Source organism: Colias philodice, chromosome 27 (genome assembly GCF_061535455.1).
Source record: "Colias philodice isolate Cphi_HAF_F1 chromosome 27, ilColPhil1 Martin Lab GWU primary, whole genome shotgun sequence".
NCBI classification, from domain to species: domain Eukaryota; kingdom Metazoa; phylum Arthropoda; class Insecta; order Lepidoptera; family Pieridae; genus Colias; species Colias philodice.
This window is the reverse complement of record NC_143112.1, coordinates 1,983,871-2,105,109: the sequence shown is the minus strand read 5'-3', so window position 1 is coordinate 2,105,109 and position 121,239 is coordinate 1,983,871. Positions and strand designations below refer to the sequence as shown.

Genomic DNA, 121,239 nt, shown 5'->3' with positions numbered 1-121,239 from the left:
GTTATAATATATAAACGAAGCCCTTAAAATATAGGCTCTTCTAAGGGCTTCCACTGTTTGGCTAATTGTAATGCTGGAACATAAGTTTAATAGTATTTTTATAGCCATCTTTAATCTTCACTACATAGTATAAAACAAAGTCGCTTTCTCTGTCCCTATGTCCCTTTGTATGCTTAAATCTTTAAAACTACGCAACGGATTTTGATGCTGTTTTTTTTAATAAATAGAGTGATTCAAGAGGAAGGTTTTAGTATATAATTTATTAGGTTTTAGACAAAGCGGGCGAAGCCGCGGGCGGTAAGCTAGTCTTCTTATATATAAAAATGAATCACAAAATGTGTTGGTAAGCGCATAACTCGAGAACGGCTGAACCGATTTCGATAATTCTTTTTTTATTATATTCCTTGAAGTACGAGGATGGTTTTTATGTAGAGAAAACGTAAATAATAAATATGTACCACGGGCGAAGCCGGGGCGGACCGCTAGTATATATGTATATAAATATATATTACTTCTGGTTGCTAACATTTAAAATACATCTATCATCTACGTAAAAATATTCAGCTTGTTATTCTAAACTTAGGCTATGCATACCTAATGATTTTATTCATTTAGATTTTAGGGTTATTTTCAAATTCTTATAAGTCATCAGAAAGTTAATTTAAAATTACAATATTATATAATAATAGACTACAAGAATACGTACAAAATAATGGTACTGAACCGATTTGAAAAACTCTTTCACCAGAAGAAAGCTTGAGCTACTTTTTACAGTTCAACCAGAAGCAATCCACTAGTGTAAAGCACAAAGTCGTTTTCAAACATAAATTCCAACCACATAAAGCATTCAAAAATATGAAAATTGGCATACTTTAACTAGACTTCAAGTCTACGAGTCAAATATTCAATGAGGGGTGAACCCCAATTCTGAGCGTGTTTTCAATAGAACGATTTGCAAACTTCAACCATAGTATAAAGTATAAAGAGAACAAGTAGGCCGTCTACCAGCGTTTAGGAGCGCACGGTACCTAAACTCGCGAGGCGCAGGGTTATCACTTGTCACGTTGATTTCAATAATTATTGTTTATACAAGCATCATCCGCTTACAGCAATGGCGCGCCCCTAAGAGAACGGTCCATGAGAAGGAACCGAGCGGCGTTGTGTGCGTGCGTCAAGCTTGCGTACGTACATGAACGTAGGGCATGGCCAAGCGCTTCGCGCGATCTACCTTTGTTCGAAGATAACTTACTTCTTCTCCTTATACTATGGTATTTTCAATAGAACGATTTCCAAACTTCAACTATATTTGAACAGTTGATTGTGAATAAAACCTCTCTTCTTACATTGAACTATTGATTACTTTGTGTTGGAATTTGTTAGGAAAACTACTTTTACACTACTGAAAAAGGCAATTGAAACACGTTGATGTTTATTTGAAAGTATACGTGAATGCTTTTTATTGTAGGTTTACTGCTTAGTTACTTACTTACAAAATAAAAGGCTTACTTACATGAATATTTTTATAAAATTTTCGTCAACAATGTGCGTAAACAAACTTTTTACGGCTTGAACGATTTTTGTGACTATTTCAGGCATATTCTGAAGGTAGATATATCGTTCCATCTAACTATTATTTAACAGGATATTTTTTATCCTTTTTTGGTTAAAAGAACCCATGCTAGATTAGTCAGTGTTTTTATAGATTTCGCAACATTTAGTTATTTTAACTAAGGGAGAACCTTCCTCTTCTAAGATTCAAAACTGTCCCTGATTCTTTAAGGAAATCTACAATCCATACTAATATTATAAATGCGAAAGTAACTCTGTCTGTCTGTCTGTTACTCAATCACGCCTTAACTACTGAACCAATTTGCATGAAATTTGGTATAGAGATATTTTGATACCCGAGAAAGGACGTAGGATAGGTTTTATCCCGGAAATCCTACGGGAACGGATTTTTCTTTGAAAACGCGGGCGAAGCCGCGGGCGGAAAGCTAGTTACGATTACGAATAAATCTTAATGCTTAAAAACATTTATTGTGTTGTACAGACTATCAAATAAGTTCTTCTCTAACCAGCATCTCTTCAAAAACTACCCATTCAAGCACTAAACTATATCTGTCAAGTAAATGGGATAATAACTTATTTTTCTTCCCCATTAGTCGCCGTAACCACAATAGTTTATAAGTGATTTAAGGGAAAACTTTGTGACTCGCACTTACTTGCAAGTTAAACATAAGTTTTGCGCAAACAACTTGAAATGTTTTTAAAACTCTATCGTATTCCCGACGAGGAAGAAATCCGATTTCGCAAAGCATTTAACAAAATGTTTATCTTTCTGTGCTTTTAATGCGTTTGTGAAGTATTAAAGAATATATTTTTTCATACTTTTAACTTTTTTCTTTATTCATGGTAGTGAATAAATTTCAAACATTCATCAACAGAAAGCTATATACTTATTATAGGTTGGAGCTTGAACGAGTACCTAGTTGACTTGATTCCTTATTTAATATCTGAGGGATAATACTAAACACCTTACCTATATTCATAGGATACAGACAGACCATTAATAAAAGGTAGAATTTTTGTTTGTATCATATGTGATTCGTGAAGTACATTCTATACTTTCATGACCATTTAATGTAATTTAGAATAAACAGATAAGTACGAAGCCCACATTCTATAAACAAAACATTTATCTCAATATAACCAAATCCATACTAAAGCTCGTTCACAAACATATCCAACATCGCCAAGCCGCTCACAAAATATGTCTTCTTTCATAGAATATCGTAATAGGCTTTCCTTTTCAGGCGACTAACTCGGAACAACGGAATTCCGTGACGAGTGTTAGAGAAAGAGCGTATTATCTTTACTCAAGTCTTTACTGCCTACTGCCTGAATATTCTTACGACGTCATTTGATGACGTCACGATCTTATCGTGTGACGTACGTGCGAATAACTTCACGCTGTACATGAATATTGCGTGCCTTTTTTAATATGAGCGTTTAGTTGGTGAAATGGAATATAGAATAAAGAAACGAAATATGTATCGTGAGATGACTTTTTCGTAGCATGTTACATGAAGATACATATAAACTAAAAGACTAAAACAAATAAATAATATTATGCTTATAAAGCTTATGCGGGCCAGCTACTCTGTGTAAATTCACTTATTTTCTCAAGATTTCTGTGTACATGTCTTTTGACTGTGGATTATTAAATTTGTGGCGTCTCTAGCTACTTATACAAAGATAGGTACTTTTAAGTAGGTAGGTATAAAATGTCTATTTCTAGTTTCTACATTCATTTTAGGTGCCGCTAAATATATATTATAAGAAAAAAAAAAGCGAGGCAAGGTTAAATATTAGTTTGAATGTAATAAAAATGTACTGCAATTCTACACAGCTACCTAATTGATGTAGGTAGTTGATAACAAAACGCAGCTAGTCAACGACTATTAGTAAAGTGAGGGTAGTTGGGTCGAACGTCGTATAAACAGCGTCCGAACCCCTAGGCACGATTCGTACGAATGCGCCACGAGTCAAAGGAAAGCGGCAATTTTTAGTATTCGACAGCTAAGCATGTTCGGACAGGAAACAGTGACAACTATATTGACAACTATTTATCCACAAAAATATTAAATCAAATGTTACGTCTAACACGGCCATACTGACAATCGTACGTCCTCGTACGCCTTTTCTCGTATTAAAACACTATACGGTAGTTCATCTCGGGATTACACAACCATCCTGCCTCGGCCCCACTGACCTGACAGAACAATATCCACATCCACATGACATAGGCACTCCGTTCGCGTATCTTGGTATATCTACGCTCGTACGACTAGTGAAATACATCACTACGATACGTCAGCGACTAGACAATACCTCAACGCCAGAGTTCAACTAGCGATTTGGATCACTACACACAATTCCTTCGATGAACTACATTCCCGTTACAATAATCCACGTAACAAACTTTTACTTCACACAACGAACGAAAAAACACAAACGCCAGTATGCCGTTACAAAACTACGTAAACTTTAAACACATTTAAAAAGTATGGGCTTGAATTCTATCCCGCTTCTGATATAAGAAAAAAAAAAGCGAGGCAAGGTTAAATATTAGTTTGAATGTAATAAAAATGTACTGCAATTCTACACAGCTACCTAATTGATGTAGGTAGTTGATAACAAAACGCAGCTAGTCAACGACTATTAGTAAAGTGAGGGTAGTTGGGTCGAACGTCGTATAAACAGCGTCCGAGCCCCTAGGCACGATTCGTACGAATGCGCCACGAGTCAAAGGAAAGCGGCAATTTATAGTATTCGACAGCTAAGCATGTTCGGACAGGAAACAGTGACAACTATATTGACAACTATTTATCCACAAAAATATTAAATCAAAAGTTACGTCTAACAATATCATATATGTAATATGTAGATATCTATATTGTGCAGTGGTAGGTTTCACTATAATTAATTATCCGCCGCTTCCTGCTTTTTTGGTAATGACATAATTTTCCGCTTCATAAAATACTTAGGGCGCTTGTGCACTACAAGGAATTTTACTGTCCGGCATTCCGATTTTTTACGGTCCGGTGTGGCATGAAAAAACCGATGAATTGCTTGTGCACCTGTCCGTCTTTACTCGGATCAGTGCGGTACACTGTACACAGTTCAAGGAAGTATGGCGGTATAATGCTATCATAAATGATTGTTTTCGCATTTTACAAGAAACGAGTAAAACTATAGAAGGTGAAATATTATATTACTTCGTTATACTTAATAAAAAGTAAAGTTCCGTAAGAGATTTAAAATGCGTGTTTCACTTATTTATTTTAATCGGTGACGAGGAGCTAAATCTATTCCCACTTGAACTTTAACTTACCAACACTTACTTAGATAATAATTATAGGTCAATGCTTGGTCAATGTATATAAAATAACAATACCGACTTCTCAAATCTCATTGCCAGCTAAAAGAAAGTAAAACAAGAGCTTGCTTTCAATTGGCATATGCAATAAAAAGAGTAAAATCCAAGCAAGTGGGCACTCGAAAACAATTATACCTACAGCGACTCGTAAACTCAAAAAACCATCCGGAATAGGGAAAAGTAAAATGTCGGACAGTAAAATTACGTATAGTGCACAAGCTAGTATTTAGATTAATTGCCGATTAATTGATTAATAGTCCGGTTTGGCATGAAAAAACCGATGAATTGGCTTGTGCACCTGTCCGTCTTTACTCGGATCAGTGCGGTACAGTTCAAGGAAGTTTGGCGGTATAATGCTATCATAAATGATTGTTTTTGCATTTTACAAGAAAAGAGTAAAAAATATAGAAGATGAAATATTATATTACTTCGTTATAATAAAAAGTAACGTTCCGTAAGAGATTTGAAATGCGTGTTTCACTTATTTATTTTAATCGGTGACGAGGAGCTAAATCTATTCCCACTTGAACTTTAACTTACCAACACTTACTTAGATAATAATTATAGGTCAATGTATATAAAAATAACAGTACCGACTTTTCAAATCAAATTGCTAAAAGGAAGTAAAACAAGAGCTTGCTTTCAATTGGCATATGCTGTAAAAAGAGTAAAATCCAAGCAAGTGGGTATTCGAAAACAATTATATCTACAGCGACTCGTAGACACAAAAAACCATCCGGAATAAGGAAAAGTGAAATGTCGGACAGTAAAATTACGTATAGTGCACAAGCTAGCATTTAGATTAATGGCGTGCCATACCGGACCGTAAAAAATCGGAATGCCGGACAGTAAAATTCCTTGTAGTGCACAAGCGCCCGGAGGTACACCAATGTGTAATGTCCTTCTCTAGCTCGACGAGTAGGTATATCCACACGTATTGTAAAATAAAAAGCATTGTCTGATGATTTCAAGATTTTAACAGCATCCGCTGAGACGCAGTATTATGTCACTTACCTACTAATATGTTAGCTTTTCACAACCTTTCATTTTGCAACTAGTTACATGCCTCGACTTTGCCTGGAACTTAAATGAAAAAGGAAAGCTATTTCCTTCTCAAAAAAGCATTATTGTACAAATAAGTAGGTAACTATCTAATTGATAAAAACAAAACAAATATTTCCGCTTTATAATATAATCAACAGTTTTAATAATTATGCATACAAAGGTCAAAGTCAGTGCTAAAAAATAATTAAGAATTATAAACCAATTAGAAATCGACTTTACAGGATCTTAATCACCATTTAGTCCCTTACCAAGCTCTAGTTTTTGATACATCACGACTATTATATCCAGAAAATCACGCTTGAAACTCGCAATTTCCACACGTATTTAATTCTCGTAAAACCAAAAACAAGAAAACATCAAAGTACACACTGCATCTGCTCCAGTTACTGTTTAAGTTATTAAGTAATATCTTAGCCCTTGAGTTATTTTTCAAGTCAGTAATTCATCTCCTTAATATAATGTAAGCTTGTGAAAAATCTCCCTCCATTTTTAACACGACGAGATCTACGCTCAGTTGCTTGTGATAAAAAACGTCAAGGCAGAAATTTAATATTAAAACCTAGATAATATAATAACTGGATGGTGTATTAACATAATTAGAAAGAAAACAACAATTGTTTACAACACAGACATGTATCTGTGGTTTACAATAAAATATAAGCACTCTGTATTGAAGAGACGAGAACAATAAGATGAAATAAAAATAATAATTAAACAATTTATTATCTACTCGTATTAGTTTGGGAGGTAAGTTGAATATTTTTCTGAATGTTGGCATTTTAACTGATAGCATCTGATAGTGATAAGAACAAATAATTAATAGGGCGAGGTAGATCACACAAATACAATTGCTGTCAACATCAAGACATATTACAGCTTACTTGCTCGTGACAATGCTCACTAAACTGTACCTGTAAAGTGTTCAAAACATCGGAACAAATTACATAATGAACAAACGTTTAAGATCTCTAACAAGTAAGTTACATATTTTATTTCTGAACGTAATTTTCATTTAAAACTCTATTTAGCTTCGAATAGTTGCAGAAGTAATCTATACTAATATTATAAAGCTGAAGAGTTTGTTTGTTTGTTTGAACGCGCTAATCTCGGGAACTACTGGTCCGATTTGAAAAATTATTTCGGTGTTAGATAGCTCATTTATCGAGGAAGGCTATTGGAGTGGACCAACAGGAGTGGAGCCACGGGGTTGAAACCGCGCGGAGCAGCTAGTAATCTAATAAAAAAGACATACCTACAACGAAGATATACCTAACTGTATATTATACTAGCGGTCCGCCCCGGCTTCGCCCGTGGTACATATTAAAAATAGATGTTGGCCGATTCTCAGACTTACCCGATATGCACAGAAAATTTCATGAGAATCGGTCCACCCGTTTCGGAGGAGTATGCAGACTAACACTGTGACACGAGAATTTTATATATAAGATATACCTAATATGTGTAGGTATATGCACAATGTCTTACTTCTTAAACTATCCTTTAATCAGCCTTATCTAGATAAAAGTATCTACGCATTGTTACGCTTGCCAAAACCCAAATCAAGAGCTTGGATATCGACCAAACATATCCATCGAGTGACCACGAGTTTAATAAGAATAATGGATATCTTGTCTTTGGATAAATGAAGTGATGTGGTAATTTATTAGTTAGCTTCACCTAATATAGGTACTTAAGGCTTTTACATGCGCTAATAACCTTTAGGATACTTGACGGATCTCAAACCTCTCCCCATGCACCTTCTTTTTTCCTCGCATTTTGTATTTAGAAAGATAGGTACTAATCAGTGAAACAAAAAATCCTCGTCAGGACTGTTGTGTAACTGATAATTTATTAAACATAAAATTTTCAGAGCTCTTTTATTTTTTTCTAGAAATCTATTAACTTTGGAAAAAGTCCTCGCGAGCAATTAAAGATCAAAGACCATCCTATTTTATATATTTTTTTCGGTATTGTGCTATATGTTGTACCCACAGGTTGTACCAGACTTTAATCTTTATAGAGGTTGAACATAGTCGAAATTGCCGGGTAACGTCTTAAGTACTTATTTATATTTATTTTCTTTTTGGTGTAGGAATATTTTCAACCGACTTCAAGAAAGAGGAGGTAACTTGACTGTATTTTTTTGTGTTTGTTACTTCACAACATTCGATAGAATGAACAAATTTTGACGAATTATTTTATTTAAAATCTTGTGCCCACCGTGTCCCACGTGCCACATACCTACGGTATTTAACTATTTAATATACAGGTATATTCAAAATCACAATTCATAAAATTTACTATCTTCATTGATTATTTACGCACTTAAGTAATCCAATGCAAAGTATAGAAATGTGCTAATGTTGCGTCAAAATAAATTTATACTTTCAATACTTAGTTACATATTAAACATTTTCAAAGTCGGTTAAATTGACCCCAAGCTATGACATCACGCCGACTTTCCGAGGTCAGCGCACGCGATTATAATTCCTATCTCGTCTAGGTCAAAACCAAAATGTATTGCATCCATCATGAGATATATGACCAATGTAAATTGAGAAAATGTATTTTGAATATGTTTTGTATTTGTGTAAAATATTTTTGAAATTATTTTTGGAACTTGAATTTATGATTATGTATTTATAATTAATTATGGTTTATTAATATATCCTAGGATTTATAAATAAAATAATAAACATGTCCAATATTGTAAACTTTATTTTCTTAAATTTTTAATTAGATTTTGAACAAGCAGACAGCGATGTAGCATATTATGTAGGTATCAGAATAACACATAAACTATAGAAACACTTGCTTTTGCGTCCGCGGTCGAAACCGCACTACACGGCTAGTTTAAAATAAATATTATTGTTTACAATGTTATTGTTAATTCAAGGAAATAACACAATATCATAATAACGTTTTAGAAGTCTGGAAAATGACAATTTCATATAATTGTTTATTTATGTCGATAAAAACATGGTCAATAGAGGTCGAGAGATAATCACATCTTAAAAACATTTTGTATATAAACTTAGTTGAATCCTATACCTCTTAATAAAACGTGTATTAAAATAAATTGTAATATAAAAAGTGTATGAAGTTAAATACCTATTCATTTAGGTAAATAAATGAATTACCTACTTATTAAAGGATTGGATAACTATATTAATAACCGGTATGTTTTACTAATGACTAATGAGATTATCTAATGAAAATATGATTTGCTTACAAATGTGGACTATCTTCTTTCATCATTAAGCCTTGTGTGAAGGTGTCGGTTGCAAAACTTCATTATTATACTTAGCATTATAATTAAAGATTGAGTTAATATAACTATCTACTAGTAAAGTACCTATGTATATTATCTATGACTTATGGTTAAAACTAGATTTAAGATTTAATTTTGAAGTAATTGATAATCTCTTTTTTTATCATATTTGAATAGAAAATATAAAATATAAACACAGCAGCGAACATATTAATAGAAAACTGTCAATATTCAATGCCCAGTGGAAGTATAAAAGCCGTAAGAAAATACAATTAAGTATCTCCTCAATTTTTCTGGGAACAATATTCCCAACGGCTGAATCGTTAAATTTAGACTTTTCATCAGCACTTCTTTATTAATTACATGACAAAGTTTGAGTCGCCGCTTAGCACAGCCGCTTAGCGTGAATATATTTCAACGCCATCTTTTGAATGAACTCGGAACTAAAACAAACCATAGAGAAAGAAGCGATTTATTCTGTAACAGTTATTGGAACTGCAGCGATCAAGTCCTTAGTTCCACATTTTAAAACTACTCTAAAATCTCAAACATGTTATCTATTCAAATAACCGTCAAGCGCTTTTCAATCGTCAAAATACAGATAATAGGGATATACTTAATAATTTACAACTGGTCTATAACAAGCAATAGAGATTCCAGGTTTTCATATATCAACACTTTACATCTTTATCGTGCTTATAACGTTCAATTCTTTTTTCAGACATAATATGAAAATCTTATACTTATTCTTCACGCTGCTTGGATATACAACAGCCAGACGCGCCTTCTGCCAAGCCTGTCTTCACTCCGTGTGCTACAGACGAGAAAGAATCGTAGAAGGAATCAAATTCTCCGGCCAATTAGCCATAGACAGATCATCGAACATTCTATACTTTCATTATCAGAACCGATCTCAAGACTTTACCGGTGCTTTTGATTTAGATAATGTTCGGCTCGAAAATGTTAATCACAGTGGTTTTAGCTTCGGTCTTGCTGTCGACCAATCCACAAAGGATTTATACATGACAGGAGTCCTTGGTCTCTACAGGCATAATCCAGTAAAAAACTTCACTGAACTCTATGGTCTAAAAGACAAAACAATATGGCATCTTCACTACGAAGACAAGTTGTACTATTCAGAATTTCGTAAGAAAGGAATTTACACGTTTGAAGATAAGAAATCTAAATTGATACCAGGCACCGAATATCAGGTCGATGACTTTATTGTTGACAAGCGCGGTGACATTTACTTTATGCACAATTTTTCTATTTATCTGTTGCCAAAAGGCGGGAAAACTGCCGAGTTGTTTGAAGACGAAATATACTATTTGACCACAGATAAAAATAGTGATGCGTATTTTGTACAGCCATTTACTAGAGCTGTTTATAAAATGCATTATATACATAATAGAAGAATATTGAAAGAAATAGGTGCTTTCAGCAGAGGTTCTGCTTTTATTGTAGTTTTTGATGGTGATAATGATATTATTTATTATGATGGCACAGATAAGAAATTATATTATTTATCACCAACTGCCAATAAATGTGTTGTAACTACAAAAGGTTATGGAAGAAATCTTAAAAAGTATATTACTATGAATATGGAAAAGTAAGTCAGTAAAAATATACAAGCCCTTATAAGTTATTGAATTAATGTAAAGAATAATTATATGAAATCCTTAATCCACAGTATATTGAAGCAAAAACAATGTATTTTTTTTGTGATATTTTGTGGCTTTAATAACATTTTGTTAACATTATTCAAAAAAATAAAACAAGTATTAAAATAAATATATTTATTTAAATATTAATACAATGTCCGTGATTATACTTTTACAATTTTTATAAATTTTTACATTTTCCTTTTTTTGCACAACAATATACAACATTTGAGCATATTATTGATTAACATACTTTTAATAAGCAATAGTTTATACTTTGAAGGAACCAACAGTAAGAATAAATTTTATTATAAATATAAACCATGTTGGAATTTAACTTTTAACTAAACGAACAACCTTTATCACTTTATAAATCAGTCTCATCAAAATTCCATACAAAATATTATTCATTTAAAACTTTCAATGGCCAGTTTCACAACTTCTGTATATAGTATCAAGGTATATATGTTCTGGTTAGCATATCTATCAGTTAACATGTCAAATGACAAATAATGGACGAATTACACTCAAGATGGTTTGTACGTAAAATAATAAGATCCAGCACCTTTAAAACCTAAACAATAATTTAGAATTTAGTATAAAAATCGCAGTGATATTTTATTTATACACCCAATTTTTCAATAAAATTTTGAAATTTAATAGTTCACAAACGACTTTATTTATGCAGCAGTTTATCATATACCTATTCGTAGAAATAGTATTTAACAACATTGCAAACAAAATAGAAATTCAGTATTTTCTGCTAATTTTGAGTACAAATTAAATCTTAATATATATAAATCTCGTGTCACAATGTTTGTCCTCAATGGACTCCTGAACCACTTAACCGATTATAATAAAATTCGCACACCATGTGCAGTTCGATCCAACTTGAGAGATAGTTTTAACATGTAGGTACCACGGGCGAAGCCGGGGCGGACCACTAGTAAATTATAACAATTTACATAAATATAATGAAAACACAAAATAAGACAATTATTATTACGCTGACGTAACTACGAAAAAAGTCAACTTTTACAAACAAAAAATTCACACAAACGCGCCAAAACTAGGCAAACTTTTTAACACAGTCCACAGATTAAAAATCGTATAGGCCGCGCATTCATTTAGCATATTTTATTACACTCTAGTGTTTTTGCACCTTCGTTCTGTCCATATAGTGTGAATTGGCGCCAAAGGACATTCCGTCAAGGCTTGTATCCAGGGTTTAGGATTTCGCTTCTGTTTAAGGAATAAATGGTTTACAATTTTCTTTAGTTTTTAAATTAAAATTACCTTACGTCATATTGTTTTATGTAAACTAGTTGATTTTTTTTTATTAAGAAAATATTATATCATTGATCATACATTAGTTTTCATATGAATTCGTTGCTATTACCTTACCGATTCTGAAGCTTTTACCTTTATGCATTGAGATATACATATGGAGACGACACCGCCTACATCACTTATGTTCCGCTCAACATAAGCCATATGGCTTAACTGCACGCTCATTTTTTATTTGTTTTAAAGTGAAACGCATCAAAAATGCCTTCGTGTGTGTTACGATATTGCACAAATAATACGGAAAAGTGACTAACATAACATTTTCATCGGTAAGTACCTAACTAGATAATATTTTTTAAAACTTAGAGCAAAAAAATGGCGCACAGATTTTGTTCGTGGTGTCTCCTCCATACGTAGAAATATTATCTCAATGCCTTTATGTTACCTTTCTTAAAAATTAAAGAAATGAAACTTAACAAAAGTACAATATATACACCTACACCAATTGGACTGTTCATAAATTACTGGAATATTTTTTTTCGCAGTCTTATAAATAAAAATGAATATTAAATATGCCATAAATTTTAAAACGGGCAAGTTTATTGTAATCCTATTGTTGTTTTCTATACAACGTTATTACATTCCATTACTTAATTCAGTTTTTAATTTTACCAGGACAAAAATATTCATTTATACATATTTTACAAGCGTACTGTATAATTTATAATGTGTTTATAGATTTTATTAAATATTGTTTCTACAATCAAAATAATTCTACACAAAAAGTGGTCCCGTATGCTTTTCTACAAAATTAATGGAATGCAAATTAACTGATATTTCTTTATATTACTTTGTGCAAAATTACAAAGGCTACAAATATGTACCAGAGATTAAAATAACTTACAAATTAAATATACATATTATATAATATTATACATGTTAGTTGTTACATTTAATAAGATATTGAAATATAGGTTTTTTGTGATTTCTAATGATTAAATTTTTTAGACATTAAGGCTGTATAAAGATTTAACGGATTTTATTAATTTTATTATTTTCCCGACGCTTCGCACACTGCAGCGAGAAAGTATAGGTGATGAATAAATCGCGTTTAAAATCCGTTAAAATCGTAATTTCCAAATAGATAACACACGCGAAAGATTAAATTTTTATTTAAATAAACTCTTGAGTAATTTCTTATAAACTTTTTAAACGTAACAGATATAATAAATGAAAAATCTTATAAGTGTGATAAAACTACGACTAAATCTAAATAGTTGATGCTGGACACTACTGTTTAGGGTTTCGCCTCATCCTGAGAAAAAAAATTAATGTTTATTCTTAAATATACCAATAAATATATAAATAAATGTGTAATATAAGTGTTATGAAATAACTTTCATAAAAATCAAAGTAATGGTTGTCTGGTGGAGATCGCGACCTAGCGATAAGGCCCGTTTTGCTCTTTTTAAATGCATTGTTTGCTTTCATGTGTTTTTTATGCAATTTAGGATTATCATTTCATTCATTTCAATGACTACTCTACGTTACTTACATAGAGGGATCTGAATATTATACATTTTACTTACGATAATTATATAAAAATATGGTTTATCGATAGATTAATATCTAAATTATATGAACAAATAATTAGTTCTATTTAATATTATTACGTACGGAACATTCGACGTCGTCACGTTTCTTGTTCGCCATTGTTTCCGCGTTGTACTCGTGCTCCAGGCCGAAACTCTGGAATTATATAATAATTCATTGATTTATTATATTTATTTTTGCATGCAAGTTGTATTTGGAAGGAAAAAGACTGGGTTAAAACACTTTTACTCTATCAAAAATTGAGGGTAGAAGAAAAAAAATTTCCTACTATACATATAGAAATATTCTAATTATTTCCATAAATCATTAAATATCTTATTGGCTTTCACATAAACAAGCTTACAGTTTTAGGAGCAATGCTATGAAATCCATGATTAAATAATTATTATCATAAAAACCTTATAAACTTGATATTTTTGATTTACATTGAATAATCAAAAACAACAAAAATCAAGAATCACTTGTCTGCATACTTATTCCTTAAGTATATATATACTCTTAATTATTAAGACTAAAAAATATTAAATGTATACAAAAAGTGTATCTACACCTACCTTCAAAATCTCTTCATTCGAGAGATGATCGCCCGGGCCCGTTTGTTTAAAATGGCTGACGATATTCCCGCCCTTTTTCACCAATAGAGCGCCGCCAGTTTGCACCCAATCACCTTTTAAATCCCCACCTAGACCTAATTACGAACCATTGGTTTACTACTACAGTAAAAATACCAAAAAAACTTAAAAACTGCTCAAACGCATCATGAGATTATCATTTTTCCTCTCTATGGTCTTATTGCACAATTTTTGTAAACTACGAAGAACTACTGAAACGCGTCGTGAGATATTTATTTTTTATCTTCATGGTCTCATTATACATTTTTTTAGCAATGCGTAGTTATACATTTTTAAAATGTGTTCAAATTGTTCGTTTTTTTCCTCAGTGTGCGATAAGGTGTGGAAACGTATATCCCTAATGCCTTGTAATAAGGTTGAATTTCGTGCACAATTAAAGTTATATCATTTTGATTCTGCCATGAATATTAATCGTAAACAAAAACATGTTGTTTGCCTATAGTTTTGAACGCGTTGTATATAGTTAATCTACTGTAGTAATAAACCAATGTAAACAACATACACATAATATACATACAAAAAAACACAATAGACCTTGCATATATCCAAATTATTCAAACGGTCGCTTGGCGCGTATTGCGCGTAATAAAGGACGATTTTCCCGCCCTTTTTCAATAATAGAACGCCGCCATTTTGTAAACCGTCACCGATTAAATCGTTTTCCAGACCTGTTTTTATTATTGATATTAAATTTTTAATTCATTGATATTTAATTAAGTATGTGTATGATAACAATAATTTTTTTGTTAATGGATTACGAATATTCGGATACTCCGGTAAGCGACAAATTTAAATACTAGTTTTTTTCTTATCGTATACATATAATTATTACTATCGTATTTTAGTTGAAGGTTGAAAAAAATGTTATTTTTTATTTATTTATTTATTTGCATACAATTCGGATACCGCAGATCCATATTTTGTTAGTAAAATAAAAACCTAAGTATTAGTGTTAGTAAGTATGTTGTATATAACTTATAAGTAAGTAATAAAATTTTAACACTAGAAAGATACACTACACTAAAATATCTACTTCATAAATACATTTTCTAAGGTTCAGAGTTTTCGTGAGGCCGTTGAGAGGTGGGAGGTTAGTGAACAAAAAAGAAATATTGTTAATATTGTTAAAAGTATGTAATTACATCCCATAGCTGAAAGTGTTAACTACCTATATTATACTTTAATAAACATTTTGGCTTTCCTTCAATCCCTAAAAGTAATTGAAAAAAAAATGGATAAATTTACAGTAAAACTGACAAATTTAGGGCTGATTTTTCAATCCTTGGTTAAAACTTATTCGTCGAATAACGTATTAAACTACCATTCAAAAATGTATTCTAATTGTCCGTTTTTGACAGTTTACAGGTGACATTTTAATATGTTCGTGTAATACGGTTGGACGGATAAATTTTAACCAAGGATTGAAAAATCGGCTATTAGACGAATACATTTTAACCAAGGATTGAAAAATCGGCCCTTACTCTAATAGAAAATTCAATAAATTACCCTTATATTGACCAACCATTTAAGTCAACATCAAAGTCGATAATAAAGGTCGTTGAATTATAAAAAAGCGAAAGGTTATCATGTTATTGACAGCCATTATTATAATGGGCCGTTATTTTTTCTTTCTACATAATGATTGCTATTCTTATGAAAGTCATAGATAATGAATGGAAAAAGCAATTTCTCTTGTGAGGAACGTGCAGGAATATTTAATTTGTGTAGTGTTATTGTTTCAAGTACCTAGCTATCTTTATGAAATAAAATAAATCTGTGCGTGTACTAGTAGTACACACGTAAGAAGTGAAACTTCTTTGGCAAGATTCAAAGATATCATGTTTGCCTTACTCCATGACGTGACGCTGTGGCCATGACGCAACTTTGAAATTTTACTCTCAAAGCGTCTAAAGAAGTTTCACTTCAATAAATAAGTAATTTCAACGCACCCATACGATTCCCTTTAGCTATCGCCTCTCGCGACTGCTTCCACAATAGTGACGTCATTATAGTGACCAAGTTGAACCGCTTGAAACCGAGCTTTTGATATGTCGAACGGTCCTCGACGTAGTATAGTTCTGAAAATAACAAAAAATGTAAAAAAAAAATACAAAAAATGGCAGAAAAAAAGTGAAACGGACTGGTCATACAAGTGAAAGAACGGATACATATTATATAGAAACGGGTAACCGACATACAATACGAACAATAGTACTTATCTATACTAATATTATAAAGCTGAAGAGTTTGTTTGTTTGTTTGAACGCGGTAATCTCGGGAACTACTGGTCGGATTTGAAAAAGTCTTTCCTTAGCCCATTTATCGAGGAAGGGCTATAGGCTATATATTATCATCACGCTAAGACAAACAGGAGCGGAGCCACGCGGGCTATTAAATAGCTATTTATGTCTCTTGGATTTAGTTATCTATACAAATATATCAATGGAATAATTTCAGTGGTATGTTAAAATAACAGGATACTTTTTAAAGCATGTTTTTTTTATTCAAAATTCAAAATAAATGATTCATTCTTACTAATAAGTACTTACCACCATCAAAATATTTTCCATCTATGAATTCCTTAGAACCGGTTTCTTCGACACCCACGCCGACCAAACGAATGTTGTTTTTCTTTAGGACCGGTGCGATGTCGCCGAGCTAAGAAAAACATATACAAATTATTACGCTACTCACACATCTTTATAAAAATAACTCTGTAAGAATTATATGTCGATTATTCTTGATATTTCTACCCTCAATCTTTGTGTATAAAAAAGTAAGCATGAAAAAAAATCACGTCGGATGCTAATGTGCAAGTTAAAAGTGCAATAAAATTATATAAAAAAGCTTTTCATGATTAACTTTCACAAAATAATTTTTAAAAAAATCTATCACGTCAATTTTTTTTTTTTAGCCCGGTTGATGCCATAACTGAAACATAACCAAATTGACTGCAATTTTAACTATAATAAGAAAACACATTATAAACAACTTACTTCTTTAGCCCATAACCTGCAGAACATGCATCCCCATCGTCGAAAGAATACAATCACCACATTTTGATCCTCCCAAAACTTCTGTAACTCGACCGTCTATAAACAAAAAAGTACGAAAGATTATTTTTAACTAGCTTCCCGCCCACAGTTTCGCCCGCTTTATCTAAATCCTAATAACTTAATAAGTTATATACTAAAAGCTTCGTCGAAATTCACTCTATTAAAAATTGTGCCGAGCACACGTGTCAGAAGTGAAACTTCTTTGGCAAAATTCAAAGATACCAAAATCGTCACCTTACTCCATGACGTGACGATACATAATGCTTTAACGTTTCACTTCAAAAAACCCATCAAAATTTGTTTTTAAAGATCTTATCATACAGACACACAGACGAAAGCGACTTTATTTTATACTATGCAGTGATAAAACACTACTAGCTTCACATGTATGTTTGTATATATAACCAATACCTTTAGACTCGATTTAGACCCACTTTAAATGGACCGATTTAATTCAAACTTTACACTTATTAAGGATCAGTGACACTGGAATAAATTTATAACTTTAAGTATCTTTTTAAAACATGTTTTTTAGTCTGTATACTGTATTTATTATTATAGATTATCTTTTGTAAAATAATTTTAAACGATCACTAAAAGTCGTAAGTAAAATAAGTCCGGTCGCGGAGCAGGAAGAATTTCGTACATTAACCTGTTATTACCTGTCACTGTCACTCCCGCGTAAAAATAATGTGTCTTGCTCGCTCAGGTGCAATGACCGCCGTCCTTAGGGAATGTAAACCTTTAACCTGAGAGCGTAAGGTTTGTGTTTGCTTGATTGGTGTAAGGTGTTCAATTATGATTTTGTGAATTCAAAATTTATAAGAATAAACCTAAAACTCTTTATGTCCAATCAAAATCCGCCTAAGTCGAAATCGCGTGTTAGACTAACGTATTTCTGTAATATTGTATACCTATAGTAAATTATTTTTTGAAAAATAAGGTCATAAAGAAGTTTCACTTCTTATGTGTGTACACGCACACTTTTTTTATATAATATATCGTGGTTATTGAAAAAGTTAAAATGTAACTAACTGTCTAACTAATGTCCTTTATTCATTTACAATACTTATTGTATTGTAAATGAATAAAGGACATTTATTTATTAAGTTAGTAAAAAACATTTTCTCCTCCAAATATTTCATGTAAACTGCACTCCATTCAAAAATGTTTGTGACCACTGTCAGTAGGTAAAGAGGTCATTGTACGAAATTCTTTCTGCTCCGCGACCGGACTTAACTATCTTATCTGGTGTTCAATTTATTTCCTAGCCTCTTTATTTAACAGCGTCTTTCAAATTCAAACAACAACTTCAATTAGGTTAATAACTATTACAAATTGTACAAATTAAAAATAAATTAAGTCTTAAATCTGAATACTATTTTAAATAAATAGTTGCTACATGAAACATTTATAACAATGCTTTATGCTACTCTTCAAAATATTGATTAGGCTGATAAGATAAAAAAGATATGTATAATCTATAAGGCAATAATCGTTTTTTTTATATAATCATTGTATTATTACAAGTGAAATGCAACAAATAGGTAGTTAAATAAATATTATTATAAAGTAAACTTAATTATCACTACATAGTATTAAACAAAGTCGCTTTCTCTGTCCCTATGTCCCTATGTATGCTTAAATCTTTCAAACTACACAACATATTTTGTTGCTGTTTTTTATTGTAGACTAGCAAACCGGGCGAACTGCGTTTCGCCACCAGAGACACCTTTTCTTTGCTATAAACCTCACGGAGCCCGAGACCTTTCCAACGAATGCAAAACCGTGGAAATCGGTTCTTGCGTTCTGGAGTTATAGCGTCAGTCAGGAAAACCCGACTTATTTTATATAGTAGATAATGTGATTTTGCACGACTCATGATGCGAAGCATCAGAGAGTGCTTTACGATCGAAAAATTTTTTTCGCCTCATTTTTGCAGCTATTCTTATTATTATAGCCTTGTTAGTTCACGGAATCAAGATATTTTGCATACTATTGTCGAGATAATTTAATGGAGATTAATCCCATACTTTTTAAAAATTGATTTACTTCAATAGAATTGGAAAAAAACACCGAAATAGGTCAAAAAATTTTCCTGTCCGTCATGTGTGAAACCTGAAAACACTATAACTTGTGAAAAAATCCATCATTTGAGTTAAATTTTTTTTTAAATATTCTAATCGACGATTGTAGGTCACTGAATGCGAATGATTAATTAATTCAGTGTCGTTTAATTGCAATTAATAAAAAACGAAAACTACAATAAGTTTTTTTTTTTTATATTTCATAATTAAATGAGCATTATGAGTCGTGCACTTTTGGATTTTCCAAACTTTATTTTATTATATATATAAGTTATTAGGTTTTAGAAAAAGCAGGCGGAAACCTAGTAAAAAATAAAGTTTATTCTACTGTCAGTCCCTATCTATATTCAGATCATGCTTAGATCTATAAAACAAAGCAAAGTATTTTGATACATTTTTACACAGATATGAGTAGTTGTCAAGGATGGTTTTACTATGTTTATTTATTTATTTATTTATTATTTATTTCTGATTCCTTACAGCTATTCTTACAATAATTACATAATAATTGAACAATACGCCAATAAAAAGGAATTCCATTAATAGAATTATTATAATAAACATGTGACAAAGAAAATTGAGTAAGAAAGTAGGAGGAAAAGATATACGTTAAAATAATAACAAAATACTATTGTGATGAGTGTAGGTGTAGGTATGGTGTGTAGTCTGTTGTGAGTGAGTGTGTAAATAGCCCGGTTTACACGCACGCTCTTTCGCGCGCGATTCGGCTTTCACGCGGGAAAGAGCGAGCATTTAAACGATGACAGAGAGAACTAGATTGCGCGTCCACTCCGCACACACTCCAACGCGCCATGCTTTCCTTCGTTCAATCGCGCGCGATTATCGTTTACACGCACAATCTTTCCTCTTTCCTCAGCGCGCGTGCTTTCCCGCGTTCAATCCCGCGCACTCAATCACGCGGTAAAGAGTGTGCGTGTAAACCGGGCTAATGAGAGTATGTAAGTACATATATACTTTAAGTAACTAAAAATTAAGTACTGAAACCTATATTATATATAATAGTTATTATGAATTATTGGAAAAAGTGATTTCTTTTTTAAAATTTGAGCGAGATGTCTTAAATATGTCCACATTAGAAAATTTTTTATTATATATATCTGGCAAACGAAAAAGAGCTGAGTGTTGCAGATGCTTGGTTGATGCAAGCGGTACTCTGAATAAGTGTGTGTGTCTAGTGCGGAGCGATGGCGCCTGAATAGATATATTGCTGAGAATATTCGGGCAGTCCAACTTATTGTTTACAATGTCATAAAAGAGCATCATATCAATAATATCCCTTCGCTGTTCCAAGGTATTTAATTTGTGGAGTGCACAAGATTCGAGATAGTCGGCTGGATTAGCATGACATAAAAAATTTAGCTTTTTTACAAAGATTTTTTGAATTTTTTCTAACCGTTCAATATGACAACGATAGATTGGACGCCAAATAGAACTCGCAAATTCGAGCACACTACGTACATACGCGAAATACAGTACCTTTAAACATAGAATGTCATTAAATGCATCACTAGTGCGAAGTATGAATCCTAGATTTTTATAAGCTTTTTGCATGACATACTCGACATGATCATTATGAGACAGTTTTGTGTCGTGGATAACACCCAAGTCCCTAATTTGATTTGTTCTTTGAAGCATTTCATCATTTAATCTATAATCAAATTTAATAACATTGTTCTTCTTACGTGTAAAAGTGATTATTTGACATTTGTTTATATTAACCGATATTTTATTATTTTTGTAATAAAGGGAAAGGCGATTGAGATCATTTTGCAGTTTGAGACAGTCTTCTATGGAGCAGATTTTTTTATAAAGCTTCTTGTCATCGGCAAATACGAGGAAATTAGAATTAAAAAAGCATTCATATAGATCATAGATAAATACGTTGTAAAATAACGGTCCGAGATGTGAACCTTGAGGAACACCGGATGTCACTGTAATAAAATCTGATCTGTAACCCCCTAATACTGTTGCTTGACTTCGATTCTTTATATAGGACTCCGTCCATCTTAGGAGGTTGCCTCTAATACCAATGGCAAAAAGTTTCATTAATAGAATATTGTGTTTAAGTTTTAAACAAGTCAGGTGAAGCCGTGGGCAAAAAGTTAGTTTAGGAAAATCTGTTTTGATACTCTTCTTACATTACAATCTTACATAACAATAAATTATATGTATAGATGTTCTTAATGACATGAAAAAAAATAATGAACTAAGATACCTACTATAAGAACTAAGATAAAATTTAAATCCACTTTTAGCAGTTAATGTCCGGTAAAACAAATAAATATTCTAATTGGTAAAAGCTATTAATTCTAATAAGAATAATAAAATCCTTCAACACTAAACATCTTATTCTAAATAAGCAGGATAATATATTTAAAATTAAAATTACAGAGGTATAAAAAGTGTTCAAAATTGTTTAAACTATTTTCTATCCTAACCCTATATTATAATGTTGATGGAAATAAAAAGCGCAGTTACCTCATAAATCATATTTTAATTTTTATTATAACACTATTCTTCTTATAAAAATTGGATAATACCTATCTATATAAAACTACATAATTACTATGAAAAACCGGAAAGGAAATAACGCAATAAATATATTGCGTTATTTCCTTGTACATTTTTTTCTAGAGTTATCGGTTACACTTAGATTCAAGCTCCAGTAGTTTTAGGTCAGCTAATAATGTTTTTCGCAACATATATCTCTTCATTTAATTCAGACTCATTAACTCCGAGGTATTCAGTTGTTTTTAATTATTTTTTTTTTTATTTATTTATAACTGATATTTAAACTTTAAAAATTACCTACTGTTTTCCTTACCTCCTCGCCGGGAATACTTTTAACTTTTATATTAGCAATTGTAGATAAATCCAAAGACATCGTGAATAATAATGAAAAAACACTTTTTTAATTAAATGTGATACCGATTGCTATTACTCCACCACACAACTTTATTTATTATAGAAAAAACAACGCAGTGGACTTCGCTCGCCGGTTGTTTATGAAAAACTTGTGGAAAAAACCAAGAAAAACAGAAAAACTGTTTCAACTTTCAAACAGAATTAATTTGACTTTGAAATTTACGGTGTAATGCTGATTGCTGAGGTGTAATGACAATTGACATTTTTTTATTACCAGTAGAAAAAAATAGATTTATATTAATTAAACTATTTTAATTTATGCAGTGTTAAATCTCTACCTGAGAAAGATTTAATAGAGAAAAAAATACTCCATAATAAATAATAATATAAGATAAGAATATTTCAATGATTTAAAATATTTGGACTTATTATACCTAGAATTAACCATGCGGCAGCTTTGAATCCGGGAAAAGATGTAGCCAGTAATTAATGTACTTAATATATTAATATTGAGATATACTTTTAGTTCAGTTAATTTACTATAGACATATTAAATTTTGTCAAGCACAGATTACATAATGTCATCTGCCATAACGTAAGTGACGTCCAACTTCTCAAGTTTTTCTTTTGACATTTTCTGTCTTGCGTTTGGTTTTGTCGCCGCGTGTTGAACCGGTTTTCACGAATTTCTGCATAAAATTCTTCTTTTGGTGAGTAATTTTGAGTTATATGTTTATTTTTAGCATATTTAAACTTTTTCAAACACTAAGCAACTCAAAAAAGTGTGAAATATTCTGTAAGTTATTCTCATAATCTTGATAAAAAATGACCTTGTTTCTGCGTCTAACAATTTATTGGAAGACGTCGTTTATCATAATATGAATTTGATAAAAACGATGTGAAAGATTAAATTAGTTTAGATATATATTTAAAACATACCTGTCATTGAATACTATAGATTTAGTAGGAAAACAACTACACTTGGATTCCTAATAAGTATCTATAAGTAGGTAGTTGGTCTATGAGATAATGAGTCACGAATACACTACGATACCTATAGCTTGTTATAATTATTGTTCTCTTCCATTGTTATCCTTAACTTGATACGAAATTAATGCGAACTTTAAAAATCTAGCTAAAACCCATAATTTTTGTGGATATACTTATATAAAACGACAATTCATTTTACTGGGAAAAGGTTTCGTTCATCTTTAATTCTATTCTTCTGAGCAATAAGTAAATCAACTACTACTATGTATGTTTTATCCTAAAATTCATAATTCCTCTTAATGAATCTGGATAATTAGGTATTTTATGAATTATGATTCTACTTCTATTCATCGTTGATGAGTCTCTAATCTATTTGAGTTACTGCAGGGCTTATTCTAGATCGACTTAGGCCAGATTTTTCAATGCTTGGATAACACTTATCCGTCCAATAAAGTATTACACGATAGTATTAAAATGTCACGTAAACTGTCAAATACGGGCAATTAGAATACATTTTTAAAATGGTAGTTTTATACATTATTTAACCAAGGATTGAAAAATCAGCCCTTATTCAAACCTTAGCTATCTATAGGTATAACTACCCAGACATTATATAATAGGAAAATAAACTGTTAAATACAATATAAAAATGTATATGACTAGTTGTCGCCCACGGTTTCACCCTCTTTGTCCAAAACCTAATTGACCCTCTTGTGATGGATATTTCATACCAATAACTGATTAAGGTGTCCTGAGTCCTGACAGAATAACATTTGCCAGGCAAGCTAGTAATAAATATATTTGAAATATTCAAAAGTTACCAAAGCAAAAACAATGTATGAATACGACATTGATATGAATGCCTAAAACTAAATACAATTGAAATCTTTTAAAAACTGAAAAAATCGATCATGAGGCGGGATTCGAACCCGCGTCTTTCGTCAAGTTTCATCTTCGTTTGACGAAGGATGCGTGCTTGCATCTAGCTTGGTGATGGTATTTTTTCTATTCTTTAAAAATTTATATTCATAAAGCATTTGAATGCTATAAAAACTAAATTAGCTACTATTAAATACACTTGTGCCAAACCGATTGCCAAATAGTTAAAAATAACATATTTTTTATCAATGTAAAAATGATTCATTATGAGTACTAATCTCTTTTTCCAGATGTGAGGAAAATTATGCAATAGTTTAGAATAAAACAAGTATTTATGCAGTGTCATGTTTATATTGTTTATTATTAGTTGAACGAGTTATAAATATAGAGATAATATATTATGTATTTAGCTTATCCTTACTAATATTATAAATGCGAAAGTAACTATGTCTGTCTGTTACTCAATCACGCCTAAACTACTGAACCAATTTGCATGAAATTTGGTATGGAGATATTTTGATACCCGAGAAAGGACATAGGCTACCTTTTATTGCGAAATATGTACCACGGGCGAAGCCGGGGCGGACCACTAGTAATATATTTAAGCTTTATGCTCTGTTTGAGATTTCTAGTTCTGTTATAACTAGGAGTTATTGTGCCTGGAAAACACCTAAATTATTTATTTATTGTTCTGACAAATTAAAACAAATGACGGTCTTATCGCAAAGTAGCTATTTCTTCCAGACAACCAGACATACGGAAGGATATTAGTTAGGGGAAATATATTATGTATTATGTATTTAAAATTGGTGGCTTTAGTCCATATTATATCATAACTAATTTATATTCATAGGAAATATCAAACTGAAAATAACTATCCTTTAAACTAATATATCTTAATTTTATTTTCTTCAGCTAAATATTTCTAGTATTAACTTATTCTAAGGGTGATATTAATTTTCAAACCATAACTACATGTCTTAAATCAATTGATTTTAAAAATTTTAAAGCGAGAAAGCAGTTCAAATGCAACAACAAAAGAACAGCATAAGTTACAAAAAATTGTCTTCACATTAGTATGTACCAGCTGCAGCGGACACTTAAACCCAATCAATATAATTGTTGTGAAGATACCTGCATACATAGCATTATGTATATTTAAAAACAGATAACTTAACAGTAGAATAACCTTTATTTATTTATTTATTGGTTTACCAACGTTTGTTTACATTTTTACAAAAGTTTAGATACACAAAATAAACAAACATGGTTAAAGTAACAAACACTTACTGGCAAACACAGCATGCAAAAACGTTAAACCAGTTTAATTTTTAAGTACATAAAAAAAAGAAAATTAATAAAAACAGAAAAAAAAATATGCATATACAGTTAAACATCATCCATTAAAAGAAAAATCTTGAAAAATTTTACGGAGTTTGCTGGGGGAGTCCGAAAAAATGTCGAAAAGCTCACAGTGTTTATTAATAGTATTACAAAATCTTGGAACTGGAGAATTACGGCCCGAGACGGTTCTGCGAAGAGGAGGACAGAGTGGTAGCAAAACCTTACGTGGGTACCTAGAAGGCACTCTTATGTTGAGTCTTTGCAGTATTTGAGGACAATCGATTTTGTTATTAAACAATTTTGATACAAAAAGGACGTCTAGCATAACTCTACGATTATCCAAAGAAGTCATTTTAAAAAAAGAAAGTTGTTTTTTATAAGACGGTAGCTGTTTCTTTGATTTACCACTTGTAAAGACTAGGTGCAATAAAAATCTTCTTTGGATCCTTTCCACACGTAAGGAATGACACGCATAGTGTGGTCTCCAGACCACGGAGCCATATTCCAAAATGCTACGGACTAGGCTGTTAAATAAAGATATCTTTGATGTAGCGTTTTGTAGACCTTTCATGTTGCGAATCAAAAAGCCCAAAATTTTGGCCGCACGTGTAACAATATGGTGTATATGTGGGACGAAAGTTAATTTATTATCGAAAATGATGCCTAAGTCTCTTATTTGCTCTTGCTCTTGGACAATCTCAGATTTTATAAGATAATTGTGGCGTATCAGATTTATCTTGCGTGAAAATCTTACTAAGAAGCATTTTTTAGGATTAAGGTCCATTTTATTACAGTTGCACCAATCAACAAGCTTGTCTATGTCACTTTGTAGTTTGTAACAATCATCGATTGAGTTGATTGTTCTGCAAAACTTAAGATCGTCAGCGTACATAAAACTTACTGAGAAAGATAACAGGTCAGGTATATCGTTAACGAAGGTGTTAAATAATATTGGGCCTAAATGCGATCCTTGAGGAACCCCAGAATTAATATTGTGTATTGTAGAGCGAAAGCCATTGACAACTACATAAAAACTCCGCTGACCTGAGATTCCATATATGTGTAACTTTTTCAATAATAGTATGTGTGAAACCTTGTCAAAAGCTTTACTGAAATCGGTATAAATAACATCGACTTGCCCATTGTGATCTAGGGAACTAGACAGACTTTCACAAAAATCCACTAAGTTAGTCGTAGTGGACCGAGATGGCAAGAATCCGTGTTGACTAAAACTAAAGAATTGCTTGAGATGGTTCTGCAATAATGGGCAAATTAAGCATTCCAATATTTTACCGAAGGATGACAATATGGATATGGGTCTGTAGTTCTTGATTAATTCGGAAGAACCAGTTTTATGTATTGGAACGACTTTAGCAAACTTCTATTTAGTTGGAAATACACCTGAAGACAGTGATTTGTTGTATATTTTTAAGACGGGCCATGCCAACTGCTCCGCACACTCCACAATGAACACCTTCAATATATTATCTTTAAATTTAAAGATATGGCATAAAAACCAATTAATTAACACTTGTTACTCTGGAATAGAAATGAATTTTCAAAAAGTTTTCAAGATATTTTATCCCGGCTTCATCTGGAAATCGAAATTTGAAATCTATGAATGCCATGTAATGCCCTTATTTGGGACAAAGTTTGTTGAAAGTATGCCATAATCGTTTGTAAGCTTTTTATCTTTCTAGATACCTATTAACTGATAGGCTTTAAATTCCAATATACAGGGTGTCCCACTATTGGTATACTAAGCGCGAAGGGACTTGTAGTTTTGCATACATTGATCACGTAAAAAAATGTGTATGGAATTTTATAAGTATTTTTTACAAACTCAGCGTATGCAAAACTATAACCTCCTTTGAGCTTAGTATACAGTCAGTGGGACACCCTGTATAATGCTTCGTCACCTAAACATTCTTATGTATGTTTATCTTGAAGAATTCTAGGACAAAATTATTCATGTACCTTTAATTTAACAGCAAACAAACTTATATCAATATTTAATACAGTGAAACCTGGTTAAGTGAGACATCAAGGGACCTGCAATGTCGTTTCACTTATAGAGGTATTCCACTTACCCAGTGTCTCAGATATACGGGTATAAATAAATATCTGTCTCATTTACCATTAATAGAGGACATTTTTCAAATAAACATCTGTATGATAGTTAAGCGAAACTAAAACTGAAGGTAATTGAAGCTCAAAATTTGTACTTACGTACTTTGAATTACGTGTGGAATTTGTGGGTAGAATAAAAATCAGTAAACAAACAATGTTATCTCAGTTACAGAGGTTTATGCATATAAAATTTACTCGCTGTCTCAGTTATAGAGGTAACTATGATGATAAATCGAAAGAACAAATCCCAGATATAGAGGTTTACCTCGTCCCATTAATAGAGGCAATTCAGTGCCAAAGTGTTGGGACCTCAGCATGAGTTCCAGTTATGGAGGTTTCTCACTTATCCAGGTCCCACTTAACCAAGTTTCACTGTACTGGGTTTTCGTTTCCTGTCTATCAGTAAACGCATTTAAAATAATCTTTTGGGACAATCAAAATTCCATTTGACTAACCCATTTAAGTTAGGCCTATTAAAATTATCAAATTTATCAACCTCATATAAAATATAAGATTTAACCAACACGGAAAATGTTGATATCAATAATTGATAAAAAATGTTAACAAATTAATTGTGCGACTTTTTTTTGTATGGGAAATAATTTATCATATTGTAAATAGGTATGTGATATTGGTGATAATAAATTGACACCAATCATTATCATTTAAAATTACTTGCGCGTTTCAATATTTTAGACCGTAAGTCACACCGGAAAAGTATGGCATGACACTACCACCTACTTCTTTTTTATGGGCTATCGGTAAATTCTAAAATTTTTGTGTTACAAATCGTTTGACTTTCGCTATATTTCGACGAGTTCGACTAACGCCCACGCGACTAAGCCGCCGGTACCAGCGTTCACACCATCATTTTTCTTTTTGTCATTGCGTACTAAGAACCCTGTAGAACCGCCATCCTGTTTGTGCATGTCGCTACCAGGGTGAACCTTCAGTTCTCCCCCGCGTCCGCGTTAAAATGTAGAAGCCCTTCTGGCTAACATTGAGAGACACCACACAAAAAAAAAAAAAAAGCCATCCTGTTACAAATGACTCAAAATTTTGTGTCAATATCTCCCGGTCTATTTTAACTTTTATGAAATTGTAATGGTGATATTTTAAATATCAAATACATAGTAACTTTCTTAGTCAACATACATTTTTTCTACTTTGTATTTATGAAGACCCTAATGAATATAATGTGTATAATGTATACACCCAAATTAATACCAATATGAATATACCCTATAAATGACCTAAAATCTTATCTATCTTTTACACGAATTATTATAATATAATAATAAGTGTAAGATAAAGAAGATATTATCTTTTCGTCATCGTTTAAAGCAAGAGTTAGTGTACAGTACTACAGTGTCACAATGTAATTTTGTAAACATGAAACATGGAAAAGTTGAAAAGCTTTTGACATTTTCAAATAATTTTTATTTATAAAATAACTAGCGGTCCGCCCCGGCTTCGCCCGTGGTAGGTACATATCTCGCTATAAAAAGTAGCCTATGTCCTTTCTCGGGTATCAAAATATCTCCATACCAAATTTCATGCAAATTGGTTCAGTAGTTTTGGCGTGGAGTAACAGACAGACAGAGTTACTTTCGCATTTATAATATTAGTATGGATTAATTTAACCTACATAATTTTTCACGAATTCAATTTATTTCGACCTAGCAGGATTGCTACGGATAAAAATTTACTCAATATTTCAATTTTCCACGAACTTCAAAATTACTGACTGCCCTAGAAAAAAAATTGATCGTGTGTTTCCAATAAGAAATATTTACCATACAAATATTGCATCATAAAAATAAAAAAATTGTGTATCATACAAAATGACGCACTACATAATATATCTAATTAAGTGTTATATAGTCTGTGATTCAGTCATTTAATGCCCTTCCATCTCCTTATCCTGTTTCTTCACACATTCCTTCATGGGTTTTCAGCTGAGTCACGTCGATTCTACGATACAAATCACTCTAATCATTACATATACATTCATCATTATTTCAATGTTCATGTTTATTTAAAAAAGATGACGTCACATGAACATTTATCCTCCCGTACTATAAGCCGGTTTTCGAAGCGTTGTGCAGTCGCGCTCCTGCCGCTGTAGGGATCGGACGTGTCTGTGTTGTGTGGAGTTTAATTGTGAAAGACTGATTATTTATTTTTAGAGATTATCCTATTGTTATCTAGGTGAGTACTTACATATATAACTAAGGGATTTTTTTGAATCCGAAAAATTATATTACGAACTATGTATTTAGATAAAATAATGTGTAAATTCTAAGAACGTGTTCAATGAATGACAATGACGCGATAAGATAATGGAGTTTGGCGGTTAATTGCTAACAGTGTAAATTAAAGGTGAGAAATAGTTTTGCTCTAAGGTTTAAACTTCAATTTAACTTATCGGTAATATTTCATACAAAATTTGTAAGGTGCTGGAAGGAAAATACATACAGTTTCAGTCAATTAGAGGGAAATCCCCAATGGACAGAATTGCACTTTGACACCAATTATAAAAAAGTATATTACTTATTTTAATATCCTTCCAGTGACAAATTGGTGTTGTTTTGGAAAATTTCATAAATTTTGTGAAATATAAAACATCTTTTTTTTCTCATAATTAGGTATTTGTAGTTGAATGAGTCGTCATATCAATAACTATGAATTGCAACATCATTTTAATACGGAACTGTATGCGTAATTATACCAAAGCGAAGATTGTTTAAAATAACGCTATTCGTAAAAATATAATTTTAATTTACCTAAGTAACTATGTTTTCCTGAACATTTTGAAATTATTATTCCATAGATAAAAAATAGCTTGGTTACCAATTATTAAGGTAACTGTTAAACTTCACACTTCAAGTTGAAAAATTACTTCCTGTATGGCAAAATTTATTTGCAATCAGTAAATAGTAATGGTGATAATTATTAGGCGTCGTAACCGTAAAAATAACCTATGTAATATCAGGCTACTATCTATTTGCATAATAAATTTGCATCAAATGCGGTTAGGAATTTTGCGACCTAGGTAGTTATTTTGTTTTAAAAAATATAAGTAGGAAAAGTACCTACCTTGATACATAATTTTTGGACAGAATACCTATAACACCTTTATTACGACATATAGAAATGTCGCATACAACTTGAGACATTTTCGTTATTTTATAGGTAACACGGCGTTAAATACATTCTCCTTCAAAGCCTACTTATATAACTTCAGACACTCAATGTCATGGTTCCCCCAGTACATTCAAGTCATGGACACCGAACAGTGTGATTTTTACGGTCAATTTAATTCATGAATTTGTACCCAAAATTCCGGTTTTGCAAGGTCACTCAAAGGTCTATCGTAATAATATAATTCGTAACTAGATACTTACAAGTGATAGAATAATACTGCATGCTTGTTCTGACCATGAGTCTAAGGCCTTTATGGTCTACTTGTTAGAGCATTGGTGCTATAGTGTGTCCAAGGTTCTGTTCTAAATGAAGGTTAGTTTGGGATCTAAGATAAAGGTACTTGATGGTACCTGCGTAGCGCATGTTCTTGAAGTAGTATAAAGTAGTCTTCTTTAAGGTTTTAACATATTTGTATCGTATAGATTAAACAAGTAAATAAGCATGTAGATCTAGACACGCGGCAGAGTGTCAAGCCAAGTTCAATCGAAGAGAACTGACGAGCAGCAGCCGTGTGTAATTTTACACGAACCACTTGGAGCCACTTTTCACCCCCTTATAACTTGAATAACTTCTTTCATGACATATGAATGGTATTGGAAGGTACCAAGCTCATTTAGAAACTAAGAAGTTATTTTGTCAGAGTATAAAAAATCGTTTTCCAGTTTGAAAACTTAGACAAGTTTATGATAAAACATAATATAAAATATGAATACATCATGCACACCCGAAATACCACAATTCATATCAAGAGATGATTTTTATTTTTTAACAATTGTTTATTCTGGTGCGTCATTTATCTTATTAGGGCCGATTTTTCAATGCTTGGATAAAACTTATCCGTCCAATGAAGCACTATAATATTAAAACAATATTATAACACTATAATATTAAAATGTCACGTAAACTGTCAAATACGGGCAATTAGAATACGTTTTTAAAATGGCAGTTTTATACATTATTCGACGAATAAGTTTTATCCAAGCATTGAAAAATCGGCCCTAAATTGTATTTTTATATTTAACAAACAAATACAAGGCAATTTGTTTTGTATGTCACTTAATATCTGAAGGTTGTTGCATTGTTATTGCATATTAAAAAAACAGGTGAATGTAGTAAATAGACGTGACAATACTAACAGAGAAGAATCAAAATGTATGCAAAAACAAGGTCATTTCAAGTAATTTGCTATCAAAAAACTAGTTATTTATTTAGGTAATTCGATTATTCTGCGAATTACCTACCTATTTCTATTTCAGTCAATATTTAAGCATCTCTCACTTATCGTATGGATGGGTGAAATGTTTTGAAGTGAAAACTTCTTTAGCGGCGTTGAGCACTTTTTCTGTAATGGGTATGAAATCTTAAACTCGCGTCAGGCTCAGGACACGTGACCTGATCGAAAAAGTGTAAGACGGACATCATTCCAAAATATCAAACATGCTCAACGTTAATAATCAAGTTTTCACTTCTGCCGGCACTCCCGGAGTGCAACCCGTCTTTTTTATTCCTGTTCACGTAAGCATTCTTTCACTACAGCATGGCATACATGCTTTAGTGAAAAAATGCTTACGTGAATTTAAGAACAAGAAACAATGTTAAATACCCATAGGCCATAACCCAACACTTTCCTATCTTCAACCACATATTAAAAGACCATTCAGACCATTCTGCTCTTCTACAGTCGAAATGTCGATCCACATCAAAGACTCCGACGACCTGAAGACCAGGCTGGGTGAGGCCGGTGACAAGCTAGTCGTGATCGACTTCATGGCCACGTGGTGCGGGCCCTGCAAGGTCATCGGGCCCAAACTAGACGAGCTGGCCAATGAGATGGCTGATTCCATCGTCGTGTTGAAGGTTCGTATTTTATTCACCAATGATAATATTATATTATGTAACAAGATTTTTTATGTGGAAACGAAAAACCCAACTGATAAATTGTAGCTTATGTCACCACAATTCTAATGGTTGCAACAATATCTCATACATCAAAATCCTATCACCACGGCTTGTGAATTTTTGCAGGTTTGTTGTGTACAATACAAATATCATCCGTTTACGCGTGATAGAGTAACAGACATTCATCTATTCTCACAAACTGAAGGTATAGCATGAATAGATAACCACCTTATTAGATGTAGACCTTATTTAAAATCCGCCTCTTATCTAAGATCATTATGTACGATTATAATCGATTCAGACAGATAGAGGAAAATCTAAGATAGTCTGTCTTGGTATGTAGATAACAGATTACAACAGTAACTTGAAAATATAGTCTTTTTACGTTCATGAATTAAAATGGACATTTTGCTACATTATAAAGCTTGTACGATTGTATGATTTAATAAAATAATCCATTTCAATAACTCAAGCCCCGGAACCACAGACACAATAGAAAATCTATTGTGTCTATCTATTTGTCGACCGATCGGGCCGCTTGGGGCTCAATGGGTTAAAAAAGATACCGCTTTCATATTGTCAGAACTAACAAATTTGAATTGGGGCGACAAGCACCAGCTTCCAAATAAAGAATTATCAAAATCACTTCACCCAATCAAAGTTCCGAGATCTAACACAAAAAATACAGTCAAAATTGAGATATTTGAAGTCGGTTGAAAGAAAGTACAAAAAATAACTCCTAAATAGAGCGTTCGCGTGCAAATTAACATTTTTTAACCTTTTCGACAATTATCATAAATTATTCCTTTGATTTGATCGCTGCAGCGATTAATAGGAACGCTTTATACTGTGGGTGAAATAATTACACTAATAGCTGTGTGACCCCATTTCATTTATTGATCCAAAGTAAATAATAGTGGAATTTGCACCTTATTGCATAAGAATAAGATTGGTTTTAGCTTAATATGTGTTAATGATATTAGAATGTTGGTATTTATGGTGTTTCATATATTGATTTGTATGTATTAGTAGCCTTTAGTAGGTTTTAAAAGAATATTATGTAGGACTAGCTGTGCCCCGCGGTTTTACCCGCATTGCTCCGCTCCTGTTGGTATTAGGGTGATGATAATATATTAATATATCCTATGCCTTCCTCGATAAATGGGCTATAACCCGAAAGAATTTTTCAAATCGGACCAGTAGTTTCTGAGATTAGCGCGTTCAAACAAATAAACTCTTCAGCTTTATAATATGAGTATTATAGTATTTTTATAACTAGGATAGAAAGTACTTACCACATTTCAATAAAAATTATAGTATTTCTATCTTGAAAAAAATATTTTTTTACCTGTTTGAGTTATAAATATACACTCATGACTGTGAGTGACGACGGTTTATTATATTTTGCTCATATATCATTGCCAAAAATAGTAGCAAGATAACAATAATATATAGCATTGACCTTAACTTGTGTTGTAGATAGTATTATTTAATTGTAATGTTTTGTGTCTCAAAGATAACCTGTTATATAAATTCAATCAATTTTAAGTTACCTTTAAATATTTGTTGTAATTTCTATAAACAACTCGGGAATCATATTCTCCTACTTACAAATTATTATAAACGCAAGAGTCAGTAAATATGGCTGGATGGGATGTATGGATGTTTGTTACTCTTTCACGTAAAAACTACGGGACGGATTTTTTTAAACTTTTACAGGAATAGCGCATGAGCTATGGAAATACTCGATTTAGAACGCAGCTGAAACCGTGCGGCACAGCTAGTTTAATATATTTTATAAGTTATAGGTTTTGAAAATTATTGATTGATGAAGCATTCTCATAAAATTTATGACCGTCACTTGACCTATTCCCGCACTGTTAAATTGATTGTTTGTAAACAATATACTAATGAACTAGATTGATTCTAGTAACCTGCAAACTATAAGCTTTGTAGAAAAGCTTATAGTTTGCAGGTGCTTAATATAGATTCATTATAATAATGTATATCCACAATTTCAAATAGTATAGAAGATAAACAGGTTACCCAGAATATTTATAAGTAAAAATTTGTTTTTGTTTCGCATCATAAACATTGAATAACACACTATTGAAATTTTCAAATATCTTAAAATTTGAAACCTAGTACGTTTACAATATGTTCCTAACTCAACAAATGGACTTAGTTCTATCACACAGTCCATAATATTATATTATTATAGATACAAAGAAATAGGATCAAGATTTAATTAAAGTACGGTGTTATCGCTATAAGCGATCACTCCCAGATAACCAAAAATAAAACAACCATCACATTATTATTTAAATTATCTTTATTAATTATTAATATTATCATTTCAGGTTGACGTCGACGAATGCGAGGACATCGCAACAGAGTACAACATCAACTCAATGCCTACCTTCGTCTTTGTGAAGAACTCAAAGAAACTCGAAGAGTTCTCTGGCGCCAACGCGGACAAACTCAAAAACACCATTCTTAAACTTAAGTAAATCTAATATAACGCAGTACGCCGACCGGAGAAATATTTAGTTCATAAAAACAATGTTGGTAAATTCAAAAGCATTTAAATCGTATTAAATTATTGTATTGTATCGTATGTATTTAGTATTCAAAGCATTTATAAGCAGTGAAGATTTATATTTGTAAAGCCGGACTTTAACCACGAAGTGTCTTAATATAGCACAATTAAAGTTAGGGACGCGTACCGCATGCTTTAATCGTATTATTTTTCATTGCATTATGTTACAAAATATTGTTACTTCAATAAACATTAAAATGTATTGTGCTGTTTTATTATTCTTCCTGAATTACCATAAAATACTGAAAAGAGCGTGTTTGTCGAGCACACGTGTCAGAAGTAAAACTTTTTCGAAATTCAAATATACCAAAATCGTTGCCTTACTCGTGAAGTGACGGTATTGCCATGACGCAACTTTGAAATTAAACTCTCGACGCACCTAAAGAAGATTCAATTTTAACACTAACTATAACCGCCGCGCTCGTGTGTCACCGGTTAAAGCTATTGTTAACGTTAAATAACTGTCAGAAGCATCAAGTACAATATGAGATGCCATTTGCCATTTTTATTGATAAAAATATTTTTTACAAGTTTTTAATATAAACATAATGTAAAGTACAAAACTAAAGATACTGTGTAGTGAACTCATTTATTTAAGATTTTTTTTTATAAAAGACAATTATCGCGAGCGGTTGTTTGCTAACACCGCTAACCGCCTGCACCGTTCGCTAGATTTAGCATTGTATATGATATATTCATAATTTCACGGACGGCACGATGATCGTGTACAAGTACACAGCACACTAGCTGTATTTTGATTGGACAGTCTGGGACATTCGATTTACTGAATATCATTGATAATAATTACATAGCTTTATCCTAGTAAAAAAGTATATAAGAAACAAACTATGATACCGATCAGTGATCGTAGATCCACATATCATCGTTTATCCGAGTCATTATTTACTAGAGGTCGTAGTACATGTTTACGTTTTCTCTGTTTAAAAACCATCCTCGTACTTCAAGGAATATTATAAAAAAAGAATTAACGAAATCGATTCAGCCGTTCTCCAGTTTTACGCTTACCAGCACATTTGCTGATTCATTTTTATTATTTAGATTTCAGATTAGGTACTTATAAAACATAGCTTGTTATATTATGTCGATGCAATTGTATCTCATCTCTGAATCACGATAAACGTAGTTTCTAATCGAAAAACGATTTAAATTGCAGTAGTAAACCTATGTGTACAGTGTGCTTTGAGTTTTTCGCTTTATGTGACTCTCCCAACTAGTTATATAGGGCCAGAAAAAAAATGCTAATAATTTTTAAAGGCTTTTGGTAAAATACTTTAAATACTATTTAATATTTTGTTCTAGTCTACTGTCTAGCCAGAATCAGTGAGTTGACTAAATAGGATTTAGGGGCAATTTTTCAATCTTGGTTTAAAACTTATCCTTCCAATAAAGTATGTCTACGAGCAAACGATAAAATCTCACTCGTAAAATTTCAAGTCGGGCAAATACGATACATATTTGAAATGTTTGTGTGATATTATGTTAATCGACGAATAAGTTTTATTATTCACGGATTGAATAATCGGCCCACTATTGAATAAAAATATATTTCTAAAATTAGCCACAAGAGGGCGTTTCAGTTCAATCTTTGCCACATAAATTCACAACGGCGGATAAATAAAACACCAAATTCTTTCAAATATTTTATTCATGTATTTACATTAAGTATTGAGATAATTTCACATAATTGCAATTTAAATAGTCAATAATTTAGTTACATACAAATTATCGAGCAGTATACAGTATACATGGAGATTCGCTATTCTGCAAACGATTTCTATTCTATGGGTTAAAGCACAAACTTGATCGTGATTAATATCTCTTTATATATTAGTTAAGCACGCTAACTTGATAGCATAGAATACCTTCAAAACCGCCTCGTTACTTTTACTTATAATTCATTCAAAAATATAGAAAAAGCCAAAAAAAAATCAAATTGACACATGTCACATCTGACAGATAATTTTTTTTAATGAAATTATGAAAATCGTAAGAAATTCATTAAAATTTATAATGTAAAAGTAACGACGCATTTACACGTTCCGTACGAATAAATAAAAAACATTACAATATTGTCCATACATATTATAAACATTTCATATCATCTTAGTGCAAACTTTAAAAATACCGATTTAAAAAATGTCCAAAAACCGTCGCCGATCTACGAACAACATTATTTACGAATATGAAACTTTTAACAATTGTTGCTTCAACAAGTTTTAACTTTTATAAATTACAACCGTAATTTTTTAATTTTTGTGCTGAAAAAAATTTTAACGTGTGCAAAAAGATTTGCTTCACTTCAACTAACGGTTTATTCGCGTTTTTTATTTAATTTTCGATTATTATGCTTTTAAACGGGAATGTATATATTTGTGTGAATATCATATTTGCTTTCATTTTATGCAGACTACACAATACATAGGACATAAATTCAGTTCTTTTCAATACAATTTTAATCATATAAAACTAATTTCACTAATTATTCATACAATTTAATCATAATCATTACACGACAGATCTTTGGATACAATAATGTTTTCAATTAACGAGTAAAAATTATTACAAAAAACGTAAAAAAAATCAAGCTTCTCTTGATTGTCATCTTGTTTTCCGTGCGAGCACAAAATGGCCGTAAATAAAATAAAAAAAAATTAGACTAAAAATCTCATTCACTAAACTTACCTAACTTAAACGAAATAGGGACAAAAATACAATAAAATGTTATTCTCAACGCGCTTACATTACAAAAGTAAACAAAAGGACTAGATTGTTAAAAAATAATTATTAAACATTACCGCTTATAGTAATAATTATTACACAAATCACATACATTAATGAGATATTTCCTTTGTGAAATCAAAATTTACTAAGATAAAATATAATTATAAATTTAAATAAAAATACACAAACCGTGTAATATATGCATTTAGTACATAATACTTCTACTATTTTTATTATAAGAAGAATCATATAAATAAATTAATCATTATTCTCATTTCGTCCGAATTAAAAGCATACGTACACAAAAAAGAAATCGAAGTTTTATTCTTATAATTTTATAAAAGACAATTATTTTATTTCCTTACATTGAATATGAGAAAACCTTTCATTTGTACTTAAAAGCATATAATTATATATATTTTTACAAAATTCCTTCGCATTCACACTATTACAATAAAAAAAACATTAAAAAGCGTCCATTCAAACTAACCTTTGTAATAAATATAAAAAACGTACTGTGGCAGTGACTTTTAAACATTATTATTATTTAAAAAGGGTAAAATACCCCATTTTACGTAATATGTAGTTATTTTTATGGATTCATTATTTATTTGGTTACATATAAAACAACGGATTATATTATTATGTAGTAGGTACGTCCTATACAAAAGTTAGGTATATTTAAATATACATTAGTTAACATGTATTAATTTGTTAATTTCATAATGGAACAATGTTTTAAAACAAATTTGCTGATAACTTTTGTAAAAAAATATTCAACTTCTTTGCCTGAACACTTAAAAACACAAAAATTATTCAACTTCTTTGCCTGAACACTTAAAAACACAAAAATTATTTTTCAAAATGGCGTCATTTACATATTTTGGCGCGAATTCAAACATAGTTGTCTATTGATAACGTAATTTATTTCGGTTAAAAAAAGCAATGATAAGTATCAAAATATTTATTATTAAGTACAGCAAATTTGTTTTAAAAACGTTCTTTTTAGTTTTTAAATATATCTCAATGCGAGACATTTCTTAACATAGTCAAGCGAATAATACTTAATACAAATTTGTAAGTATACTATCGATTTATTAATTGAATATATTTTTATACAATTTACTTTATTGTGCTGTAATCTATACATGGTGCAGAATTTTTTTTTTAAATATATTACTGACGTTAAAATTAAAAAAGGAAATTGCATTCAATCCATCAAAAACACTACAATTGACACCATTTCATACAAATAATCAAATAAATTATATCCTTAACTTTCACCATCAAAAAATTACAGCACAATACAGTCGTTTCAATAGACAAACAGACAAACTTTACATATTGATTATACATAGAGAATATACGAGTCTAATTGACCTACAAGCCACATTCGATCATATTTTATTCTAGAAAATTCTATTAAATATTATTATCATGTCATTGGAAGGTATTCACGGATGGGTTTTTTGGTAATATTTTATATATTTTCAATCGTAAGCAGAATTTTATTCTTGACAACTATTTATCGTATTAAAAAAGTATTTATTTTTAAAAAATACATTATTATTTTTGCACAAATAGCTTAGCAATTGAAGTTTTTTTTACATATTTACTTAATACAGCGCGTATTAGGTAAGTTTAAAATAAATGTTTTTATATGATTATTCATAAGTTATTACACATAAAAGCTAATAAATATAAACTAAAATACCAATAATTTACTAATACATATATATATATTTAACAAAACATCACAAAAAACCCATCCATACTGTTTTCTACAATATAACTCTGTGAAACAAACATCATTTAGTATACTTAGGAACCAAATATATTGCATAGATAAAATATAAATACCATTTAAAATTAAATTTTATAAAAAAAATCATACACAATGTATAAATTTCATATTTAAATTTTACTTCCAATTTTAAGTTTAGATAATCATTATTTGTTTTCGTAAATTTTATAAAAAAAATCTTATTATAATAAAAAATACATCTAATAAATGCATATTTATACCGGGATGAAAAAGTTACCTAGTTTTCAATTTAATTGATAATTTTGAAATTCGAAAACTTCATCCATTCCCGTTTAGCCAAACACGAGTAACACACATACATGTTTAAACTCATTTTTAATTTCAATTTAAAATTAATAGAAACTAATTTTTATATAGATAATAATTATCTAAACTTTAAATACTTTGCAGTGTACATTTTGATAGACACGTAAAACCACACAAATAAATAAAAACTATTCAATGTAAATATTTTATTAAATCATCATAATTCATCAATTCAATGTCCTTCAAAATCTAAACGTACCGTAAGATGTCTTTATATGTTGAAATAGTATCGTAATTAATTCATTAACTATGTATTTTTTATCGATAGATTTTTTAACGAACATGTCTCGGTCTTTATGCAATTTATAATTAAAAAAATCATCATGTGCACCAATTAAACAAAAACCATTATTCAAACATGAATTTCCTTCAAAATATAACAGAAGTAATGAATTTCATTCCATACAAAGACACTTTATAGTACGCGATCACAAACTCAAGTCTCAACTGGCGCACAATACAACGCATTACGGCAAAATAGCACGTGACACGACACTCGTACGTGTCATGCCAACATACGTGCCACTAGAGCGTGACACGTCACATGTTACACGAAACTTGCACGTTACACGAAACTTGCATGTGGCACGACACTCTTACGTGTCATGTCAACTTGTCGCCGTCGTGTGACACGTTCCAACTCCTCTGAAGTGTCACGACACGACACGACACGTGTCACACGTCACGCGTCACGTGACGCGTCAGCAGAAACACGCGTACAGCTTCGACAGGTCGACGCTCCAGTACGCGTCTAGCTGACCCCTGTGCGTGCGAGTCATTGGTCAATTTACAAATTTACAAAAATAATTCATATAATTAAATATTAGCTGTATTTGTGTAAAATATCGTGTGTTTAAGATAATTTTAGTGTAGTATACTATGTATTATAGTTTAAGCCTTAATAGAGCAGGCTCCAAGGAGATGTTCGTTTGCAAAAATAGCGGACCTAAATCTGACTTCTGATATATATTTTATAGATCCCAGACATCCTATAGACAGATGTTGCCAACCAATTTTGTGGTCCCCCTCTCCCCACAACGGTAATTAAATATGGCATACAAAGAAAAAAATAAAAATTTCCAAAACATGCCGTGTGGGGTATCAAATGAAAGAGCTTATTGAGTAGATCACGAATATATAGCATACTATAACATTTCTTACACTTTCTCTAAGATTTTTTGGAAAATTTACGAAAATGCTCCATTTTTGAGTTAACTTTAAACCACTATAGATTGAAAACTCATGAATATATTTTTTAAATTATTATTTTAAATAATTAACAATAGTCCATTGTTTACGATTTTTAGTCGAATGTAGTGCAATACTGTGAGTGACAACTGACAGTCTAGTTAATTTCAATGTAGTGTTGCATAATCTAATATATTCTATTGTTACGTTTTGTAGTCTAGTGTATTGTGCTCTAGTGTAGCGTACTCTAGTGTAGTGTACTCTAGTGTAGCGTACTCTAGTGTAGCGTACTCTAGTGTAGCGTACTCTAGTGTAGCGTACTCTAGTGTAGCGTACTCTAGTGTACTGTGCTGTAGTGCAGCGTACTCTAGTGCAGCGTACTCTAGTGTAGTGTACTCTAGTGTGGCTCACTCTAGTGTAGCGTACTCTAGTGTACTGTACTCAAGTGTACAGTACTCTAGTGTACTGTACACGCATGCAGTGTACTCTAGTGTAGTGTACTCTAGTGTAGCGTACTCTAGTGTAGCGTACTCAAGTGTACAGTACTCTAGTGTACTGTACACTCATGCAGTGTACTCTAGTGTAGTGTACTCTAGTGTTACATAGTGTAGTGTACTCTAGTGCAGCGCATACATACGATCATGTGTCGTGCGCGCGCGTGGGCGAGGCGGCGGCGCTGCTGTCGGAGTGCGCGCCCTCCACGCCCTCCGTGCCCACCTGGAATATGCCCTTTAATTTACAGAAAAAAAGGTTGTAAAAACGGTATGTTTTTGGTATTTTTTTATTTTATTTGTAAATGCATCAGTATTTGGATCGGTTCGTGTCTTGATATCGTAATTTGGCGAAGATTTTATGTAATAATATTCCGATGTTAATGGATGGTAATTAGAATAGGAATCAAATTAGAGATGTATTATTGTTTTTTTTATCTCTTATTATGTGTTTAAATCATAATTATTTGACTGTTTATGAAGGTTAAAATCGTACGTATTGTTTTAAACTTGGTGGCTACGATAGGGGAAACTCAAAAAATTTACTGTATTATAAACCGATGAACTGATTTTGGGGAAAATTTTCGATTGAATAGATATTTATTTCCGCAGTTAGTGTCAAATAGCTCATAGCGCTAACTAAACAAAACCTATGAATGTTAAATAGCTTGAATTTATCTACATACTAATTTTAAGTTTTAACTATATTCCACACATGAAATAGCCATAATTCAACATTATCCATTTCAAATAAATTTATTATGTGATCCAATATTTTAAACAACAGTTTTTATACGTAGTCATTCTAAATTCTAAATATTATAAAACACGTGTTTCGTCTCTTTCCCTCCCATATAATTTTACCTAAGTTAGAAAGGGACAAACTAAAATATGTTTTAGTGTATGAAAGCGATATCCAAACAGTAATTTTATATAAATATTTACTTAAACACTCTATGAAGAATGCGTCTGCCATTCGTATGAATGGTCAACTCCAGATTTCGCACAGTTCCCTTATAAGGTCGGCGGCAGGGCTTCAAACGGTACAAAAATATACTTATTATCTATACAGGGTGTAATCGTTAAGTGTGCACAGGCGATTATTCCGTAACTATTACAGATATCAAAAAACTTTAAACTGATATCGAAAGTACTTAACCTAATGAGTAAAATGGCCATAATAAATTTTTAAAAATAATACGAGAAATATCTAAAAAATTAACTTTAAACCCTCCCATACATTTAGTATGAGATATGAATATCCCATGTACATGGGTTGATCCAAAAGTAATGATAATCAATATTAAACAAGGTCATTACAGTTAAAATAATTATGTATTTCTCTAGATAGTCTTCTAACTAGATAATATACTTCGATATTTTTTTTTCTTAACTTAGAAAAAAAAAAAACTTTGACTTCATCTACAAAAACCCCTCAAAATCGGCCATCACTTCGCTGTCGTCTTAAAATTTTTTGTATCGACGGTGTTTCTTGTGCCGAGGTAAGAGATAGAATTAACTAGGAGCTAGATCTTACAAACAGGGTGGGTGTTCAAGCATTTTCAATGCCGATTTTTGATTGGCAGCCATCGCAACTGACGCTTTGTGATCTGGTGCGTTGTCTTGGTGAACCAACATTCAAGACTGAAGTTTGCCATGTCTCTTTTTCTTACTAACCTACCCGCAATCTTTTAATTTGGTCTATGTAGTAAGAGCCCTGTGTAGTAGTGGCTACCTTCTTAAAATATTCCATATTTCTTCAGCGTCCCAAAAAACTACGGCTTTAATCTATCCCACTAATTTTCACTTTGAAAATCTTCACCGTCACTTTGGAAGCTCGCATCCAGGCCATTGATTGTTTCTTGGTTTCAACATAAACATGGTGAACCCAGGTAACGCCCATGGTCACAAATCGTGACAAAAAATTATCCTGATCTCATTAAAAATTTAGAAATTCACCCTCTAAATGTCGAATCGTTGTTTCTTCTTTTCGTCGGGAAACATTCTGGCTCGCACTGTTCACTTTAAAATTAATGTTAATACTTGGAAACGTGGCCTGTAGATATAATTTTTTTGTGATAACTTAGTGATTACATGAGCAAGCATAAAACATTTATTTTATATTTTTATGTGCACAGGAAATACCCAATTATCATTACTTTTGGATCAACCTATACATTTAATATGGAAGATTTTAGCTTTTTTTTTGTTTTTTTGGTTTTCTGCTTTAATTACTTCGCAAATTTGGAGGGAAGTTCATTTAGAAACTGTAAATAGACCTCCTCATTGTATTGCACAATAAGGACGTCACTTCGAAAATCTACTATGAATACAAAATGTATGGGAAATAAATTGTATGGGAGCGTTTAATGTAACATTTTTGGTAATTTCTCGTTTTATTTTTAAAAATTTATTATGGCCATTTTACTCATTAGGTTAAGTACTTTCAATATCAGTTTAAAGTTTTTTGATATCTGCAATAGTTACGGAATAATCGCTTGTGCATACTTAACGATTACACCCTGTATACATATATAATTATTAAATATAATCATAATATATAGTCTGGTGTTCGTAAGATAGTAAAATATAATGCACAAACATTTATTAGGTTCCAAAAAAAAATTAGATTAAATATGGAATTAAAAATAAATTTTATAATCACGTAATTCTTATAACGTATCTTTATACATTTAATTAATAGCTTAATAAAATCTCTAAAATACAACGTCATATTCTATATACATAAAAAAATAATATATAAAAATAAAAAATCCCTACCGTATGCTCAAAAAATATTCATCTTATTAACTGTCGATAAGATATAGTAGACCTGTGAAATATATACATAAAATGTTATGATATTTACACTGAAAATACATATTTATTAAATAAATAGCATACACATAATTTTAACATTTATAAAGGAAAGCGTGAGGTAGTTTTATAAGCCATGCGCTATACAATGTACAGAAATTACTATGTTAGCATTAACATTAATTATGTACATTTAAAATAATATTTTTAAGGCGATAAATTCAAAAATAAATTACTAAATATATAAGTAGTATAACTTACATTCATATAACCAGCGTGTTTGTGCTTAGATATACATTTTATTTATTAATGTAACCATTATAAATAATTAATTTACCAAAATACATAATATATTCTATGTCAATAAAAATTCTCAACGAAAACCTGGCCTTATAGTACTTATATTTTCTTTTATTTATCTACTAGCTTTCCGCGCGCGGCTTCGTCCGCTTTGTCAAAAACCTAATAAATTATATACTAAAACCAAGGTTTTAAGATAATTAAGATTCAGGAATCATTCTATCTATTAAAATAAACTGCATCAAAATCCGTTATGCAAAAGATATATGCATACATACTTACAGACAGACGCGGGTAGCGACTTTGCTTTATACTGTGTAGTGATAATAGCATAGATATATAAAATAGACAAAAACAAATAAACTATAATAAATAATATTACCTTGAGAACATCGTGCAGTGAACTCATACTGCCCAAACTGAGAGGCGTTATAGATCTCTCTAATAAAGAACCGCTACCGGCCGAACCTCCCCCCACCGATCTGTGAATAAAACATTATTGTAAATATTTATATAGAAAATATTTTATTATAAACATGAATACTTGGTACTTGTATGTATTTGTTTTTTGGCTTTTTCGAGAAAAAACCTTTTTTTAATAATATATCAGCTGCTTCCCCGACTTCTTAGAGAGAAAAGATAAAAAAGAATATACCTATACATCGCTTAAAAAGAACACGGTTAAATTCATAAAATTACTGAATTATCCCCAATCTTTGATAAGTGTACAAAGTTTGAATTAAATCTGTCCATTTAAAGGGGATCAAAAATTTCGAACTTAAAAAAAATTGAAATCGATCCAGTATGAAGCCATTAAAAACATGAATACGAAATACATACAAAAACACATACATCATTATAACATTATAGTCCTTTTCACCTATGATGATTCCTGTGACACTTCATCGTGTTCCGAATTACGAATTTTATGTTTAAAAAGTCAAAATATTTTTATTTTATGGCGGCATTATTACCAAAAATATAAAAATGAAACATCTTAAGCTTATAAATCAAAAACAGTATTGTTTAGTTTAATATAATGAAAAATAAAATAAAATAACACAAAAATATAATACCTACGCAATTCGTGTACATGAAATGGATCGTTGAAAAATCATAGAGTTGGAAAATCATATAATCGGCGCCCATCTTGTGATCGTTTGTCAATCGAGTCAATCGTCTGTACGAGTGCGTCAGCCATGTATACTAGTTGCATTTTTATATTGATACTTTACGTGATATTCTGTTATTGTTACTAATTGTTATTGTTGACTTTTTGTTGCTGTTGTTTGCTAAGTTTTCTTAGTTAATTGTTGGCGAAATGCCGAAAAAACTAATTTTGGTACTTTATTCAAATCGATTTCATTTCCATATAGAATATTATCGATTATCGGAAACAATTGATACGATTTCAGTAACCGACATCTCTACACGTGTCAAAAATCGATGTGTCACAGAAATCATCTTAGGTGGAAAGGACTATAGTATAGTGCTAATAATCTATATATATAAAACTCAAAAGTGACTGATATAGTGATCTATCAACGCACAGCCCAAACCAATGGACGTATCGGACTGAAATTTGGCATGCAGGTAGATGTCATAACGTAGGCGTCCCCTAAGAAAGGATTTTAGAAAATTCATCCCCTAAAGGGGTAAAATAGGGGATAGAAGTTTGTATGAAACTTTTTATTCCTTGGATGTATTTTCATGAAATTTAGCACACACACATAGGAAAAGTTTTATCCCGGAAATCCCACGGGAACGGGAACTATGCGGGTTTTTCTTTGAGAACGCGGGCGAAGCCGCGGGCGCGGCTAGTAAACATATAATTCTAATTACCTGTCCATAGGCCTGTGCGATAGCGGCGGGGAAGGTGGAGCTTCTGTGGGTGGCTCGCGAGATCTGCCTGATCGCCATGAACCTGCCAAATTCAAATCAAATCAAATCAAATCAATATTCACAAAAAAATATTGCGCAATTATGGTACAGTGGATGTTGATACAAAGAGTTGTTCTCTTATTCATGATAAACATGTTTTAAACAACAATATTCAAACTCAAACAAACTAAAACATTTATTTATTCATTTAGATAGGAATGTTGTTCCAATTTTATGATAAATATAACTACATATTTATAGAATTTCATATAAAAATACCAATTAAATGGTCGCTTGGTATTTTCAACATTAAATGCCAAAGAATCAGTTTTCCTTCTTTATTTATTAAAAAAAGTGTAATATACATGTTTTTTTTTAGCCTAGTTTAATAATTTCAATTTATTATTACCGTTATAAGATCCAGTGGGGTGCGACACGGTGAGCGGCGACGTTCGCTTGCTGCTATCTCTACTGCTGTACATCTATAATATTATAATATAATTTAATGAGTAACACTAATATTATAATATAATTTAATGAGTAATAAAACATATATTAATAGTGAGATTATACAAGCGAGCCGAGCGTTTGTTAACGGCGAAATAATACAATTTGCCTGTGACAGTTATACTAGATGTTAGTGTAGACATAATAGTTCTCGAAACCAGTCCTTTAGTTTCAGAATTTACTTTATAAGTGAAATCAAATCACTGGTGTGTAACGATGTTTTTTTTTATGTCAGAGTAAGCAAAGGGGCAGGTGGGCACCACCGCCCATCTTTGCCGGTCTTTTATAGACAAATAAGCTGTTAGTTAAAAAAAATAGTTGGTGTTATCACTAATAGCCTGTATAGTGTATATGTTAACGGAAATGTATGTAATCCGTCATTGTATAAAATTCCTAGGAAATGTATGTAATTCCTAAAATGGCACGGCAATGTGTGAAATAAATTATTTTATACACATTTCCTAGGAAATCTATACATTTCCTAAATAGCAATCGGAAATGTAAAATATCTAAGATATTGGAAGGTACGCGGGACGAGGGGTATGTATGTCGCAGTCGGATTGTATAATCCGCCGTATTACAAACTGCCGGCATTTTGTAATATGCCGAAAATTCGTAATCAGAAATTTTTGGTTTGGATAAGGGGGTGGGTTAGGTTAGGTTCGTGTTTTTTAAATGTACACAGAAATAGGAGCCCCACGAAGTGGGGATCCGTCGGCTCGCGACCGTCTTTTTGTAGAATTTTGGAAAAATACTAATCTCGGCATCTATGCCGGGTGGTCTATGGTATCGGAATTGTACACATTTCCTAGGATTTGTATACAATTCCTTGATTTCACACATTTCCGGTAACATATATAATTATTACTATCCCACCTGATGGGCATCATGGTCGGTATCGTCGGCAGTCTCCACAGTGGTGGGCAGGTCGAGCAGCCGCTGCGAGCGGATCCCGTCGCCCGGCCCCATGTGCGTGTGTGTATGTACCTGATGGGCATCATGGTCGGTATCGTCGGCAGTCTCCACAGTGGTGGGCAGGTCGAGCAGCCGCTGCGAGCGGATCCCGTCGCCCGGCCCCATGTGCGTGTGTGTATGTACCTGATGGGCATCATGGTCGGTATCGTCGGCAGTCTCCACAGTGGTGGGCAGGTCGAGCAGCCGCTGCGAGCGGATCCCGTCGCCCGGCCCCATGTGCGTGTGTGTATGTACCTGATGGGCATCATGGTCGGTATCGTCGGCAGTCTCCACAGTGGTGGGCAGGTCGAGCAGCCGCTGCGAGCGGATCCCGTCGCCCGGCCCCATGTGCGTGTGTGTATGTACCTGATGGGCATCATGGTCGGTATCGTCGGCAGTCTCCACAGTGGTGGGCAGGTCGAGCAGCCGCTGCGAGCGGATCCCGTCGCCCGGCCCCATGTGCGTGTGTGTATGTACCTGATGGGCATCATGGTCGGTATCGTCGGCAGTCTCCACAGTGGTGGGCAGGTCGAGCAGCCGCTGCGAGCGGATCCCGTCGCCCGGCCCCATGTGCGTGTGTGTATGTACCTGATGGGCATCATGGTCGGTATCGTCGGCAGTCTCCACAGTGGTGGGCAGGTCGAGCAGCCGCTGCGAGCGGATCCCGTCGCCCGGCCCCATGTGCGTGTGTGTATGTACCTGATGGGCATCATGGTCGGTATCGTCGGCAGTCTCCACAGTGGTGGGCAGGTCGAGCAGCCGCTGCGAGCGGATCCCGTCGCCCGGCCCCATGTGCGTGTGTGTATGTACCTGATGGGCATCATGGTCGGTATCGTCGGCAGTCTCCACAGTGGTGGGCAGGTCGAGCAGCCGCTGCGAGCGGATCCCGTCGCCCGGCCCCATGTGCGTGTGTGTATGTACCTGATGGGCATCATGGTCGGTATCGTCGGCAGTCTCCACAGTGGTGGGCAGGTCGAGCAGCCGCTGCGAGCGGATCCCGTCGCCCGGCCCCATGTGCGTGTGTGTATGTACCTGATGGGCATCATGGTCGGTATCGTCGGCAGTCTCCACAGTGGTGGGCAGGTCGAGCAGCCGCTGCGAGCGGATCCCGTCGCCCGGCCCCATGTGCGTGTGTGTATGTACCTGATGGGCATCATGGTCGGTATCGTCGGCAGTCTCCACAGTGGTGGGCAGGTCGAGCAGCCGCTGCGAGCGGATCCCGTCGCCCGGCCCCATGTGCGTGTGTGTATGTACCTGATGGGCATCATGGTCGGTATCGTCGGCAGTCTCCACAGTGGTGGGCAGGTCGAGCAGCCGCTGCGAGCGGATCCCGTCGCCCGGCCCCATGTGCGTGTGTGTATGTACCTGATGGGCATCATGGTCGGTATCGTCGGCAGTCTCCACAGTGGTGGGCAGGTCGAGCAGCCGCTGCGAGCGGATCCCGTCGCCCGGCCCCATGTGCGTGTGTGTATGTACCTGATGGGCATCATGGTCGGTATCGTCGGCAGTCTCCACAGTGGTGGGCAGGTCGAGCAGCCGCTGCGAGCGGATCCCGTCGCCCGGCCCCATGTGCGTGTGTGTATGTACCTGATGGGCATCATGGTCGGTATCGTCGGCAGTCTCCACAGTGGTGGGCAGGTCGAGCAGCCGCTGCGAGCGGATCCCGTCGCCCGGCCCCATGTGCGTGTGTGTATGTACCTGATGGGCATCATGGTCGGTATCGTCGGCAGTCTCCACAGTGGTGGGCAGGTCGAGCAGCCGCTGCGAGCGGATCCCGTCGCCCGGCCCCATGTGCGTGTGTGTATGTACCTGATGGGCATCATGGTCGGTATCGTCGGCAGTCTCCACAGTGGTGGGCAGGTCGAGCAGCCGCTGCGAGCGGATCCCGTCGCCCGGCCCCATGTGCGTGTGTGTATGTACCTGATGGGCATCATGGTCGGTATCGTCGGCAGTCTCCACAGTGGTGGGCAGGTCGAGCAGCCGCTGCGAGCGGATCCCGTCGCCCGGCCCCATGTGCGTGTGTGTATGTACCTGATGGGCATCATGGTCGGTATCGTCGGCAGTCTCCACAGTGGTGGGCAGGTCGAGCAGCCGCTGCGAGCGGATCCCGTCGCCCGGCCCCATGTGCGTGTGTGTATGTACCTGATGGGCATCATGGTCGGTATCGTCGGCAGTCTCCACAGTGGTGGGCAGGTCGAGCAGCCGCTGCGAGCGGATCCCGTCGCCCGGCCCCATGTGCGTGTGTGTATGTACCTGATGGGCATCATGGTCGGTATCGTCGGCAGTCTCCACAGTGGTGGGCAGGTCGAGCAGCCGCTGCGAGCGGATCCCGTCGCCCGGCCCCATGTGCGTGTGTGTATGTACCTGATGGGCATCATGGTCGGTATCGTCGGCAGTCTCCACAGTGGTGGGCAGGTCGAGCAGCCGCTGCGAGCGGATCCCGTCGCCCGGCCCCATGTGCGTGTGTGTATGTACCTGATGGGCATCATGGTCGGTATCGTCGGCAGTCTCCACAGTGGTGGGCAGGTCGAGCAGCCGCTGCGAGCGGATCCCGTCGCCCGGCCCCATGTGCGATACATGCGCGAAGTTCGTCGGCGCTGAGATAAGGCGGGAACGACGCTCCGATCTGTGGTGGTGAGGGGTTGGTTAGATAGTTAGCTATGGTGAGCTATACGATAATGTATGCCGTGCTATGTCGCCAATATGTAAAGTACAGTTCGATTTAAACTTCATAGCGGTTCGGAAATTAGCTGCAAGTTCACGAGCGCGCAGGTATCCGACCCTTAATAACTCAGGCCCCGGAATCACAGACACAATAGAAAATCTATTGTGTCGTGGACCGATCAGGCCGTTCGGGGCTCAATGGGTTAACGTTCCGATAATATCTAAAATTGTTATCTGCGCATCAGATCGTTCGATGTTCCTAGCCGCCATTAAGTTTGAATCATACTGTACCGTCATAAAGAGGAACAATTATGGCTTTGTCAGATAGTGCACTATACTGAGCTATGCGCTAACGGACGGCATAATAAGACATCAATATGTAAAGTGCAATCAAACAGAGCACCGGCGCTAAAAACAGGACAGACCGTCTATCGATGCAAAGCCTGTCGCATAAAAATTGTAAAAGATAAACATTATGTTCTATCAATCGTAAATAGGGTGTCCTACCTTCGGTATACTATCCTCAATGGAATATCAATGAAATCGTCGGCTTGCGACCGTATTTTTGTAGAATTTTGGAAAAAGACGAATTTTCGGCATATTAAAACAGCTAGCCGTAATGTAATACGGCGGATTATACAATCCGACTGCGCCAAATATACGCGGGGACAGCGGGACGAGGGGACTGATTACTTGCCAAATGAAAATTTGATTTTATAAGAATAAATATAAGCTTTGCATAAAAGACAAAATAGAACACAAAATCTACTCACAATCTATTATGAGCCTCGATAGCTTGTTGCGACTGTTCTCTAACAGAAAACCTTCGCTTGTTCGTTCCGTATGTCGCTGTTTCCACGTTCAACGGGCCCTCTGAAATTATCCAACAGTTAATTTAAAACACGTTATGCGTATTAATTTTTTCTTGACACCAATGTTTATATTTGTTGTAAAAATTCGTTAATAATCGCAGTATATACGTGTTTAATTTTCTAGCTAAACAAAATAGAATCACGGGTTACCCAGGGTAGGAATCACGGGTTACCCAGGGTAGAATTGTTTCTTAGACATAAGTAAATTTTGGCAAATTTTAAAATGCAATTCTAATTCTTTTAGAAAATTAATGAATATTTTCCTTGGGCAAAATTTTATCTCCATTATTTTAAGTACTTCTCCTTCAAAAAAAATGTCCAGCCAGTACATTTAAACACTCATTTCCATAGGGTGTCCCCCAAGGCACCACACTGGGTCCGTCACTATTCCCAACATACAAAAGTGACTCACGTGTCAACAAGGGCCTCAGATACACCAAGTAGGGCGAAGCCTCGTTGGAAAAGGGAAAAGCGGCGCCTCCGCCCCCGCCCACCGCACACACCCACCCACCCTCGTCCAGGGGACGGGCGTTCGCTGAAAACGATAATAATATTACAAAATAAATATGGAAATCAAAATAATTTTTGATTGATTGCAAAAAATGTGGTAGATATAACGTCTAGAATTAAAACAAACAAAAAATATAAATAAAAAGACGTGTGTCACTCGGGGACTGCCGCGGTAAGATATTGCATGCTATGCCTTCAAGCCATACCTCCGAGCCCGTCGGAGTGGGGAGCGTGAGGTTTTTCGTTACTAAATTTCTGGATTCGGTCCCCGCGCTCAAGGCCCGCGATAGAAGCTATGCAATAGCTTAAAAATAAATATAGAAATCAAAATAATTTTTGATTGATTGCAAAAAAATGTGGTAGATATAACGTCTAGAATTGTTATGTACCGTAATTGTAAGACTATTTACCAAGAGATTCCTAGTCTAATAATTTAATATTATTAAAAAAAAACTTACGTATATTAATAGTCTGCACCCATTCACCCGTCTCGATGTCGTATACGTCTATATGTGACGCGGTAAATATCAACAGGTGAGTGTCGTTCACCGCTGAAAGATTTAAAGTTAATAATAATGAATTTGTGATTTGTAATTCTTGCGTAAATAGATCGGTAATTCTTCTAGAATTTTGTTATATTTTTTGTGTTAATGTGTTAAGTTTATTTTTAAATTAAACAAATAATTGTAGTAGATAAAAATGATAAAGTTGTATGCTTCGATAGCATCGTCTTTGTGACCGTGTTCCAGAAACATAATCTGAGTGACCGTGATTCAGAATCATGTTCATCTGTATGACCGTGTTCCAGAAGCATGATCTGTGTGACCGTGTTCCAGAAACATGTACATATTATTATTTTTCTCTTGTGTATGTGTGTGTTAAATAAAGGATTGTATTGTATCTATACTAATATTGTAAAGTTGAAGAGTTTGTTTGAATGCGCTAATCACAGGATCTACTGGTCCGATTTGAAAAATTATTTCGGTGTTAGATAGCTCATGTATCGAGGCTATAGGCTATATATCATTACGATAAGACCAAAAGGAGCGGAGCCACGCGGGTGAAACCGCGAGGCGCAGCTAGTGGGTGTGTGCGTGCTGGGTGTGTGTGTGCGGGCCGCGGGGTGTGTGCGGGGTGTATGTGTGCGGGGTGTGTGCGGGGTGTGTGTGCGGGGTGTGTGCTGTGTGTGTGTGGGGTGTGTACTGTGTGTGTGTGTGTGTGTGGGCACGCACCGTGGTGCAGCGGGTGCGCCGTGTACATGAGCTCCGCGTCGCGCGCCCGCAGGCCGGCGCGGTCCACGTACAGCGCGAGCGCCGCGAACACGAGCAGCCAGTCCGCGCCCGCGGGCCGCGCGCACAGCGGCCGCGCACCCGAGTGCGACAGGAACACGCTCACCTGGTTCTCGGGGTGCACCAGCGCTGCGCACAACAACAACAACACGTAAATATACACTTGAAAACACGTCACAAACAATATGCGTACTGCACACACGCAAGCACGTACGTATACACGTACGTACGTGCGTGCGTATATAACTGCTACGTGCGCATTACATGTGAATTACAAGTAATTTATTTTTTGTTATGTTATATTTCGCAGCCAGTATCTTTTATGACGCATCCACACATGGCAGCCGCCGGTAAACCGGCGGCTGCCCCTTCGTATCGAAACCGCAAGCAAACTGCCGCCAACAACCAAAAGCCACACGTGCCGCAGATAAAAGATGCAAATGCCGGCGGCACGGCCGCCGGCAATGACAAAGCATACGTGTGCCTAACTCGATGCCCATCACAGATAATACGGCGAGTCAAAATCACTTGCAGTGTGCATGTGCACGTCACACTGCCTCTACTTTCTCACGACTTACGTATATGTGCGTATATGTGTATATATGTACGTGCACGTACACGTGTATATACACGCATGTATGTGCGTCTTTGTGTGTCTATGATTTTTTATAAAATTACCTAAGTGTGTGTGTGTGTGTTGTGTATACTCACAAACAGCCGGTCTATCCAAGTCCGCACGCAGTGTGTGTGCAACCAGCCCCCCACGGTAGCCGAGTATAAGCCTTCCGCGGCACAATTGCACACTTAGTACGGGCGCGGCGGCTCGTAGTTCGGCCACGCGGTATCGTCGCGCGGCCGTACGGGTTATCTCGTATACGAGAACCACCCATGAGTTCTGTGTATTACAAGGGTTAAAAACTTGTCAAATAAAAGGTTAGTTTTATTAAATACTAGCGACCCGCCCCGGCTTCGCACGGGTGCAATGCTGATACTAAATACACTACAGAAAAACTGTGAACGTTGTTTATAAAAACATAGCGGCCCGATCCGGCTTCGCACGGGTATAAAATAGATAGCCGGGCGGCCGGCCGGTACCGCCGCAAACGCTACGTCCCGCAATTTTTAAATCTGTAATATCTTCGAAAATATTCACTTAAATCATACGGTGTAAAGGGCCATATAGATCTATATTAAATGAACAATGTATTGAAGGTATTTAATTGGTTAAGGATTAATGCTGTATTGGTTAAAATCGCATCGAAAATTAGCCATTATTTGTCGTAAAAAGTAAATGACAAAAAAAAGTTATTGTGGGTTATCCATAAGAGATAGACATATTGTTAGAAATAAGTTCTGTTGTATCTGTTGTAACAAAATAGCATTTATTATCTATGAGCATAAACTGGTCACACTGTCTGTGAAATGAATTAATAAAGTTAGTCTATTCCAAAATGTCTTCCTAGTTTTATTAGGTTATGGACCCAGTCACATATTTGCGAGTTTTTCTAGTAGTTTTATCGTGTAAAAGTAATAATGTCGATGTCAGGCTATTTAGTAAATGTGCCTAAGTTAAAAGGACGCGAAAATTACGATGATTGGGCGTTCGCGGCAAGTAATTTTCTGTTGCTGGAAGGCATTGACATTGAAAACGTGCCGGCGGCCATCAGTGAAAATGAGATGAAGAAAGCCAAAGCGAAACTTGTGATGACGATAGACTGTTCATTATATGTGCATATCAAGAGTGAGACTACAGTGGGCGGTGTATGGAAAAAGTTGAAACAGTTATTTGATGACTCGGGATATCAACGAAAAATAAGTTTGCTTCGAACATTAATTTCAATACGTCTCGATAACTGTGAAACTATGACATCGTATGTATCTCAAGTGGTGGATACAGCACAGAAATTGAAGGGGACTGGTTTCGAAATCACAGACGAGTGGATTGGATCGCTACTTTTGGCTGGACTCCCAGAAAAATATTCACCGATGATAATGGCTATAGAACATTCCGGAATCGCCATTAGCGCTGACGTCATAAAAACAAAATTACTTGATATGTGTTCGGAGGTTGGTACAACTGGAGCGGATACTGCTTTTTTGTCAAAACATCAGCGGGGAAAAAGTAGCAACACTAACCGCAAGCAAAAATCAACGTCAACGTCAATGTCATACAATGACGCTTCAACCAGCAGTAAACAAATAAAGTGTTATAATTGCAAGAAAATAGGTCACTACAAAAGCAAGTGTCCAGAATTAAAAGCAAATAAACAAGTAAATGCTTTTAGTGCGGCGTTTTTCAACGGTTGTTATAGCACAGAAGACTGGTACGTCGATTCGGGCGCAAGCGCGCACATGACGTCGAATCAGAAATGTTTACTCCAACCACGACCGGTGCACGATAACAGAGAAATCGTAGTGGCAAATCAAACGACGGTGCCTGTAGTAAGTGTTGGTGAAACACAGATAACGACATGCGTGAATAATTCTCAGTACAATGTGATTGTGAAGAATGTATTGTACATACCGAAGCTCACGACAAACTTATTGTCAGTAAGCCAACTTATAGTTAATGGCAATAGAGTTGTGTTCAAAAAGGATGTCTGTTTAATATACAATCAAGTGAATAAGCTTATTGGTACAGCAGATTTGATTAATGGCGTGTACAAGTTAAACACAAGAAAATTAGAGAATTCATTATCGGCAATGTCAACCTGGCATAAGAGGTTAGGACATGTAAACAGTAAGTCCTTACAAAAAATGAATGAAGGTGCTGTGATAGGTGTTTCTTTTGAAGAGAAAGCTGACATTCAGATACAGAATTGTGAAGTGTGCTGTGAGGGGAAACAGTCACGTCTACCCTTCCCATCAGCCAACCATAGAAGTGAAAACCTACTGGATGTAGTACACTCAGATTTGTGCGGGCCGATGGAGACCAAGTCAATTGGTAATTCAAAGTATTTTCTTCTGTTTGTGGATGATGCCAGCAGAATGACTTTTGTCTACTTCTTGAAGGAAAAGAACCAGGTGTTTCAGCATTTCAAAGAATTTCGAGGTTTAGTTGAGAATCAAACAGGAAACAAGATAAAGAAGCTGAGAACCGACAATGGAGGTGAATTTTGCTCACATGAGATGGAGAATTACTTGAAACAAGTCGGTATAGTTCATCAGAAGACCAATCCTCACACTCCGGAGCAGAATGGACTCTCAGAAAGGTTCAACAGAACTATAGTTGAACGAGCAAGATGCTTGTTGTTTGAAGCTGACCTTGACAAAAGTTTTTGGGGTGAAGCAGTTAATACTGCAGTATACTTAAAGAATAGGACACCAGCCGCCAGTTTAGGCATGATGACCCCATTTGAGAGGTGGACAGGTGAGAAACCAGACCTAAGCAATGTTAGAATTTTTGGCAGTAAGGTAATGACACATGTTCCCAAAGCACAAAGACAAAAATGGGATAAAAAGGCTGATAAATTGATATTAGTTGGATATTCAGATAATGTTAAAGGATACAGATTGTATAACCCAAAAACTAGAAAGATCACTACGAGCAGAGATGTCATAGTCATGGAGAAGACAGAATCAGACAAAGCTCAGGTAGTAGTAAATAATAGTGAAGAAAAGTTAGAGAACAATGAAAACTTAGAAGAAGAAGAATGTTCATCAGATAGCCTAGTCTCAAATCCTAATGACCCAACTTATGTTAATGATACATCCACATCCCAAGATGATTCTTATCAATCAGTAGCCGATGAAGACTCTGTCATAGATGAAAAAGTTCAGGTACAGCAAGTTAGGAAACGTGAGAGAAAGCCAGTAGAAAGATATGGTATGACCAATCTATGTATTCTGGAAAACCTGGAAACTTATGAAGAACTGAGTTATGAATCTGCGATGAATGGACCAGATCAGGAACAGTGGAGACAAGCGATGATGGATGAATTGAAAGCTTTCAGTGACAATGAAGCATGGACATTTGTAGACAGGAGTGAAGCTGATAGAATAGTGCAGTGTAAATGGGTGTTTAAGAAAAAATGTGATAATAGTGGTAAAGTGCGGTACAGAGCTCGACTAGTAGCTAAGGGCTTCTCCCAGATTAAAGGTATGGATTATAATGAAACTTTTTCACCTGTATTGCGTTATTCTACTTTAAGACTACTTTTTGCTTTAAGTGTTAAACAAAATTTAAAAATGAATCACTTGGATGTACCAACAGCTTTTTTAAATGGTAATATTGATGAATGTGTATTTATGGAAATACCAGAATATTCTAATTTCATAAATTGCGATAATAAAGTTTTAAAATTAAAAAAGGCTATATATGGACTTAAACAGTCGGCTAGAGCTTGGTACATGAAAGTGGAATCTAGTTTGTTAAAGTTAGGTTTCAAGAAGTCTAAATATGAACCCTGTTTATTTATTAAATGTCATGATAATGTAAAGATTTATGTAGCTATATTTGTTGATGATTTTTTTTGTTTTTTATAACTGTGTAAATTCTTACAAAAAGTTAAGAAGTGTATTAGAAGCAGATTTCAAGATTAAAGATTTAGGTCAAATAAAAAATTGTCTAGGCATGAATGTAAAAGTTCAAAAAGATTGTGTAACTTTGGACCAACAGCAATTTATTGATAATATTTTAAATAAATTTAATATGATTAATTGCAAAATTTCAAATACTCCAATGGAATTGAATCTTAAATTAGAAAAAGCTGTAAACGACAGTTGTAATAACTCTTATCCTTATCAACAACTTATTGGTTCACTGATGTATCTTGCGGTTCTAACAAGGCCAGATATTTCTTATAGTGTTAGCTTTCTAAGTCAATATAACACATGTTTTAATGGAACACATTGGAAACATTTGAAAAGATTATTAAGATATTTGCAAAAAACTAAACATTTTGGATTAATTTTTAAGAAAACTGAAACTGATTTAATTGGTTTTGTTGATGCTGACTGGGCATCTTGTAACATTGATAGAAGGTCTTACACAGGATATTGTTTTGTATTATCAGGTTGTGTAATAAGTTATGAGTCTCGAAAGCAAAGGACAGATTGCCTTATCTAGTACAGAGGCCGAGTATATGGCACTTGCAGAGGCTTGCAAAGAGGCCATTTATTTAAAAAATTTAATGTTAGAACTTAATATATGTAATAAAAATAAACCTTTGGACTTGTACACTGACAGTCAAAGTTCTTTAAAATTGGCTTCTAATCCAATGTTTCACAAACGTACTAAGCATATTGATGTACGCCATCATTTTGCTAGAGAATGTGTTGATAATAACCAAATTAAAATTAACTATTTAGAAACTTCTTCTATGCCAGCAGATGTATTTACTAAGTCACTTTGTGTTAATAAACATTATAAATTCATAGAACAAATGGGAATAGGGGAAGTTAATTAAAATAAATATGTAGTTTTTCAATTGATTGTTTTTATTGTTGAAGCATTTGTAACGTTTAGTTATTGTAGCAAAAGATGTAATTTTTGTCAGAGTATTTTGTTAAGAGAGGGTGTTAGAAATAAGTTCTGTTGTATCTGTTGTAACAAAATAGCATTTATTATCTATGAGCATAAACTGGTCACACTGTCTGTGAAATGAATTAATAAAGTTAGTCTATTCCAAAATGTCTTCCTAGTTTTATTACATATACCATCGCGGACTTTTCTGTAGACCTTTTCAATGTGTATAATACTTAGTACATTATTTTGATAAAACTCGTAGGGTTCAGCCTGCGTTTGCAATGTAAGCGGAAGAAATGTAATTTTTTACGACATCACATTAGAAACCTCAAAAATAACAGTACTTCTCCACTATTTAATGGATGTTATTATACATATAAACCTTCCTCTTGAATCACTCTATCTATTAAAAAAAACCGCATCAAAATCCGTTGGGTAGTTTCAAAGATTTAAGTGTACAAAGGGACATAGGGACATAGGGACAGGGAAAGCGACTTTGTTTTATACTATGTAGTGAAATGACATTGAAATACAGAAATTATGACATTTAACATTTTCCATGGTTCCATATCACTACATAGTATAAAAACAAAGTCGCTTTCTCTGTCCCTATGTCCCTATGTATACTTAAATCTTTAAAACTACGCAGCGGATTTTGATGCGGTTTTTTTTAATAGATAAGAGTGATTCAAGGGGCAGGTTTTAGTATACATATAATTTATTAGGTTTAGACAAAGCGGGTGAAGCCGCGGGCGGTAAACTAGTAAATAATATTAGAAGATAGAGAGAAGAACACAATTGAACAGAATCACGTCTCAAAAAAAGTAATGGTAAGTTAAATTTTGGAATATAAAGTTATTAAGTTTAAGAATCAAATTGTCGGTTATCTTGTTCGCAAAAGAAACCGATGCGTTCTGTTAGATCTTTTATATTTATACAGGGTGTCCCACTTTCGGTATACTAAGCGCGAAGGGACTTGTAGTTTTGCATACACTGATCACGTAAAATATACTCAAATAACAAAATTACGTGAAAAATTTTTTGCTAAATTTTTCCTTAAAATCCATGTATTCTTCTCTAGCTTCGCGCAGCCGGCATATATCGCTTTGCTAATGTGAGCATTTTGTCTATGAGAACATAATCTTAAACGATAGCTCACGTGCGGGTGGCCAAGTTGGGCGGGTTGCTTTTTAGGGGTGTACATATAGTTGTAAAAAACCCGTTAGCTACCGTTATTTAACTAAATTTTTGGTTAGCTACCCATAAAGTGCGGTAAATAACGGTTAGTTATCCGACTGCGACCTATAAAAATGGTACTGTGTTTTCTTTTTTTGTAAGTCACTTAACGTAAACTAAACACAATTTAAGTATCTAAAATATTCATAATACAAACCTATACTTATAATAAATAACATAACATAAACGACTGATACCTACCTACTATACATATTGATTAAAATAGATTCTTTAATCATTGCAACATAATAATTATGAAATGAATAGCCTAAAAACGATAACCTTTCATCATCTCATGCTGCCGGCGCGCAACCTCCCCCCGCCCCCGGTTATTAACGGTTAATTAACCGTTAATAACGAAAAATGCATTGCATGCATTGAAAAATTTTATTTGAAAAAAAAAATGCGTCTGGAATTTTATAAGTATTTTTTACGTACTCAGCGTATGCAAAACTACAAGTCCCTTTGCGCTTAGTTTACCGAAAGTGGGACACCCTGTATATTATAACACATTATGTACATCTGTTGGCAAATCAAATAAAATAAATAAATATATTAACTGCACTAACCTGCCGTTTACACACGACCGCGAATCCGTAAGCAGACCCGCCCAGTTCCCCCACCGCTACATCCACGGCTCCTTTCGCTTCTGCAAGTTTCACACTTTCGGCTTCAGGACATTCCAATGCCCGTATCGGTACGAGCCGCACGTGCCTCCCCCGACCAGCTATCACCACTGTGGAAAATAATATTAAAAAAAACATTATAAATATTCTATCGTGAGATGATACGCATTATTTCGTACCGTGGGCGCGACAGATGGGTAATATTTAATCTTTTTCAAATGTTTTAAGCATTTTGTATGCAAGTATCTATTCTAGAAGCATGTTCGTTAGTGTATATAATATAATCTGTGTGATTGTGTTCAATAAAAACAACATTCTATATGACCGTGTTCCAGATTCACGACCTATGTGACCATGCTCCAGATTCACTACCAATGCGACCACGTTCTATAAATACGATATTATGTGTGACCACGTTCCATAATCACGACATTGTGTGACCACGTTCCATAATCACGATATAATGTGCGACCACGTTCTATAAATGCAATCCGTGTGACCGCTGCAGGTCGAGCAGCGTGCTCGCTTTTACACTTGCACGTTGCACTTGCTCACCGAGCAGGTGCTCGCTGGGCACGTAGAGCGCGCGCGCGACGGGCGCGTGGCTGCGGCGCGGCAGCAGCTCGCGGCGCTCCAGGTCGAGCAGCGCGAGCCCGAAGTCCCCGCCCAGGCACAGCCGGCCGCGCTCCACCACGCACGCGCACTGCACGCCGCGCACGCCGGCCCACGAGGACGCGTCCAGCAGTGCCGCGGCGCTGTACACCTGCAATAAACAATACACATTAACAAGAACTATAGCAACATACAGCCAAAATGAGGTCGTGCTATACAACTGCGCAAAACAATACAAACACATCAGAAACAGTAATAATTACATAACTAACAGTGCAGCCCGCGCTGTACACCTGCAATACAAATTAACATACACCCAGAAACGCAGCCGTGTTTTACACCTGCGCATGCGCAACACCTCAAAAATTATTGGAAATGACAATTCCCATTACTAAGAAGAAAGTAAAAAACTTTCATATAAAAATAAATATAATACATAAAAGTTACAATATTATCCAAATTAAAAATTGCAAAAACAATAGCCCCTTTACACTTTAAAATTGTTCCAATATCAAAACATAAAATCTATAAATATAATGTTGCTTCATCACCAACTACCATCAAAATATCTAAATCTGAAACAATAAAACACAACTTACACATTTATCCGGCAAGTTGTTCCTTTTCAATATCCTATGCAGTTCACTTAACGCGACAACCCACTTCGTCTTTTCCGACTCCGATTCCGCCAACATCAGGGTATGGTAACGTTTGCCACCTTCTAATTGCGACGTTGATATCTGTAAAAATCACTTGTTTTACAATAATGAAGATTAGAAATAGCAACGGGCCTAGTATAGATCCTTGAAATGAAATGAAATGAAATGAAATGAAATGAAATGAAATGATTTATTTGTATGAATTGTGGTTACAAAGCAAAGTTATAATAAATTTCACGTCCGCACAATTCGCCAACAATTGGCATACAAATATTTAAATTGTATAATTTAAACTAATTCACGTGAGTTATTATTTAAGCAATATATTATTTACATTAGTTCATTTTACATTATAAATTATAATATAGCAATATGACAATTTGATTATTCCATTCTATTACATTATAATTGATTTCTTACGTCAATTTTGTCAAGCTAGGTTAACATTTTTCTTGTTTCGGTAATTATAATCTAAAAAATTCGTTTAAGGAATATAAACAGTGATTAATAAGCCACGCTTTTAATTTTTTGTGCATTAAATTTTTTGGTAGTTCCCTTATATGTTTTGGTATATGGTTAAAAATCTTTACACACATTACACTTGCATTCTTTTGGTAGAGTGCTGAACGGCAGTTAGGCATCATTAAACGTGTGGGATCTCTTAGTCCCAGTATAGAGTGGTCTTTCATGGTTTTAAAAAGTTCACTATGTTTTTTGACAAATATACAAATTTCCAAAACGTATAATCCCGTGAGTGTTAAAAGATGGTGCTTTTTGAATAATGGTCGACAAGATTCTAAGGGACCAATATTGCACATAGCCCTTATGCACCTCTTCTGTGCCAAGAATACATTTGTCACGTCCGTCGAGTTGCCCCAGAATATAATTCCATACCGTATCACAGATGTAACGTATCCGTAATATGCGGTAAGCGCAGCATTAAAGGACACTGTTTTTCGTAGTCTTCTTAATGCGTAGACGAACTTATTTATTTTTCCGGTAATCATGTCACAATGTGCTTTCCAGTTGCAATTTTGATCTACATTTAACCCTAGGAACTTTATGTAATGTGTTTGTTCGATAGTATGGAATTTGTCCGTTACATTAAGAGGTGTATGTCGAGCTTTATAATTTGAAAATTGAATAAATTTTGTTTTAGTCATATTAGCCGATAGATTATTATCATTAAACCATGTCAATACTAATTCTAAATTTTTATTAATTGTCATGTTATAATTTATCTCTTTGTGATCGTCAGAATAAATTATTGAAATGTCATCTGCAAACAATATACACTTTTGGTCCATAATGTCAGGTAGGTCATTTATGTAAATTAAAAATAATAAAGGCCCCAATATGCTGCCCTGTGGCACACCGAAACTATTAGGTAAATAGGGGGACTTGTATGTAGTGAACTCTAGCTTGGTATTTATTTTATTTATTTCAACACTCTGTTGTCTCTGAAACAAATAATCATGAATCCATTCAAGAGCAGGACCTCTAATGCCATACTTCTCACATTTATATATAAGTAGTTTGTGGTCCACAAAGTCAAAAGCTTTTGACATGTCAAAGAAGATTGATGCAACAGGAATTTTATTATTAATGCATCTTGTGGCACCCCAATCATTATAGCATTAAAAAATATCTATGGCACATGACTATTTATCTGTAAATGTCTAAGAAATGTTAAATTAACAATATAAAGCTATGTTTATATTTATTTTAATGATAATTAAGATTTTATAATACTTTTACAATATGAACATCTTTTCAAACGCTTACCTTATAGACTAGAGTAGATAATTTTTGAAACAAAAAAAAATCGCAGTCGGATGAAACCCATTAGAAAAGGAGGGGAATATGATGAAAATTAAAGGAAAAATAAATTACGGTCAATCCGAGTTCGGGAAAAGGGAGGGGGGAGCTTTTAAGAGAAAAAAATGGTTTCTCTTGATTTCCGACAAAACTACAAGTCCTACGGAAAAAAGTTCAATGGCAAAGTTGTAGATAATAAAAAGATCTACAACTTTTGTATTGACAATTTTTTCACATAACCTCAAAATTTAGGTGAAAAATTCAAAAAAACAAGTTTTTGGTTTTTTATTTTTATCTACTTCAAAATTTATTTTTTTTCTACGAAATTTGGTGGCAACTTGCTTTATTATGTCCCAAATACACTGTAATTTATTTGACTGAAAATAGTTATTTTTTCGCCTTATTTTGAATTAATACCAAAAAAACAACCTAATTTTCAATCGAAAAGTCACCCGTCAAAATATCAGCTTTTTTCAAAAACTTGGGGAGCCTTTTATTCATTGAAATCTCTACTTTCATATGGTGTAAAAAAATAAACATTACCATAGTAAACGTTCTCAGAAAATGCATACAAACAGTGTGAAAATGAGCTTTTACTAAATCAGGCACACTTCTCAAACTACCTGAAATGTTTTTATCGACATCATTTTGCTTTTGAATATGCTGTAAAATATTATACTTAGAACAGATAATTTTTTTGCTTTTGAAATATTACCGAAAAGCCGATACAAGAGAAGATATAGAGTTCGAGAAGTGTGCCTGATTTAGTAAAAGCTAATTATGACACTGTTTGTAAGCATTTCCTGAGAACATTTACTATGGTAAGGTTTATTTTTTTTACACCATATAAAAGTAGAGATTTTGATGAATAAAAGGCTCCCAAAGTTTTTGAAAAAAGCTGATATTTTGACGGGTGACTTTTCGATTGAAAATTAGGTTGTTTTTTGGTATTAATTCAAAATAAGGCGAAAAAATAAATATTTTCAGTCAAATAAATTACAGTGTATTTGGGACATAATAAAGCAAGTTTCCACCAAATTTCGTAGAAAAAACATAAATTTTGAAGTAGATAAAAATAAAAAACCAAAAACTTGGTTTTTTGAATTTTTCACCTAAATTTTGAGGTTATGTGAAAAAATTGTCAATACAAAAGTTGTAGATCTTTTTATTATCTACAACTTTGCCATTGAACTTTTTTCCGTAGGACTTGTAGTTTTGTCGGAAATCAAGAGAAACCATTTTTTTCTCTTAAAAGCTCCCCCCTCCCTTTTCCCGAACTCGGATTGACCGTAATTTATTTTTCCTTTAATTTTCATCATATTCCCCTCCTTTTCTAATGGGTTTCATCCGACTGCGATTTTTTTGCACTTTTTATTATTTTTAAAGGGATCTACCCCAGTGTATTATGACAATTCTTTAAATAAATTTTTTTGATCAAAATACTTGGAAACTTTATTTAGTAAAACAAATACTTCTCTTCTACTACAATTAAGAAAACTATTGCCTTAAAACATTGTCAAAGTATATTTACCCACCATAACCTATTTCGAACTACTTATCAATAAACATACAGTCATACAAACAAGAACTAACCCTAAATATACACGGTATGTCGCGTTTGCTAGCGTGTATCACGTCAGAGTCCTTCACCGACGTGACACTGAACTCCGGGTCTCGCATGTCCAGCACTTGACTGACGCACACTGATGGTAGCGCGTTTCTGAAAGTGAAAAAAAAATTGAGATACATTTTTTTTTTAAACAGAAAAACATTTGATCACAAGGCGGAATTTTTTTTAATCAACAATTACGGTACCACGAGCAAATCTACTTTTTATAATCGTACCAGCTCCCACAACACAAGTTCTCCTAGTAAGGGAGCTATAGTTAATACTTTTATTAATGTGTAATAAGCTACAGCAAATTCTTGTTAAATTTGTTGTGTAATTTGCAAAAATAAATAATTTTTCATTTTTTTTTATCATTTTTTCAATTCGAACCCGCGAACATAATTGAAATTGTAAAAATATTGTGATGAAACATGAAAATTATAAATTCAAAATCTGAAAAAAAAACTTAATTCTAATATTTTAAAGACCTTTTGTAACACCAATATGAATAATTATGTAGTTTTAGGTAAGTGCTTCTAGAAAAAATATTATAATAATGATGAAAAATATTATAAATATCTAATTATACTGATTTGAGTAAAACTTACCTATCTTGCGATATGTCGTAAAGGAACAGTTTGAAATCACAGACGACAACAAATTGCCGCATCCACCCCTTTTTGACACCGCCTGGTTTTGGCACCTATAAAATTATTATTGAATTTTATTAAAATTGCAATATTAAAGTTTTACTTTGATTATTGTTTCATGAAAGGTTAACCCGGGAGCAATATAAAAATTCCAATATTAGAGGGTAACTATTCAATAATAAATATTTTTTACGTATACAGGGTGTCCCACTGTTGGTATACTAAGCGCGAAGGGACTTGTAGTTTTGCATACGCTGAGTACGTAAAAAATACTTATAAAATTCCAGATGAATTTTTTTTCAAATAGATGAATTCTTAAAACTCTATGTGTACACCCATAACAAGCAACCCGCCCAACTTTGCCACCAGCACGTGAGCTATCGTTTAAGATTATGTTTTCATAGACAAAATGCTCACATTAGAGAAGCGGTATATGCCGGCTGAGCGAAGCCAGAGAAGAAAACATGGATTTCCAGGAAAAATTTAGCAAAAAATTTTTGACGAAATTTTTTTGTTTATGTATTTTTTACGTGATCAGTGTATGCAAAACTACAAGTCCCTTCGCGCTTAGTATACCAATAGTGGGACACCCTGTATAAGCGTAATAGTCAGCGCCTGCTTACACTTTGAACGTTGTTGAAACAAAATATGTACTTGATGTATTTTGATAAATAATAAAACAATTTATTTTAACTTTACCTTATCGTGCCTTTTCGATGTCAATTTGTGAATCATGTGTCTGATTGTCTGATATGGAACTTTAACGTGTCTGATTGTCTGATATGGAACTTTAACGTGTACGATTGTCTGATATGGAATTTTACTTTAACGTGTCTAATTGTATATGGTAGTATATTAAGATTTGTAGTAGTGATGTGTTGTGATGATGTGATATAGTGGTGATCATTCTTTGTTGTTATACGTATAGTATAACACATACTGAACTGACCACATCTTTACATGTCACTTGAATGCGGTGCTCTGCTACATCCCGCCAGTTAAACGCACGCGGCAACCTAAATACTATTACTACTGGCACAGAATACATAATAGTAGCTAAACGCTACAGAACGGAGACTCTCCGCCTCCCACCAAAATTAAAACTTACCTCACCTCGCACGATCAGTCTAAAAATGGTCAACATTTTTCTACAGGGACGATACGTTGACAACATTAATCAAATCGACTTAAAGTAATTTTATTATTTTGGATTTGTGATTATCGTTTTTCGTAGAAAATGGTTAGATATTGTGCTGTTTACGGATGTATTTCATCAGAAAAACGCGAATGTGCCAACTGCCAACCATAAAACGTTAACACACACATTTGCAGTCTCTACAGTGTGACTGTGGAGTGTCCGGGGTGTGGTACCGGTACCTTGACGTATCCCTCGTAGGCGGTGCCCTGGCCGCGCGCCGGGTCGATGCCGAGCGGGCGGCGGCAGCGCTCGGCGGGCAGCGGGCAGCGCGGCGCCACGCGCGCGCAGCACGCCGTGTGCACGGCCACGCCGCAGCGCTCGCACACCACGCACTACTGGTACCTTGACGTATCCCTCGTAGGCGGTGCCCTGGCCGCGCGCCGGGTCGATGCCGAGCGGGCGGCGGCAGCGCTCGGCGGGCAGCGGGCAGCGCGGCGCCACGCGCGCGCAGCACGCCGTGTGCACGGCCACGCCGCAGCGCTCGCACACCACGCACTACTGGTACCTTGACGTATCCCTCGTAGGCGGTGCCCTGGCCGCGCGCCGGGTCGATGCCGAGCGGGCGGCGGCAGCGCTCGGCGGGCAGCGGGCAGCGCGGCGCCACGCGCGCGCAGCACGCCGTGTGCACGGCCACGCCGCAGCGCTCGCACACCACGCACTACTGGTACCTTGACGTATCCCTCGTAGGCGGTGCCCTGGCCGCGCGCCGGGTCGATGCCGAGCGGGCGGCGGCAGCGCTCGGCGGGCAGCGGGCAGCGCGGCGCCACGCGCGCGCAGCACGCCGTGTGCACGGCCACGCCGCAGCGCTCGCACACCACGCACTACTGGTACCTTGACGTATCCCTCGTAGGCGGTGCCCTGGCCGCGCGCCGGGTCGATGCCGAGCGGGCGGCGGCAGCGCTCGGCGGGCAGCGGGCAGCGCGGCGCCACGCGCGCGCAGCACGCCGTGTGCACGGCCACGCCGCAGCGCTCGCACACCACGCACTACTGGTACCTTGACGTATCCCTCGTAGGCGGTGCCCTGGCCGCGCGCCGGGTCGATGCCGAGCGGGCGGCGGCAGCGCTCGGCGGGCAGCGGGCAGCGCGGCGCCACGCGCGCGCAGCACGCCGTGTGCACGGCCACGCCGCAGCGCTCGCACACCACGCACTACTGGTACCTTGACGTATCCCTCGTAGGCGGTGCCCTGGCCGCGCGCCGGGTCGATGCCGAGCGGGCGGCGGCAGCGCTCGGCGGGCAGCGGGCAGCGCGGCGCCACGCGCGCGCAGCACGCCGTGTGCACGGCCACGCCGCAGCGCTCGCACACCACGCCCTGACGCGTCACGCCGATCTGGCGCACACCGAAACACACGTACATTATAGTTATCACGAGTTCAAAGATATCACGCCAATCTGACGCACTGACCGGTTTACACGTAAATTATAGTTATTGACATAAAACCATAAAGTACGAGTTCAAAGATTAGATATCACGCCGATTTGAAGCACACCGTTTTGTCATGCTACAAATCGTAAATAAAGCGTGAGCGACCCGAACACAAGTGTCAGAAGTGGAAAATCTTTGAAAAGAATCAAAGATACCGAAATCGTCACCTTACAACATGATGTGACGTTATTGACATGTCTAATGAAATTTCACTTCAATTTGTTGACTAAAAAATTCAGTTACGTAATATATTTTTTTTATATAGGTTTTTGGACATTGTATGATATGGTTTCACTGTAACCTGTCGGATTGTATGATATAATTTCACTTTAACCTGTCTGATTATATGATATTATTTAACTTTAACGTGTCTTATTATATATTTAATATTGTTTCACTTTAACGTGTCGGATTGTATGATATAGTTTCACTTTAACCTGTCTGATTATATGATATAATTTATCTTACATTAATTACGTTGATATAAAGATCTTCTACTACCTAAAGGAAATTTAGTATGTAGACATATTATATTTTTTATTAATACCTTTACTAATATCTGATAAATTTAATATTTGAAACACTCACCATAAGAGAAGTGCAGTGGTTACACTTTGTTGGACTGCTGAATGTTCTGACTAAAAATTGGTGCAGCTTTTGCTTGCCCGCCACAGGCGGCGCGGTGGACGTGTCCTGTAGGGAATACTGCTAGAGGTTAGTGGCTATCTGATCGATATCGGTTTAGGATTTTAGAAGGTATATGGATAAGTTGAGATCTGATCAATTTAGGTTTAGAAAACTGCTGGCGGTTAGTGGAAATCTTATCGATTCTGGAGGGTATTACTGTTGCGGTTGTTCGGAAAATTTATCTGCTAAGGTTTTTTGGAAATCCGTTCATTTTAGGTACAGGATTAAAGTAATTAATGGATTCTTGAATGATGAAGAGAAGTTGTTTCAGACGAGCAAAATTTGTTTGTCATGCTAGCTATGCATGAAATGATTTTTAGTAAAGATTTTTTATATGTATAAACAATATAGTATTCTTTACACTGTCTACTTGAAATTATGTTGCAGACCTGTAATTTGTATGTTAAGATACTGTGCTTCGAATAGATCAAATTTTTCATAATTCCTTAAAAATGTGTCAATGTGAGCACAGTTACAAAATTAGGATTTGTTCCCAACGAGTAACACCCTCAAATGTCACACTGTTACTCGATGGGAATGTTTTTAAGAAAAAATTCCCAACCAGTCACACTGTTACTCGATGGGAACCTTTTATTACTAATTTCCCAACCAGTCACACTGTTACTCGATGGGAACTTCTTATTAGTAATTTCCCAACCAGTAACAATATTACAGTAGTTAATGAAAAGAAGAATTAAATCGGTTTTTACTTTAAAAACATTTATTCGTCATATTGCTGGTGATTCTTCTTTGAACGTTTTATTCTTAAATAATTAAATAAAATTACAATACCTAAATACATACATACATACATAGACTCACGCCTGTATCCCCGAAGGGGTAGGCAGAGGTGTAATATTACACCCACATCTCGCCATCTATATTTAAGTCCCACGTAATAAGGGGGGGGAGGTACCTAAATACAATCAGCTTTATATAATATATCAGAGTAAATCATCACATTTTACAACAATTATCAGTTCTAATTTCTAATGTTAATTTGAACTTTAAACAATTTTCCAAATACATATAATTATAAGTATGTTGTGACAATTAAAATTATGTATTGCAAAATAAAGTTATGATAAGCCGGCAACATCAGTTATCGCGAGTGTGTAATGGCGGTTATTTTCCATGCACATTTAATGTAAAAATACTTTTGCATCCCTCTTCCCGCGCCCCGGCGGCGGCGGCCACGTGTCGTAAGTGGGGGAGAGGGACGATTTACTAAATAATGTAAAATGTAAAATGTGATGATTTACTGTGATACATGCATATAGGTACAAACATAAGGCTGATTATATTTAGAAAATTCTTCTTTAAAGGTTCAAATTAATATTAGAAATAAGGACTGTTAATTATTGTAAAATGTGATGATTTACTCTGTTATATTATATAAGGCCGATTGTGTTTAGATATTGTTACTATGACTAAAACATTAAAATGAGAATTACTAGCAATATGACGAATGTTAACGTGTAACGTCCGTAATTAAGTAACTGTATTTACCAATGTTGTTATTTTGTTGATTTTAATAAAAAATTTAAAAAACCGATTTAATTCTTATTTTCATTAAGTTCAACAGTCCCATCGAGTAACAGTGTGACTGGTTGGGATTTTTTTCTGAAGAAATTCCCATCGAGTAACAGTGTGACTGGTAGTGTGACCGGTTGGGAATTTTTTCAGAAAAAAATCCCATCGAGTAACAGTGTGACATTTGAGGGTGTTACTCGTTGGGAACAAATGAAAATTAGGAAGTAATATGGCACATAACCTAAATATTACTGGTCATTCTACTGGGCTCAAAACCAAGTTACGTCTAAATTTAAATTAGGAATAAAATTAGGATAAGGCTACTTTTAATAACATATACATACATAAATATCAAATACACCAATAATACTTACAGTGGACATTTCGCTCGGTGAACTCTTGCACGAAATGGGCGATGCTGCGCGCTGTTCCATTTCGTCTTGAGATTCGGCTGAACCGCTCAGCGCTGTCGATTGCTGGGAGCCGTACATTCTCTGTGTTGTGAATATTTTATTATTTAATTTTACTACTTTTGAAGTGAAAACTTCTTTAGCGGCGTTGGGTATAAAATCTTAAACTCGCGTCAGGACACGTGGCCTGATCGAAAAAGCGTAAGACGGATTTTTAGCCCTTATATTCCATGCGTAAGACGGATACCATTCCAAAATATCAAACATGCTGAACGTTAATAATCAAGTTTTCACTTCTGCCGGCACTCCCGGAGTGCAACCCGTCTTTTTTTTTTGTTTTTGTATAGTTAACGTTTTTATATTTGTCAAATGAAGGATCGATTGATTTTGGTCGAGCATAGTTAATGTATATTTTGACAGTTTAGTTTAATGATATACATAATATTCAATTTTTGTATAGAGAATATTTGTTTACTCATGAAATTTGGTATGATATCTAAAATAAACGTTAACATAATTCAAATTTCGTCGTTCTAGAATTCAAAAAATCTTAGTGAAAATGTAAAAATGGAGAACACAAAGCACGCTTCACATTTTTTCATGTGAATTGAAATACACACATCTTCAAAATTTCAAAAGTTGTTAATTTTTCATTATCTTAGTTAAAAAGGTCACTTTTTTATTTTAACCACGATCAAAATCTAAAATCAGTAATATAACAACAAAAAATAGGATGGAACATTAGTACTGATTAGATAATACTTATGAAAACTTTTAATAGAACAAAAATATACATTACTACTAACTCTTTAGAGTGGAATTTAGTTTGACCATGAACATAGCACAAAAAAACATGTTATTCACTATTTAAAAACCGCAGAAACATGCAATTAAACACAAAATATAAATAAAAAAACAAACAAACATAATCACCTTCGAGTTACAACAATGCTGCACATTTCTATAACGATACTGCGGCGACATCTGTGCGTAAAAGCGGTAAAACAAAATTATAGCCAAATAATAAGCGGTTAATAGAACAATATTACTTATTAGTCACAAAAAAGAGTGTGTGTGCCGAGCACACGTGTCAGAAGTGAAACTTCTTTGGCAAGATTCAAAGATACCAAAGTCGCCTTACTCCATGGCGTGACGGTATTGCTCTTACGCGACCTTGAAGTTTTACTCTCAACGCGCCTTAAGAAGTTTCACTTCGATAACATGATTATGAGCACAATTAATATGTGATTTAGTTTATTATAGCCTGAACCTGAAGCGATGGTGGACAATTGATTAATATTAATGAATATAAAAAGTATAGGTTCCGACTTTCTTGACTGTTCTATACGGGCTTGATTCATATTAGTCAATATGAAAAATGTACTAGTTCCAATGCTGGTCATTTCTGTATGGACTTCATAATTAAAATCAAAACAAATGCTTAACACATAAGTATCTGTGTTAACTAGTGTTATATTTTTTATTCACTTTTTTAACACGCTATTATTAGCTTCACCTGTATGTTTGTGTGTAACCGACTGCTTAAGACTCGGTTTTGACTCACTAAAATCATTATAAAACATCAGGTCACAAAAATTCATCATTTATTTCTAAACATCTTCTCTTCTATTCTTAACTCTATACTTCTAAAAAAACAAAAAAAAATCTATATGTGAGTTCACTACTCTAAATCTACCAAACTTATATACACGTTCTAATATATTTAAATATATACGTAATTACAAACAAACATACCTTCTGCTCGCTGTTAATCGTACTGACATTATCGTAATGCCTCTCAGCCGGCGCGTCTTTCAGAAACTGCTCTAAGTAGCTCATTTGTGACGGTGGTCGGTCCAAAACTGAAACACATAATATTTACCTATAACATTACAATGCTATGCAAAAATAAACTTTATAAGTATGAACATTAAGGGTGAAAACACATAAACCAATCCCAACCGGTAACCATATTTGAAAACTATGCTAATTGATTGTGTACAGTCGAGTGCTAAAGTGTATACTACAAATAATATATATTAACTACTATATACTGTGCGATAAAGCCCTTACATACACGAAAGCAACTAGAATCTTAAAACAATAGGACACTTAAGTACCCGACTATACATGACATGTTTTAGTGAACAATTTGGGGCATGACATGCAAGTTGGACGATTATAATAGACGCTGTACAAACTACTATCCCGTGTGTACGAATCAATATTTATATACAATACCTTTCGAGTTAAATTTTGAAAAAACAAGCAGTTCTAGAAATTTCTACATGTGTTCGTAGAAGTTTCTAGACGTTTATATTGTTATTAACATATCAAATATTACATATTATGAATAAAAAGTGTATAAAAAAATATTTGTTACTAAAATCCAATCCACCCAATATAAATATATTTTTACAAACCAAAATATAATTTAGTAATATTAAATAATGACTCGCATCCCAGGAATGTTTACAAAAAGAACGAGTGTAGTTTACAATAAAACAGATTAGTCAATACCTATGTGCGTATACAAACAAGTGTTAAAGAAAATAAAACCATGTCGCTTAATGCGTTATGTGGTGTTATGAATGGACAACTTTATATTTGTAATCTGTGGTGTAATTCCGTTATTTGTGGTACGGATATAGTCTGTGGTCTGTCACATCCATGCCACCGCAGGAAGCTCAAGCAAAAGCGAAGCATTTCATGTTTGGGGGTATATAATCGTTTCCACTATACAATAAAAAAAATGGCCGAAAGGGTAGGTGTCATTGTTTAGGAGTCAAATTTGAAGTGACAAATTTTGTTAACCTTTTAAGAAACATTAAGATGAAATCAATCAATTGGAACAATATACCTACATTTACTCAGGTGAAATTATTAATTCACGATTTTTTTTTTTATTTTGAATAATAGTTTGCTACATTCTCTTTCTTAAATCAGTTTGAAGAAGTAACTCAACATAGTCCTTAACTACACTCAAACAAGATTTTCTTCCCTCAAAAAATTACAAGGACACAAAACAAAAATCCCATCCCAAAACGGACCTCCAAAACAATGACGACACATACAAACATAATTTTATTCTTTACACTTGCTCGTACTTACAATGGAACGATAGGAAATATGACAACTATGTTATTATCTAAGAACGCAGCACAAAGACATGAATCCATTAAATAAAAAACCTTTTAAATACGAACAATATCTGTTGTGAAACATACAATCTTATGTACTTTAAGTAAATTTTTTACTCCCACTATTTTTAGTACTTAATAAATTAAGATATTTTTTATCTAATTACTAAATAATAATATTAAAATAACCAACAGATATTGTACAGAGGACAAAACAAAATAAACAATCACAATTTCTAATCTAAAGGACATTATAAGTTATTTAGCCAAAAGCACGAACCGTTCTCTTCTTTGCCGCTCCAATATGTCGATTTCGTTGATCCCTGCCTGGCTGCTTGCGAAATTACAACTTTATTTTAAAGGCAATAAAGTTCAAATTTCAATATCGTATCCATTTATAGTAAAGTCAACCAAAACTAACTTTAATATCAAGGGAATAAAGTCGACATTCCCATGTCAGTTACTTGATAGAACTTTAGGGTAAACTTAATAAAAAACAAAATAACAGGACAGTACAACAGGTTTAATATCATATAGGTTATGTACATATTGCACATTTGTACACCTTGTTTATACAAAATCGCCAACGTCACACATATGACGGTACCAAAGCTTACGAGTAATAACAAAAAAAAAATTAAATGCGTAAATAATGCTCTTAAAATAACAGACTAACCAAAGATTAGAGACGTTAACAGTCGACTTACTGAAGCTGGCAATTATTTGCATGTACAAAGATTATTTAGAAATATAAACTTTATGCATATATAATTTAAGTACAAAATTCCTTGAATTCGAACTTAAAAGACGTTCATATAATATGTTTAGGCACCAGTTTCTCCGTAGATTATGATAACCGAGCAATTGCCAACTTTAGTATCCGACTTATATCGTAAAATAAAGTATTAAATAATAAAAAAATGCCTTTAAACAGTAACAGCACAAGTTAGTGTCATCTTAGTAATAATTAGTTTAAAATTATTAATTTAATTGTTAAAATGCTATAAAATTTATGCACTGGTAAATAAAAAAGATGACACCAACTAAAGAAATAAATAATATACAAGAACTGAGATTCTAAAATTGATCTAAAAAAGTATCTAAACTATGGCAATTCTGCACTGTGTTGTCATGTTGCATAAAATAAAGTTCTTGTTTTAAACACAACCTTAAAATCTATACAGTAGGGTCTATTTTTATTTAATAATTAATGAAATGGATGAATAAAAACAGATTTATTTTCGGTGGGTGGATTTCAAAATTCGTAAATCGTGGAAAAACTACACTAAAATACTGGCAACCTTTATAAAAACCTACGCACGTGTTGTGTTTAAATTAAGAACATTTAAAAATAATTGACACGAATAAATAAATAGTAAAATAAACAAAAAAATGACTAGTTCGAGTGGTAAAGGTTATTTAAATAAGATCTTTGGTAATAGCGTTCTTTGGGACTAGATTAAAATATGAAGACTAGATATTGAGTCGCTTTTTGTGAAAACGGCCATTTCTTACGAAATAAAATAATTTCACTCAGCCGTATGTTAATCAGTTGAGCATAATACAATTTGATTCAAAATAAAACATCAATATGATTAAAATGTAAATATCAGTGATTGCTAAAATTCTAACTTTAAAATATACACCGATTCGAATTGCACACTTCATGTATTAGCCGTAAATCTGATGATAGACTAAAATAGCAACACCCCATATACAAGACGTCACGCCAAAAAACAAGTACGGTAGAGGTATGTTCGATCTGTACCACGCGCGAACTGTCATCACGAACAACACAATGCAGATGAAAAAAAACACAATAAAATAGCACGGGTTGAAAACAAAAAAGTAAAATACAAGAATTAAAATTAAGAAAAAACCACGCGTCCAACGCGTTAAATGCAATACAAAATGCGTTTTGGCCCCAATAACAATTTAAATTTTTTAAATCACAAACGACGTTCGTATTTCGAAAATCACAGTTCCAATTTGGAATTCACAGACAACGCGTCGCGTGTACCATAGAGTCCATAAAGGCAGAGACAAGTTTATTTTCGTTTTTTTCGTCGCGGACGACGTTTGACTTTGTGGATCCCAACATTCCATTTTGACATTAGGTGGGATGGTTTCCCGGTTAGTTTCACGTTTCGTGTGTGTATTGGGTGGGATTGTGCGGTAACATGTAACGAGAACAAAAAGAAAAGGTGCACTAAATAAACGTCTTATCTATACACACTGTGCTGTAAAATAAATACTTATAATAGAGACACATAAAACTAAGAATACCCATTATAATATACCAAAAATAGACAAAAAATTGTGCATTGTATACCTAGACATAATAGTATTATCAAATAGGATAAAAATAAAATAAAAAATTGTTTCTTAAATACGTTTATTAATCGAAGCTTCATTTGAAATTAACTGATTTTCAACTCTAACTACTATGCAATAAGGAGCATTTCAAAATATGTTATTTAAAAACTATAGAATCATAAAATCTGATATATAAAAATGAATCGCAAAATGTGTTGGTAAGCGCATAACTCGAGAACGGCTGAACCGATTTCGATAATTCTTTTTTTATTATATTCCTTGAAGTATGAGGATGGTTCTTATGTAGAGAAAACGTAAACATGTACCACGGGCGAAGCCGGGGCGGACCGCTAGTTAAAAATAAAATTAATTCAAATGTCTATTTCTATATCGAGATCTCTTAATACGTAATTTATCCGGTAGTGATATAGGAAAACATGTCGGTGTCCCACCTGAAAGTAACTCTATTAAAAAACCCATTCTACCCCAAGAAATAAAAAAGCTACTTATAAAATAAAGACCAACTAAGCTAGTACTAAAAAATACCTAGAAAAAATGTGAAAAATATACTAGAACCAAAAATATAAAGCAAGTAGGAGTCTAAAACTAGACACCTAGAGTAAACTGTATGTATGTGAATTATGTTTTTTTTGAGAAGAATGTTCTGAAGTATATGAAGTATATTATGTAGCATGTATGAAGTATACGTACTTCATAATAGGTACTTTTTATATTATATGTATTGTGTGTACCTAGCATTAAGATCGTAATGTAATGTTCGTAGCACTGCAGTCACGAATACAAGCTATAATCAAACGGTTGTGTTTCATTTAACTATAAGCCTCTACCGTTCAGTTTAAAAAGTAAACTTATCAAAATTCTTATAGCAAGAATGCATCCGTGTATTTGAGCTTCGAGCACTGTCATAATGTGTTTTCTGTTACGCATTTGTTGGTTAAAATCGAACCTTTAAAAAATAGTTCATAGACATAGCATATGATTAGGATTGGACCTAAGACCCTACCTTGAAGTACCCCATACTAATAATGAGTTTTATATCTATAAATGTCACTATTTCAGTATGCGTATTAGTTCCCTGTGAGAAAATACTAATTTATAAAATTCACTCGAGATAATTTTAGACCAATTGATAATATTTTTTTAACTAATTAAAATGTACACTCGATGAAAATCTTATAACAAATCACTTATTATGCTTTCAATGCAAAGCTAATAACTAAAGCAATTTTGATGAAATTTGGAAAAGAGTTCGAGAAGACAAAAATGTATTTTTGTCACATAAAATAAATTTCACACTGTTGTACAGTGTTTATTTAATGTTTCATACTTGTTTACAACATGTTAATATACATTTTATCCTTCAGTAGGTCTCATTGTTATTAATAATATGTAAAAAAAACTTTTCTGAGAACAAAGAAGAAAGAAGGCTACTCTAACAAAAATTCTACGTTACGTATAATACGTTTGTGTGCTATTTTTTCAATGTGTAGATGTAGATATGACTTTCTACGCGATTGTGCGTATATGTTGGTATGAAATTTCGTGTTTTTTCTGTGTGTATGTCTGTGTGTCCGCGTATATATACTCACAGGAGTTGTGGCCGTGCTGCGGCTGGTCGAGCTTGGCCTGCATGTCGCGGATGTGCTGCTCTTTGCGTTTCATGTCGTGCGCTAACGTGTCTAGGCGTTGTCGAGTTTCTAGTAGCTCCCTGAAAAATAAATAAAAATGTGTAATTTTTGTTAGGAATTGTGGAAAAATACATTTAATAGTAACTCCCTGGAAATTTAGATGCTTTTGGTTAGGAAAAGTGCAGAAATAGATATTATTATACATGTTTGCTTTTGCTATGTTCGAAAGAGAAGACATTTCATTACTACTTGTTTTTTATCTCATCGTAGCTATATATTTGGATGTATATTATACGTATTTAACACACGCATACGTTTACACACGTATGAGAACACGTATTTGCACGCAAACGTATGCGTGCACGTAACAAACTCATGTGTGTTTGTATATATACAGGGTGATTGGTAAGACGTCAGACGCATTTTGACAGGAGCTTCTTCTCATGAAACTGAACAACTTTTGTTCTACAAATTTGCTGAATTCGTAGAAAAAAAATTGGACTTTGTATGGAGATCGGTCAGCTGATTAGCGAAGTTTCCTTACAAAGTCCAATTTTTTTTTCGAATTCAGCAAAATCGTAGAACAAAAGTTGTTCAGTTTCATGAGAAGAAGCTCCTGTCAAAATGCGTCTGACGTCTTACCTTTCATCTGGTATGTATGAGTGTATGTGTGCACATATGCATGTGTGTGCATGCATTTATGTCTGTTTGTCTGTATGTACACGCTCACCTCTGACTGGCCAGCAGTTCCGCCCGGGTCCGACTCAACTCTTCCCCGACCGCCTGTTTCGCCTGTATCTCCGAGTGCAGCGACGACTGCAGCGTCAGTATCTCCATCTTGTCGACCTTCTGCGAGCGGCGGTTGCGCCAGCCGCCGGGCCCCGGGGGCCCCCCGCCGGGCCCGAGGGCCGGGGGCCCCACGCCGGGCCCTGCGCCGGGTGACGCGGGGGCGGACGTACGGGACGCGGTTGCTATGGCAACGAACAATAACAACACGTCAAGCACACTATTACGCACATACAAATGAAGCTCATATAAGTTTTTATAGAAATTATATATTTTATAAAAAGCATTTAAATGGGTTAAAACTAAATATGAATATCTATGTAGTACATTTTCACAGACGCAAGCTTTAAGCACTACGCCAAAACCATGTCAAAGTTATGTGGCAGCAAACTACAGTAATATAACAAACATGTATATGTATACAAAATCTTCTACAGCAAAATATATACAGTAGAATTAGAATAACCGAGACATAAGATCAAATTATCATGAGTATAATAATAATAGAGATTTCAGAATATTATACCATAAATAATTGATACATAAAACACCATTAAACATAATATGCTGACAGTTGCCACCTTTAATTAATTCTTGTTTCGTTGACATAAGGTTTATATTACTTTGAAAATAAATGAGATGTCGTAAAAAATAAAATTATCGTAAAATCTCACCATGTTTCAAATAATCCAACTCCTCTGTCATCTTAGTGGCCAACGCCTGCAAGTATCCGCGAGCCTCTTTCTCGTCCGCCACCCATCTTATTATGTCTGCGATCTGTTACAAATATAAATATGTACTTTAACCGACTACACCAAAAAGAGAATATTTTTTTCTGTATAAAATATTTTTTTGTACACTTCGAAGTGTATGAGTAATATAAACTTACAAGTAGTTAAAATTGTAAGAAAATTTCAAAAGTTGATTTGGCCAAATTCATATTTTTATAAGCTGCAACAGCATTATTGCCGGAAACAGTACAAATACTTGACTAAATTTGGACGGATAAATTGAAAAATCGGCCCTAAAAAAACACAAATGTACCGTAAAATTTTACATTTCATATTTTTTTAATCAATTTCCTATTGCTAACAATAGAAAGAGATTTGGTTACCTGGGATTGGGTTACCTGGAAGAGATGGCTCTGTAGCCATAAGGTCGCCCATTGTGCAATTTATGTGTATTCTATTTTATGTAATGTCTGTAATTTGGTGTGTACAATTAAGTTCTCATTCATTCATTCATTCAAAGAGTAGATAAGAGAACTCACCTGCGTCTCCCAGTGCTGCATCGTGTCTCTCTTCGCGCGCAACTCTTCTAACTCCATCTCTAGCTGTCTCCTCTCGGCTTGCCAACGGCGGCCGTTTTCCGCCATCTTTGTATACGAGTTTGGAATTAATTTGTATTATAGTTTAAAAATAATATTTATATGACAAACACGAAGCATAATCAAATGCCCGACTCCATTTTTTTATGCTAAAAAAAATATTTTTTTTTATTCAATAATTTAGAATTCATATTACTTATTCAATAAAAAAAATTCACGAATATGTCACAAAATAAACAAAAACCCACTCAAATCTAACTTATAACAAAATGCAATATTATAGTTAAAAATAACAGCGTAAAGTTGACATTTCTTTCCTCCCTGGTTGTCACAAAGATTTTGTTTACCAGACACATTTGAACTGCATTTTAATATTTTTTTTTTTATAATTTACAACTAGATAGTTGTCATGTTTACTAGTAATATTAAACTTAACGGAAACCAGTTAAAATAATATTTTTTAAAAACTAAACTCACAGCATCGAGATCCTTAGCGAGCTTCCTATTTTCATTGATGAGCATTTGTTTATCTTCGCTATCTGTAAGTTGTTCTAACCGTCGATTCTCCAATTTTTCCTTTGACGTTTGCAACTGTAGGGTAATTTATTTTGGTGTTAGGAATATAGATTAAAATATAGAAAACCATTTTGTCTAAAACAGTTAATAACTGAAATCGGAAACCTGATTCTTTTTTTCTGTATCAGCTTCGTGTGAAATATCCCAAAAACATAATATGTTGAAGCGTTAAAATTTGCATTTAAATATTTTGAAACAATGCTACCATTTCGATAGACAGCTAAAACTAATACGATTTATTGACCTTAGCGACGTTACCTCGCTCTGAGGCGTTCCATGTAAGGCTTGAAGTGCAAGCGAGAGCGCGGAACGAGCGACAAAGAAGCACAATCGGACGTTGTCACGTTCAACTATCGTCAGTAAACCGACTTTACAGACAATCAATTTTTTTTATTTCAACGATCGATTCTTCAAAAATTATATTTAAAAAAAGTTATAAAACTAAAATACTATACGTCTTCTTCATTAAAATTTGCACGTTCAATAATCTACAACATATCACCCTTTTTTTTTCTTTTTTTTTTGGTAACGGGGAGGAAATCTTCAAAAGATACTCCCTTTTGGGGGAAAAAGAGAGCATGTGGGATTCTTACCCACTAAAACCTCCTCGACGGCCAAACCCAAAGCATGATAGCGGGGACTCCGGGATCTCTCGCAGAACGCACCAGAGCTACAACATATCACCCTAAAATATAATTTACAACAAAATGCGGGTAGTCACACATTACCTCTCTATTGAGCATGGACCGCAGAGCGTCAGTCTCGTGCAGTTGCTCGCGAAGAGCGGACACCTCGCTCGAATAACGCGCTTGTTGTTGAGCTAACGATTCCGCGTATTGAGCCTATGAAAATATACAATTTTTATAACATTTATTAAGAAAACATTATTTATAAACAAAAAAGTAAACTTTTAAATTGTAATGAGACTAACTGGAAGGCACTTGTTATCAAATAAAACCAAAAATCTTTTTTTTAAGTTTCAAATAAGCAAAAATTTATGGAATTTCCATTAATCACGTGACTAATTAATTATGTATTAAAAGCTATACACATTATATTATGTATTAAAAGCTGTATTCTAAGATAAATGATTTACTAACTGATCTTCTTGAAATTACAACTCGATCACGTTTTCAAATCAATATTTTTTTAAAAACGACACAAAATATTATTTTTTTAATATATATAATTAAATTTATTCTTACACCTAAGTATCTCTTTTGCATTAGGATAACACATCTATAAACCAAATCAATTCTACAAAAACTTCCACATTATCACATAGAGTCTGGCCAGCCAAAGCTGAATCCAGTGTTTTTTGTAGCGGCCACACTATGGAATGTCATCATGGCGTTTCTGCGTAGTTAGTTGTCAGTTTTGTTGAAAACGGTTCAAATCGTTTGCTTTATAACGTTTAAATCCTGCTGTGTTGTGTACCTAATATACCTATATACTATGATCACCTTTATGAATTCGGTGGTAAATGTTAAAAATACTTATGTAATGACGATTCGAAAGTGCTACTAAATAGTAGTCTAATTGAATAAATGAATGTTTGAGTTTGAGTTTGAGTTTGAATATCAAAAGTATCATAATGTTTTTTCCTACTAAAGCCGATGTTACCAGGTGCATATTTTTTTAAATTTGCCGCCCTTTACTGGGTTCAGCTTTGGCTGGCCAGACTCTATCTATACACATAATATCACATGACTTTACCTCAAGCGCTTCGATATCAGCTTGCAATTTGGCCACATCTGCTACAGCGCTGGGCGGTTCGACGCGTTGCAAACGGAGCGATTCTTCGCGTAACTTTCTTTCCTGTTCATAATTACATTTTTTTTATATTTATTAAATTCTATTATAACTAAAAATTAAGATGTCATTTATGATTATTTGTACAGCGCCCTTTAGTGAAGAGAAACATGAAATCGTGTATCAGAATGTATAAGCAATAAATAAAAATTAATTTCAATTCATTCAACAATCAAATATTTATCTTAAGGGGATTACTATGGTCAAAACCGGAAAACACCTTATACATATTGAATTTTGTTGAGGAAACTGTTGGTACGATTGTCTTAAAAAAAATATATGTGATACTCAAGGATATAATTAACAAAGTGTATTGTTTACTTTTCAGTTTAGAACGGCCTAAACATAAAAAAAATACATACAAATCAACCCCTTTTTGAACATAAAACGCATTTTGTTAGGAAAACGGCTACATATTTATACATGAAATTTATACCAAAAAATATGTTATGATATTTGTAACAATTTGTATTGATTGTTTTTTCGATTTTCATTATTATCGTTAAATTATCAAGAAAAAACTCGAATTTATAATAAAACCCACATAAAACCTCACCTCTATTGCATATTTTCGACGAAATTTGACGGTGTCAGTTCGACTCGGACGGGGGACTGTACGTGCGGTTTTTTTTGCAAAATAACGCTAAAATTCACCGAATTGAATGTTTTGTTAAATTAAACCAGATTGTAATAGGTATTTACATGAGCAGTTCATGAAATGAAAGTTAAAAATAGGTATGTAAAGATATAAAAATCTGTTTGTAAATTAGTTTTGTTTTTGAAAGGCGTCATTGAATAATATCCAGTGTTGATAATTTTTGACAGTAAAATATTATCAGAAAACACATACCTACCTATAAAACAGTAACCAGATTTTCCCTGTGCCTTGAATATTTTTTAAAAAAGATTAATTGCTGTTCTATCGTATATTTTAAGGGTCCAAAACAATCCAAAGCCGGGAGATGCTGACACAAAATTTTGGGTCATTTGTAACCGGATGGCGGTTCTACAGTGGTCTTAGTACGCAATGACAAAAAGAAAAATCATGGTCAGAACAGTGGTACCGGCAGACTAGTCGCGTGGGCGTTAGTCGAACTCGTCGGATAAATTACGGAAGGCAAACGATTTGTAACACAAAAATTTTAGGATTTACCGATAGCCCATAAAAAAGAAGAAGGCGGTAGTGTCATGCCATACTTTTCCGGTGTAATTTACAGCCCACAATACCGACGTGAATGCGTTGATTTAAAAAAAAAATTCAACCATTTGTACCAGGCTAATTTTTGCACAGGTAATCATAGTCCAGTAGCCATGTACGAAAATCGCCATGCCATACTTTTCAGACAGTTCCAAATGGTCGCCATACCGCCGAAAATCAGCAATTTTTTTTAATATTGTATAAAATCATTTAATTTTATATTATTGTATAAAATCGTAGGAAAGTCAAAACTGACATAAACGTATAGCAACATTTTTAGCCGACGCCATTATAGGACGAAATTCTCAATTTAACTGAATTTTTTGTTGGTTCCGTTACCTCCGCACTTTTAACTGGGTGAACCGATGATTTCTTCTACACTAATATTATAAAGAGGAAAACTTTGTTTGTTTGTTTGATTGTAATGAATAGGCTCATAAACTACTGGACCGATTTTAAAAATTCCGTTCATCATTCAAAAGCTACATTATCCACGAGTAATATAGGATAGGTTTTATCCCGGAAATTCCACGGGAACGGGAACTATGCGAGTTTTTCAAAAATTAACCCCGAACTAACTACAAAACACATAACAAGTCGAAAAAAACGTGATTTCTTGTCCGTTCCCTATTTTTTTAGGTGTGTGTAGGTTGCATGCATATATTCCTACTAGGTTTGAAGAGATATACAGAGAACGCTAAATACATTTGCCTGGTCACCATTACCATTCGATACACCATGACATGGTAGAGGCCGTTCTATAGAATTACGTCAAATAATGTACTCCATCTTTTATATCTCTGTAGGTGAGATGTTCTCCACCCTAGCCATCATCAGGTCTCCAGAATATAGTAGAGTCCGTGTTGAATAAAATTAATTTCTAAATCGGTGTTTTCTTAACTGTTCCCCACTCTAGAACTTATAATTACTTGCTTAGTCATCTTAAGGTCTCCAGAATGGGTCATGTAGTAGAGACTTTGCTTATAACGGTTAATGTTGAAAGATGAGTCTTCCTACATTACATTTACAACATACATAGTACACAATATTTACTATTCATAAATGTAATATGTTACTGCCTCTCAGAGAAAACATAAATTAGGTAGAAACCAACTAACACATTACGATACAATACGATACAGTATACAATTCCATAATCTTTGGTCACTTTTACTTCAACAACGATGTATATTTATAGAGGGCGGTTAAAAAAACAAATTCAAATGTAGTGACAGAATCATTAAGGTCGTTGAACCGTGTAATTGCCTTAAGTAAGGCGTAAATTTTTGGCACAGCTTAAAATCCTCTGTACAAAACTTATAATAAAAAATCCTTACTTATATAAAATGCGAAAATAACACTGTATAGTACGACATAAAAGAGATGAAATTAATTATTTTGGAACTAATTCGTTTTTCATTACCTGGCAACCCTGAATTGGCAATGTAGCTGTCAAGTTGAATAAAAATTTGTTGTTTTTTTCGTGAAGTGGAGAATTATTGAGATAAAATTGTTATTTAGAACAAGAAATTTAAATAAAAAAGGAGACATCATGAAAAAGGTTAAACGTAGCGGTGTCCGTGATGTGGTGTATAAAGTTTTTATTCGGTGTTTGTCCGAATTTCAAGCTGGAAATTTATTGACTGATTTGGAAAACGTTTACAAACGTACAGCAGAATATACCGGTGAGATTACATTTATTTTTGCTCAGTACTACGTAAAATAGAATATTCCATTAGTGACGAGTGTTTAATGTATGTATGTATGGCGATTATTACGTTTTCGCAATTTAATTTGAGGTTATTTGTATGTAAACAAAAACTAGTTTTTATAGTGCGACCAGCACAATTTGAGTCAAGAAGTTATATCCAATCCAACCAGCCTCAAATAAAGTACCTAGTTTAGATTTTACTACATAGTATAGTGATAACTGTTTTCATACAGCTATCTATCTATTAATCAATCAAACCATAAGAAAAAAAATCATATTTACTCTATCATATTTACAGATACTGAAGATGCCCCGTACCCTCTTGCCAGTACTTCGAAACAGAGTGATGATCAGTCCTTTGAAGGAGTAGAATATTTAGATTTTGATGAATTATATTAATGTACAAAATTTATCTACAAAAAAAATAAAAATATGTGGTTTTCAAATCGCCTTGTTTTTTTCTACCCGACGGACCCAGAAAGAGGGTAATGTGTTTGAGCTGCATGTATGCTTGTTTGTTTGTATGTTTGATTCTATGTGCGCCTCTGCAGTCTAAACACTTGACCGATTTTTATAAAATAACTAATTCCAAATACATTTAAGTAAAATTTGACCTAGGTAGGTCAATTAAAATACTAATGTATTTTTGTCTTAAATTTACACTATTGCTACAATGAAACAATTATAACGGTTTAAATCGCGGTATTTATTTTAGATTATATTATATAGATTTTTGGATTTTTATTCTATAGTATCAAGATCGCTTGCGTCGCAGTATCAGTGTTGCTATATGAGCGACGGTGGCGCCCTCATTTATTTTCATCTCTTTTGTGTCGCACTGTATTTCTTCTAAATAACTAATTTGGATAACATTTTGGTAGAAAGGTATATTTAGCCCTGAGAAAGGACAGGTTATAACGGAAAACGGGACCGAAAACTACGCGGGCTTTTCTTTAACTACGAGACAGTGAAAAGTTACTAATAAAAAAACTAATATGTTAAAAGAGTAGTTCTTTTTTAGTACTTTAGTTATTTTACCTTAGTAGCCTCCGCGACAGCAGTTTCAAGTCTCGCCTCCATCTCCCTCCTTCCCTTATCGGCTCTTCTTATGTCTTGTCGCAACGCGTCTATCTTTTGCATTGCCACTTCTAACTCTTCCTCTTTGTCACGAACCTGTTTAAAATAAATACATGTGTAAAATTCTGTCGAAATGTATGAATAGACAAAATTTTAATACATATTTATATATTGCATAAAATCCAAAAATAAATACTGATAATAGTAATAATTAGTCTGAATTTTATTCGATTTGTATATCATATACGTAAATATGCAGTCTCTTTACAAATCATTACAACATAGTTTTATGCGGTTAATATGAAAGTGCGTTTGTTTGTTTGTCTCGCTTTCTCATCGCAACGAAACAATTTTATGGTATGACTTTTATATTTGGAAATAAGTAGTCATTTTTTTCGCAGTGAAATATCGATTTTGCAATATTAAATATTTGATCAATTTCCTTATCTCTTTCTTGTTCATTTTCGATGACCACGCGAGCGAAGCCACGGAAAACAGATAGTTTAATATAAATTTAAAACCTCCATTTGTTAACCACACGCACCTGTCGGCTAAGCTTGTGTTTCTGCTGTCGCAATTCGGCCAATTTGTCGGCAACTTCACTGTATTCGGTCATAGCTAGCTTGCGTTGTGTGACCGCGTCCGCTAGTTCCTTATCCTAAAAAAATACAAAAAAAAAACATTATTTACATATCTTAACAACAATATATATAAATCTCGTGTCACAATGTTTGTCCTCAATGGACTCCCTAAACCACTTAACCGATTATAATAAAATTCGCACACCATGTGCAGTTCGATCCAACTTGAGAGATAGGATAGTTTAAACATGTAGGTACCACGGGCGAAGCCGGGGCGGACCGCTAGTATTTTTTAAGTATTTAACCATGATAATATAAGGAAAAGAAAATAAATGAACATTTACTTCAAGATAATAATAATGTAGGGTACAAATCAACATACAATCGGTTTTTTATTTTTACAAAGTCCTTGACTTTATTTATTATCTGTGTGTACATACAAAACGATGCTAATTAAATAAAACGATTACAATTTTACTTTTCAAATTAATTAGTAAATAAAACTTTCTTTATCAAGCATCAAATAAAAGTTCCATACGAATTGAGAAGCATTTAGTCCTTGCGAATAATTTAGACATGTATTGTAAAAATTCACTTCAAACTAACAACTATTAATTAACTAAATTAATAAAAGGGTCTTGCTCTCCATTTTGCCTGGAAGAGATTGCTTTAAGCAATAAGGCCGCCAATTGTGCTCTTACCATGTTCATGTTCTCCATGTTAAATTATATATATTTTTTATTACTGGTATTGTAGAATAAAAAGTAAAAATAAATAAATAAACAAACAAACAAACCTGCAATCGCAACTTCTCAACGGAATCCATTTTATCCTTCAAAAGTTCCTCTTTCTCAGCTGTGAGCGTCTCTATAACTAATTCCAATTCACGAAGTTTCGACACTAACTCTTGTGGCGATAGTGATGATGCATCCTGAAATAAATAATTATTATTATAAATCTATAATTATAGTATAAAACAAAGTCGATGTCGCTTTCCGTCCGTCTATGTATGTGTTGGAATATGTGTACATTTATATTGGCAACACTGTATCGTAGTCGATTAAGCAAGATGGCTGATGCCGGTTAGCAATGTTAATTAATTATGTAAAACTGTAAACTGTTCTTTTCTCAAATAAAGCGAAGTGAAGCTAAAACATGGTGTTTGAATTAATTATTTAACATGGTAGCAGAGCGTGGTTAAAAAGTTGCGAAAACTACAAAAAGTAAGAAGAATTAAAACGAACAAGAACAAAGGAAAAAATGGCGACCAAAAGTAATGATATTAATATTCCAATTTTCGACGGTACGGAATACAGTAATTGGAAAATAAGAATATTGAAATTTCTACAGTACAAAAAGTGCAAAGATGTTGTAATGCGAGCGAAAAAAGCAACCGACAATGATGAGTGGGACGACAAAGATGTCCAAGCAACAAACTACATTTATAGTGCAATAACCAACAAGCAATTGGAATATATAAGTGAAATCGATTCAGCCTACGAAATTATAAAGAAATTCGACGAGATGTATCTAAAGCAATCAACAGCGTTACAAATAGTTTGTCGACATAACCTCGAAAATATTAAGTTGAAAAATTATTCTGAAGTGTCACTTTTTTTCGACGATTTTGAAAAGTCTGTAAATGAGTTGAAACAGGCAGGTGCAACGGTATCAGAAATAGAAAAACTTAATTATATGTTAAAAGCATTACCAGCAAGTTACAGCTATATAGGTGATTTAATTGATGTCTTGCCAGAGCGTGAAAGAACAGTTGATTATTTAAAGAGTAAAATAAAAGTGAAAAATACGGAAAATGTGAGCGAAACTTCTAATGATACATCAAATGCTTTTAAAGCTGACGCCAAACCATCATATAATTGTTATAGCTGTGGGAAACCCGGCCACCTAAGAAAAGACTGTAAATCTGGATATGTAAACCGTGGTCGAGGACGTGGTTTTTCTAATTTTCGTGCAAATGGTTCATATAATAACAGAGGACATGGTTCATATTATAATAACAGAGGACGTGGTTCATATAATAACAGAGGACGAGGCCCAGGACATTATCACCGTAATGCTCAAGACAGTCAAGGTAACAATTTTTATACTACTATTGTTAATAATACAACAACGGAGAATGATAAGCCACAGAAAGGTCAAATAAATTGGTTACTAGACAGTGGTTGCACAGACCATATTATTAACACTGATGAGTACTTCAATTCCTGTGAGATATTAAATAAGCCTGTTAAAGTTAAAATTGGTGACGGAACAATATTAGAAGCTACAAAAATTGGTAATATTAAAACTTATTTCCTAGTCTATGGACAAAAAATTGAAGTGACTATTAAAAATGTTTTTTATGTAAAAGAAATGAAGGCAAATTTATTAAGTTATTCTAAAATTACTGATAAAAACTCAATTAGTTCAAGGGGGAGATTGTCAAAAATTTACAACAATCATGGAAAGGTCATAGCAATTGCATTTAAGGAAGAAAGACTGTATAAGATGAAAAGTTACATGTATGAAGAAATATCAGAAGCAAATATGAGTAAAAAGGATATGACTGTAAAAGAAAAACTACATCGTACTATGGGCCATATTAATTTTAAAAGTTTGGAATTAATGTGTAAAAATGAATCGTTAGATGGATTACCTAAAGAGATTGAAAATGAATATTTAAAATGTGCAATATGTATTGAAAATAAAATGCATAACTTACCATTTCATAATAATAGACGAAAAGCAGAGGAGATATTAGATATTGTTCATACTGATTTAAATGGGCCACATCAGACTACAGGATATAACGGAGAAAAATATTTTTTGAGCTTTATAGATGATTACAGCAAATTAGTTAAAGTTTATTGTATCAGATCAAAGTATGAGGTTTTTGACTACTTGGTGCAATATGTTAATGAGGTACAGAACTTGACAGGAAAAATGATAAAGGAACTGCGATGTGACAATGGGAAGGAATACATGAATGCAAGAGTTTTTCAGTTCGCAAAAGAGAAAGGAATTATAATAAAACCCTGTCCAGCTTATGTTCATCAATTAAATGGAACGGCAGAGAGATACAATCGTACATTAATGGATATGGGTAGATGTCTTTTATCAGAAGCAAAGGTAGAAAGAAGATGGTGGCCAGAAATAATTAAAACAGCTGCTTATCTTAAGAACAGATCTTTGACTAATACTATTGAAAGGAAAACACCATATGAAATATTTTTCAACAAGAAGCCATCTGTCAAAAATTTGAAAATGTATGGAAGTAAAGTGTTTGTAAGAATACCCGAAGAACGGAGAAGGTCTAAATGGGATAAGAAAGCAGAAGTTGGAATTTTACTTGGTTATAATGATACTGGATACAGAGTGCTAATTAACAACAGAGTTATTATTGCTAGAAATTGTGATATAATTGAGGAAGAAGTTAAATTGTGTGGTTTTGAAGGAAATGATGAAAATAATACTGAATATGAAATAAAAGAAAAGGAAATGCAACATAAAGAGACACAAGAGGAAAGAGATACAATTAAACACTCGGAAAATGAAGAAAAATATAAAAGATCAAGAAGACAAGTCAAACCTCCACTTCGTTTTGATGAAGAATTTGGTTATTATTGCATATACAGTAATTACTGCGATGCTTTGACTCCGGTTGATTTTCAGGAGGCGACTACATGTGATGAGGCAATGAAATGGAAAGAAGCAATGGATAAAGAGATGGACAGTTTAATGAAAAATAACACATGGACTCTAGTTGACAAACCTCCTAAGGACAAAAAGGTAATTGATGTGAAATGGGTGTACAAAAAGAAAAGTGAAAATGAATACAAAGCTAGGTTAGTAGTAAAAGGTTTTCAACAAACAAATTGTATTGATGATACTTATTCTCCTGTTGCTAAAATGCCAACACTTAAATTATTATTATCTTATTGTTGTCAAAATTCTTTAGTCATTCATCAAATGGATGTTGAAACAGCATTTCTAAATGGTAGAGTATTATCTGAAGTTTATATAAAGCAACCAATTGGTTATGAAAATAGAAGTGATAAAGTTTATAAACTAAATTAATCATTGTATGGTTTAAAAGAAAGTCCCCGTGCTTGGTATGAATGTTTTAATGATTTCTTAACTAATTTAGATTTTTATAGAAGTAAATATGACTATTGTTTGTATGTTAGAAGGGAGAAGAACTTAACTGTTTATATTCTTTTATTTGTTGATGATTTATTAATATGCTGTGAAAATGAAAAAGTCATTGCTGATATAAAAATTAAATTGTCTGAAAAGTTTAAAATGAAAGATATTGGTATAGTTAAAAACTACATTGGTATTGAGATTGAATATATGTATAATCAAAGTAATATCCTAACGTTAAGTCAGAAATCTTATATTGAGTCTTTAGCTAAACGTTATAATATTGAGAATGCAAAATTGTTTAAAACTCCTATAGAAATAAATTTAAAATTGGAACAATCTGATATTAATGAGGATGTAAAATATAGAAATTTGATTGGTGCTCTTTTGTATATTAGTTCAGGTACTCGACCTGATATATCTTATGGTGGCAGTACACATGGGCCCAACGTGTTGGGCCAACGGGTTGGGCCAACGTGTAGAGAGCTACTTGGCGGTATGTTGGCTTCATTAGCCTAGTTGGCGCCAATATTGGCAGGCCAACCGAATGTTGTCGGTTTTTTGTGCACACATCAAAGGATCTTGGCGCGCTCCACAAACAGCGTTCACACGTTGGTGTCTTGTTCAGTTTGTTGCTACTCGTCAGCGGAGACAGTATCGTTGCGCGTCAATGAAATTTACGTTTAACCATGTTCCGATAGCGATGGCGGCGCCGAGGTTTTACAATTCGTAGAATTATATCGACATGAAGGAATAATTTGGAATCCACGGCATGAACTACACAAAAATAAAACCATATGACTCAATAAATTAGATGTTCTATTTTCTATTTATTATATTATTCTAGATGTTTTTCTTATCTCACTTTCATACAATGCGATAAAAAAATGAATATATTTATACAATGAGTAAAATAGTATTAAAAAGTTACTTGTTCTTAAAAATTATTAAATAACAATATACAATGAGCATGATTTTGATCAAATTGTGCTTTATATAAATAATATTATCATTTGATATAATAATATTATCTAAAATCTAATCTTTAAAGTTTCGTTTTATAGGTAGTTAAAATTAAATTAAATGTAAAATGCACACATTTTAAACATTTGAAAAAATCTTAACATAATAATGTTTTATTTATACAGATATAAAAAAAGGACAATAGAGATTGGAAAATGGTATCATCGCAGAAGGCAGAGTACACTCATTGTTATTGATGCACATGTAGGTACGTAATAATTAAACGCACTGTACATAAATAAATTGCCGCGGCTGCAAGAACTTCTACGGACTACGTCCATCTTTGAAGCGCCAATGCACAATGATCAGTACGCCAATGTGTGAACAGGAATCTTGATATCCTTCATTTTTTCCCAACACGTTGGCCCAACGCCTTGGCCCCATGTGTACTGCCGCTATTACAGTGTAAATTACTTAAGCAGATTTCAAAATTGTTATAATGAAACGCATTTTAAGTATGCTTTGAGAGTTTTAAAGTATTTGTATTTGACAAGAGATCTTAAATTAACTTATTGTAATAATAATAATGCTGATATTCTAGATTGCTTTGTTGATGCCGATTGGGCTGGAGATATTGTGGATAGGAAATCTACTACAGGATTTGTCATAAGATTGTTTGGAAATGTTATTTATTGGAAATCTAAAAAACAAAGTTGTGTAACAAAGTCTTCAACATTTGCTGAATATGTAGCTTTATCAGAAGCAGTAACAGAATTAAATTTTCTTATTTGTGTAATGAATGATGTATTTACTAAAGTTTGTAAACCAGTTAAAATCTATGAAGATAATTCAGGAGCTGTAATAATTTCTAAATATGGAAACTTTACTAAGAATTCTAAGCACATTGAAGTTCACTATCATTTTGTAAATGAAAATGTTAAGCAAGGAAGTATTGAAGTAGTAAAAATAGAATCAGAGAATAATATTGCAGATATATTTACAAAAGCTTTGGGAAATGTTAAGTTCACTAAATTTAGAGAAATGTTAAATTTAAAGGAGTAAATGTTACTAAATGAAAATTACTGTAGTTCTTAAGTTTTGTCTTATTGTTATTATTTTGTGTGTATTATTGTTTTACAATATAAATGTAAGGAGGCGTGTTGGAATATGTGTACATTTATATTGGCAACACTGTATCGTAGTCGATTAAGCAAGATGGCTGATGCCGGTTAGCAATGTTAATTAATTATGTAAAACTGTAAACTGTTCTTTTCTCAAATAAAGCGAAGTGAAGCTAAAACATGGTGTTTGAATTAATTATTTAACAGTATGATTAAATCTTTAAATTACGCAACGGATTTTGAGGCGGTTTTTTTAATAAATAAAGTGATTCAAGAGGAATGTTTATGTTTACGTATAACTTGAAAAGCTGTAGACAAAGGGAGCGAAACTGTACGCGTATAAGCTAAAAAGTTATTATTATAACTCAAGAGATCATAACTAAACGGATTTTAACAAATATTGCTTCGTGGGATTTATCTCCGTCTGGTAAGTTATTTAGTTAATAATAGAATTAATACAAAGACTATGAAACACACGATGATAATACTTTTATATTGAAAAGACGACCAATGCCTATTTTACCTCCGTCTCCTTACCTTGAGAACGACTTTACTGATTTCACGTATCTTTTTCAAAACTTTCAATTCTTCATAGAAGACTTTTTACAATATCACATACCTGTGCGGTATTATTGGACGTGATTTGCTCGAACCGTTTCGCCTGCGTCTCCAATTCGAAATTCCTCTTTTTAACTGTTTGTAATTCTTCCCTTAATTGTGTCATATCTTCTGCAAAAAGTAAATATGTATATATTTTAACACCAAGAATATCTGTAAAAATACTATGAATTACATATGTATCGAAATATATTGAAATACCATTTATTTATTTTCTTTATTGGAAAACATACAGAGACAAAGACAGAGATATATAAAACAAAAAAAAATCTTATTAACTAAAGATACATGAAAATGCCTCCATATAGTATTTTCACTGGGAACATATGTTATTATGTTTGCCAAAACTCAGCAGTAAGAGAGACAAGAAAAAATAATCGATAAGTAATATTTATCATGCGTACATAAAGGCGGAGGTAAACAAGTATTTGCAGAATCTTTACACATTAACATTCTTACATGTTCAATAGCAATTTTTCACATTCATTTTGTAAGACGAAGAGGAACAAGAAAACATATCAAGATCATTCATATAGGTATTATAAAAACTGGACATTCTGTGAAGAGGCACACGAAGACCCGTATTGGTTCTCGCGGTCGGTATATGAAATAAGTCTTTTGAGCGTGTTGATCTGGATGGGATGCGATAATTTATTATAAGCTAAGAAGTTCTGAACAAGCTATTTCTCCTACGCAGATTTTTCTTATTGAGATATTATTACTACGTACGTGTACGTGTGTACTACGTACGTGTACGTGTACTGCGTACGTGTACGTGTGTACAACGTACGTGTACGTGTACGTGTACTACGTACGTGTACGTGTACTACGTACGTGTACGTGTTTACTACGTACGTGTACGTGTACAACGTACGTGTACTACGTACGTGTACGTGTTCTACGTACGTGTACGTGTGTACTCCGTACGTGTACTACGTACGTGTACGTGTACTGCGTACGTGTACGTGTGTACTACGTACGTGTACGTGTACTGCGTACGTGTACGTGTGTACAGCGTACGTGTACGTGTACTACGTACGTGTACGTGTGTACAACGTACGTGTACGTGTGTATTACGTACGTGTACGTGTACTACGTACGTGTACGTGTACTACGTACGTGTACGTGTGTACAACGTACGTGTACGTGTGTACAACGTACGTGTACGTGTGTACTACGTACGTGTACGTGTATACTACGTACGTGTACGTGTGTACTACGTACGTGTACGTGTGTACTACGTACGTATACGTGTGCACTACGTACGTGTACGTGTACTACGTACGTATACGTGTGTACTACGTACGTGTACGTGTACTACTTACGTGTACGTGTACGTGTATACTACGTACGTGTACGTGTACTACGTACGTGTACGTGTGTACTACGTACGTGTACGTGTGTACTACGTACGTGTACGTGTTCTACGTACGTGTACGTGTGTACTACGTACGTGTACGTGTGTACTACGTACGTGTACGTGTGTACTACGTACGTGTACGTGTGTACTACGAACGTGTACGTGTGTACTACGTACGTGTACGTGTACTACGTACGTGTAATTGTGTACTACGTACGTGTACGTGTACTACGTACGTGTTACTTCGTACGTGTACGTGTACTACGTACGTGTACGTGTTCGTCGAATATCGTTTTAAAGATGTGTTCAAATTTCCCGTCTATTCAAACTTTAAAAATGACATATTTACATTTGTTCATATTTTATATTATTGTGTAATATTGGAAGTTCTAACTAAATATTGTAAAATCTTCCCTGAATGAATGAATAAATGAATCAAATGAATGAATAAATATCCTTACCTCCTTCCCCTAATCCAGCCCGTAATTCAGCTATAGTATGAGCGAGTAAAGCATTCTCTCGCTCTAGAGCTTTTAAAGCTGCTCTCTCACCCGCGTTTGATGGTGCCTGAAATTAATCACAAAATAGTGTAAAATCATTATATTTTTTACATGTGTATTTGGAATTATATTATTTATGTCCCTGTAGGTATAGATTAAAATATGTGTAGCACAGACATGTATCAAGATAGACTAAGCGAGTGTATGTACTTCCCGTGTCCAAACTAAGTTTATGAAACTAACTTGACGCTGGCCTACACTCAGTCCGCGCTTGCAGTTCGCCAAGGAAAGACGTGAAGCTGAATAAAGTAAAATGCCGAATTGCGCCGTTATAAACTGTAGAAACTCCACAGCTGTGAGTGGCCGAGTTAGCAGAGATGTTTCCTTCCACCGGTAAGTAATTTTCTAATCAGAATATGCACTATCACTACATAGTATAAAACAAAGTCGCTTTCCCTGTCCCTATGTCCCTATGTCCCTTTGTACGCTTAAATCTTTGAAACTACGCAACGGATTTTGATGCGTTTTTTTTTAATAGATAGAGTGTTTCAAGAGGAAGGTTTATATGTATAATAACATCCATTAAATAGTGGAGAAGTACTGTTATTTTTGAGGTTTCTAATGTGATGTCGTAAAAAATTACATTCTTTCCGCTTACATTGCAAACGCAGGCTGAACCCTACGAGTTTTATCAAAATAATGTACTAAGTATTATACACATTGAAAAGGTCTATAGAAAAGTCCGCGATGGTATATGTCTATCTCTTATGGATAACCCACAATAACTTTTTTTTGTCATTTACTTTTTACGACAAATAATGGCTAATTTTCGATACGATTTTAACCAATACAGCATTAATCCTTAACCAATTAAATACCTTCAATACATTGTTCATTTAATATAGATCTATATGGGCCTTTAAACCGTATGATTTAAGTGAATATTTTCGAAGATATTACAGATTTAAAAATTGCGGGACGTAGCGTTTGCGGCGGTACCGGCCGGCCGCCCGGCTATATACCTATTTTATACCCGTGCGCGAAGACGGAGCGGGCCGCTATGTTTTTATATACAACGTTCACAGTTTTGCTGTTGTTTATTTAGTATCAGCATTGTACCCGTGCGAAGCCGGGGCGGGTCGCTAGTTTATTTTAAAATCAAATAAAGAATATCTGTGGAAAACGATCGTGACAAACACGGATACCAAATCATACGAAATGATTCGGAATACATTGCGGCTTTTACTTGGTACGGTAAAGATCGCGTCGTATGATAACAAGCAATGAATAGCGTCTTCTCATTTTTCTGTTCTCATTTTTCTGTCCAAATTTGTGGTTAGTGATGTTCATTTGATGCAACAGTTCTCGATTCTAATCGATTTTATAATCGAACAGAAAAATGATAATTTGAAGGAGCAATTTTTCAGAAAAAAAGGCATAGATTTTTTTTGTCATTTAATAGGACTTGACCTAGAACTTTTAAGTATTTTAATACAAAGGTACTAAAAATAAATATCATGGACACATGGACGACATTAGTTAAAGTGTCATCTTGGGAGTTTTTTAAGAAAACTCCATATTGTTTAGACTATGTTTGTTTTTTCAGTTTTCCAAGTAACCCGAACATAAAAGAAAAATGGATCGATGCAACGGGACATAAAGAGATTGACAGTTTCATTACTTTCTTTCGATGGCCTCTCTAAAGTCCGGTCGCGGAGCAGAAAGAATTACGTACAATGACCTCTTTACCTACTGACAATGGTCACAAACATTTTTTAATGAAGTGCAGTTTACATGAAATATTTGGAGGAGAAAATGTTTTTTACTAATTTATTAAATAAATGTCCTTTATTCATTTACAATACTTATTAGTTAGTTACATTTAAACTTTTTCAATAACCATGATATATTATATAAAAAAAGTGTGCGTGTACACACATAAGAAGTGAAACTTCTTTATGACCTTATTTTTCAAAAAATAATTTACTATGTACAATATTACAGATATATGTAAGTCTAACAAGCGATTTCGACTTAGGTGGATTTTGATTGGACATAAAGAGTTTGAGGTTTATTCTTATAAATTTTGAATTCACAAAATCATAATTGAACACCTGACACCAATCAAGCAAACACAAACCTTACGCTCTCAGGTTAAAGGTTTACAATCCCTAAGAACGGCGGTCATTGCACCTGTGCGAGCAAGACACATTATTTTTACAAGGGAGTGACAGTGACAGGTAATAACAGGTTAATGTACGAAATTCTTCCTGCTCCGCGACCAGACTTTAGTACGTAGTACATGGTAACTCAATGGGCATATGTAAGAAAAAGCTAAAATACATTAGTTTACTTGTTAGAATATTAAAAGGTTTATAACTTTATTTTATCATTCCTCTGTCTATGGTAATTATCATTTTTCTGTCTTGAATCGATTTAGTAATCGATTACGATTCATTTATTTAACTACCTCTTAGACATAGATCTAGTTTGATCTGATTTCTTTCGATTTACTTCGATGGGATAGGACGATACTAGAATCGCCGCACGAGTGGCGTCCTAATCGATTTAGCGTAAAATGAAATTACCATCACTAAAAAGCGCTCGTGACGTCATAACGCGTCAAGGTCAGTACAAAAAATATGACACGCTTGGTTTTCATACAGATCGCGGTACTTGCGTTGTCTACTTAATATACATGTCTGTTGTGATGTGTAGTATTTATTACATAATATACTTGCTACATTTACCATTATTTCGTAATAAATAAACAAATTCAAAATAATTTTTCGATAGATTTGAAATTCAAATCATACTTCTAACATATAATAGGCTGACTAAAAAAAATTTAGCAAATTTAGCTAGCTCATTTTGCAATATTTTTGATCACTTCATTTACTTTATACAGGTGTCCCACTGTTGGTATACTAAGCTCAAAGGAGGTTATAGTTTTGCATACGCTGAGTATGTAAAAAATACTTATAAAATTCCAGACGCATTTTTTTTTCAAATAGATGAATTCTTAAAACTCTATGTGTACACCCATAACAATTAACAAGCAACCCGCCCAACTTTGCCACCAGCACGTGAGCTATCGTTTAAGATTATGTTTTCATAGACAAAATGCTCACATTAGGGAAGCGGTATATACCGGCTACGCGAAGCTAGAGAAGAAACTTACACAACCTTTATACCATATTACTCTATCACTATTTATTTCATACCAAAACTTAAAACTATATTTACTTTTAAATGTATTTCTTTCTATATATTATTTCATACCAAAACTTAAAACTATATTAACTTTTAAATGTATTTCTTAATTCTTTCTATATATTTACCTGACTCGGTGCATTCTTAGCCGGACTCAACGGTGTAGGTGCACCTAAATCGCTCAATCTCGAGCCCGCTGTGAATGTAAACCCTATGAACGGTAAGTGCAGTCCGGAGAAAGCTGACGAGGCAGATGGTGGGGGTACTGCTTCGGATAACCTGTGAAATAAATATGAAATATAAATAAATAATAAGAATAATATACTATAAGAAATTAAAAACGAGAGAGGCCGGGTTAAATATTAGTTTGAACGTAATAAGAATGTACTGCGATTCTACACAGCCACCTAATTGATGTAGGTAGTTGATAACAAAACGCAGCAAGTCAACGACTATTAGCAAAGTGAGGGTAGTTGAGTCGAACGTCGTATAAACTATAAACAGCGTCCGAGCCCCTAGGCACGATTCGTACGATTGCGCCACGAGTCAAAAGAACGCGGCAATTTATAGTATTCGACAGGTAAACATGTTCGGACAGGAAACAGTGACAACTATATTGACAACTACTCATCCACAAAAATATTATATCAAAAGTTACGTCTAACAATACAGTATCTCGTGATTAAATGTTGCTTTGGAATGTACGGGTTAAGTTAAACGTCACCATTCAACAGAGGCTAGGCAACATATTAACTGGCTGATTTATTTAGTCAGCATTGCAGATGGCAACATTTAAATATGAATACATAATAGATTTAAATTGATTTGTCAATTTTGTATTTTCACTAAAGAAAGTAATTAGATAACTTTTGGTACATTGCAATTAAATGAAACACAGATTTAATTTTCTTTCAGGTAACATTTTTCATGATTCAGCATAAAGAAGAATTTAATTTTCCAGTATTTCCCAACAACAGAAAAAAAATCTGAATATTTGGTAACTTTTTTTATCGACGACTAGCTGTGCCGCGCGGTTTCACCCGCGTGGCTCCGCGCCTGTTAGTCTTAGCGTGATAAATGATAATATATAGCCTATAATACTCGTGGATAATGTAGCTTTCGAATGGTGAAAGAATTTTTTAAATCGGTCCAGTAGTTTATGAGCCTATTCATTACAAACAAACAAAGTTTTCCTCTTTATAATATTAGTGTAGACTAAACCGTTTTTGATGCGATTTCCACTCACCGTATATCAGTATCATCCACATCAAAATTGGAAGTGTCTGTTGGACTCGCCACATCGGGAACGAACGGCGCACTCGCCTCTCTGATCGCGTCCCACTCTACACCACTGAACCATGGGTGTGTCTGGAAGTTGAAATTGGAGTTTAATTTCGAGTTATTAGAAAAAATGAATTAATTTTATACGACGAGAAAATAATTAATTTTCAGTAAATTTTGTAAGACAAGAAAATACACAGAATTTAATTACTATTCTTTCCAAACCGTAGTAAATATGTATTATAAATTATAATATATTTTAACGATTCAAAACAGCATCTATAAAAAGTATAGTTGAATAAATAAATGTTTTCAGTTTGAAATAAAGGCAAAGTTAGTTCCAATTTTATCTTTCAAATATTTAGGAAAAAATATATATAATGTGTTTATTTAGTAAAAAAAATGCTTTTTTTTCAACAAGCATATTACCTTAAAATCTTGTATCCCGTTCTTGCCTAATCTCGTCTCGGACGCACAAATCAGTCTTCGGATCAAATCCTTCGCTTCCTCTGACACCTGTTTATGGAAAAACAATCTTATTATACATTCATATTGTTTTGAGTTTGAATGTTAGTGTAAATGTTAATGTTAGTGTTAATGTTAGTGTCTTGCTGAGCGTTTCCACTAAATATTCCGCGGAAGATGCCTTGTAATTTTTAATTTTAGTGTTAATGTGTACAGTTCAAATCGATGTGAAGTGTGAACGCAAGTTTTAGTGTAAATGTTGATGACAGTTCTAGATAGTGAGTGTCAATGAAGCGTGAGTGCATAAAGTGTGTGTGTTAGTGTTAATTTTATTTATTTATTTTATTTATTTGATACTTTATTGTACATATACACCAAGCATCGAAAAACAAAATACAATAATTTAAAAAAAAGACACATAAAGACACATACATACAAAAAGGCAGCCTTATTGCTTAAAAGCAATCTCTTCCAGGCTTAATTCCAGTTTATGCCAGTGTAAGTGTAAATGCGATTGTTATTGTGTCAGTTATAGTGTTAGTGTAATTGTTGGTAGCACTTCAAGTTAATGTCTAAGTGTGTTAAGTTCACATCACACTTACTTGTGCCGCGTGTTCATCTGGCGGCGGGCAGTGGAAACAACGAGCGTGGTTCATTATCTTTCCATATGTTTCCACCAAAGATTCCGCATAAAATGGCGTCTCGCCGAATAGCATTTCGTACATGCACACACCTTTAAAAATAATATTAACTGAATTAAAAGCACAAATTAATTTAATATGCAAGTTATCTATAAATAGCTTCAAATAATATAAACCTATTATTTTAACATGTGGAAATGGAAATAATGTCGATTGAATTATAACTACAAACAATTTTATATTGACTTGAACGCAAGTAAGGTATATTATAGAGTTACTACTAAAGTAATACGTTGTTCCACATCATAATAAACTTTCCAATACACAGGATTACCTAAATAATAGTTAAAAAGTTTGGAAAATCCAAAAGTGCACGACTCATAATGCTCATTTAATTATGAAATATAAAAAAAAAAAAAACTTATTGTAGTTTTCGTTTTTTATTAATTGCAATTAAACGACACTGAATTAATTAATCATTCGCATTCAGTGACCTACAATCGTCGATTAGAATATTTAAAAAAAAAATTTAACTCAAATGATGGATTTTTTCACAAGTTATAGTGTTTTCAGGTTTCACACATGACGGACAGGAAAATTTTTTGACCTATTTCGGTGTTTTTTTCCAATTCTATTGAAGTAAATCAATTTTTAAAAAGTATGGGATTAATCTCCATTAAATTATCTCGACAATAGTATGCAAAATATCTTGATTCCGTGAACTAACAAGGCTATAATAATAAGAATAGCTGCAAAAATGAGGCGAAAAAAATTTTTCGATCGTAAAGCACTCTCTGATGCTTCGCATCATGAGTCGTGCAAAACATTTCTAATAATTTATATCAAACTTCTCGTTCATCAGTAAAATAATTTTAAATGTCTTTAAATATTTATCGAAGTCAATTTAGATAAAATCATGGATCTATAAAAAATATATACAAAAATAGCTTACCAAGTGACCACCAATCGCACTCCGGGCCGTATCGACCTTGGCCATCCTCCATCGCCTTAAAATTTCAATAAAAATATTTTTACATTTGTATAAAAACCAAAAGGTGAGTTTATTTATTTAAAAAAAAGACGTGTGGCACTCGGGGACTGCCGCGGTAAAGCTATTGCATGCTATTCCTTCAAGCCACACCTCCGCGACCGTCCCCGTGGGGAGCGTGAGGATTTTTCGTTACGGAATTTCTCGATTCGGTCCCCACGCTCAAGGCCCGCGATAGAAGCTATGCAATAGCTTAACAACAATAGTTTTTCAATCTTTAGAGTATTTGACAGAATAACACAAATGTAAGAAAGAATAGATTTCAAACGAAAATATATTCACTACATTATCATAAAATGAATAATTTCAATATAGTCTGGTAAAAGAACGTGCCTTCTGTTTCTTGGTTTAATTGCGACTAACTTATCAACATTATGATTATAATATAAACAATCAACGTTGACATACGATTGATAATAATATTTACAAAATTCTCACATTATTGAAGCAAGCCATAGTGTAGTTTTAAAATATTTAAATTGCTCGGTATCAGCTCTATCATAAATATACAGAACTTTTACTGATGTATTGTCATCAATCATATATTTTACTAGCTACTCCCCGCGGTTTCACCCGCGTGGCTCTACTCCTGTTGGTCGTAGCGTGATGATATATAGCCTATAGCCTTCCTCGATAAATGGGCTATCAAACACCGAAAGAATTTTTCAAATCGGACCAGTAGTTCCTGAGATTAGCGCGTCCAAACAAACAAACAGCTCTCAGCAACTCTTCAGCTTTATAATATTAGTATAGACTAGCGGTCCGCCCCGGCTTCGCCCGTGGTACATATTTACGTTTTCTCTACATAAAAAACCATCCTCGTACTTCAAGGAATATAATAGAAAAGAATTATCGAAATCGGTTCAGCCGTTCACACGTGATGCCATGACAACGCGAAACGGTTGCAGACCCGCCGCCTTTTTATAGCTCCCGCCGCGAAGCGCGTCGAACGCGGCAACTGATACACAAAAATAATCCTTATGGCATGATTCTGTATTCACGCGCGATGACTTATAGCGTATTTTATGTATAACTTTGGTGTTTCTACACCGATTTACATGATTCTTTTACTATAACCTGCCCAGGAGTATGAAGAATAATTGTGCCAAATTTGGTTAAAATCCGTCGTGTAGTTTTTGTTTCTATAACGAATATACAGACAGACAGACAGACAGACAGACAGACAGACAAAAATTTTACTGATTGCATTTTTGGCATCAGTAGCGATCCCTTATCACCCCTTCATAGTTTTTTTTTAAATATATTTCATGTACAGAATTGGCCTCTCTACAGATTTATTATAAGTATAGATTATAGTATCATATATAGTATATAGTATAGTACTATGATTTAAATACAAAAGTTAATTTTAAAACAAAAACAAAATAATACGAAAGTATTTATTTTATTAAAAAATGTACATACCCTCAATATTTCTGGCGAAATATAATCCGGTGTGCCTACAGCTACATTACTTTGTACCTAGAAACATAAACAAACATAAATAAATAAATTGTTAAATTTAAATTAAAACGTTTAAAAATAATAAATGCAGTTTAAAAAAATACGCTTTAGTGATAAACTCCTGAAATCACTCTATTGTCACTGATCCTTGATAAATGTACAAAGTTTTAATTAAATCTGTCCATTTAAAGTTTAAAATCGAGTCTAAAGAAGTCGGTTACAATATACAAACATACAAGTATACAAGTGAAGCTAATAAAACAAAATTTAAATGGAATACTATATTCCAAATTCAAATTCTCTCACCTTTCCATCGTCGCCCAATCGCAAGCAAGAACCGAAATCGGCCAATCGTATGTGCCCACTCGCGTCCAATAGCACGTTGTCGGGTTTTATGTCTCTGAAATATTATTGTAAAAACAAATAAATAAACAACAAATTTCTTAATTCCTTTCTTATTATATTTTTCGCAATTGGGTATTTTTTTAATCACTGATTGATTGATTGATTGATTGATTGATTGATTGATTGTTTGTTTGATTGATTGATTGATTGATTGATTTATTGATTGATTGATTGATTTATTTATTTATTGATTGATTGATTGATTGATTGATTGATTGATTGATTAATTGATTGACTCACCGGTGCACATATCGCAGCTCGTGCACGCTCTGCACGGCTAGAACCATCTCTGTGATGTAGAAACGCGCCATGTCTTCGGGAAGACGATCTTCGAACTTCGACAGAAGGGTTAATAGATCGCCTCCGCAGTAGTAGTCCATTACCAGGTACTGTAAAATTACGTACTTATTAGTTAAATGAATATACATTTACACACGCAAACACACACACACACACATAAGACTTTTTTGTGAGTAGGTATACAAAAATATGGGCTAAATCGAAGCGGAGAAAAGTCAAACAAATGATTAAAATTTATTTTATTAATTTACCATCCTTTCTTGATGTTTGTTAACTCCTCAGAAATGGTTTCACCTATTTCCATGAAACTTATTGTCTCTTTTCGATAGATCTCAAAAAATATTTTTAACATGTTTGTGTAAACGTGATTTTTACACCCCTATAATATGATAATATTGGTGTCCTGGCATAACAAAGTTTTCCGGATCAATTAGCACTCAATATCTTCTATATATAAAAAAATGAAACCCGTTTCGCGTTGTCACGGCATCACGCGTGAACGGGTGGACGGATTTCGATAATTCTTTTTTTATTATATCCTTGAAGTACGAGGATGGTTCTTATGTAGAGAAAACGTAAATATGTACCACGGCCGATGCCGGGGCGGACCGCTAGTAGTAGATAATAATCAAACTTTCTTTTTATTCAAATAAACCTACTCTACAGGGTGACTGGTAAGACGTCAGACGCATTTTGACAGGAGCTTCTACTCATGAAACTGAACAACTTTTGTTCTACAACTTTGCTGAATTCGTAAAAAAAAATTTGGACTTTGTATGGAAATCGGTCAGCTGATTAGCGAAGTTTCCTTACAAAGTCCAATTTTTTTTTACGAATTCAGCAAAGTTGTAGAACAAAAGTTGTTCAGTTTCATGAGTAGAAGCTCCTGTCTAAATTCGTCTGACGTCTTACCTTTCACCTGGTATAGGTAGTACTCACTAAATTATGGTCATCCTGGAAGGCATAATGCAAATTGGTTATCCACCGTCGATCGCCAAACACGAGCACATCTCTCTCCTCTTGAAAACACGCTGTATCAGCACGCTGTTGGGGAAAAAACATAAAAAAAAATTATCAATTTTCACTTAGGGACTGCGTCAAAGCTTAGGGCGGCCGTACACGGACCGCTTCAAGCAGTTGTGACCGACGGCTTGAAGCCGCGACCGAGCGGTGAACTATGGACATTCATTCACTGCCGCACACGGACTGCTCGAGCAGTCGCGACCGCTTCAAGCAGTCAACTGCGCAGTTTGCAGCGACAGCTCGAGCAGTCAACGACCGACTGCTCGAGCAGTCCTTACGTCGCTCAGCCGTTAACTGCTCGAGTTGCCCGGCCGCTCTTACTGATAATATTCCAGATAATTGACACTTATTCATACAATATTTGTCTTTTTAATGGGCAGATAAGAAATATCTTCAAATAAGTTCTCTACTTTCTTAAACAGTAAGTCTAATCAACTCTATTGCATATTTTATTATTTACTTTATTTATTAGAATAATTGCTTGCATTATGATTATTTTTCCTACATTACGATTTTCAAAATTTTAATTCTAAATTCTATCGCAAATCTATTGTATTTGATATGAAAATAATAAAAATCTCCATACCTTCAACATCTCCCACTTATTCAATATCTTCATAGCATACACTCGCTCGCTGGTCGCCGCGCTAGGCGCTGTGCCGTTGCCTTCACCATTCTGAAATTATATAATATATATTTAAAAAAAATGTATGCGTGTACTAGAGTACACACGTAAGAAGTGAAACTTCTTTATGACCTTAAAAATCTCACGAGTATGGCGTAACGCAAAAATGTCACGCGTACGGCGTAACGCAAAAATGTCACGCGTACGGCGTAACGCAAAAATGTTAGGTACACTAAATTTTTGTCCAACCCCGATAAAGAAGTTTCACTTCAAAAATATACAAAATATATTTAAAAACACATAACTACATTATAGTCTTACAGTGTCATTCTGAAAATAAATCATATAGTTTTGAAATTAGACAATATAGTTTAAAAACACATAAGTTATAGTCTAAGAGTCGAAAATTTTATTTACAAGTAAATTTATTTATGAATTTCTCATACCTACTACTATAACATATTAACAATCAAGTAGAATAAATTTATAATTTAAAGGGAAAATATTATTTCTTTTAGTTAAGTAATTCTACAACCAAGAAACATAAGATACTGGCTCATTGATATATTTCTTTATAAATATAATAGAGTAACACAAACTAAGTACTTATATTACATATTTTCAGTTTTCATCAAAACGAATGAATAGTACATTTACAATTTACATGTATGTTTCTATATATCATGAAAACAATATTTACCTGTATAAAAGAAGCTCTAACAACACACACTTCGCCGAACGCCCCGCGCCCGATCACTTTGACTAGTTCGAAGTCGTCCCGCGACAGTCGGAGCCGCTTCAAAGCGGTGGCCACTGGTTTCACTGGAATTTTATACAAATAAATTATCACTGACGTATTTATGAAAATAAACAGTATATTATTTAAGAAAATCAATATCTATGGCATTATGGAAAACAGAAACTAACAAAATATTGCATATAACACAAATATCATATTTTGTAAAAAACCACGTAAAAATATTTTTTACGAAACCTAAATCTGAAAATCTATAATTTCCATTAAGTGTCAGTATACAGGGTGTCAGGCGACCCACATTTAATGTTCACGGTTGTATCACATGCACATTTGCACGTGTTGTATCAGTATACAACACGAGCAACACGTCGAGCAGCGTCTCCACGCTGAGCGTGTTGGTGTTCAGTGTTTGTGTATGTGTGTACTGTACACTGACCGTAACTAATGAAGTCTGCCACCGCCTTTTCACGCCGCAAGCTACTGTTACAACACTCGTCGTACAACACGAGCAACACGTCGAGCAGCGTCTCCACGCTGAGCGTGTTGGCTCGAGGGCCCTGCAGCCGCCGCGAGACGAACATCGTCTCGATTTGTTTGAGACGCTTTATGCCGAGCGCTGAAATGAAACAAACAATAAATAATAATGTTAATTATTATTAACACTATCTCTTAAACTACAACTCTGTATACAAAAAAAAATTGTTATTATAAAAATTAAAAATAATCCAACAACCGCACCGAGTTTTAGTAATCAATTGGTTAAAAATGTATTAAATCTTTAAGGGGGCGCATAAAGCAAAATAACCAATCTTCTATTAGATGATACGTGTAATATGCAAGACCAAATCTAAAAAATAAAATATATATCAAACTAGATGATATGTTCAACGATTCTGTTTAATCAAAAACATAAAATATTAAAATTTACTCGATAAAAAAAAATCACCAAGTTAGCTCTAATTTTCACACTTTTACGTTTTCTACTTGACATGGTAATACTTATTATGATTTTTTTTTCATAAACAATTATATTAAAACATTTGCAAGATATTTGTCAGAGCATTTTGTGTAATTACTTTTAGTTTTGGTTTTATCTGCGATAAACCGCTTTTGGCGCTCTTTTTTTCTCGAGATAAACGTTTGATTTTGTCACGATAAAAGTGGTTTATCGCAGATAAAACCAAAACTAAAAGTAATTACACAAAATGCTCTGACAAATATCTTGCAAATGTTTTAATATAATTGTTTATGAAAAAAAAATCATAATAAGTATTACCATGTCAAGTAGAAAACGTAAAAGTGTGAAAATTAGAGCTAACTTGGTGATTTTTTTTTATCGAGTAAATTTTAATATTTTATGTTTTTGATTAAACAGAATCGTTGAGCATATCATCTAGTTTGATATATATTTTATTTTTTAGATTGGGTCTTGCATATTACACGTATCATCTAATAGAAGATTGGTTATTTTGCTTTATGCGCCCCCTTAACGAAGACTGCAACATAATATTATAATGTACTATTTCTTGCAAAAATTAAGTGAAACTATGCTACAGATGTAATATAATTTACTACACGAGTGAAGCCACTCTCTGAAATTAACTGTAAGAACTAAACGTATTTATTTATACCAAACTATGTAGTATAAATAATTTCTTTACTTTCTGATTTTAATTTAACTTAAATAATTAATTCACACCATAAACGTTAGTATTTCGCGTTGTGATATAAAAGGCTGAATGTACAATGCATATATGTATTTCTTCACCTTACTGATCGACTTACTTTAAAATGGTGATTGCTGCCTTCTAAAGCTAAATATTCTACATAATGGACTCTTTATAGATGTTTTGTTATAATTATAAATATAGCACACACAAGCTGTGTCACGCGAATTTATTAGAATCAAGAGTAACAAACATACCTATATACAATACATACATCCATCCTCACAAACTTTCGCATTTATAATATTAGTAATTAATTAGTAAAACATGATAACATAACATAATAAAATGTAAATAAAACGTTCAACAAAAAAAAGGATACCTACACAGCAACTGAATCTATATGTCGCAGTCAAATTGTATTATTTCGCCGTTTACAAACGCTCGGCATTTTGTAAAGTGCTGAGGATTTACTTTTTCCAAAATTCTACAAAAAGACGGTCGCGAGCCAACGGCGAAATAATACAATTTGCCTGCGACATATAAAGTGTTGAAGAGACAAAGATCACGAAATCAAAACGTAAAACATATAATCATAGAAATAAAACACGGGTAAAAATTAGCTTTTATAAATATTAAATATCTAAACCCATATATTATATAGTGACGCAATTTATTGTATAAAACATCGACGCGAGATTATTTTCTATAAATATTATTTTTTATATGCGTATAATGGCAAGTGTCCAACACGGCATACTACAGTCTACAAGATCCCTTTATGTTCTGGTGACACATCGTAAAGGGATACACACATATAAAGATGCGTTTTAACTTTCAACATAGGTATATCTACGATAGATTAAACACTTCTTAATTATTTATCTATACGTCATATATATGTAGTAATATCTACATAATAAAATTTAATAACCAACATGTTTTTGCTAGATATAGGTATAAAAGAAAAAAAGAAAACTATTTTAAATATTTCAGTGACTTACACTTACGGCTTGTTGGCTTTCGACGCCGGGCTAGATGAAAATTGGTCATGATTCGAGATCTATTTTTCTTTCAGACATTAAAAACTATTGCAAGGCGATAAATCAGTTTTAAAACTTAACTTCCAACATGGCCACAGACAGATTAAAATGTTACAGATTTTGACGGTAGTCCAAACATTAATAAGTGAAAATACCTCCAATTTTTTCTGTTTGTGTGTTACGTTTTACGGTTGTGGTCGTTTTGTATAGTATTGAAGTTTAAATAAATGTTTATAGAAAAAGAGAGACAAAAAAGACTCCGGCAAGAAACACAAAATAGACTACACTACGAAAAATATGCAAAATTTACAGAGCAACCAAACCGTTCATATAATTTGCCATTTCCTTTCAATATTTTTATTTCAAACGCATATTCATTAACATACGTACAAAATGTTCACAACCATAACATAATACAGTGCCCAAATAAAACATATTCGCATTAACGAGTGTAAATCTAACGGTTCGCATAGAACAATTAAAATATTCGCGCATACGTGCCCCAGCGGAAACGGCCATAAGGCAACAAACAATGAAATGAAGGATATCCCATGACCATATTATGGGAACAATAATATACCTACCTACGTTGCTCGTATGTACGTCGCCGTCATCTGGTTGAATCTGCTATTTGATTGAAAGACTAGCGCGTTTATTGAATAACGACATTCAAGCGTCACTCAACGTCCAACTAATTAGCGGATTGTAACATAGCCCTTTGAACAGAGCGGATATAACGCTCGGCAAATTGTTGAATGACTAGACGACTACAGTTGATAAGAATTTACTTTTTCCAAACGTCCACAAGAAGACGGTTATGATACAACAGAGATAACGTCTATGCTAACCGACGTTCAGTCAAGACGTTGTATGTTACATTAAACAACTTGACGAGATGATCTTTAGTCATTTAATTAAATTTCGTCATTTTATGGACGCGCTAGTCATTCAATCAAACAGCAGATTCAAACAGATGACTGCGACATGTACATTTCGAATGCACATAATACGCCGTGACTCAGTGATATGCTAATTAACTGGAGTCACTAATTGAGCGGCACAGCCTTGATTGGCCAACTAATAGGCGATATGAAATATTAGCTATAATTTTTAATTTACGATACGGTAAAGTTATTAGGCATGATTTTTATTTGCGATACCGCGTTAAAAGCTGTTTTGGCGGTTTTTCTTTGTACTTGTGTAATGAGGGACGATGCCAGTCCCATCGTATATTATAATTTATAAAATCTTTACCGTTAATATAATAAATCCTATGAACTAATTTCACACCTTTTTATGAAAGAGCGGGCAACTGCTCGCCCGACGTGAAAACACTTTAAATATTCGCAATGGTTAGGCCTATATATAAATGAGAAAGGATTATGAACACATACAAAACACTCAGAGCAAAATATTTTTATCAAAATATATTTCACCCACCTTCGAACTGTCTATAAAATAGAATTAATCCAATCCCATTCAATGGTTTATGTGTGACAATAATATTGCACGCCTCATAAGCGAAGCGTTGAGGTGGGTACTACTGTCACTTCGCGCAAAACATCTGATTTTTCAAACTTAAAATGTCTTTATGTATCATACATTGCACTTGTAAGTTAATACATACACACACATATTAAGAAAAAACACTATTTTTAACGTTCATGATATTTTTGATGCCATTTTTGTTATTTAAACTAGTTAAAAAACAGTTTAAAAAAGTTCTGTCTTGGACGTCCGTGTGTCTGTATGTGCGGATCCTTTTTCTTGTTAACACGATAGCGACCGAAATACTTTACTAATCGAGTCTTTTTTTTTCTCTTACGCTTGAGTATGCTCAGGAATAGAACCCTTTCATTTTTCAGGGTCTGATTCGATGTGGTTTAATTGTTATTAAATAAACAAAAATAATAATTAATAAATATTTATTTAAAAAAAATTATGAGGCGTGCACTTTTGGATTTTCCAAATTATTTTTTTTTATATATTAATTACTTACATAGAATAGATACGAAACTGTTCTTTTTTTTTATCTAAATTTTAATATGAATAAAACGAATTATATTAATTTCTACATTTGGCTGGTAAGTAATTAATTTATTTTCTTATAAATACAAATATATTCACTACTTTCTACCCAATTCTTTTCGGTAGAAGCAACATTTGGGACACTTCAGCTTGTTATTTACATACACTTATTAAATCAAAAGTTCTCATACATCTTTGTGCGGTTAATGTTTGTAACGTTTTTGCTGCAGAGCTGCTGAACCAATCTAAATTATTTAAATTGATTTGATAAAATTTGAAGCAAAAATTGAATATCATTTAAAATAAGCTTTTTCGTCCTGATAGATAAGCAAAGTAGGAAGTTAAAAGTAGTCATTTAGAAATACTATTAAGTAAAATTAATTATTATTACGATAGAGAACCTATTGGTCCTTCGAGGCATACCCTATATTATATTTATTAATTAATCTTACCGACGTTTCAAAAAATATAGAGGCTCTAAATTCTTAATTCGTATTTATATGTTCAATAGTCTAATGTTCGCACGCAATTCGTTTACTTCGTATTATAATCAGTCAAGTACATCATAGAGATAGTATTTATCAATGCTTTTACAACAAAAGGTCGTCTGCACTTGCTTTTTAGTGTGTTTTAAGAATACACTATAATTAATTAAAACGATAACTGCTCTAATATCGTGAAGGTCAAATTTGTTTGTTTGTTTCGTTCTTGTTTCTGAAAGTACTGAACCATTTTTAATGCTACTGAATGAATTTAATAGTTTGTATCTTTTATGATATGTTCATTGTCAATGAAGATATATATCTTGAAGAACGGAGATTACTATAATCGTAACATTTTCATGTTTTCATATCATCACGGGATTCGAACCCGGGACATGTCGATCACAAGCCAAATACGCAATTAGATCAACAAGCATTCAAAGTCTACATATAAATATGTACTAGGCATATAATATAATAAAATTTGTAACATCAATAATTATTGCATAAGTTCTGCAAATAAATAAATTATTTATTTAACAACTTCACATAAGCAGTAAAAAATAAAACCTTCGATCGATATATCTCTTTATCTGGTTAGAAATAAAGAAAAAAATATTCTGTGTCGAGATTCATAAGAAAAATCGCGCGCGACCCACTGACCTAAAATGAAAATGAAAAGTGTAAAAAAACAAAGTCACAGTGGATATTTTCTTGTGTACGAACTAAATGGTAGAGTTGAATGTGCACTTCGTTTCGTTTAAAATAACGATAAACGCTTGAAAATGCAGCGGGGAGCATCTTACTTCGGAAATGTTATTCAAAGAAAAGTCGAAGTCATTACATCTGTTTACGGACTAAATGTACTCTTTTCATTGTCAATAGCTGAATGTTCAAGTACTTCTAGAAAAATCAAACTATATCTTTTGAAAACCTATCGATAGAACAGTCAGGTATTTATGTTGGACTAGCTGTGCTCCACGGTTTCACCCACATTGCTCCGCTCCTGTTGGTCTTAGCGTAATTATATATGGCCTATAGCCTTCCTCGATAAATGGACTATCTAACACCAAAAGAATTTTTCAAATCGGAACAGTAGTTCCTGAGATTAGTGCATTCAAACAAACAAACAAACTTCAGCTTTACAATATTAGTATAGATTTGTCTTGGCCTGTATTGAGATAAGGCAATATCCATTCTATTTTCACTGCAGGTTTCAGTACATATATAATTTGTTAAGAATTAGGCAACACATGCAAAGTTGAGGGTGGAAAGTTAGAAATTCATCTTAATTTGTTAAAAGCTTACAAAAAACTATAGTTTTCAATAAATGAGAGCTATAAATTAATTATTGAACCTTGCAAGAGAAGAGCATTTTTTTTTTCAAGTCAATAGAAATAAAAATAGTTATGTACCAAAGCCTATTTAGCACCTATTTAGCAGACATTTCAAATAATAGATAACAATTAAAATTGTATACCAGTATATCTATTTCAAGTCTGTTATTTTTAATTTATTAATTATCTCTCTTTCTTAGCAATGAATATAGTTTTCCAGTGCAAATATAGTGCAACTGACATAAACATTTCCTGATCTCGAAAAGTATTATTATAAAATTATATGTCTACCATTCTAAGAGTAAGATAACATAGGAGTCTTGATGTAAGTTTAAGAATTTATGATCGAACATGCCAACCACACAAAAATTGTTAAAAAAATATTTTCATACCTTTCACAAATACACAAAAACTTTCATAGAGTCATTTCATAGTAGTTTTGTTACAAACACTTTGAATTGTGTTACAAACAACGAATACATATTTAGATTTAAAGAAATCAGGGGAGTTTTATATATATACTAGCTTTCCGCCCGCAGCTTCACCCGTTTTGACTAAAACATAATAAATTATATACTAAAACCTTCCTCTTTAATCACTCTATCTATTAAAAACCGCATCAAAATCCGTTGCGTACTTTTAAAGATTTAAGCATACAAAGGGACATAGGGACAGAGAAAGCTACTTTGTTTTATACTATGTAGTGATATGTAGATACTTATTAATATATTTAGGTACATAGATGTAAGTTTTCAAGGGTAGTATGTAATATAACATAACAAAAAACAATAAGAAATATTAATCTAGGTTTAAATCACAATAACTACATCAAAGCTTCAGAGCATCTGTATCTATACTTAAAGATAACAAATCTATCTTTTGAATTGAGTTACTTTTAAGATAAGAGATCTTTTACATCACACTTCAACCTGATAACATGATAGTATTTTCTTGTGTGATGCTACTATAAAGCTATATACTTTATGGTATTATTATATTATATGTATAATGCAAAGCACGGTTAAACAGTATACAGTGGAAAAATCAATGTTATTTCATGAAAAAAATTGCTTATAGAATTGTTAAATGAAACAAGTAACAAAACATCATGTAGCTTATATCTCTCTGTAGGCTATGATTAGATATCCTTATTTAAGTATTGAGTAGTAGTATTGATACCATACCTGGTACATTATTAGTGGGAGCCAGCGCCCAGTCAGGGGAGGAGTCCTCTTCATCAGACATTTTTGTTAATTCACACCGCACAACCACTAGTTATCACTTTTTATACATGTCCATAACACATCCACTTAAATCCTAAGAGATTCACATTAACTAAGCATGTCTGGCCTTATCTGTGGTATGCTCCATTTTTGTTTATCTGTAATTAAAAATGATTATTGAAGCTAATTAAACTGTGTGTTATTTTTAATATCTATTCAGTTTTATGTACGAAGAACCAACAATATTTAGTACAAGAAATAAGTAAAAATACATTTTAACATTATATTTGTATTTAGTCTCAAAACTGTGTGGGTGTTGTCATATTTAGGGCACTCAAAAAGGCGATAGAGCGTTATTGCTAGTTGATAATGACACAATTAGTAATGATTTATTTATATACAGCTTTTAAATGCCACCACAGCACAAGGAAGGAAATATAATCCGCTGCTCTATTGATTAAACTAAACAGGAAACATCAGTAAATTTTCACCATTGTCTAACGATTCGTAGTCGACAAATGCTTTCTATCCGTTTATTACAAGGTTGCGGGCGTCAAACGATACTAGAGCGCTTTCGCAATTCACAGATTTGAACTTTATTTAGACGGCATTGCATTTTAATCACAAAAAAAACTAAAGTTGCAAGCCGATGACATATTTATTCTGTTCCGATTCGTTACTATAAATAAACAAAAATTTTATACTTGCATTTAAAGAGTGGTTTGTATCGACGTCTTTTTACTCTTTATTCTATAAAAATTCTTATTGTTCAATCTCGTATACAATAGCAAAGATCTTAACCTAAATTTATTCTATCGATTGTTATGCAAAAACACACAGATGACTCATCATAACCACAACAACTGCACAATTGTATTTTCACTTATCAATATTCACCTGATTTAAAATGGTAATATCATGAATTATCGCTATCGATATATTTAAAAATCACAGAAAATATTTAGAGTCCTTCCAAGCAGACATTTTTCTCGGGGAGTAGGGGATTGGGGAAGTGGGGAGCCGAGGCGAGAGAGACACACAATGTTTCCATATATCGTTATGAGTTTCCCCTATTAAACAATAAATCTTTAAATATTATTACTATTCAAAGACTTCGAAATTAAAGCTTTCAGTAGCGATAGCGATTTATTTTCAATAGCGACGTTCATTATTCTATAATTACAAAATTTTAAACCTTAATATACAATCTTTTATACAAAAATGAAGACGACAACGTGTTTGTTAAAGCTTTAAGAAAAAATATAAACTGTCCCCTAAATATTATTGCATATTTAGTTTATTTAAATTTATGAATAAATTATATTTTAAACACAGATATATAGGTAAACATTGTGATTTTAAATCGTTTGCGTAAAAACAAGCGTAAAAATTACAAATATTGGCAACACTTAAGGCTGACAGCTTATTGTTGCCATTCTTCCCTATTTCCAATATTTTCGGCAATTCTTCAGCATATACTCAGTTAACTACCAACTTGTTCCCAAAGCAGTAATTACACAAAATATATTTCAAAATAAATAGTAAGTACCTTTTAGAAATATTGCTTTAATATTATGACTTTTTCTTTTTCAAATGTCTTATCAAATGCAATTAATTTTTATTTTATTATTGCTATTGAGAGGTATTTATTAGGTTTATCTAATATGTTTTACTTAAATATAAATCTACTTAATAACAAAACACTAAGAATCACTATTCAAATACATTTTTAATGAAAAAGAAACATAAATGGAAATAGTCAATACATTTTCCACTGGATGTTTTATTTTTTCAATGCCAGCCGTTGCTATATAGTTGCTACTGCACAAGGAATCTGTGATTGCTAAATTCAGAAGTCGTCAAACTGGCAACGTCCATACCGGATATGGTACAGGAAATACGTAAAATTTTAGACTTATCTTTTAAAAACCTTTAAAGTATTTTAGTTGTAAACCAATATTTTTACGAAAATTTATTCATTTAAAAATAAATAATAATTTATAATGATGATATACTATGAAATTGTGTGTATATTTATATAAATGTATATAAATTCCTTCAATAAAAGTTGTTGCATTGACAGAGCGTCATCGTACGTAATGGAGTCGATGTTCACTTTGACCAAGTTATGATCATGAAAATTGAAGTTTTTTCAATGAAATATTACGTAAAAGTGTTGTGCTATTAAGTATTTCGTTGCAAGAAGTTATTAAAAGTAACTTATGGATCTTATAATTGGAAAAAAGTGTATATACAACCTCATTTTATGTACAATGGTATGTGTGCCATCAAAATATTTTGGAAAGTTCATTGTAATTACTTTTATATTACAGGTTATAGATTTCTATGGTTTAAAATAAAAGTGTAAAGCATGTATAAGTTACAAAGCAACGTTTTTCGTTCCGTAATTACCCTTGAATTAGTGAAATATTACATGGCTTTGTAGTTCGCGTAACTGGGTAGCAGTTGGAAAGGTCATGCATTATATTGCGTTTTTGTTTTCAGAATGAGAACTACGATTACGCTGCCAAGGCACAAATTAAAGCACGCTGATTGTGCGCGGATACATTTGGAAGTGTAGTTGCGACGCATTTTCATGGTTTTACGAGGGCACGTCGTTGCAAAGACTGATGAAGGAATGGCTTCGGATCAGCCAGTAAAGAAGAAACAGAGGATAGATGGTCCTGATATAGATGAAGGAAGTGATAAATCGGGAGAGGATATTCTCACGGATATATACGATTCTGAAACGCCAGCTGAACATTCAGGCGATTTCATTACGAGAAATGGAGAATCGCCTGACAGTGGTACAGTGAGTGAAGATGCGGTCGACTGTTCGTCAATCTTACGGCTGCCAAGTGACACTAATGTGGAAATAATACCCTCGTCCAGCAACACACCTCACTGGACTGTAGCTGATGATAAATTACTTACTGAACTACGGACTCTTCAAAACTCTTTAGTTGGCCAGTGCTTGTGTGGTTTAGACGAAAATGTTATCCTACAGCTATTTGATAGACGATTGCATATTGCAACCTGGCCGTTGACATGCTCTCTCACATACTTATCAACAATGCAATTGCTATTTGACATTTATTTGAAACAAAACAATTCTGGCACAATATGTTCACGGCTGATGCACGCTTGTGATATATTCGTTAGAAACAGGCATGACTGGATAACAGAAGTGGTCGAATTGTCAGAACACAAAAGCAAATTCATTACATTTGTGGCGAGTAGAGTCTTAGCAAGCTTTCTGATAGTATCAAAGAATACAGTGGATGAGAATTGGCTACAACAGATTGCAGAAAATATTTATTTATTTGATAGAATAAACAGGATCACAGTACAAAAGATTAACTTCAGTTTAGATATAATAAAGAGGATAGTTGAATGGAAGGATGTAGAACAGCATCCACTAGAGGACAGTAATTACATAAATACAGCAGCAAATGTTCAAGTACAGGAAGACAATCCCTTCCGGAGTAGTTCCAGCTATGGAAGCATGCCTTCAAACTCACGAAATGATAACTTACATAGTGCCTTTTCTAATTTACAAACCCATAGTTCTCCTTCCACATCAAGTAGAGATAGCTCCACTGAAAACAAGCCAGTGACATTTAAACTTCACGAACCAGTGTTAAAATTACCTCCTGAACAGCCTATGGGCAGGATAGAGAGAAGCGAGTCGCCTGAACCTCAGCCTTCAAGAATAGAGAGGGTCAATGAACATGGTTGTGTTACTGTTATCTTAACCGATTCAGAATCATTTGATACATCTCATATTAAATGCTTAACGATAAAAACTCTAGAACACCACTGGCCAGTGCTTGTTAAGAATATGAAACTACTGCTACTCAGGTACCTGAATTTAAGTAATGCTGAAAATTGCGTGCTTACATTTTTCTCCCTGTGGGAGAACATTATTAGTGTTAAGGCTAATCTGTCAGTGATAGATACGAAGCCATTCTATGCAGACTTACAGAGCTTCATTGATTTACTAAGAAATACACTACTACCACCCTTAATATATAGTCATCTGTTAAGTTTATTCAATGAGGTTTTATGCTATGGCTCCACATTAGCCTTACAGGATATCTTGCCAGAAGAAATATGTACGTTAGCACACTCTATTGTAAGGTATGTTAAAGATTTTCGTCTACTGAGTGATGTAAGAGTCCAAAGCAGTAGGAGTGGATTTGGCTTTTTAGGACATGAATGTACTGTATTGAGAGATTACTCGTTAGGCACTGAGGTAGCTCCCATATCAACGTCAATACAGTTAGTCGACCAGAGTTATGGAGATGATGAGAACGATGACAACAACCAATTGCATGAAGTCGATAAGACTATGTTACAGCGGATGTCATTATTAGTACTGAAATCAGTCGCTGTAACAGTGAAAGAAATGCGATGTGACTCATCCGATAGCTCTATAGATTCATCTGATTATAATGCTATACAAGACATGCAGATTGTCGAAAGATCGATACGGGATGTGTTAAAGAAGCTGGACTCGTTCATACGTAATCGACTAGAATTCCACCCAGAAACACCATTCACGAAAATGTTGATACACTTATTCAGTGAGCAGGACGATTACTTGATTGAATCTATGGTTTGCACGTTGGATATAACGGTTGGTATAGTTTACAGGAATTCAATGTACCCTGACTTAATACCAATGCTAAATCCTATAATGTCATTTATGGAATTCCTCAAAGTCGTATCGCACGACAGCGATGTACTTCTAGATTACTTGGTGAGTAACGAAACTTGCTTTCTATTGTATTTGTTGAGATTTTTAAAGTATGTAAGGAGGAATTGGCCGAAATTTCTCGAGACGTGTCAGCAAATGGATGATACTCGAGGGTTGGACGAAACAATGAGGGTTCTTATTAGGTTACGTTTACAGATCAGTAGGCTTGTCTCAAAGTCCCTGTTCCCTTATAATATTAGCCCTGTTCTGAGGTTGTTGGAGGTCTGCGAAAGCCTGTATGAAGGCAATGAATTCAGTTAAATGTCTCTGAACGGTTTTAGGAATTTTAACGGAGCAATGTGTCATACAGGCTTTTAATGCTGGGCATTTTAAAATGACAAGTGGAAATTTTCTATCTGTTCTCATTTCAAGTAGTTGACTTACGAAATATTGTATTTCGTGATTTTATTTTCTAAATGGTCAAAATTCTTCATATAATTTGCTCTAATTAAAATTCCTGAAACTTAATTTCTATAAACAATCCCACAAAGACTGCAAATTATATTAACATTCCAAATTTTTAATTGGCATAATTTAGTTAATTAGTAAGTAGATTAAATTAATTTATACTAACTATAGATGTATATGTGTAACAATTATTGTTGTATAATGTCTTCCAAATACATGGTAATAATACATGGTATATTATTAAAATAATATTTAAAATTTTGCAATTTGTCTTAACGGATATTTTCTTACTTTAGACACAAAATAAAATCTCTAGACATATGTCTATAACAAAAATCCAACTGGAAATATCTGAAAATTGATTGTAAACT

General features: G+C 33.9%; 5 protein-coding genes and 1 long non-coding RNA gene across 9 annotated transcripts; 3 read left to right on the top strand and 3 right to left on the bottom strand.

Annotated features, from left to right (window-relative positions):
• Positions 1-9,973: 9,973 nt before the first annotated feature.
• On the top strand, positions 9,974-10,888 carry LOC149476519 (ommochrome-binding protein-like). Its single transcript, XM_089711636.1, has one exon. The coding sequence runs from the start codon at positions 10,004-10,006 to the stop codon at positions 10,886-10,888; it is 885 nt and encodes a 294-aa protein (XP_089567762.1). The 5' UTR covers positions 9,974-10,003.
• Positions 10,889-11,056: 168 nt separating this feature from the next.
• Positions 11,057-22,696, bottom strand: LOC149476518 (prostamide/prostaglandin F synthase-like). 3 transcript variants are annotated; one of them, XM_089711814.1, is made up of 9 exons: positions 22,446-22,696; positions 17,466-17,561; positions 17,019-17,127; positions 16,419-16,547; positions 14,392-14,525; positions 13,901-13,972; positions 12,658-13,538; positions 11,881-12,358; positions 11,057-11,722 (listed from the first exon to the last, which is right to left on the bottom strand). In XM_089711814.1, the coding sequence occupies exons 1-7, from the start codon at positions 22,515-22,517 to the stop codon at positions 13,521-13,523; spliced, it is 630 nt and encodes a 209-aa protein (XP_089567940.1). In that variant the 5' UTR covers positions 22,518-22,696; the 3' UTR covers positions 11,057-11,722; positions 11,881-12,358; positions 12,658-13,520. The 3 variants fall into 3 exon arrangements, with proteins under 3 accessions (XP_089567940.1, XP_089567939.1, XP_089567941.1); XM_089711813.1 differs by having other exon boundaries at positions 11,881-13,538; XM_089711815.1 differs by having other exon boundaries at positions 11,881-13,538; positions 22,458-22,694.
• A 349-nt stretch (positions 22,697-23,045) lies between these two features.
• Trx2 (Thioredoxin 2) lies at positions 23,046-35,748 on the top strand. Of its 2 annotated transcripts, none has more exons than XM_089711822.1 (3): positions 23,046-23,208; positions 32,730-32,905; positions 35,308-35,748. In XM_089711822.1, exons 2-3 carry the CDS (start codon positions 32,735-32,737, stop codon positions 35,455-35,457), a joined length of 321 nt encoding a protein of 106 aa, XP_089567948.1. In that variant the 5' UTR covers positions 23,046-23,208; positions 32,730-32,734; the 3' UTR covers positions 35,458-35,748. The 2 variants fall into 2 exon arrangements, with proteins under 2 accessions (XP_089567948.1, XP_089567949.1); XM_089711823.1 differs by lacking the exon at positions 23,046-23,208 and adding an exon at positions 29,935-30,052.
• Positions 35,749-37,194: 1,446 nt separating this feature from the next.
• On the bottom strand, positions 37,195-39,883 carry LOC149476516 (uncharacterized). The gene is made up of 2 exons (XR_016317797.1): positions 39,124-39,883; positions 37,195-39,084 (listed from the first exon to the last, which is right to left on the bottom strand). It is a non-coding gene; the product is annotated as an uncharacterized LOC149476516 (long non-coding RNA).
• Positions 39,884-40,035: 152 nt separating this feature from the next.
• Positions 40,036-116,726, bottom strand: gek (serine/threonine-protein kinase gek). The gene is made up of 48 exons (XM_089711830.1): positions 116,599-116,726; positions 115,663-115,859; positions 108,358-108,537; positions 107,865-107,986; positions 107,126-107,215; positions 106,456-106,560; positions 105,457-105,605; positions 105,118-105,211; positions 104,773-104,829; positions 103,252-103,306; positions 102,261-102,391; positions 101,623-101,709; positions 101,159-101,280; positions 100,041-100,191; positions 96,661-96,766; positions 94,841-94,950; positions 88,791-88,925; positions 87,958-88,071; positions 87,375-87,509; positions 83,332-83,433; positions 82,344-82,457; positions 81,517-81,630; positions 80,983-81,087; positions 80,387-80,489; positions 79,657-79,897; positions 78,888-79,006; positions 75,242-75,292; positions 73,577-73,683; positions 72,755-72,805; positions 71,786-71,905; positions 69,780-69,896; positions 68,925-69,095; positions 66,528-66,622; positions 65,904-66,030; positions 62,433-62,573; positions 61,777-61,984; positions 61,165-61,331; positions 54,604-54,787; positions 53,836-54,021; positions 53,062-53,154; positions 52,506-52,628; positions 51,995-52,094; positions 48,591-51,183; positions 47,506-47,578; positions 47,058-47,139; positions 45,598-45,697; positions 42,245-42,324; positions 40,036-41,181 (listed from the first exon to the last, which is right to left on the bottom strand). Exons 2-47 carry the CDS (start codon positions 115,721-115,723, stop codon positions 42,247-42,249), a joined length of 7,869 nt encoding a protein of 2,622 aa, XP_089567956.1. The 5' UTR covers positions 115,724-115,859; positions 116,599-116,726; the 3' UTR covers positions 40,036-41,181; positions 42,245-42,246.
• A 1,046-nt stretch (positions 116,727-117,772) lies between these two features.
• Positions 117,773-120,801, top strand: lin (protein lines homolog). The gene is made up of 2 exons (XM_089711971.1): positions 117,773-117,977; positions 118,207-120,801. Exon 2 carries the CDS (start codon positions 118,298-118,300, stop codon positions 120,719-120,721), a length of 2,424 nt encoding a protein of 807 aa, XP_089568097.1. The 5' UTR covers positions 117,773-117,977; positions 118,207-118,297; the 3' UTR covers positions 120,722-120,801.
• The last annotated feature ends 438 nt before the right edge of the window (positions 120,802-121,239 follow it).

Excerpts from the sequence above, each read along its gene's own strand:
- LOC149476519 (XM_089711636.1), top strand. The coding sequence starts at position 10,004 with ATGAAAATCTTATACTTATTCTTCACGCTGCTTGGATATACAACAGCC.
- LOC149476518 (XM_089711813.1), bottom strand. The coding sequence starts at position 22,517 with ATGTCTTTGGATTTATCTACAATTGCTAATATAAAAGTTAAAAGTATT. Across the intron at positions 16,548-17,018 it reads TGGAAAATATTTTGATGGTG|AACTATACTACGTCGAGGAC; the intron begins GTAAGTACTTAT and ends TGTTATTTTCAG. Across the intron at positions 14,526-16,418 it reads AGCTAAAGGGAATCGTATGG|GTCTAGGTGGGGATTTAAAA; the intron begins GTGCGTTGAAAT and ends GTTCGTAATTAG.
- Trx2 (XM_089711822.1), top strand. The coding sequence starts at position 32,735 with ATGTCGATCCACATCAAAGACTCCGACGACCTGAAGACCAGGCTGGGT. Across the intron at positions 32,906-35,307 it reads ATTCCATCGTCGTGTTGAAG|GTTGACGTCGACGAATGCGA; the intron begins GTTCGTATTTTA and ends TTATCATTTCAG.
- gek (XM_089711830.1), bottom strand. The coding sequence starts at position 115,723 with ATGTCTGATGAAGAGGACTCCTCCCCTGACTGGGCGCTGGCTCCCACT. Across the intron at positions 105,212-105,456 it reads GAGCTGCGATATGTGCACCG|AGACATAAAACCCGACAACG; the intron begins GTGAGTCAATCA and ends ATAATATTTCAG. Across the intron at positions 42,325-45,597 it reads CACTGCACGATGTTCTCAAG|GTGGGCACGGAGGGCGTGGA; the intron begins GTAATATTATTT and ends GGCATATTCCAG.
- lin (XM_089711971.1), top strand. The coding sequence starts at position 118,298 with ATGGTTTTACGAGGGCACGTCGTTGCAAAGACTGATGAAGGAATGGCT.